Here is a 121,896-nt window from a genome sequence, read left to right as displayed (position 1 = left end):
ACAGCCATGTCTGTGCAGGTTCTATATACACAGAGTAGAGAACATTAAGAACACCTGCTCTTTCCATGACAGACTGACAAGGTGAATCAGGCGAAAGCTAAGATCCCTTATTTATGTCACTTGTTAAATTCACTTCAAATCAGTGTAGATGAAGGGGAGGAGACAGGACAAAGAAGGATTTTTAAGCCATGGATTGTGTGTGTTTGTGTGCCAATTCAGACGAAAGATTTGAGTGCCTTTGAACGGGGTATGGTAGTAGGTGCCAGTCGCACTGGCTTTTGTCAAGAACTGCAACGCTGCTGGGTTTTTCACACTCAACAGTTTTCTATGAGTATCAAGAATGGTCCACCACCCAAAAGGACATCCAGTCAACTTGACACAACCATGGGAAGCATTGGAGTCAACATGGACCAGCATCCCTGTAGAACGATTTCAACACCTTGTAGAGTCCATGCCCGACGAATTGAGGCCGGGGAGGGGTGCAACTCAATATTAGGATGTTTTGTATACACCATGTATATGGACTTGAGGGGAGGGTTGAAACAGGAAGAGAGATCATAAAACAGAGCCACCTACGGATCCAGAGCCCGTGAGTGGCGAGTGCAATATTCTGTGTATACAAGACTTCAGTCTCTCAAGTGTTCTAAAATCAAGAAAACACCCGATTGGCTCATAATGGTTATTTCCTGTACCTTTATCTCCCTGGTCCCAAAAAAACGTGCATCCCGTCCAAAACACTAAAATAAATAGAAAGAAAAATGTGTACACAAATAATAATAAAGGCTTTAAAATATTTTCTGATCCGCTCCTAGTTAAAAGTCACAGTTCCCTTCAGTCACATCCTGGGTGGAGATTCAGCCAGAGACCTGAGAGAGAAGAGAGTTATTAGTTGAGGTGACTTTTCCCCCGTACAATAAGTGCTTTGAGCATGTGATGGATTGGATTTATATAGTGCTTTTCCATCATCATAAATATTATGCCATTATCATATATCCACAAGTAACATAAGCTACAAAGACATATCTACCTCTGTTTCTGTCTATTCATAAAGATGTTGTGAAGATCCCTCTATATGCATTAGGAGAAATTTGTAAGCCTAAATCTCAAACAAAATTGGGAAAAATTGGCAGCATTTGTTTTGGATCGGAATCTTTCCCATTCATTTTAGATCTGCATATTTTGAATTCATACCATTTATGGAGGTATGAAAACATCTGTCAAGTCATTTTTGGGGTAAACTGTGCCTTTAAGTTTAATTAATTAATCGGGAAACTACCTTTTGCCAATATGGAGAAATTGAAACAGGGAATGTGTTTACAGGGTATTAAGTCTAAACTAGGACAATAATCGTATAACCGCCAATTATGAATAATAATTATTTTAATACATTGCTTTTAGGACTTTCAACTTCATTTTCAAGTAGATATAGTTTACCCAATAGCATTTTTTCATGAAGAGGGTAAAGTTGGTAATGTCTCAACGAGGGCAGCAATCATTTTACGGGCAGTACAGCACTGTTGGGAGGGGAAGCTTAATTTCCTAAAGTTCCAAGTGGTCAAACATCAGACATTTCTGAGACGTAGGTGTCACCAAAGCTGTGTTGTATACATTAGGTATGTCGTAGATCATTTTCAAAGACGCATTATGATAGATTACAAGCTTGGTTTTTGTCTCTCAGTAAAACTGAGACTTTTTTTTTAGGGCTAGTTCACCCAAATTACAAAATGGCATATTGGTTTCCTTATCCTGTAAGCAGTCTATGGACAAGGTATGACAGCAATCAATGCTTACGTTTTGTTTACCTAGCCGCTGTTTCAAATGCTTTTCATCGATTAGTAACTTACAGTTTTTGATACGTTGATTTGGACATTTAGTGCAAAAAAAAAAATGCTAATACAGCTACCATTGACGTTAGCGTTTGAAACAGCGGCTAGGTAAACAAAACCAAAGTGTGGATTTCTGTCATACCTTGTCCATAGACAAGATACCATTTTGTAAGATGGGTGAACTATCCCTTTAAATCATTATCCAATATTCCATAATCGCCACAGCCTTACTGTAAACACAGAAAAGTCTGGGAGAACTGTATAGAAGCTTGCATTTACCTAACGTAGTTCCTAGTCCTCCTTTTTCTCGCTCCGTTCTTTTCTAGGTACCAGCACCTTGCGGAGATACGGGATCCCTAGATACAACGTGAAGAAGAATATGTGGCCGCAGAAATAAATGGACGAATACACCTGCAAAACAGAAAGATGACAAATCGAACACATTAAATCCTCATCCAGACAGCCGTTTCCACAACCCAAGTCAAAAGCTTAAACATATGCCAGACAACTGCACTCATCACACAATAATCTATGATCTGAGTTCTAACATGTTTGTGGTATTACAAACTGCCAGCTACCTTTAGCCACTTCAAGTAAATAAATAAAAAAAGTGTTGCAATATGCTTATGACAACATTCTGAAGGCTTATTACGCATTCTAAGCTGTTTATTACCCTGAGCCACTTGTCGTAGGTGAAGAGGCAGAAGGGCACCAAAGGATAGCCCATGAAGAGCCAGTGGATGAACTGCTGGACCAGGTAGATGAGGGGGTAGAGGGAACTGTTGGCCAGGCGGGTCAGCAGGGGACTGTCCCTCACCAGCGCTTGGGCCTGAGACAAACAGGGATACGCATACAATATAAAAAGGTATAGTTATGGACACGGACGCACACACAGTAATGCAGTAACATATACAGGGCAGAGAGTCTGAGAATCCTCCAATAGATTAAATGGAGATCTTGACCCTTAGTTGTTGACCCGCTTGAGGATAGATTAGCACTGACAGGTTGTCTCCTCTTGACGTGGTTTAAAATGCACAGGTCCAGAGTATGGGAAACAACACAGAGAGAAAGATGAAGCCATGCACACTGTTAATATGCTCCCAATGTTTGACGCAACTATGTTTTGACTAGGTCGCCCTCGCAAAATAGGTTTCTTAACCTTACCTGCTTAAATAAAAAAATACATACGGTACATTCCCACCGTGGTCAAGACATTGCCGTGTACAACTTTGAAAGCATCCGAAAATAAGTGAGGAGGCATTTTGCTGTCTCCTCAGGATTCGCTCTCTGGTGCGCGTTTCCATAGAAATATAATTACTAGAACAGCCATTCCCAATCAAGCCACTGTGCTGTAATCGGTGGACAAGCAGCCATATTGAGTGTACCCATAGGAGTAAAGCAGGAAGTAAAAGCAGGAAGTTCCGTATTCAAGTAGTGCTTTATTAAAATTCTATTAAATTCCATTATTAACTCGTACCTGTCTCTCCACATTTACGATGATGAACTCCATGGAGAAGCAGAGGAGGTATCCAGAGTGTGTGCCATGCCAGATGGCCAGGAACGCAAGCGCGGTCACCTGAGACAGGAGCTTATTGCCCAGGAACTTCAACCGCTTAAACACGTGCCTGGAGGAGTGTTACAAACCACCAAATACTGTTAGATATACCAGTATACATTTTTTCAATTAAACCTGTATTTATACAGCTTAAATCTATTTTGCAAGAGACCTTTAGCACTTTGTAACCTAGCCATACATAGTGCCTGATTTTAAAACTAAGGTCCCTGCTATCCAAGATCCCTGGGATGTCCTTACCCAATTAAGGTGGAACTTAAAATGGTTAAGGTAAGGGTAGGGATGCCCCAGGGATCCCAGAAAGCACTAACCTGGCCCTAAATAGTTAAAGAGTTTTAGTCAGGCACTAACCTGGCCACCCAGGCGTTGGTGTTTATGTTGAAGGAGGCGATGGTGCCTGTGAAAAGGGGTGTGGTCTCAAACGTCCACACCTTCATATTTGCGCAGGCGTCCCATTGGTACTCGCCATTCTGACCCAGCCCATTATAGCCGAGCCCAGAGAGTATACAAACGCCCTCCTGAGTCACAAAACAGGGACATTCCTTTTACAAACACTTGAATAACTTCTTCCTGAAAAACCTAAATATAGGGCCACGCTGATATACTGGGCTCCCAGACCAGTTTCTTCTCACCTGATCTGACGTAGGTGTGCCCCAGTGGAACTAATCTGTGTGTGAATGACAGGTATGTGGAGACAGGTGTGTCTGTAAAAGGTGTTATTTTGAAGCGGGTGCTACCTGGAAATGAGACGTTTTTGCATACCAAGCGCTGCTACATCGTGCTACTACTCACCGCTATGACCCAGCAGCTGACGTATTTGTACAGGATGACTTTGGCCCAAAGGAGGATGAAGACACAGCGGTACCAGAACGGCTGGGCCTGAAGAGACACGGTCGCATTTGACGGTTACATTTGTCAAACAGAACAACGTATGGAAATGTGGCTTTGGCTTCAAATCAGTGATGTTAAAAGCGTCAGGAATGCTGGTGCAAAAGCAAGGCTTTCTTACGTCGTACTCGTCTGTTAGGTAATAGCTATCTGGGTAGTGGGGACTGAATATGGCGTAGATCACCAGGCAGAGGAGGCCAAGGGAGAACCGCTTCATAGCGGGTATAACACTGAGAGAAAGAAAAAGGTTGTTAAGTAAACCCATGTATCCATCCCCTTCCTCCATCCCTGCACCCCCCCAGCCCACCTCCCTGTCCGCCCCTCCACCTATCCATTCCGGCCTCCCCTCTACCTGTTAGGTGGCTGTCCGGGGCAGTCGGTGAGCTCCCCTTTGACGAGCCTCTGGTAGCTGCGCAGTGTGAACTGGGGCCCCACCAGAAAGCCTCCGTAGAAGTAGGAGAAGCCGATTACCTCCAGCAGAGAGGGAACTTTGGCCAGGGCTGACCTCTTCTGCTCCTCATTCAACTTGGACTGGTGGGATGGAGGGGGAGAGAGGGAGGAGAGTGAGGTGGAGAATAGTGGTTGGAGCCAGGGAGAAAGAAGGGGGAGGGTTAAGAGGAGATGGAGGATTTAGAGTAAGAGGGGAAAGGTTGGGTAAAAGAGAAGGGAGAACAGAGAAAAGGAAAGCAAAGAAGGGAAAATGGTAGAATGAAAAGTGAAAGGGGGAAAGAAAGGACAGGAAATAGAGAAGAGACATTTTTAACAGTGCACAGTCACTGGCTGAGCTCGCTGCATATCCAGTTACACAGGGTTCTTGTTGAAAGCGGCCCACGGTTTGACCGCAAACTCAATTTAACCAAATAGGACTACTTAACAGGCATTTAACTAGGGGGCATAAAACTGCTGGTTTTCCAAGTGCAAACCCGTGTGCCTGCCTTTTGGGACATTTTTGACTAGACAAAACAAGAAACACAGCACAGTAACCAGACTACGTGTGCGTCCCAAATCGCACCCTATTCCCTACATGGCGCTCTACTTTTGTCCAGAGCCCTATAGGCTGTGGTCAAAAGTTGTGCCATTTAGGAGCCCCCCTACATAGAGAAAAGGTGAGCAGCAACTGTACAGAGTAACAATTGTAATGAATGATGACCACTAGACACTTGCCTGTTTGTAAATGGATAACTTCCTCAATGCAAACACACGCTACCTCAACTCATCTCTGACTGGTGTGTGGACAAAGTCTCTCACTCAAACATCCAAACTGTCACACACACGAGGAGGAGGACTTGGAAGAGGTTGAAGCACAAACAGACAAGTACACTGAGAGCAAAATAACAAATAGAACAGAGAGATAAAAAATAAAAAAAAATCCACACAGAATTGACCAATAATCAAACGGCGATAGAGAGAGAGCAATCAACTCACTGGTTCCTGGCCACCGTCATAGTAATCAAACGACAAACCTGAAATCAAAGAGAACGCAAATTGGCATCACTCACTATGTTTTGAAAGCTCCTAGGATTGCCATGAACATTGGAATGAATACTTTGACTGTAGATGTTCCTCAGCTGCACCCATGTAAAACCATGATGGATTCTAGTAGGATTTTTAGTATACTGTACTATGCAAAATACGATCCGTGTTATCTCCGAGGCTAATGAACAACTACGACAACACAAGTCGTCGCTAAGAAAATAGGACAAATAATCACTCAGCAATGGGTGTTACACAGAATAAGTGGGAAACAAAGGGGGGGGGGGGGAAGTACAGAGCAGCAGAGAGAGGGTGTTCGTGATGAGGTGAAAATACCAATAAGTTTGAGTGCAAGGACACATTGGGGCATGGTCCACTTGATATCATATTCTTCTGTAGCGGTGTAGTAGTAGCCTGACAGCAGGTATGCCTACAGAGAGAGAAGGGGATAAAGAAAGAAGACAGGCTTGATCAAAACAAACATACAAAACAATGATTACAATCGCACTTAAAAAGGAGGGAGGGAGAGCATTACGTCATACAGTGGCAGTGTTCTACGGCGCTTCAGTACTCCAGTGAAAGAGAAAAAAGGACAGAGGAAGAGGATATCCTAACATGAACAGCAGAAATTACACACACACACAGCGCAGCTCTTCAATCGCCGTCACAAGGGAGCGGCAACGAGCGAGAGAAGCTTCCTCCATCACCTGACCCCCGCATCACAACAGAACACAGGAAGAGATTGAGAGAAAAGGAGAAAAATAAAAAGGAGCGAGAAAGATTGAGGGAGAAACCTCACCATTTGGAACATAAAGCTGGCCAGGACGGTTGTTATTGTCCTTCCCATAAGCCTCATCATCAGGAACTGGACAAGGACGCATAACGCAGAGTGATAGAGCTGGGTGCCTGAAAGAAACAGGAAGATGGAATGATAAGAGGGACAGAGGGAGGAAGGGAAAGGGGCAGAGAGATGGATATTAGCGCAGAAAGATAGAAACAGAGGAAGAAAGAGTGTATACTTGGAAATTGAAGATGAGCAAGTCAACACAGGTTATCAAGTGAGGATTAAAAAAAACGATAGATTCCACAAAGACAGAGCAAGTGCAACAGACCTGCTGTAAAATCCAAGTGCAGCAGAGAACAAGGGGGAAAAAAGTTGCGTTATTAATCCAGTACTATCATGTAAACCTCAAACCATCCATCCCTCTCTAGACTCCCTCAGTCTGTCAAACTCGCTTTACTTCTTCACAATTACTCATGACTTGGTGGTTACTGCTTAGGCTAGCTATAGCGTACAAATTGAATGATAGACCTTGAGCTAGTCCAGGAGTGTCAAACACACCCGCGGGTGTTTTGAGCAAAATACTTTTATGAGCTCAACCAAATCGAAACTGGGTAGAAATTATAAAGGACCTAGGTTTACAGTCTCTTCACTTTGTCCAGCTTTCTATCAATCAGTGACACGAAAGCTAGAAAGTCAGGGAGCATCGAAAAATCCCAAAACGATGGATAGAGGACTGTATTTTGGTCATTTTGACAGTGAGGAAACAACCAATTTTGTGTGCAGCCCTCCGGACCTCGGTGAAGACTGAATCAGGCCCGCGGGTCGAAACGAGTTTGACATCCTGTTCTAGGCCCTGCTCCCTTGCAGCGTTAAACACTAGGGGGGTTTCTTAGTATGGCACAGAGGCCCCTGAAGCAATAATCAAAAGCTGCAAACATCAAAATATTTCATTTGAAACAAAGAGGGCATTTCTGGAAAACCAGGGGAATTTATTGAAAGGTTCCAGAATTTTGCCCACCGCACCAAAGTAATGGCGAGGAAAACACGTTTCTTATAAATGAGCCACTTTACCCAAACACTTTGAATCTCCTCCACTATCCACCCCCTCCCTCCCTCCGGAGTTAATATGTCCCCATCCCAACTCTGCAACAGTTTCCCTGCCAACATCACCGCCATAAGGAAATCATTACCCATTCCCCCACCAGGCATTCCCCAGCCACTTGTTTTGTACAGGGTCAACAACCCACCTGCTCCCTCACCTCTCCTTCACCTGACGTTGAGATGTTGCAATATTGTTATAAGCCATTGATGACGCTATTTATTTCATGTAGCACTGCTCAAAAATAGGCTCCTGGTCATAGCAAACTTCTCAATCCTTTTAACGTATTACAAATGTATAGGCATGAGCTGAAATACCTACCAAGTTCCTCCTTCATTTCCTCTCTCCCTCCCCCACACCACTTCCCCACCTCCTTTCTCTCTGCCTCCCTCCTTTTCTATTTGCCTCTCTCTGCCTCCCTCCGTCCCCTCGCGTCTCACCAAAGTTGAAAGCCGCCAGAGACAGTCCGGAGATGGCGTGGTATAGGTGAATGACAGTGGGTGGCTGGTGGAAGAAGAAGCGGCGGTACAGCAGGGCACAGGGGTACCCTGAAGGAAGGACAGAAAGGAGACTGTTAACATGTGAAATCAACACGAGTGAATCATTCTAGACAAGAGCCCTTAGTGCTGACAGCAAAATGAAGACCTTGTAGTTCAGTGCTGCAACCTCAAGATAAAAAACAGAGACGTTTATCAGTGCACACCCAGCGATGCAATTGTTCTGGGGCCCGCCGGGGCTGAGGTTCTGTGCCTTAGGAAAAATCATAACCTACAACAAGATCTAACGAAAATCAAAAGCAGAAAAATGGTTTTGTACCCCGTGTCTCCCGCCCAATGTAGTCAACCCATACGAGACTCTCTGTGCACGCACTTTTCTGACTGCTCGCACAGCCTGCGCAACTACTATAAAATTGTTGCCCACACCCCAAAAAAATGTGGAACATGTAAAAATAAAATACTTCTGCCGTGATGCACTTTGAAGATGCTGCAGTCCACATTTACTTTTCCTCAGCCAACAACATGAGCAGTCTAACAAACACCAAAAATCAGAAAAACCCCATAGTAGAATAGTTTACCTTTTCAATTGGCTTCTCATATTCCACGCGAGAAAATAATATTTATCCCGAGACACTTTCAAATTGTATGTACCACAGGGAGAAAATAAACATGGCTGGGCATACGCATGCAATGCATTGCACTGTCACAACCACACATTTGAAAGTGGTTAATGGCAACTGTTAAAAAAGAAAAAAAAGGATCCCAGCTTTCCATCACTACTGTATTTATTATTTCTCAACTCTTACACATTTGTGAACTGTACCATTTTCAAAGCGGAGTGGGTGGTTTAGGCGTGTTTAGCACTCACTGTTCACGAGAGGAGATAAGGGCATAGAGGAGATAAGGGCCAAATGTAACATGGGTCAAGTGTAACAGGTAGGCCTACACTTTAAAAAATATATATATCCTGTTACTTTTACAGTAACTTACTGGCAGCCAGTTACCTGTAAGTTACTGTCAATTCTAAATAAACTGGTTTAACAATACTACGCTGTAAAGTTTACTGTAATACCGCTAAACAAAAGTTCGATTTGGAATTTACAGTAACATACTGTACAGTGTATACATTGTATTTTTGGGACATTCAAGTCATCAATATGATGCTAACTAGCAACAAGATCATGTTTAGACTTCGCGATGTGGCTAATTCTTAACCCAAAGGGGTAAATGCAGATGGGCAACCCCATTCTTCAGCCCATTTATTAGCCACCATGCTGCATCAGTTGGGCTACAGCCAGGTGATAGCCTGTAAATAGCGCACCTGCCAGATCATGATAATATGGACCAATATGTTTTGGGCTGGAGAGGAAAATTATATTTTAGATTGTGTTAGCATCATTTTATTCCATTTATATGGTAGTGGAATGTCCTTTTACAAAAAGTCACCAGAACTGACCTTCTCACAGTCATTCTACAAATATGTTAAAAAGGTCCCACTGTCACATTTGCCACCACTGCTAAAAAAATAAAAATGCAAAAAGATTCTGGAAACACTGACCAATCATTGATGTTTTAGTTTCCTGGACACTTCAAATTAAGTGAGAGATTCAGCTCAAAATGTTTATGCCTAAAGCTGAGTGACTTTTCATGTTTAAATATGAAAAGTCACTCCACTGGAATGTCATTACCTGAGCATTACACAGAAGTCACATGCTATTTGGTTGTGAAGAAATGGGGTTAACATCTGCCAGTGACAGCAGTTTATTAATTAAGAGCCTGTAGTTTTGCTGTCATATGTGCTTTTGGTGCATATTGTTTAGGTTAGTGCATTATAGAACCCCCCCCCCCAATTTAACCACTCTGCACACACCCCCACTCATAGTTTTCTGGTGTGTGTGTTGGCACCAGAATTAAAAGCTGGTAATCACATTTAAATGTACTTCCATAAAGTATAGAGGTGGGGAGGACTTGCAATCTGATACAGTCAATGTTTCACAATGATGACTGGTAAAAGCAGTATTGTAGTTTATATAAATTCTAAACATTTACAAGATTGTCAACATGGGCCAAAGGTAAGATATCTACAATTATAGGCTACAGCAACAATAAATCATATCAGGGTACCAGAAGCTGAAAAGCAACGGCAGTTCAATTAAGACAATGAACGTAACTGTCATACTGTACTATTTGTTAGTCAATCCCAGCATATGTGACTTCAGAAGAAAAACATGTTCATGTGTCAGAGCAAAGTTCAGAGATGACAAGACACCCAGCTACCTGGGATAAACCGACCATGTAAAGTAAACCCGTCCGTACTATATGTCACAACCGCTTGTAGTAACCTCGTCTGCTAGAACCGCTAGCTAGCTAACGTTCGCTAAAACATGAAATCTGTTTTTCTGACAGTCAGCAGAGAAGAGAAGAATGTGTTCCGCGAAGTCTTGTGCCCGCTCAACCTTGCTGCCCGTCTGTCATGTCAGCTTGTCAAAAAAACAAGGCTAGCTAAAGTGCATTTAGCTACTGTAATCTTTCGGCTTGCCAGCGGGTCTACTCGCTAGCTAGCCAACGTTAGTCTGGCTAGTCACTGCAGCTGAGCAAGATACATCATTAACGTTACCTGGTTTAGCGGAGTGTGTGTGTACTCACACTGTTTTAAAGGTGTAACTCAACATTACATTGACACGCGGTTATGTCAGAGCGTCTACTGAGAGCTGTCAGAGATGACTAAATTGAACTCACCGACTAAAACGGACAGAATCAGTCGAATCGCAGGTTCTGGGGAACCTAAAGATTCCGACAATTTCTCCATCAAGGGAGCCGCCATCTTTCGTGTGGGCGGAAGTGGCTCTGGTGATTCCGTAGATGTGTACCTTCGTGAGCGTTCCACTCTCTCCTTTATCTGCCCTTGTCGATTCATCGCTCCCCACCCCTTTCCCCTCCTCTTTCTTCAATGTTCATTCTTCCCCTTTGTCACCACATCGACCTTCAATCTCTTTTGCCCCCAAATTTCGCAACATCTGTTCAATCTGCTGCAACCTCTCTCATTCAAGCAAAATAATATGCTGCCTACTGCTGTTGTGATATAGAGCATTTTGATTTAAATTGTTAAGAAAATCATCAAACTTTTTTTGTGGGCAAAAATACATTAGGTTGTATCGACACACCATCAATACAGTAGAAAATCCTTGCCTCCATCCACTGCCTAATATCATATTGCATTCTGTTGTCAGTGCTGCTCAACAGTGGTGTAAAATCCCCCCCGTGTGGCGTGAGTGAGGAATTACATGTTTGCCGAGGCAAGTGCATGCACCACCAGTTTCGTGTTCCCCCAATGGTTAAAGGCCCACTCTTTAATTCGAAAAACAACAAAAACGTTATTCCGCCACTTGATTTTCTATATAGGCCTAAACTGAGGGATGGGGCTGGACACTTAAATTCATAGATGTTGCAATGTATGGTACTGACAGTGCATGACATGAGGTCAACAACATGAGAGTTTTAACTTGATTTTGAAGCTGTACAGTGAGGCATTTATAAGTGCTATTCTTCAAGAATTAGCGGGCATTATAATTATAGATTAACACCACAGTTGTGTCAGAAGTAGGATAGGGATGACCTGTAACGACCATCGAAAGCACGGACGGGCTTGCTTGGGCCCTGAAAGATGGCGAAGCACAAGAACTTGCTTCCCGTTCAGTTGAGGTACGTAACAAACCTGACCTTTCTAAAAAACGATTACCGCTCCCCAAACCGTAACCTTTGGAAACCTGTTCGTGCCTCGTAACCTCGCTCTGCCCCTAGAAAGACTACAATATTATTAATTTAATGATCAGAAATGGCTGTAAATATCACAAAATGGGCCTAGAATTTGGGGAAGGTAAACTGATCAAGATTGATCATGTACAGGGTGACGCAGTTTAATAGTCTGAATCGGCTTCTTTACCTGTCTTCACCCCTCATCTTCTGCACTCTTCTGCACTGATGATCTGAAATGACAGGACAGGTGAAAGCAATATGGTGGGGTGCATATTGCCTACAGTGGGATTTATTCACATGTACAAAAAATGAAACGGAGGATAGAGATGATCTACTTGTTTAGTGAGCAGCAGTACAGTGGTGTCAGAAGTGGGATGGCCCCCAGTTGTGGCCATCGAGAGCACATCCCAAATGTGCCGGTGTGAGGAATTTGGAGTAAAGCGTAAGGATGCGCATTCCGAAGAAAGGGGGCCAACTTAACACAATAATAGCAACCTCGTCAAGGTGTTCTGATCTTTTAGCGTAACTAATGTGCTGGGTTGACGTCACTGAGTGTTCAAATCTACATCAGGATTACTACCCCATGATTTTTTACATTTGATTTAACCTTTATTGAACTAGACAAGTCAGTTAAGAACAAATTATTATTTCCAATGACGGCCTACCAGGCCAAACCCTTTCCTGAACGATGCTGGGCCAATTCTGCGCCGCCCTATGGGACTCCTGATCACGGCCGGTTGTGATACAGCCCGGGATCGAAACCGGGTCTTTAGTGACGCCTCTAGCACTGCTATGCAGTGCATTAGACCGCTGCACCATTCAGGATTTCATAACATACAGTGACTGAGTGATTCCCAAATATAAACGTGGTGGTTCGAGCCCTGAATGCTGATTGGCTGACAGACGTATACCAGGGATATGACAAAACATGTATATGCACTACTCTAATTACGCTGGTAACCAGTTTCTAATAACAATAAGGTACATCGGGGTTTGTTTTATATGGCCACTATTTCACACCTTTAGGACTAACTGCGTAAATCTACACTCTCCTTCAACCTGTAAAGAGAAGGGTGAAATGTATCATTTATTTTCAACAGAGATCGGGGGCTTCTTCAATTGAAGATGCCTACTTGACAAATACTAAAAGAGCAAATTTTCCATAACGGTTAGAAGGTCACAAGCGTTGTTGTAGGTTTTACAGTCAGTGTTTGTGCCAGAGTTAGCTCCAATCAGGTGTACAAAAAATATGTTTCAGAATTATTAAAATATTAAAAGACAAACATATTGTAATGTTACACAAGATGGCTTGTTTTGTTGTTCAAAAAAACTATTTTGAAGACAGATTGCATAAAAATGTTCGCTAAATGCATGCTGGGTATGCAAATTATAAGATTGAATGCTAGCCAATCAACGCGCTGAATTCTCTCAGCTTTCCTGCGTGAGGATGGGTTCGTTCGATTTAGCAGGCCCCGCTCGCCGTCTGTAAGCAATGTCCATTTATTTGAGATAACCGGACATTTTCAGTGGGTCCTCTTTTCGACATGTTTTCAATGTATTTCATCCCCACATACCTAAACATAAATATTATTTTCACTCTTAAAAACAAAGATAGCCTAATTTGAAGAACATCATTTTTTTGTGTGAAATTGTAGCCTAGACTCTTTATTCTACTGAAATAAAAGGCTACCATTGTACATAAAGAAACGCTTTTCTGGGCGTGTCTCTGTAAACCAATAGAACAAACGGAGAGGTGGGGTTACGTGGCCCATGATAATAAATACAGTGAGTTGCTCACGAGTAGTTGCTCCTCTCTCCGAAGTAGGTCCATTCTAAGGCCGAGAAACGACACCAAGCTGCAAATATGCCCAGAAAATTCTTCGTCGGTGGTAACTGGAAGATGAATGGCGACAAGGCAAGCCTTGGCGAACTCATCAAAACCCTGAACTCTGCAAAGCTCGACCCCAACACCGGTGCGTGGTTATGTGTGGTTTTTGTGCTTTCATGTCTGACTCGTGTAGTAGACTGAGAGTTGATCTTTGAAATGGTGTAATTTGTCGCATTGGGTTGCCTGGTGTAGCCTATCCAGTTGAATTGACAATCGCACGGCACACTTGCATTGTGAAATGTATCAGTGCACGAATAAATGGGTGGTAAACCAAGCTATACTCCGGTAGGTCCATTTTCATTGCCACTTTCACAAGGGTTTTAAATTCTAGCATACCCTGACCCCAATTTTGACGTAATTATGGTGCGATGGCGACAATTTGTGGCATCACCAATGCAGAATACATAGGCCTATTTTGGTACTGAAGCCCACTATACTCCTTTGCAACCAGAGAAAGCCATTTGTCAGGGGATTTCAACCAGTATTTTAAACTGAACTAGGATAGAAGAACATGACTTGCTAAGTGGATTTTATGTCAGTGGGCGTACATTCCGAACAGCACGTAGACACTACTGTCTGGCGCAAGCGAAGGGCGAAATGTCTGTTCTTTGATGTATTACAATGATCCATCCGATCGCGCGCCCTGTTCATATAACTACCAGGAGGACCAAATGTGGTTATAGCGCAGTACTTTAATTTAGAAATGCATTATACCGTTAGACACGAACTAGTTTATGCGCAACATACTAATTTTGTTAACCAATAAAAATGATTGAGTTCTCTACTCCGCCATGGAGATGTTGGTGTTTCCGCCGTTCTCTATTGTGCATTTCCAAACTGCCACAGACGCGTAAATGCAATATGCCCTGTTTGCATTTGAACACCGTTTCAAGAACAGGCTAAAGGTACTTAGTCAGATTTTGTCGTCTTTTTTTTGTAGGATACGCTCATGGGTGTTATTGCGCACTCCGTGGAGCAACAAATATAAGGAAACGTTCTGTCCGTGTAGTAGCCTACGTTTCAGTGTACAGCCTCGGACTTTACCCCAAAGAGCCACCCCTTACAACTTGTCTACACAGTACAGTACTGACTGACGCATGAAACAGGACGCAGCATGTGCCTCGCGTAGCTTTTCCCATGTGTCTCTTTCTAGAAATGTAAAGTTCATTCAGTCACTTCTTCCCTGGGCCGTTTTATGAACCTGCAGAGTATCTTAAATTCTTTATCCTGTGGATGACCTTTTGAACTTATAAGGTCTTGTTCGACCCCAGCAGAATGTGACTTTTGGGATTTGAGTTCTAGTGACCTTTTGGAGGTTGAACTAGGACCTTTTTGCAGCAGGGACTGACTCTTGGCAGGGATAAATGACCTTTACAGAGGGAATAGTGACTGGAGGTTTAATATAGACTCACTTAACCCCAAGATACAGTTACATTGCTAATGTCAGTGTATGCCTACTGTACTCCACAACACTAGGGATATCCCACTTGTACAGTGTGTACTAATGCTGCAGACTCAGGTATTGGACTGTATAACCAACACTTTGGATCAAATAGACCTAATTTTACTTGTTGCTTTATACACAAGTGACTAGGAGTGAGGCACTACATGGAGTTGTCACCACTCTCAAAGGAAAGCCTTTTCCCCTGATACTAGATGTCACCAACAATCACTGTGTACCATCCCAAGTTGTGTACCCATGTTTTTCTGAAAATATTACTGTAACATGGGCATCCATGTAAACATCAAGGGGAAAATCCTAACTTCCACTTAGAATTTTCACTTCATCTCACACATTGACATCAATGCATGACTGAGTGAAAATTTAAACTGAAGTGGAATTTAAGATTCAACTCGAAGAATACAAACTGGTCCAGTGTAAGTCAGTCTGTTATTTAAACCCTGAGAATAGTGGTCAGTGCATGACTGTTGGTTCTCAATCAAGTCAAATGTATTTATATAGCCCTTCTTACATCAGCTGATATCTCAAAGTGCTATACAGAAACCCAGCCTAAAACCCCAAACAGCAAGCAATGCAGGTGTAGAAGCATGATGGCTAGGAAAAACTCCCTAGAAAGGCCAAAACCTAGGAAGAAACCTAGGGGACCCAGGCTATGAGGGGTGGCCAGTCCTCTTCTGGCTGTGCCGGGTGGAGATTATAACAGCACATGGCCAAGATGTTCAAATGTTCATAAATGACCAGCATGGTCAAGTAATAGTAATCACAGTGAACAGGTCAGGGTTCCAGGGTTCCAGCAGAACAGTTGAAACTGGAGCAGCAGCACGGCCAGGTGGACTGGGGACAACAAGGAGTCATGCCAGGTAGTCCTGAGGCATGGTCCTAGGGCTCAGGTCCTCCGAGAGAATTAGAGAGCGCATACTTAAATTCACACAGGACACCGGATAAGACAGGAGAAATACTCCAGATATAACAGACTGACCCTAGCCCCCCCGACACATAAACTACTGCAGCATAAATACCTCTGTGCTTGCAGAGGTGGTCTGCGGCGCCCCATCAATCTACCTTGAGTTCGCCAGGGCCAAGCTGGACCCTAAGATCGGCGTGGCCGCTCAGAACTGCTACAAGGTCAAGGGTGGTGCCTTCACCGGGGAGATCAGGTAATGGACATGCCCTGTAACTGCGCATGCTAGTGTCTACAGGACTCTAGTGCTTTACTGAACCAAACATTGTAGGCTGACAGATTGTACTTTGTTAATCTCCTTTCTCACACTTCTTTCTTTTCCCCTTCTCTCTCACTTCCTTTTATCTCCCCCTCTCTTTCTCTCCTCAGCCCTGCGATGATCAAGGACGTTGGCGTGCACTGGGTGATCCTGGGCCACTCTGAGAGGCGCTGGGTCTTTGGAGAGACTGATGAGGTAAATGGCTTATTTGATGGAGTGCTATTGTTTATGAATGTGTAGTCTTGGGAGGAGTCGTCTGCCACCTCCAAAGACTATCGCAAGAACAGGGCCGTGACAGTATCGGATTATGTCTCTTTCAACAGTGAATTTACCTTTTTAAAGTGACAGAATTTGAGGAGCAGTGACGAATCATTTTAATCTCCTTTCACATTTTTTTTGATAAACACTCAAGGTGTTGATCAAGTAGTGGAAATGTGAAAAATATTACAACAACCTGTCTGATTGGATAACTGTGTCCTGACAGCTTATTGGTCAGAAGTGCGCCCACGCCCTGGAGAATGGCCTGGGTGTCATTGCCTGCATTGGTGAGAAGCTGGACGAGAGGGAGGCTGGCATCACAGAGAAGGTCATCAATGCACAGACCAAGCACTTCGCAGGTATTGTAACCGTCACTGACATCACTGATTCATCATGAGTTACACAGGACCACAGATTCTGCTCAGGCGTACACATATTATCAGAGTGCTGATCTAGGATCCGTTTGAGTTTTATATCTTTGAAAATGGGCCCTGAACTTTACAACGCACGGAGAAGAGTTACATGTCAAGAACCATGTCAATAATGTGTATATATAACAATCGTATAAACTGCAAAGGCCTCTTTGTATCTGGAAAGCAAGCAAGCAATCAATTACTGTATGTACAGTGTATTACATTATAGCGACTAACAGTGTTGAATGTAGTTATACTACTGCTGCGTGAATACATCCTATTGGCACAGGGATAGTGTGCCCGCCACAGACGTGATTGGGACTTTCAGTGTCATGAATTAGTTTTCCTTTTCGTTAACAACTTGGTTATATCTAGCGTGTCCATGATGGCACTTTGTCCATTTTGAGTTCTCCATGTTTATTAATGTGAATGCAGTACTGTCTTCATTATGTCAATTCTGTTTGCAGACAACATTAAGGACTGGTCCAAGGTTGTTCTGGCCTATGAGCCTGTGTGGGCCATCGGCACCGGCAAGACCGCATCCCCCGCCCAGGTAAGTGTTCTATTGTCATCATTACAATTGTATAACCTCAATGGAAAGAACATGGGGACATGTGACTAAAAGCCTGAATGTCTTTATACTGTATAGATTCAGTCTAGACCAGAGCAGAATGTGTTGTCCATTTGAGATTCTTCACTAAATTGAAGACTGAAGTCAGAACATACTGGACTTTGGAACCCATATTCATGTTTTTATTTGAATCTTTTATTCCTTATCTTTGTCTCTCAGGCCCAGGACGTTCATGACAAACTGAGGCAGTGGGTAAAGGCCAATGTGTCTGAGGCAGTAGCCAACTCTGTCAGGATAATCTATGGAGGTGAGACAAACTCATCTGCTTCACGTTTAAACACACTTAAGCTGTTAATGCCACGACCATCACAGTGGGGATTTATAGGTTTTGTCATTGCATAGCTAATCTAATTCAAGTCCGGGACATGCAGTGGTAGAAGCATACAGTGGACTCTCTTTTCTCCCCACCACTCTGTCTCTCTTTCATAAATCCATTCCTCACTCATATCCGTCTCTTCTCAGGTTCCGTGACAGGTGGCACCTGCAAGGAGCTGGGAGGCATGAAGGATGTGGACGGTTTCCTGGTTGGCGGCGCTGCACTCAAGCCAGAGTTCGTTGACATAATCAACGCCAAGCAATAAAAACCCTGACGTGGTCAGACCATGTCCATATTTGAGGCCAACTCCATTCAGATGACACATGAACCATCATCCTCAACTCGGCACTTAGAACCCCCTTGTGTGATGATGTCTTTTCCTCTGTGTCCTTTTTTGGTATAATGTTTCAAAGAAAAGGGACAGATTGACACGCATACTATACAGCAGTGAAAGGTGTTAGTTCCACTGAGATGGTGTGTTTTTTGTACTGGCCTACACCACTGTTTAAAGGGACTGTGCTTGACAACACCATCCTGGATGGAACAACAACCCATGCCTTTTACTTGGAAGTTTACAAGCTTTTATGTATACAGTGTCAATTAGCAATGTCAATCAGATTCACTTGTCTTTGTACTATAGCTGACTCTTTGTGTAACTATGTTCTGTGGCTTATCCCTTCCCAAAGAACACATGATCCTGTCTTGTCAAGAGTGAGGCGTCCATGTTTGGTCATGGCTGACTGGGTGGGCCGGGGCCTAGGAAATGTTGTAATAAAAGGTTTAGACTAGTTGTGTGTCTCGTTTTTATTTTATGTCCGTGGACACACCCCATGATCTTGAATACTACGAGGCTGTATTCCTACTCATGTGTAAAGCCAGTCAGACTACAGTATCTGGTGGTACTTTGGTAACATGATGCCAAATTCCTAAGCGTTCATATAGCTAATGGTGCAATTCACATGTCCACTAAGTGACACCAAATCACCAATATCCTCAAATAAAAGTTATTTCTCTTCTGCAGCATTCTTAAAGTGAGCTGTTTTATAAAGGTCAAACACTATCCTATTTTCTCTTGTGGCTTCTTTTCTCCTTACCTTGAGCGCTGAAGCGGTCAAATGATGTAATATGCCAGGGAGATATGTATACTGTAGCTAAGAAAGTAATACTAAGTGTATGTTGTTAGTAGCCCATGTGCCTCAACCTAATAATTTGGTCCCTTTCCCCTTCATTTAGCCTACTGTTCTGACTTGTTGGTGCGCATGTAGCCTACAGCCTGTTTTAGAGAAATGTCAATGAATATTGTAAGCGCTTTCAATGCTCCCTTTAAACAATTTTGGGGGAGTTTGCCCCACCAAGATTTACATGCTAAAATCGCCACTGCCAAGAAGACTTGCGGCTGTAATCGCTTCCAAAGGTGCTTCAATAAAGTACTGTGTAAAGGGTCTGAATACTTATGATTTTTTTGGCCTATAGCCTGTTTTAGAGAAATGTCATCATTGAATATTGTAAGAGCTTTCATTGTTTCATGCCCCCTTTATCCTATGGTTCTGACTTGGCGTACAGGGAGAATACTGTAAGAACGGCCCATGTTATGAATTCTGTCGCTGTACATTTCAAAAGTGCTGAACAAATAGTTATATTGACTGCGTCAGTTCTAGCTCGCTCATTCATGTCTTAATCTAAATTACGGATAGCCTCTTATCCGCTCGTCCCCTTATGTCATAATTACGTCTCAAACCACATCTGTTTAAGCAAGTCATATCTGGTTTTTTTAAAGGCAGTAAAGGCTGAATGAACTGTTCCGCAGTGGAAGGTGTTGTTTGTCACCGTTATAGTCCAATTAATAATGTGTTGTGTAGTGGCTTTGCTGGCATGCAGCTAAACATTTTTGAGTTTGTCCAAACAAGATTTAAATGGTAAAATCGCTACTGATTATAATCAATGTGGGATGGCGGATGACCACAGCCGCTAATCCAAGAGATGTAATTATGAAGCTCTCTTCTGAGGGGAAACATGGAGCAAAAAAATAGCGGTAAATTATAAATGCAACCCCAACTTTGCGATGGAAAAGATATGCTGTAGCCTTAGGGAACAGAGGTTTTAAAGACGGCTGTTACATCTTTACAAGCCAAGACCCTCCAGTCACACTCGTGGGAGGACAGCAAGATGCTGACGTCTTTCCCTTGAAGGATCTTGGTCTTCGGGCAGGTAGACACTATGGGTCACCCCTCATAACGAGCCGTGCATCAACAGAGCCCAAGGTGCCAAGGAGGGACTGAATAGCCGCCAACACTGGGTCGCGCAGGAGCCCGTGGAAGTAGCCGTTGCAGCGGAGGAATAAGGACCAGCCTGATGTGTGGAATTGCAAGAAATAAGCTTTAAACCTACTAAATGTTCTTTCCACCAACAGGAGTGTGAACAGTTTGAGTCATGAACAGTGCTTGCGCGGGATGTTCCCCAATGCTGGATGGGTGACCTGAGTGAAAACGTTTGGGAACCCCTGCTATATCGCACAGTAATAGGTTGCTGTAGCCTACCCATACTGTCAAATATTTTACATAAGCTACTGGTCTATTTACTGTGTTGGAAGAATGTTTTAATCGTTTGCAGTAATGCTGTATCTGGCAAAGGACTGTGTCAGTTTCTGAAAGAGAAAATAATGGCAAATCGTTGTGCACCTGTCAGTGAACGTTTAAATTCAACATTGCATTGGCTTTTCCCCCAATCTAAATATGGACTGCCCGCAAATTCTTAAACATTGTCCAGGGCTAACTACAAAAAAAAAAATGCAATTACTGTGAATACAGCAGCGTACATATAGGCCTACTTCAATGTAAAATATCAACTGTTCACAGAGGTCGTCACTCTGGATGGGGATGGTGATAGAGGCTTTGATGGTCCACACAATGAAGAAGCAGATGTCCTTTCTAGTGATGTGGAGCTGACCTTGGACCTTGTGCCAGTAAGACCCTCCCTCACTCCCTCTTCAATGGTAAGGTCCCATGCACCATAGGGACACTTGACCTCCACCACTACTGTGGTGCCCACCAGACCCTCCGGTGAGGCACCCAGGATCCCAGACCCCGTGACCTAAAGCCCGGACTCCTGCATAACTATCCCTGTAGCCATTTGAATGCCTTGATGCGCTCCTCTTCGTTATCTGTGGCCCACTTTACAGACAACATCCCATCCAATGACTGATTTGAGGACCCTTTTTTTTTAGCAGCGACAGAGTAAAGCGCTTGGCCCTAACCACTGCTCCATAATTTCTGTCCGTTAACCTCCCTCTCCTCATGGTGTGCGAGTTGGGGTTAGTGCGCTGTCCAACTGTTGCCTGCTGTATAACCTCCTGCTGCTCTGCTGACAGCACCATGCCAGCCAGGATGCCTGCATGCCCCAGGTGCCCTTATTTTTTCAACTTCTTCGGGATCGGTGTCCCTTCCACGGGACGGTTGAGCTAATGCAGGCTAATGTGATTAGCATGAGGTTGTAAGTAACAAGAAAATTTCCCAGGACATACACATATCTGATATTGACAGAAAGCTTAAATTCTTGTTAATCTAACTGCACTGTCCAATGTACAGTAGCTATTACAGTGAATGAATAGAATTCTATTGTTTGAGCAGAGTGCACAATTCTGAACATGAAAAGTTATTAATAAACAAATTAGGCACATTTGGGCAGTCTTGATACAACATTTTGAACAGACATGCAATGATTCATTGGATCAGTCTAAAACTTTGCACATACACTGCTGTCACCTAGTGGCCAAGATCGAAATTGCACCTGGGCTGGAATAATACACTATGGCCTTTCTCTTGCATTTCAAAGATTATGGTAAAAAGAAAAAAGAATGGTTGTTTTTTTCTTTGTATTATCTTTTTACCTGATCTATTGTGTTATATTCTCCTACATTCCTTTCACATTTCCACAAACTGTGAAAAAGTGGTTCCTTTCAAATGGTACCAAGAATATGCATATCCTTGCTTCAGGGCTTGAGCTACAGGCAGTTAGATTTGGGTATGTCATTTTAGCCTAAATTTTTTTTAAAAGGGGCGTATCCTTAAGAGGTCCGGTACAGACAGGGTGACAGGGAGGGTAGCTGATGTTCTGGCTCAGGTTCAAGGAGACATGCCGTCCCTCTGATCCTGCCCCGGAAACGGTTCCTTGGCCACTGAAGATCCTCGTCTGTGGGCTCTCGGAACAGAGGGTTGTAGTCTTCAACCGGGTACAGGTCCTCCACTGACTGCACCTGGTTGGGCACGGCTGGCTTCCTCAACTCGCATTCCACATCCGTACGCCTGATATTGTGAACCACCAAATAGGCTGCATGACTAGGGCTGTTGCGGTGACCATATTACCCCCACACCGGCAGTCACGAGTCATGAAGCAGTCAAATTCCACGTGACCGTTTAGTCATGGTAATTAGGATTCTCCAAGCTCTGATGTTGCTGATGGTCATTAGTAGCCTACCAAACTTGCTAACTTCCTGGTACTCAGCACTCTATTGTCCCTGTAATCACTCTGACAACAATGCAAATGTATTGAAAATCTAGTCAAACACTTCATGAGCTCATGTTGCGCAACATTTGTATAGGCTATGCAATTGTGCGAGAAAACAGAGTGATGGCCTCTATTAAAAAGAGGAGGATCCCATCAGCGTTATATAGGCTAGGCCTACTATATTCATTTCTCAACTTTCCTAATATTAAGCATATTGCTTATTTTACAACAGGAGTATAGCCTACCTGGCTGGCATGGAAATTAACCATGAGAAAAGCATCCTCCATTCGCTATTTAAGTACATAGATAGGTATTTTTCCCGCTGACCCTGTTTCAAGATAGGTGCATGAAAATGGTCCATTCTAAATCAAAACAAATTCCACACATATTCGTCAGCCAACAAGATGAGTAGGCCTAACGAACAGCAGAAGCACTAGCCTATGTCAATCTACTATCCACCATAGTACAAAAGTTGACCTATTCTGTGCGAGAAATAAATATTCCAAACACAGTCTGTGATGCGATAGATCCCAAATTAATACAACCACTAGCATCAAAACAACTTTTTTACGCAATGTGGCTGACGCAATAGATCAGAACATTTAGCTTTAAATGTTGATAAACTATTACACGGAACCCAAACCGGCATCTTGCATAAATGTATTTTGTCCCCCACACCAAACGCGATCACGACACGCAGGTTAAAATATCAAAACAAACTCTGAACCAATTATATTTATTTGGTGACAGGTCGAAAAGCATTAAACATTTATGCCAATTTAGCTAGCTAGCTTGCACTTGTTAGCTAATTTTTCCTATTTAGCTAGCTTGCTGTTGCTAGCTAATTTGTCCTGGGATATAAACATTGAGTTGTTATTTTACCGGAAATGCACAAGGTCCTCTACTCCACCAATTAATCCATACATAAAACGGTCAACCGAATCGTTTACAGTCATCTCTCCTCCTTCCAGGCTTTTTCTTCTCTTGAATTTATATTGCGATTGGCAACTTTCATAAATTACGTACATTACCGCAATCCGACCTATTTCATCTTTCAGTCACCCACGTGGGTATAACCAATGAGGAGATGGCACGTGGGTACCTGCTCCTATAAACCAATGAAGAGATGGGAAAGGTAGGACTTGCAGCGCGATCTGCGTCAGAAATAGAACTGACTTCTATTTTAGCGCTTGGGAACGCAGACGCTCATTGGCGCGCGCGGGCAGTGTCGGTGCAATAATTGAATAATATAGATTTCAAAATGTATTTTGCAACGCTCGCACACACGACGCGAGCAGTGTAGTTAGCCTGTTAGGCTATTTCTTCACATTATCAACGCAGCAATGCGCACATGGCAGTAGGCTATAAGCACGAATGTTCCATTAGCGGGAAAGAAAAGTCATAGTTTATTGCCTTATGCTGGGCATCATTCACAAGTGATAGGCTAATATTGTCACCCATCAGACTTAATCCTGTCTTTACATATACTAAATAATATATGTGTGAAATTTGTTTTGATTCAGAATGAACCATTATCATGCACCTGTCTCGAAACAGTGGCAGTGGAAAAAATACATGTCATCTGTGCACTTAAATAGAGAATGGAGGACGCTTTTCTCATGGTTCATTTTCATGCCTGCCAGGTAGGCTATAATCCTGTTGTAAAGATAAGCAATGTGCTTAATATTAGGAAAGTTGAGGAATAAATATAGTAAGCCTAGCCTATAGAAAACTGATGGGATCGTATTATTTGTACTAAGTTTTCCCTCACTATAGCTACACTTCTCCACATGGGAAGACTTATAGTCGTCTTCCCTTTCAATGCTCTAATGCTGTAACGGCTGTCTGAAGAGAGAGTAGACCAAGGTGCAGCGGAGTTAGTGTTCATCATAGACGTTTAATTGACAAAAGAACACTATACAAAAAACAGGAAAACCGACAGCCAAACAGTACTGACAGGTAACACACTGAACAGAAACAATTACCCACAAAAACCCAAAGGAAAAACATTCTCCTTATGTGTGACTCCCAATCAGCAACAACGAACTTCAGCTGTGCCTGATTGGGAGCCACACACGGCCCAAAACAAAGAAATACAAAAACATAGAAAAAGGAACATAGAACGCCCACCCAATGTAACACCCTGGCCTAACCAAAATAAAGAACAAAAAACCCCTCTCTATGGCCAGGGCGTTACAGTACCCCCCCCCCCCCAAGGTGCGGACTCCGGCCGCAAAACCTGACACTGAAGGGGAGGGTCCGGGTGGGCCTTCTTACGGCGGCAGCTCAGGTGCGGGACGTGGCCTCTGCTCCACCCTCGGCGTCGCCCTCTTAGATGGCGCACCTGGCCGCGCCGAAGGTCTGGTGGGCGACCCTGACTGCGCCCGGCTGGCGGGCGGTGATGGTTGCGCCCGGCTGGCGGGCGACCCTGGTTGCGCCCGGCTGGCGGGCGGTGATGGCTGCGCCCGGCTGGCGGGCGGCGATGACTGCGCCCGGCTGGCGGGCGGCGATGGCTGCGCCCGGCTGGCGGGCGGCGATGGCTGCGCCTGGCTGGCGGGCGACCCTGGTTGCGCCCGGCTGGCGGGCGTCCCTGGCTGCGCCCGGCTGGCGGGCGTCCCTGGCAGCTCCGGCGGCACTGACCCAGGATTCACCAGGCTGAGGAGACATGTAAGAGGCCTGGCCCTAGGCGCAGGCACAGGACTCACCGGGCTGGCGGCCGGCTCTGACTGCTCCAGACAGGCGGGAGGCTCTGGCGGCTCCGGACTGGCGGGCGGCTCTGGCGGCTCCGGACTGGCGGGCGGCTCTGACGGCTCCGGACTGGCGGGCGGCTCTGACGGCTCCGGACTGGCGGGCGGCTCTGGCGGCCCCGGACTGGCGGGCGGCTCTGGCGGCTCCGGACTGGCGGGCGGCTCTGGCGGCTCCAGAGTGGTGGGCGGCTCTGGCGGCTCCGTTCTGGCGGGCGGCTCTGGCGGCTCCGGACAGGCGGGCGGCTCTGGCGGCTCCGGACAGGCGGGCGGCTCTGGCGACTCCGGACAGGCGGGCGGCTCTGGCGGCTCCGGACAGGCGGGCGGCTCTGGCGGCTCCGGACAGGCGGGCGGCTCTGACGGCTCCGGACTGGCGGGCGGCTCTGACGGCTCCGGACTGGCGGGCGGCTCTGGCGGCTCCGGACTGGCGGGCGGCTCTGGCGGCTCCGGACTGGCGGGCAGCTTTGGCGGCTCAGGACTGGCGGGCAGCTCTGGCGGCTCCGGACTGGCGGGCAGCTCTGGCGGCTCTGGACTGGCGAGACCCACTGGAGGCCTAGTCCTAGGAGGCGGCACAGGACGGACCAGGCTGGAGAGATCCACTGGAGGCCTGGTCCGAGGAGGAGGCACAGGCTTAACCAGGATGGGGAGACCCACTGGAGGCCTAGTCCTGGGAGGTGGCACAGGACGGACCAGGATGGGGAGACCCACTGGAGGCCTGGTCCGAGGAGGAGGCACTGGCTTAACCAGGATGGCGAGACCCACTGGAGGCCTAGTCCTAGGAGGCGGCACAGGACGGACCAGGCTGGAGAGATCCACTGGAGGCCTGGTCCGAGGAGGAGGCACAGGCTTAACCAGGATGGGGAGACCCACTGGAGGCCTAGTCCTGGGAGGTGGCACAGGACGGACCAGGATGGGGAGACCCACTGGAGGCCTGGTCCGAGGAGGAGGCACTGGCTTAACCAGGATGGGGAGACCCACTGGAGGCCTAGTCCTGGGAGGTGGCACAGGACGGACCAGGATGGGGAGACCCACTGGAGGCCTGGTCCGAGGAGGAGGCACTGGCTTAACCAGGATGGGGAGACCCACTGGAGGCCTAGTCCTGGGAGGTGGCACAGGACGGACCAGGCTGGAGAGATCCACTGGAGGCCTGGTCCCAGGAGGAGGCACAGGATAAACCGGGCTGTGGGGGAGCACTTGAGTTCTAGACTTTACGCTCTTTACCCATACTTCAGGCTGAATGCCCACTTTGGCCCGGCACGGGCGGAGAGCAGGCATTGGGCGAACTGGACCCTCCCAGCGCCCTGGAGACACAGTGCGCAGAGCCGGTGCAGGATACCCTGGCCCGAAAAGGCGCACTGGAGACCAGACGCACTGAGCTGGCACAACCCATCCTGGCTCGATGCCTGCCCTCGCATGGCACTTGCGGGGGGCTGGTATGTAGCGCACCGGGCTTTGAACGCGTACTGGGGACACCGTGCGCTTTACCGCATAACACGGTGCCTGACCAGTACTGCGCTGCCTGCCCCGTGTGCCCCCCCCAAATGTTTTGGGGGGGCTGCCTCTCGTGCCTGTTGCGCTCCCTCTCCTCATACCAGCGCCTCTCAGCTCTCGACTCTTCTATTTCCCATTGCGGGCGGCGATAATCCCCCGCTTGAGCCCATGGTCCTTTCCCATCCAGGATTTCCTCCCAAGTCCACGATTCCAGATAGCTCCTCTCCTGGTTCCTCTCCTTGCGCTGCTCCTTCTTCCGCTGCTTGGTCCGTTTTTGGTGGGTAATTCTGTAACGGCTGTCTGAAGAGAGAGTAGACCAAGGTGCAGCGGAGTTAGTGTTGGCCTAACCAAAATAAAGAACAAAAAACCCCTCTCTATGGCCAGGGCGTTACAAATGCTCATCCTTGAAAAATAACATAAGGTCTGAAATAGACACCGAAGTCGACATACTGTACAAACAGTTATCTAGGCTATTTTTTGATCTACCGCTCTGCTAACTAGCTAGCTAAAGTGTAGTCAGTGGCTAGATAAGACAGAGAAAGGGGACGTAGAAGTTCATGGATTGGACACAGAAGGTCTATGATTGCGCTGGTGAACGGTAGCTGATAGTGTCAGCTAGAGATGATATTCAGGAGCTTCCAGCAGGAATTTGTAGTCTTGCTAATTACCATTTAAATTTTTTTGTAAATTGAGGCAAATATATTGATAAAACTCACCTTGTCTGTGAGAGAATTACACTGTTAAACATACACGAAACACAGACCTTATATGAAGTAGTTCTAAAATCCCAGATGCAAAAATGAATGGTGAAAAAACAATTGGAACCATTACCGGGTTAATGGCTAGGTTTTATGGGTATTATGATGTGTCCACAGTGCTGGACTATCGGCCATATACCTCATCCCCTCAGGCCTTATTGGTTAATTAAACCATGGCATTGTTGAATACTCGTTTCTGATTGGCTTGAAGGTCATTCTAGAGTCTGCATTATTTAAGTGATAATGCCCAAAAAGCCAGTGTTTGGAGGATATGTTGGCAAGGGTGTTGTTAGGCCCGAGACGAAATGGAAGGCTGGCAAACCGTGCCAATATATCCTCCAAACACCGGCTTCGAGGGCATTATCACTTTTATAGAACGGGTTACCAACATATTCAAATAATGATTTTCATATTTTCATTAAAAATGTTATTTTGATCAATTTATTCATACTATTTCCTCCTTCCACAAGATATAGTCCCGACACAAATCTAGGGTTGCTACCCAAACCGGCTGGTCGTTCATTCTATCGGTTCGGTTGGTTCTTCTGTATCTATGGACGCGACCCAGTCTGTCACACCCTGATCTGTTTCACCTGTGTTTGTGATTGTCTCCACCCTCCTCCAGGTGTTGCCCATCTTCCGCATTATCCCCTGTGTATTTATACGTGTGTTCTCTGTTTGTCTGTTGCCAGTTCATCTTGTTTGTCAACCAACGTTTTTGTTCTCAGCTCCTGCTTTTCCCAGTCTCTCTTTTTCTCGCCCTCCTGGTTTTGACCCTTGCCTGTCCTGACTCTGAGCTCGCCTGCCTGACCACTCTGCCTGCCCCTGACCCCGAGCCTGCCGACCTGTATCTTTGCCCCTCCTCTGGATTATTGACCTCTGTCTACCCTGACCCTGCCTGCCATCTGGTACCGTTGCCCCACCTCTGGTTTACTGACCCCTGCCTGCCTTGACCTGTCTATTGCCTGCCAGTTGAATCATTAAACCATTGTTAATTCGACGTGTCTGCATCTGGGTCTTACCTTCATACCTGATACAGTCGTTTGTTCTAAATGTTCCATTGCCATACTAGCTGGCAATATTATTATCCCTTGCTTGCTAGCTAGCCAACTAAAAAGTGCAGCCAGAATAGCAGCAAAGTAGCTGCATTTGCGTTTGTTTAAGTTGTTTTATAGTGACATTTATTTGGGTACATCCATAACAATTTCGCCTGGCATAGAAAATGTGTTCTCTCATCAGAACACTGTTGTTCAGAGGAGCTAGCCAACAACATAACTCACACAATCACTTCAAACTGAAGCTGGAAAGACAGCAAACTAAATCAAATCAAATGGTTTTTGTCACATGCGCTGAATACAACAGGTGTAGACCTTACCGTGAAATTCTTACTTACAAGCCCTTAACCAACAATGCAGTTTTAGGAAAATAGAGTTAATAAAATATTTACTAAATAAAGTTTACAAAAAAAAAGTAACACAATAAAATATCAATAATGAGGCTATATACAGGGGGTATCAGTTAGTCAAGGTAATTAAGTTAATTTGTACATGGGGGTGGGGGGGACAATGCAAATAGTCCGAGTGGCCAATTGATTAATTGTACAGCAGTCTTATGACTTGGGGGTAGAAGCTGTTAACCTCTTGAGGACCCCTTCGAGATAAAATCCTGTTAACGGGAGCCTTTTGGACCTAGACTTGGCGCTCCGGTACTGCTTGCCGCAGCAGAAATATCACTTGGGTGACTGGAGTCCTTGACAATATTTTGGGCCTTCTTCTAACACCTCCTAGTATAGAGGTCCTGAATGGCAGGAAGCTTGGCCCCAGTGATGCACTGGGCCGTACGCACTACCCTCTGTAGCGCCTTATGGTCGGATGCCGAGCAGTTGCCATACCAGGCGGTGATGCAACCGTTCAGGATGCTCTCGGATAGCGCAGCTGTAGAACTTTTTGAGAAGCTGGGGACCCATTCCAAATCTTTTCATTCTCCTTAGGGGAAACTAGCTGCGCTTCGATTCCTGCCGGTCTTATCCCGACTCACGACATGTTCATTACTATGGGACAGCTGGAGATCGAATTTGAACATTGAGACAATGTTGCAAATGTTGGCGAGACAAGACAGCAAGGTTCATACAAATTTCCACTGTTGAAAACTAAATGTTAGACTAAAAGAAATGAGATAATGTCTAGATGCTTTTTATGGTGGAGATCAAGTTTATAAATTGCCTGGCTGGGCTGATGAAACAGTGGATTGCTCAGTCAGATGGAACAGAGTAAATAGGCATTTTAACATCATAGATTACCCCAGTGGTAACTTGTGGAATAGACACTGGCTGGAATGAGCTTTTAACCAATCAACATTCAGGATTAGACCCACCCGTTGTATAATTAAGCAATAATTATTTCACCTTTATTTAACCAGGAAGGCTAGTTGAGAACAAGTTCTCATTTGCAACTGCGACCTGGCCAAGATAAAGCGTAGCAATTCGACACATACAACAACACAGAGTTACACATGGAATAAACAAAACATACAGTCAATAATACAGTAGAACAAAAGAAAACAAAATGTCTATATACAGTGACTGGAAATTAGGTAAGTTAAGGCAATAAATAGGCCATGGTGGCGAAGTAATTACAATATAGCAATTAAACACTGGAATAGTAGATGTGCAGAAGATGAATGTGCAAGTAGAGATACTGGAGTGCAAAGGAGCAAGATAAATAAATAAATACAGTATGGGGATGAGGTAGGTAGATAGATGGGCTGTTTACAGATGGGCTATGTACAGGTGCAGTGATCTGTGAGCTGCTCTGACAGCTGGTGCTTAAAGCTAGTGAGGGAGATATGAGTCTCCAGCTTCAGAGATTTTTGCAGTTCGTTCCAGTCATTGGCAGCAGAGAACTGAAAGGAAAGGCGGCCAAAGGAGGAATTGGCTTTGGGGGTGACCAGTGAGATATACCTGCTGGAGCGCGTGCTACGGGTGGGTGTTGTTATCATGATCAGTGAGCTGAGATAAGGTGGGGCTTTACCTAGCAGAGACTTGTAGATGACCTGGAGCCAGTGGGTTTGGCGACGAGTATGAAGCGAGGGCCAACCAACGAGAGCGTACAGGTCGCAATGGTGGGTAGTGTATGGGGCTTTGGTGACAAAACGGATGGCACTGTGATAGACTGAATCAAGTTTGTTGAGTAGAGTGTTGGAGGCCATTTTATAGATGACATCGCCGAAGTCGAGGATCGGTAGGATGGTCAGTTTTACGAGGGTGTGTTTGGCAACATGAGTGAAAGATGCTTTGTTGCGATATAGGAAGCCGATTCTAGATGTAATTTTGGATTGGAGATGCTTAATGTGAGTCTGGAAGGAGAGTTTACAGTCTAACCAGACACCCAGGTATTTGTAGTTGTCCACGTATTCTAAGTCAGAGCCGTCCAGAGTAATGATGCTGGACGGGCGAGCAGGTGCGTGCAGTGATCGATTGAATAGCATGCATTTAGTTTTACCTGCGTTTAAGAGCAGTTGGAGGCCACGGAAGGAGAGTTGTATGGCATTGAAGTGTGACAGTGTAGGTTCCGTCCCTCTCTTCGCCCCAACCTGGGCTCGAACCAGGGACCCTTGCACACATCAACAACCGACACCCCACGAAGCATCGTTACCCATTGTGCCACAAAAAACGCGGCCCTTGCAACGCAAGGGGAAACCCTACTTCTAGTCTCAGAGCGAGTGACGTCACTGATTGAAACGCTATTAGCACGCACCACCGCTAACTAACTAGCCATTTCACATCGGTTACACTCACCCCCCTTTTGACCTCCTCCTTTTCCGCAGCAACCAATGATCCGGGTCACGGCACCAATGTAACAGTGTAGGTTCCGTCCCTCTCTTAGCCCCAACCTGGGCTTGAACCAGGGACCCTTGCACACATCAACAACCGACACCCCACGAAGCATCGTTACCCATTGTGCCACAAAAAACGCGGCCCTTGCAACGCAAGGGGAAACCCTACTTCTAGTCTCAGAGCGAGTGACGTCACTGATTGAAACGCTATTAGCACGCACCACCGCTAACTAACTAGCCATTTCACATCGGTTACACTCACCCCCCTTTTGACCTCCTCCTTTTCCGCAGCAACCAATGATCCGGGTCACGGCACCAATGTAACAGTGTAGGTTCCGTCCCTCTCTTAGCCCCAACCTGGGCTTGAACCAGGGACCCTTGCACACATGAACAACCGACACCCCACGAAGCATCGTTACCCATCGCGCCACAAAAGCCGCAGCCCTTGCAACGCAAGGGGAAACTCTACTTCTAGTCTCAGAGTGAGTGACGTCGCTGATTGAAATGCTATTAGCGCGCACCACCGCTAACTAACTAGCCATTTCACATCGGTTACAGAAGCTCGTCTAGAGAGGTTAGTTAACACAGTGTCCAAAGAGGGGCCAGAAGTATACAGAATGGTGTCGTCTGCATAGAGGTGGATCAGAGAATCACCAGCAGCAAGAGCAACATCATTGATGTATACAGAGAAGAGAGTCGGCCCGAGAATTAAACCCTGTGGCACCCCCATAGAGACTGCCAGAGGTCCGGACAACAGGCCCTCCGATTTGACACACTGAACTCTATCAGAGAAGTAGTTGGTAAACCAGGCGAGGCAATCATTTGAGAAACCAAGGCTGTCGAGTCTGCCAATAAGAATGTGGTGATTGACAGAGTCGAAAGCCTTGGCCAGGTCGATGAATACGGCTGCACAGTAATGTCTCTTATTGATGGCGGTTATGATGTCATTTAGGACCTTGAGCTCAGCTGAGGTGCACCCATGACCAGCTCTGAAACCAGAGTGCATAGCGGAGAAGGTACGGTGGGATTCGAAATGGTTGTTAATCTGTTTGTTAACTTGGCTTTCGAAGACCTTAGAAAGACAGGGTAGGATAGATATAAGTCTGTAGCAGTTTGGGTCTAGAGTGTCACCCCCTTTGAAGAGGGGGATGACCGCGGCAGCTTTCCAATCTTTGGGAATCTCAGACGATACGAAAGAGAGGTTGAACAGGCTAGTAATAGGGGTTGCAACAATTTTGGCAGATAATTTTAGAAAGAGAGGGTCCAGATTGTCTAGCCCGGCAGATTTGTATGGGTCCAGATTTTGCAGCTCTTTCAGAACATCAGCTATCTGGATTTGGGTGAAGGATAGCCAGTGAGGAAGGCACTTTTAAAGAATAGCCAGGCATTATCTACTGACGGGATGAGGGCAATGTCATTCCAGGATACCCCGGCCAGGTCGATTAGACTGCTCGCAGAAGTGTTTTAGGGAGCGTTTGACAGTGATGAGGGGTGGTCGTTTGGTCGCAGACCCATTACGGATGCAGGCAATGAGGCAGTGATCGCTGAGATCTTGATTGAAAACAGCAGAGGTATATTTGGAGGGCGAGTTAGTTAGGATGACATCTATGAGGGTGCCCGTGTTTACGGATTTTGGGTTGTACCTGGTAGGTTCATTGATAATTTGTGTGAGATTGAGGGCATCAAGCTTAGATTGTAGGATGGCCGGGGTGTTAAGCATGTCCCAGTTTAGGTCACCTAGTAGCACGAGCTCAGAAGATAGATGGGGGGCAATCAATTCACATATGGTATTGAGGGCACAGCTGGGGGCAGAGGGAGGTCTATAGCAAGCGGCAACAGTTACAGTCTTTCAGGTTGCGTGATCCTCGTAATGTTACGTGGAAAATACAACTAATGGGACGCAGAATTAAATGTATATCACACTCGCACAAATGCGACCAGTTATTTTTCGTATTTGCATTTCATTTCTTTCACCAGCAAATGCGAGTGAACTGCTGGCATTTTAGAGCCCACTAAATGACAATCTTATGTTCACTAACGTTAGCTTGAAACAATTAGTGTTTACCTTTCCACAACACACGGAGTCGAAAAGGGATTTGTCCATGTGTTTGCGTACAGCTAACAGTCGGCAAACTCAGCATCACAACAAACAGGAGGAGGGGCAGACACGGGGTAGATACGTCCAATAATGATGTATTAATCTCCATGTCTGTTGACACAAACTCCGTACATGTCTGTGTGTTGCAGCTCTAGAATCGGGATGTTAGATTTACTCAGTGGATTTATTTTTCATAAAAATGTTTTAAAATTTAAAAAAAAAATAGGCCCTATTCACTTCTGCGTACTTTTAACTCGGATCTCGTACAAGCGTACATGGACAGAGAATGCGTAGTCGGTATGCAAAATGCGTGCATGTTGACAGGCGACGCAATGCGGAGTGCCTGGACACAGCCCTTAGCCGTGGTATATTGGCCATATATCACAAACCCCCAAAGTGCCTTATTGCTATTATAAACTGGTTACCAATGTAATTAGAGCATTAAAAATAAATGTTTTGTCATACCCGTGGTATATACCACGGCTGTCAGCCAATCAGCATTCAGGGCTCGACCCACCCAGTTTATAATTCCCTGTAATGCACTGTATATTTGCATGGTAAAATTCAATGTCTATTCATAGATTGCTATTATATTGCTATTATAAACTCAGCATCACAACAAACACAAACACTCGGTCAGGTCATGCCATTGTTATGAATGTTCTCAAGCCTGCCTGCTATACTTACCTAGACACTGAACTGAAAACACAATGAAATCTTATGACACAGCCCAGCCTAGTGACTGGGAAGCAGGTATCAAACGATTAAGAACTGTGTGTGATTTGGCAATTTAACCAATCTACACTCTTACATTAATCTCCTGTTATGTATTATTATTATATTTTTTTATGTAACCTTTATTTAACTAGGCAAATCAGTTAAGAACAAATTCTTATTTACAATGACAGCCTACCCCGGCCAAACTCTAACCTGGACAATGGTGGGCCAATTGCACACTGCCCTATGGGACTGCCAATCATGGCCAGTTGCTATACAGCCTGGAATTGAACCAGGGTCTGTCATGACACCTCTAGCACTGAGATGCAGTGCCTTAGACCACTGCGCCAATCTATCAATAGATTATAGGTTGTCTCAAAATATGTTACACATATAGTTATAAACATTTATAGTTATTAAATAGTTTTGTCTTTCTCTTATTTTTTTCTGGATGCATAAATTATTACTCAATCCAATTTCAATTTTAATAATCCAATTTTCATATCTTATTTCAGTTTATACCATTTCAGAGCGCTCGACTGAACTTTTATTTAGAAAATCGTGAGAGAAAAACACGTGACCGGATGTAAGAAACTCACACTGCTTTGTTTACGTTACTTGGATTAGCTACTCGACTAGCGTTCCTCAAAATGTCAAAAATAGAGTTGCTGAGATTGTTTCTCAACGAAAGATTGACAGCTGCTGCTGATGAGATATTTGGGACAATTGAAAAGACAATTGTAGAGTACCAGGAAGAAGTGTCCCGCACGAAAGAGGAGAACAACCGTCTACGGAGGATGCTAAGGTTACAAAAAACAGGTTTGGGACATTTTAAGACGCGTATGGGCACTAGCTAGCTAGCTAGCTTCTACTGCTTTGATATTACTGCATCTAGCTAGTACTGATTCATGTGAAGCTCATCAATATTTGCCCTTCTGACTCAAATTGCATTACCAGCATAGCCCCTTGGATTCTCGAGAGCTAATTCTATAGATACCTACCTGCATTCTACACGTTTTGTCAGACCCCAAAAAGATGCAGGTTTGCCTGGCCTGCTCACTATGCTGTAGGTTTTACAAAGTAAGAATCAAAAGACAATCTTGTGCATGGGGTGGGAGGAAGCATAAGCAATGAGTGGCAGGTGTTCGAATCCCGGCTGTGGTTTGAATCCAGACTTGGCTTGTCTTTGTTTTCTACTTATTACTACTTATATTTATTGCTTTCATCATGTCATTTAATATTTAAAAAAAAAAAAATCCATTCTCCCTCAGACTCCCAGCCGCTGACTGTCTCTGACGAGGATCTTCCCCCTGAGCAGCAGCACTGTGAGCAGGAGTGGAGCCCAAGTCTGGAACAGGATGGTCCAGAGGCCACACAGATTAAAAAGGAGCAGGAGGAACTCCGGACCAGTCGGAGGGAAGAGCAACTTCAATGGCTAGAGTCTGGTACCAAAGACTTCACATTCAGCCCTGCCTGTTTGAAAAGTAACTATGATCCGATTCTGAACCCAACTCATCCCACTCATTCATCACATCTTCACCAAGTACAAAGTGAGGAAAGCAGAGAGAACCCAACTCATTCATCACATCTTCACCAAGTACAAAGTGAGGAAAGCAGAGAGAACCCAACTCATTCATCACCTCTTGACCAAATACAAAGTGAGACAGACAGTGAGAACCCAAGTCAGTCCTCATACCTTCACCAAATAGAAAGTGAGGAAGACGGAGAGAACCCGGCAGCTCAGTCCTCATATCTTTACCAAATACAAAGTCAGGAAAACCGAGAGAAACCATGGCAATGCCGTGTTTGTGACAAGTGTTTCAACAATATCCATCATCTGAAAGCTCATGTGAGGAGTCACACAGGGGAGAGACCGTATAAGTGTCCTATATGTAGAAAATGCTTTATGACAACAAGCGCATTGAATAGACATCAGACAATTCACACTGATGGAAAACCGTTTAGGTGTAATTGTTGCGGCAAATCCTTCAAATGGATGAACTCCCTTGGAAGGCACATAAGGATTACCCACGAGAGGGAGAATATATGACAGTACCTCGTGTGGGGAAAGGGCGACAGTTGTTATGAAAAAGTTACATCCTGATGCTTTTTATATGCTATTGCCATATAATATTATAATATGCCATATGCTATTGCCGTATAATTACACGATAACAAAATAGAACACTATGTTATAGTTAATTATAGGATGGCTATTGTGTGTTGTCTTTTTACATGTTTGTAACCACTTTCCCAGGGACTACAGATGGAAATATACATAAGTATTGATCAATGTGCATTGTCTTTGTCAAATAAGGCGTATCTTACACCTGTCTGTGCATAAAGATTGTTTTTGTCTTGTTCATATGGTGTAATGTCACATCTGTTTTGACTACTGTTTTGTCCTTTTCCTCCAGTGATCAAAAGATCACTGATCCAAGACATTTTCCATATGCCTACATTACTGTCATTTTTTTTGTTTTTACCTCAGTGATCTTTCTAATGTGCACAACTGGAGGCAAAAAATAAAAAAATGTAACACCAAATCTGTTGCCATAGTCTTATCCCTATTTAGCTATGTTTCTGAGTTTGATGCCATTGAAGAAAAACGTTAAATAATTAAAGCATTTAAATAACTCTGTCTGAGAACTAAGGAGATGTCACATGACTGAGACTTGAGACTGATGACTTGAAATAATGTTTTGTCACTGCCTGCTCATTTTGTAGCACGGTCTCCATGGATTAGGCTACTCTCCACGCAGCCCGAGATAGTATTGCACTTGCAAAAAACTGATTGGCTAGTGAAACGCACACGCGACCCTCTGATTGGACAAGCAAACTGTCAATCAACACGGATCTGTGTGATCTGTGTGGTGCGCCACAGTAGCGCAGTGAGAAGGATTTGGGGCCACAAGTGTGAAAATGAATGCGAAAAAAAAAATGCATACACATTTGTTTTTTATATTTATGCCTTTTCTTATTCTATCTGGTCACCAACATAGGCCTACGGCATTACACCAAATTATAGTAATCTGTGTTTCAGAACTAAGAAGTTGCGTGTCTTGACTGTTGACCAAATTACCATTCGTCAACATTGGCGCGCAAAAGCGGGCGCACATATCCAGGTTAGTGACCAGAAAGCACTTGTTTAATTTTCTGCCTGGCAAAAACAGAGTAGCCTACCGACGTTAATATTATCCATATAAAATTCAGTCTAGCAATCTGCTACAGACGCATCTTTGCCAGAACAATAGGCTACCTGGGGATTTCATTGATCATTTTCAGATTTCAGGCCTAGGTTGGTTGGGTAATAATTACATACCTCAGTGGTGGTACTGGATATATGTCTAAAGATAGCTGTAACATTGAACTATCTTCAATACTTATGGGATGAAGATGTAACATATTCTGGCGAATTAATTTCGATATTTGTGAGGAAGAAAAAGGCTACAGACAGATCATTCTTTCCATCCGACCCAGCAACCCCTGCTCTATACAGGTTGGCGGTATGATCCTGCTTGCTCTGGACTCCAGAGAAGTGAAAATGTGACGTGATATCCCTAGTTCATATTGACTGCTAACATGAATGACTTTCAGCTCAAACTGCATGTATAAAACGCAGTTTATTTCTATATCTTGCGTTTTGAAAATGCATCACCTGTGCGCGCGTGCATGTGCGTGAACGGGGATTGCAAGCTTTGAACCGCTCCTTTTGGGGGGGGGGGGGGGGGGGGGTCGCTGGTCAAAAGGTTTGAGAACAACTGAGCTAGCGAACAGATTTCTGATTTGCTGTACAGCTAAATCAAACTAGTCTGCATTACACACTGCAATGGATATTCCAACCCTGAGCCCCAGCCTGCTCTGCTCTGTTGATCAACAACTTGTTTTGTGCTGCCTAACCAATGCTGTGCTGTTTACGCCTACAGTGGCAGTTCAGGAGGCGAGTCAAATAATTATTCCGATTTCTTGTTGTTGTTGATTAGGCCTTTTCCAAAATATGCAATATCTTGCGCGTATAGCCTATGTTCTGTTCAGTTTGAGGATATTGTGAAAATGAGAAGGAACAGGGGTCAAGTTTGATCGCTTGCTAATACTATAATATATTTGAATAAAAAACAACATGTTTCTTCCCCGTGGTGTATTTATCCGAGTTATTTACTTCACAATAAACCAGATTCGAGTAACTTTTGTGGTGCTGAAGCTTGAATCAGCAGCCGTGGCACAATCAATCGAAAATGGACAGCTCAGTGTGCTGAAAGTAGGCACATTCCAGTAATTCATTTCAACCGTCTTCATTTTAGTTAGACTTTACTAACAACCAGAGGGCTTTGTGTTGGAGCCTATTTCTTAATATTTAAGAAATAAGAGGTAGGCCTACCTGTTTGGCAGAAATTGGGCTGCTATATCCATAGTTGTGTAGTCTAATTCCACCATCATGCACTCTTTAAACAGTCTACCTCCGTGTCAGTGAAGGACTGTTAAGTTAAAACCAGGACTCGAATTGAAGGGGTATGAGAGGGTATGCCATAGGTCTACTTTTAATTATAATTTTTTTAAATGCCAAAAAACGCAGGCCTACCCATTAACCAAACTGATCCGATTATTTAAAGGGATGCTAGAAACAAGCTGTAAAATACCCTGGAAAGACGTGATTCCGATGCATATGCGATATCATTGTTTAGTTTATTTGACATTGAGGCTGAGATAAAAACCTTCTATAGCCTAGGAGACTGATTGGGAAGTAATCTAATTCTGTCACTATGAATTGATTAAGCTATTCAATTTCTGTACAATAGAAGATCTTTACATTGGGTTAAACCATGGAAGAAGAGTAGCCAGCAGTTAAAGCTTACATTTGTCTGCGTATGTTGGCCTACTCGTTCTAAGGGTGGAAAGGTAGCCCTGACTTTTGAATGTACCACGCTCAGATTCCTAATTCGGTAGTTTGTGTGGTATTAACAATTATTGAGATTCGGTCCATGTGACTTGAGACTTGTTTGTGACTCGAACAATAGTTACTTGGTCCCATCCCTGAGTGGTACACATAAGGAGCGAAATGAGTGTTCCTTATCGATTATGAAATGTAGAATGTTCATAGCAATCTGAACTGACGGTGTCCACTCCACTCCTGTAGGTAGCGACATTGCAGAAGGCGTTAAGCCGTGGTGCACACGCTACGCAGGCTTTTGGCACAGCAGATCCATGAACATCTATCACTGATGAACGAACTTGTCGTCAAATAATAGCGTTGTCAATGATTGTTAGCTAGCTAGCATTCTGTAAAAATGTCTAAAATACAGTTGTTGAGAGTGTTTCTCAATCAGCGGCTAACTGTGGCTGCTGAGGAGATATTTGGGGCAGTTGAAAAAACGATAGCCGAGTACCAGGAAGAGGTTTCCCGTTCGAAAAAGGAGAACGACCGTCTACAGAAGATTCTTGACATCGTTATTAAACCTGAGATAAAGTTACAAAGAGCAGGTTTGTGACATTTATTATTCAACCTACATTTCATACACATTGATAATGTTAGTTATTTCATTTTGAGAGCCAGTGTCGACAAAAGTAACATTATGTCTAGACATTCTTGAAGATTCAACGCGCATGCTCGCCCTCTGGATTCCTCCCGTTCCAGCCATTATTTCCCTGTTTTTGTTGGGTGTAAATTCACTTGCCACATAGCCTAATAGTTTTTTGCCCGTTTTAGATTTTTTGTTGATGTACTATAATTCAGTCAATATCTGATGGCTTTGTATATCCAAAAGCGTTGAGTATGTTACTCCATTATGCAGCTGTTACATTTACCAGAACTGTATTTTTTACCTTTTATCAATTTTGATAATAATGTAACGTTGTAACATTAGTAGACTTCTCTCCCTCCAGACCTCCAGCAGCTCACTGTATTGGAAGAGGAGGTTCACCCTGAGCAGCAGCCCTGTGTGCAGGATTGGAGCCCTAGTCTTGGACAGGAGGACAGCGAGCCCATATGGATAAAAAAGGAGCAGGAGGAACTCAAAAAACAACTTCAGCGGCTGGAGTCTGACACCAGAGAGTTTATATTTGATCCTTTCTGTGTAAGTGATTTTGATCAGGACCCAACTCAGTCCTTGCAAATCCAAAGTGAGGAAAATAGGGAGAGAGATTCTCAACCAAACATTGTAACTGGACAGATCAAAACAGAACCTGATGGAGAGGACTACAGAATATCAGAACCAACCTGTTCTTCAGCTCAGAGTAAAAATAGTGAACATGTCAATGGGATGGAAAGCAAAGGTGCGGAGTCTGTTTTAAAGTCACACAAACCAAAGACCACAAGAAAACAAAAAAGAAACACTTATAGCAGTGCAAATGGCATGAAATGTACTCCATGTTCTTGTAAGGTTTGTGGGAGGTCTTTTCGGTACAAGCGTCCCTTTTTTAATCATGTGCAAAGCCATGCACATATAGAGAATAAAGAACATGTCTGTGGTGTGTGTGGAAAGCACCTAGATTCTAAAGAGAGTATGAAAGATCACCTCCAAACTCACATCGTAGCTGAGCCTGAGTTTTGTCATGTTTGTGGTAAAACGTTCACCACGAAGCTTAGGCTGAAAAAGCACATGAGGGTTCACACAGGAGAGAAACCATATCGCTGCGATGATTGTGGCAGGTGTTTCAGCGATGCCGCCAATTTGATCGGACACAAAAGGACTCACACCGGCGAGAAACCATATTGCTGCCAGGAATGTGGCCAAGGATTCACTCAAAGTGGACATCTGGTTTTGCACAGGAGGAGACATACTGGGGAGAAGCCATATCTCTGTTCTGTTTGTGGCAAAAGTTTCAGCACCAGATCAAATTATACAGGACACATGAGAGTTCACACAGGGGAGAAACCATACAGCTGCCATGATTGTAGCAAATGTTTCAGCAATACTGCTAATCTGAGTGCGCACAGGAGGATTCATACAGGGGAGAAACCATATTGTTGTGATTATTGTGGCAAAGGTTTTGCTCAGAATGGAAATCTTAAAATGCACATGAAGACACACAGGAAATAAATCTTATGGGCTAATTGCTGTGTTTGTGAGAAATATCTCAGCACTGACACCCACCTAACTTGAGAATCCACACGAGAGAAATACATCTCTTTTGTGACTATGGCAAAGCCTTTGCACAGTGGAAATTTGGCATGGCATAAAGAGAATGTACAAAATGTATAAAATGTCAGAATTCAGCATGCACAACAAAATTTCAACAGTTTGATAACACTGGAGAGAACTGTGATCTGGCTCATCTGACAGTGATCATGAGGTTTCACACACAGTGGCGAGAGACTATACAAGTATCCAATAGAAAATGCTTTATCACAAGTGTATTAACTAGACTTCAAAGGAGCCTAGTTGAGGAAAATTTGTAGGCCTACATGCAATCCCTGCTGCAAGTGCTTCAAATGGACTCACTAGGAAGGCACATTCACAACAGGGAGAAAACATGGCAGGGCCTTCAGGGAAAGGGCATCAGACAGAGGATTGAGAGGCATATTCTCACTTCCACCAGTAAGAAGAGATGGGGTCTAGTACATACCCACAAGAACCCGGCTCTTGGATCAACAAGATATGACTGTACTAGCTTGAACTTACAGAACATTGTTAGAAGTCCACATGAACATTGCTCAACGGATTGCTGAGCAGCAGGAGTCCCTGCTCATTAGTATGACACAGGACACACATTTGAGCTGCTGTCTTGTATCTTGAAACAAAACTTTGCATTTTTTTGTCTTGAAAGTAAAATGCCTTCTCCAGTAATACATCATATCTGTTTTTAACACTGTTGTGATGTTGTTGTCTTACTTTTCAAAGTGTTTGTTACTTCATGGCTTTCATACCAAAACTATAGTCATACCTCTGAGTTTGATGTCAATTTGCTCGCAAAGAAAATGAATACTTGTCTATTTCATTGTATATGTATTGACAGGTATAAAGAATGAGTATGCTATGTTCCAGGTGAACTATTACATGTGCATGGGCTACCATCTGAAATGTGTGCTTCATATTTCAACCAGAAACTTAAATATCATAAAATATCAAAATGTATGATCATTTTTATATCATACATTTTCCAGACATCCAGAACGTGGCACAGAATAACAGATATGCTGTAATGGGAAATTGTTTGGCTAATTCTTTCACTGTATTTGATTTACTGTTGATATGTAATAAATATAATTTTGTGGGAAGACACAGACAGATGCAATCCCTTGGGTAATGTATCTATCTATATTTAATTATTATATTTCATTTCATTAATATATCTATCCTACCCTGCCTTTCTAAGGTCTTCGAAAGCCAAGTCAACAAACAGATTACCGACCATTTCGAATCCCACCGCACCTTCTCCGCTATGTAATCTGGTTTCAGAGCTGGTCATGGGTGCACCTCAGCCACGCTCAAGGTCCTAAACGATATCTTAACCGACATCAATAAGAAACAATACTGTGCAGCCGTATTCATTGACCTGGCCAAGGATTTCGACTCTGTCAATCACCACATCCTCATCGGCAGACTCAATAGTCTTGGTTTCTCAAATGATTGCCTCGCCTGGTTCACCAACTACTTCTCTGATAGAGTTCAGTGTGTCAAATCGGAGGGCCTGTTGTCCGGACCTCTGGCAGTCTCTGTGGGGGTGCCACAGGGTTCAATTCTTGGGCCGACTCTTTTCTCTGTATACATCAATGATGTCGCTCTTGCTGCTGGTGAGTCTCTGATCCACCTCTACGCAGACGACACCATTCTGTATACTTCTGGCCCTTCTTTGGACACTGTGTTAACAACCCTCCAGACGAGCTTCAATGCCATACAACTCTCCTTCCGTGGCCTCCAACTGCTCTTAAATAAAAGTAAAACTAAATGCATGCTCTTCAACCGATCGCTGCCTGCACCTGCCCGCCCGCACAGCATCACTACTCTGGACGGTTCTGACTTAGAATATGTGGACAACTACAAATACCTAGGTGTCTGGTTAGACTGTAAACTCTCCTTCCAGACTCACTCAGACTCAAACATCTTCAATCCAAAGTTAAATCTAGAATTGGCTTCCTATTTCGCAACAAAGCATCCTTCACTCATGCTGCCAAACACACCCTCGTAAAACTGACCATCCTACTGATCCTCGACTTCGGCGATGTCATTTACAAAATAGCCTCCAATACCCTACTCAATAAATTGGATGCAGTCTATCACAGTGCCATCCGTTTTGTCACCAAAGCCCCATATCCTACCCACCACTGCGACCTGTACACTCTCGTTGGCTGGCCCTCGCTTCATACTCGTCGCCAAACCCACTGGCTCCAGGTCATCTACAAGACCCTGCTAGGTAAAGTCCCCCCTTATCTCAGCTCGCTGGTCACCATAGCAGCATCCACCTGTAGCACGCGCTCCAGCAGATATATCTCACTGGTCACCCCCAAAGCCAATTCCTCCTTTGGCCGCCTCTCCTTCCAGTTCTCTGCTGCCAATGACTGGAACGAACTACAAAAATCTCTGAAACTGGAAACACTTATCTCCCTCACTAGCTTTAAGCACCAGCTGTCAGAGCAGCTCACAGATTACTGTACCTGTACATAGCCCATCTATAATTTAACCCAAACAACTACCTCTTCCCCAACTGTATTTATTTATTTATTTAGCTCCTTTGCACCCCATTATTTCTATTTCTACTTTGCACTTTCTTCCACTACAAATCTACCATTCCAGTGTTTTACTTGCTATATTGTATGTATTTCGCCACCATGGCCTTTTTTTGCCTTTACCTCCCTTATCTCACCTCATTTGCTCACATTGTATATAGACTTATTTTTCTACTGTATTATTGACTGTATGTTTGTTTTATTCCATGTGTAACTCTGTGTTGTTGAATGTGTCAGACTGCTTTGCTTTATCTTGGCCAGGTCGCAATTGTCAATGAGAACTTGTTCTCAACTTGCCTACCTGGTTAAATAAAGGTGAAATTAATAAATAAAATAAAAAATTAAGTCGCTTTGTGCCTGTCAGTATAACATTATCTATTGTAGCTAACTATTTCTGATATTATTTTTTACCTGTTTAACTGCCAGTATCAAATGTCTGCCAGTGTTGAATGCTATGGTTAAAGTTTGACGCAAGACTGGATTTAAGGACACACTGATAATGTATCTGTGACACTGTGTGATTCTGTAGCAGCTGATGTGACTTCCTTCAAGCCTCTGGCTGGTGTTTACAGAAGATTCGGTGCTGTGTGATTAATATATAAGGACCGTTAGACATTTTCTATGCTTCTGTTCTGTAGGTGTTTCCCTGAATTGTTGTATTAAACCGGATTGATTTCGATTTGACTTCATCAACGACTGCTCTCCTTTTTGTTCACCTGGACCTTCCTGTTACATAATGTTAATTGATAACTCATAATTCATAAATAGCTATCAGTTATTTATCTCGTTTTCTGCTCCAATTAAATGGATCATATTTTTTTCCAGTAGTAAATGAATAAAAAGACATGGTCTTGATCAAGTTCACACCAAAAAGTATTCTTTCCAATTTTTGACTTTTAATTTGAAATTCATGAAAAAATTATACCGGAAGTTAGACCCAGCGTTCAATTTCGTTCCACATCACATCCGCTGAGCAACAGCACAGCAGAAGTACATTTTTGTGTGTTTTGTATTTCTGAGCACAGCAGTGCAGTAAACATTTTCAACTACTGTGAGTATGCCTTCAAAAATATGATTTATGTAACTATTTTGTATGTAGCAAAAGCTATTCGTTTTCATATGCATTGATAGAATAGTGGCTAAGCGTAGCAGTAATTGACGTGAAGGAATGATGATGTGGCTTCTCAGACCGGAATCCTTATTTCGTGTAAAAAAAAAAATGGCAAAAAGGGAGGTATTCAAGGTTTCGATTAATGACAGTGAACAACTTGTCTGTCAGAATATAAATAACTGAATCACGGAAACTAGCTAAGTAACTAGAGAAACAATGTTGCAATTGAACTGTCTGTGGGCAAGCCCATCAATGATGACAAACATTTTCCATTCCATAACCCCTACGGTCTCTAGGTTTTTCACTGTGCATTATTCATTTGTTACAACAATAGAAAGCCTAGTTTTGCATTGTGTGAGAGGATTTGTTATTGCTTGTGAAACAGTGCCATTAACATTTTGTTATGTTTCTTTTCTGTCACTGCCATGTTGTATTTTAGCCTACATCGGCATCAGTTACTCTAATGAAATCTGGTGTCCCAAAGGGTGAGAACTGCCTTGTAGACATGGACTCCAAGGCAGGGGATCTCTTCAGCGCTGAGCCAGCTGACGCTGCTGAATCCGGAGGTGTCATGGGAAGGTGTGTGCTGCTGTTTTTCGAGGTCTGTCTCTATCTGTTAGTTAATCTGTCTAGTACCTGGCTCGCCAATCCTGTTCCTGGAGAGCTACCCTCCTGCATGTTTTTGCTCCAACCCCAGTTGTAACTAACCTGATTCAGCTTGTCAACCAGCTAAATATTAGAATCAGGTGAGCTAGATTAGGGTTGGAGTGAACCTACAGGACGGCTCTCCAGGAACAGGTTTGGAGAGCTCTGCTCTAGTGCCAGCAGTCTGTAAACCTGGTCCTGGAGAGCTATATGTTGTGCAGCCTTTTGTTCCAGCCCAGCACTAACACACCTGAATCAACTTGATGTGTTGTAGCACCATGTATCGCTCTGGGATCATGGTTGGTGACTGGTTCTGGTTCAGATACATTTTTTTATACAGTCCTCATGTGTAGTCATTCTTCTGTGGCTATTATTGTGTCTGTAGGAAAATTGTGATCTGAATTTGTCTCATTCTTCTTAATCTAGCCTACCACTAAAGGAACTAGATGGGTCAGTTTGTCCTTTCCTTGTATTATGCCTGGCTATGATGTGTTGTTGTTCATTCTGTCCACCATCAGTCTCTTGGTTTAATGCTATACAATTATCCCATCTCCCCATACTTCTTGTTTAGTTTACCACCCTGGCTTTCTGCCTTGCCTCACAGGCTGTGGCTGCCCAAAGGCCTCTCGCCCAGTGTGGCCAAGGAGTGGTTTGATCGTCGCCGCGCGTCCATCCGTCCCTGGGCTGGCTTCGTGGATCACAGGAAGTTCACCAAGCCCCGCAACTTTGGTGAACTGTGCCAGAGGGTGGTGCGCAACTTTGACACCTACAACAGCAACTACACCTTCATCTTCCTCGGCCTCATCCTCTACTGCATGTAAGAGCTGTGGGACAGGAGTTTTAAAGACACTGTGCTATTCAGTGAATATGAAAACACAGTAATTACATATTGCATATAGACAGACTGCTGCCAGCAGCCTGTTTTATTTTCAAATTCCAAATCTCAGTGGTTTGAATAGGCCTAGATCTATGCTGGATTGAATTGATTTAGAATCTGTGATTATCAAAGAGTAACTCTTTCCCTCTTCCAATCTCCCCCACGTTACCTCAGTATCAGCTCTCCCATGCTGCTGATTGCTTTGGCGGTGTTTGTTGGTGCCTTCTACATCATCCACCTCAAGTCCCTGGAGTCTAAACTGGTCATCTTTGGTGAGTAAAGCAGTCATGATCTGTGAGAAGATTTATATGGAGCAATTTCAGTGCCAATAGATTGTATTTGAATTCCATCATTTTGAATTTGTAATAGGATATTGAATTTGAATGTCATATTTTTTTATATGTAATGCACAAATGTAACAATTCAATTCTTGTATTTCATGATTTGACACTGAATTGAATGAATATTGCATTGTTTTATTTAATTGAACATTCAAATTCAATATTTTATATATTCAGTTTCAATATGGTAGATATTGCATTCATTGTCTATGTATCTAGTTTACAAACTATCAAGTTGATCAAAGTTTCATATATTCAACTTCTCAGATGCGTTCAGATTCAGTTCTCTAAATTCAGATTCAAAACCAGAGACAACATCCTGGTACTTTGCTAGCCTGGAAGGGTAGAGGAACGAATCAAACACTCTCTGTGGTAAACAGAAGCTTCTGGCAGTTTCTGAAGCCAATGTAGCATGTAGAATTTATTTTCTTCCTATGAATTTGGCTCTAGCATCCGAACCGTTTCAGCAATAAGCTATTATGACCCCATTCCTGAAAGGTTAGACTCTCTGAAACATGGACGAGCCTTCTGTTCCCCTCTGTGATGTTGCGCAGGACACGTTAGAAGGGAGTGTCACAAACGTTTGGCCCCCCCATAAGAATATAGTTGAATAGCCCGGTTAAAGCCCTTCCAAGGATAGCCTTTCCACTCCCTATTTAATCTTGCTCTTGTGACTGACTGAGTTCGAACCAGGCCTCCTGCATGTAACAAGACTGTTAGCCCGCTTAGCTAAAGCCCATAGGGGTGAGTTTAGGAAGCTATCATGTCTTCAAGTCTCCAGGAAGGTTACTTATCAAAAGAGCGTGGTTCATCAAACCACCTCGGTTACACTTAACCCCACTTTGACCTCATACTGAGAGATCACAGCACCAATGTGCATTCGGAAAGTATTCAGACCCCTGGACTTTTTCCACATTTTCTTACATTACAGCCTTATACTAAAATGGTTAAAATATTTTTTTCCCCCTCAATCTACACACAGTACCCCATAATGACAAGCTAAAACAGGTTTTAGAAATTTTTGCTAATTTATTAAAAAACAGAAACCTTATTTACCTAAGTTTTCAGACCCTTTGCTATGAGACTCCAAATTGAGCTCAGGTGCATCCTGTTTCCATTTATAATTCTTGATGTTTTTAAAATTGAGTGGAGTCCACCTGTGGTGAATTCAATTATTTGGACATGATTTGGAAAGGCACACACCTGTCGATATAAGGTCCCACAGTTGACAGTGCATGTCGGAGGAAAAAAACCAAGCCATGAGGTTGAAGGTACAGATCTGGGCAGCATTGAAGGTCCCCAAGAACACAGTGGCCTCCATCATTCTTAAATGGAAGAAGTTTGGAACCACTAAGACTCTTCCTAGAGCTGGCAGCCCAGCACTGAGCTATCAGGGGAGAAGGGCCTTGGTCAGGGAGGTGATCAAGAACCCGATGGTCACTATGACAGATCTCCGGAGATCCTCTGGAGATGGGAGAAACTTCCAGAAGAACAACCATCTCTACAGCACTCTACCAATCAGGCCTTTATGGTAGAGTGGCCAGACGGAAGCCACTCCTCAGTAAAAGGCACATGACAGCCCGCTTGGAGTTTGCCAAAAGGCACCTAAATGACTCAGACCATGGGAAACAAGATTCTCTGGTCTGATGAAACCAAGATTGAACTCTTTGGCCTGAATGCCAAGCGTCACGTCTGGAGGAAACCTGGCACCATCCCTACGGTGAAGCATGGTGCTGGCAGCATCATGCTGTGGGGATGTTTTTCAGCAGCAGTGACTGGGAGACTAGTCAGGATTGAGGGAAAGATGAACATAGCAAAGTACAGAGAGATCCTTGATGAAAATCTGCTCCAGAGCGTCTCTGAATGTCCTTGAGTGACCCAGCCATAGCCTGGACTTGAACCCAATCGATCATCTCTGGAGAGAATGGATCTGCAGAGAAGAATGGGAGAAACTCCAAGCTTATAGGAAGAAGATTTTTAATATATATTTTTTTAATTAGATTTTAGTCATTTAGCAGATGCTCTTATCCAGAGCGACTTACAGTAGTGAATGCATACATTTCATGCATTGTTTTTTTTTTTTGTACTGGCCCCCCGTGGGAATCGAACCCACAACCCTGGCGTTACACACACCATGCTGGCGTTGCAAACACCATGCTCTACCAACTTAGCCACAGGGAAGAAGACTCAAGACTGTAACCGCTGCCAAAGGTGCTTCAACAAAGTACTGAGTAATGGGTCTGACTACTTATTTCAGTTTACATTTTTTATAAATGTGCAAACATTTATGAAAAACTGTTTTTGCTTTGTCATTATGGGGTATTGTGTGTAGATTGAGGAACATATATATTTTTTTTACGTCTAATAAATCAATTGAAAGTACACCATCACAATAAATCCATTATTTATTTTAGTCAGGTCTTAAGAAACATTTTATGAGTTGGCCTATTGTATGTCATCTGGCTATTCTCCATGCCAAAGATTGTAGGCTTGTTAATTTAGCTGACAAGATATCCTTAGAAGTCCCATGCCATTATTTTATAGTAAATTATTTTTTAGTATTAAGAATATAATTGAACTTGGCTGAATAAAATAGAAAGGGTATTTGTCCCATTCCGGAGTGAGTGCACATATGAAGTGTCTATGTTGAGCGTAAAAGTGAGGTCCTATATGCTAGATTCACAGTTATTTGGCAAATTTAGTTGTGAATGATACAAACCTTATATGTTTTGATTTCTAAGACATTCTATGGGCTGCATGATGCGACTACAGGCTATTGATGTTTCGAGAAAGACGCAAAAAAAAGCGTCCGCTCTGTTCCTTGCCTCAGGCTACACAGCTGTTCTCTCATCAAGTGATCATATTTTCACCCATCAGACTACTCTCAATTTAATCTGGTCTTTACTACTATGTAACGTTTAGAATGTCCCATTTATCAAATGGGCTGGAACAGGGAAAAAGAAGCATGCCGTCGGTATGCACTCGAATAGCGAATGGAGGCTGCGCGCTTTCTCGCGGTTCCGTTTTTCAATGATGAATGGTAGACTACTTCGGTTTTAATATGAACAGCTGAGAAATAAATATAACAACACTTTTGAGGAGCATGCGCTCGTTGAGCGACGGATGCTATTCTCCCCAAACTCTATGTCATGGGCTCTCCAACATTGTTACTGCAGCTACCCAGTGCATCATTTGGGAAACCAAGTGGAATCTGTTTGGGAACATCGATAATGACATGTTTTCGCAACGAAACATATATTTCACTAAATTGTTGACAGCCCCCCTGTACGCTCGAGAAAGGAACAAAGGAGAGAGGAGGAGACTGAAACGCATGGTGGTGAGATATTCTGTAGCTAAAGGAAATGTGCGACCCAATTAATTATGAAAATATAAAATAAATCCCTATTACTAGGCTATTCAAAATCCAATGCAAATTCACTATACTTGCGGACTATCTGTATGCCTACCCTGCACATCCAGTGAACCAACAGCATGGCCTAGGGCTATACGTTCTCTCCCAGACTCGTGGATAACCAGTCCGTACAGTATGCATAACAATACAGGCCACACTCAGGCTAGACCAGTTATGTACCAAATACATCTTAAATCACTTTTGTTTGATGTTTTTCTGCCATGTGTAATATGCAGCAGGTTATGTATTGTGTAAGGAGCAATCATCATTTTATTTCCTTTTTTTTACGGGTTTGTGCTCATAAGCCTATGCATAAGCTCTAATATGCATATGAAGGTGCTGAATGAATCATCACTTTAGAAAGCCTGTCCATTTTTGCTTTGTTAGTCTTTGAAACAATATCCATGACGACCATCTTTTACACTCAGTTTCAGCCTGCTGTTTAACTTTTTTTTTTCTTCATAGGTCCATGTTCCAGAGTCTAAACTTTCAGGAATAGGATCATAATAGCTTATAGCCAAAACGGTTCAAACGCTAGAGCCAAATTCATAGGAAGGAAATAAATTCAACACGCCACATTGGCTTCAGAAACCACCAGAAGCTTCGTTTTACCACAGAGATATACAGACAATGAATGCAATATCTACCATATTGAAACTGAATATTTGAAAATTGAATGTCAATATTAAATTGAATTGAAATACAATTTTAAAACCGAATGCAATGTTTATTCAATTCAGTTTAAATAAATGCCTTTACAAATTGGAAAATTATACATTTCTAATTCAATATCCTAATACAAATTCGACATTTATGGAATTTAAATATAATTTCTGTTGGCACTGAAATCAATCTGTAATTTGGGTGTAGGGTGACTAGTATTTGAAATCTGAGTGATTTTTAAAATGTATTTTGCCCACAGGAAAAGAGGTGACCGGACCTCACCAATTGGGTCTGGCTGGGGCAGTCTCTTTCCCTGTGTTCTGGTTGGCTGGTGCAGGAGCTGCAGTGTTTTGGGTCCTGGGTAAGTTACAACCCCCATCTCATTCTTTACTGTATACATCAGACCTGGGATAACTGTAGACTTAGGCCTAGATATACATTATGGAATGTATTTCTCTTTGAAGGAGACAAGTCATTATGGATGTAACATTCACCGGTTTGCACGGGAGCCCAAACCGATCCAAATGGAGCTTACATCAGTCAAAACATCACTTCACTTTACAAATTGCAGAGTCACTAACATGTTCTGCTCATATTACATACTTTCGACCTGCTGAAGGTACCTCATATTTTGTGACAAATGATGCGTCCTCTCCTTCATTGTCGAACTAAGCATGTAACCATGTTGGCAGCAGTGGAGGCTGCTGAGGGGAGGACGGCTCATAATAATCACTGGAACGGCGCAAATGGAACGGCCTCGCACGCATGGAAACCATGCGTTTGATGCATTTGATACCATTCCGCTCCAGCCGTTACCATGAACCCGTCCTCCCCAATGAAGGTGCCACCTACCTCCTGTGGTTGACAGTCATTGATCTACAAGCAATTTTGCATGCCGACAACCCCAAGGATTATCCGTAGCCTAGTCAAACTGCGCACTGTGCCCAGCTTTGTTTGCTGACCAACGCGAGGTAGGCGGCCTGCTTCTGATCTTGCACATCTGCGGGCATCTTCAGTATTCAAATGCTAAAATGGCTTGCGCGATATTAGGCTTTATATTAGTTGAGTTACAACCTCTATAATTTGCTAGATCATCTTTGCGCTGTTGAAAATGGTGTTTTACCGGAAAAGGAAGCTACGGGAGACAACTCTCTTCTGGCTATACCTGCTGAACGGAGCTTACAATAGATTCTATTTTGATTGTTCCCGTTCACCAACAGCAATAGTTTTGGTAGTTTTGCTATAAACAATCGGTGTATATGGTCATTTTTACACATAAGGTAAAGTTGATAACGAAGAATCGCTTTTGCGAGGCACACTGCTGGAGGAGAATAGAAGCTCACTTAATAACTTCCAAACGTCAAAAGCATTCGACTTTGAGGTGTGGGGTGATATCCAAAGTTGTGCGTATACACTTGAGTATACAAAACATTAAGAACACCTGCTCTTTCCATGACACAGACTGACCAGGGGAATCCAGGTGAAAGATATGATACCATATTGATGTCATTTGTTAAATCCACTTCAATCAGTGTAGATAGGTTAAAGAAGGATTTTTAAGCCTTGAGACAATTGAGACATGGATATTACTTTTTACGACACCGCTAGGATTTGAGTCCATTAATTCCCGCCATGAAAATTGTAAATTGATAGCGATGTAGTGCTAAGATTAACCACTGTGTTTGGTTTCTCAAAATGGAGCCCTAAATGTAACCTAGGCTTCTACTCTCCTTTTTCTCAGCCCCTTCTATCTCTTCCATTTGACTGACTCTCTCACTTCTCACTCAGGCGCGACGATGTTTGTGATTGGCTCTCACGCCGCCTTCCGGGAGCTGGAGGGAGGATCGGAAATGGAGGAGCTCTTCATGGAGCCTGTGTAGCGATAGAGGAATCTGTATATCTGTGCCATTATAGCGTCTGTGACAGCATTGGCAGCGCCATTGAGGCTACAATCCATAAGAATCCCCACGCGGGTGACTACTTTAAAATGGCAGAAGCATAGTGGAAGCCCTCAATGGTGCTGCCCATGCTAAAACAGCCTTTTGGCCACTAGAGGCCTCTTATCTTTCTCTGTGTGAACCCTCAACACTCACCTTTGACCTTTTTTTAATATAACACAGAATGCACTTTGTCATGCCTCTGAAGTGATTTGCTGTTACTGACCCTCTACAACTCTAAGACCATAATAGTACTCAATTGAGAAGAATATATTGGTTGACTGTCCGTTCGCACAAAGAGTGAATGAGAAGTTCATGTACCTCAGCACACTTCATACTGTATGCCTACTTCATACTGTCTTTTCCAAATGTGACTGATACCTCTCATTTTGTGTTTAATACACATTTCTTCCCGTGAAATATCAGTCAGGCTTTTGTTTAATGCCTCTGTACCTTCTGTTTTAATGTTCCCTTGTGAATATCTAATAATACAAAATGTCACTCTGTCAACTCAAGACCTGACATGTTACAAAGAGCTTTAACATCGCTACAGTAATAATTCAGATTATTATTTTTTTATCCTACATAGCTGATGTTGAATAAGTCCTCAGTGAGCACCATTAAACTGAATGAGGGAAATGGCGTCAAATCGCCAATGCTTCTCTGACTGGGGAAGAAGTGCCATTTGCAGCTTTACAATGTATTTATCCAACTATAATGAATGGTTCTTTTAGACAAATTGCATTTACTTTAAAGCAATACTTAGTGGATATTCCAGATACCTAATGGTGATCAAGCATTATGTTTAAATCATACTTTGCATTGCACATACTGTATCTACTTTTAGTCGTATGCAGGCATGTGGTGCAGTGTTGATGGGTAACTTTTCATAATTTATTAGCTCTGCTTTATGGCTTTGACATTTTAAAGATCAATATATTATTATTTTTTTTAAATATCTCATACTTGTCATGCTATCTTTTTGCTATTTTATTTGTATTTTTAATGGCAATTGGTAAGTGCAATACACTATCCTACCTAAGATATTGTAAGTGTGTTTGTGTGAGGAAGTCCATGCATGAATTCTGAAATATTTGGGTCCCTTTTGCGTGTAATATTTCTTTGTGGTGATTTAAAACATTGCATTAAAGGTTGTGTGTATATTATGTATGTACAGTATATGTGCCAAAATTGCAATACTTTGTAGGCCCTTTTGTGTCCTGGATGTGCCCCCCCCCCCCCCCCCCCCCCCAAGAGGATGTAGTTTCCCCTACTTTTCTCTTTCTCTCCGTGTCCTCCTCCCTGTCCTTCCCTCCCTCTGTCTGACACTTTAGTGCTAACCGCCCGCCCCCCCCCCTTTTCCCCCCTTTATACATGACCCCGGTACACTGCTCATCAAGACAACCCCATGCACAGGTTGCTATGGAGATGACCTTGGAGGTTCACCCATCCACACACACTTCACTCACTGGCATACTGCACACTGCGGCAAAGCCGGGCGATCGATATTCTATTATGTGGAGGGGGAGAGAGAGGAGTCTGTAAGAGCTCGCTGCATGGACATGTGGGAATTTAGGGGGAGGGGTGTGTGTGTGTGAGAAAGAGAGAGAGAGAGCGAGTGTCAGTGATGTAGAATATCAACGCAGTTTATACCTATCTTTTGTGAATAGCATTTTACCCACCCATTACACATACCTCATCTCGATCAATGCTAAGTGTTTATTCACCCCCCCACTACTACAATCCCTGTTGTGGAAAGCTGCATCATAAATGGCAACTACTGTATTCCCTGTAGTGCGCTAAATAGGGAATAGGGTGCCATTACGGACAAACCCTAAATGTGTGAGGGAGGAGGGAGTGTGTTTAAAACTGTAGGCACAGGCTCTGGCATACCCCCATGGCAGTTTTTTGTTGACCTACAGTAATATCTACAGCAGATTTTAGCCAATGAACACAGCTATTTAGCCCAGATTAATTTTACTCCAGGATTGAAAACTATGTTTTGGGGAGAGCGAAAGTGTTTTTTTAGTCCAGGATTAGGCTTAATCTCAGTCTGGGAAACTGGCCCATACTGTATCTGTACTCTTGTTACCAGTAGGCACAGAATACAAGGTAAGACTAACAAAGCTTCAGAAATGTAAAAATGCTGATGACATGATCTTTACTCGCAGAACATTTTATACATTTGTTTTATTAATGCGGAATATCAGTTGTCTGGGAAGCATATGATCAGGGAGCTTTGTAGAATAATTTTGTTTTTCTGCTTCACACATATATTTTGCCTTCTGTTTGCAACTGTTTGTAGGTTTCACATTTACCATTTTTTTTAGGTTTCAACATCAAAGCTAAAACATTTACTTGATTTGGTCGTTTGGTACATTACCCTGGGCTTTTGCCGACTCACAGTCTTCTGTCAATTGTACATTTTGCAGTGTAACCTGATATGATTCTCATCATTGGATGGCATCCTAGCGCTTTGCCAATATGTCCCTCAACACTATAGATACAACACGAACACAGTAAAATACTAGATACAGTATATCTCGCTGGTCTTAAGAATCACTTGTAAATCTCTTACAGATATTTAGTTGCGTATATACAACCCCAAATGTTGTCCAGGTGAAGACAAAAAGATAAATTACTGATCAGTTTTATCCTACAAGATTTCATCAATTCAGGCCTACATTTAGCGTTTAAACCATGTATCAGAGTGACACGAGAAAAGAGGGGGAAAGGAAGCTGAAAGTCAGTGTAGCGAGTCGAAGGCAGGGAGAGATAAAGACACAGTGCTAGGTTGTATTAAATGGTCTAGATGTTTTATTGGTGTTGGTTTCATTTTCTTTCACACACATGTTCTACTACCGTTTTTTTTTCGTGTCTTCTGTAGTCTCAACCCCCTACAGCCCTCTGAGTAAGACCCAGCCTGAAATGGCTGTTCCTCTGCTGGTCTCCAATACAGACATTCACACAGAACTTAATACCTGGACTGGGTCTCCTAGATTGGACCGGACTCCAGGAGCATGGAAGTGGTAGTAGGAATATGGACGCCATAGTTTCTGTCTCACATGTTTTAATAATAAAACACAACCTTGTCGCTGTTTTTTTTGTTGTTACATTTTTGCATCGGCTTTCTGAAAACCTGGCGGAAAAAAAAGATTGGAAACCATACAAAAAAAGGAAACGGAGTGACCTTTCCTCTTTTTCCGTAACGCGCTCAACAATGCCGCCGATGTTCTTTTTCACTTGAATGTGTATCTTGAGATGTTTTATTTTCAACATATCATTTTAATTTCTTTAAATCGGTATAGAATTATATAGTTTTCCTAGAACACACAGAAAGATTGAGTTGTATTTTCCAACTGGGGGTGTACTGTAGTATTTAACAAGGACAATGGTTCACACAGTGCACACAAACAGACAAACAGGGAGTAGAGGGGAGAGGAGGGTGTGAGAGACAGAAAGGGAAGGGGGACTGGGGACGCCATGGCGGGGTGTGCTTTGTTATGCCTAAATGAGGGAAAGCAGCTCTCACATACCCCCCTCCCTTTATATAAATAAAAAAAACAAGTAAAACCATTGAACCCCCACCCCATATTATAAAAAAAAAAACAACAACACTGTTGAAGAAAAAGGAAACGGTCGGAGTGAGAAAGACATCCGCTCTCCCTCCTGCAGACAGGAGAGGGCGAGAGGGGACGGCTCGATTGGTGTCAGCTGTGGGATCTCGCTTGTGATCTGTAGATCTGTGTGTGACCGGAGGACGAGCAAAGGGTCGCAGGAGGAGGAAGAGAGGGAGGAACGGAGGTATAGAGATAGAGGGGGGGGAAGAAAAGGAAGGGGAAGAAGGAGTGGTATGGCCTTTTTTTTGCCGAGCGTAGACACTCCCTTCAGATCATAGCTCGTTCAAATCTACATACACAATATGCAGCTGCCGTTTGGTAGATATATTGGTTTATGTACACAGCAGTGAGAGAACACATGCAAAGAGTATCATAGGAGATGGAGATGGGGTTCGATGTGGGAAGTCGTAAAGGTGCTTTGCTGTTTTTAATCTTTGGGGCAGTTGTGATGAAAATTGCTTTGAAGCGGTTGTTGTCTTTTACGGGGCGGGGCATCTGAAGACGTGTCTTGCCAGGGATGGAATGAAAGGGGGGAGAAACAAATGGAAAATGTAGGGGTATGAGTAAAGACGGCATCCATCGCTCAATAGTATGTCTCCCTTTCCACCCAACCTGTATGAGGAGAAGGGAGGGGAAGAGAAAAGAGAGGCGTGAAGAGAGTTTTCTGGTTTTTGTGTCAATTAAAGATTTGTGTGTGATGTTACAAATGTAAATCTCATGTTAGGATTTGGGCCAAAATGTTATACATAGAGAAAGAGACAGCCATTTACCTCCTGGGTTCCTACGGATGAGCAGTTTTCGGATCTCATCATACACAAAGATGAGGACACTGTAGGGGACCGCACAGAACCACCAGCTGGGCCTGGAGGAGAGAGAGAGAGAGAGAGAGAGAGAGAGAGAGAGAGGAGGGGGACAGAGGTTAATAAACACACATCATGGCAGATAGAAGGTCAATAGTTGTCAGTGTAGGTGTATGTACAGTATGTGTGTATGTCTATGTCTATCTGTTTGGTTTGTGTAGGTGTATGTGTATGTCTATCTGTTTGTGTAGGTGTATGTCTATGTCTATCTGTTTGGTTTGTGTAGGTGTATGTGTATGTCTATCTGTTTGTGTAGGTGTATGTGCATGTCTACCTGTTTGTGTATGTGTATGTGTATGTCTATCTGTTTGTGTAGGTGTATGTGCATGTCTACCTGTTTGTGTATGTGTATGTGTATGTCTATCTGTTTGTGTATGTGTATGTGTATGTCTATCTGTTTGTGTAGGTGTATGTGCATGTCTACCTGTTTGTGTAGGTGTATGTGCATGTCTACCTGTTTGTGTAAGTGTATGTGCATGTCTATCTGTTTGTGTAGGTGTATGTGTATGTCTATCTGTTTGTGTAGGTGTATGTGCATGTCTATCTGTTTGTGTAGGTGTATGTGCATATATATCTGTTTGTGTAGGTGTATGTGCATATCTATCTGTTTGTGTAGGTGTAGGTGTATGTGTATGTCTATCTGTTTGTGTAGGTGTATGTGCATGTCTATCTGTTTGTGTAGGTGTATGTGCATATATATCTGTTTGTGTAGGTGTCTGTCTATGTCTATCTGTTTGTGTAGATGTATTTCTGTATATTTCTGGGTTTACTCCACTCACTTTAGGGGGAACATCCTGAGTGCCACATCCATGCCTGGGGTGTAGGATAGGAAGGCAGCCAGAGCTGTCTCCTCAAACAGGCCAAAGATCAGGATCTTGTTCCTAAGAGGAGAGTAGTGCAGAGGAGAGACATGAGAATAAATATAAGAGGGTGAGAGAGACTAATATACATAGAGACCAAGCATACTGTATATTAACAAACAGACGGACAGACAGACAGACAGACAGGAAAAGAGACACAGGAAAAGAGACACAGAAACAAGACAGGCTGACAGACAGAGACAGACAGACAGGAAAACAGATACAGAAACAGACAGACAGACAGACAGACAGACAGGCAGACAGACAGACAGGAAAAGAGAGACAGAAACAGACAGGCAGACAGACTCACTTCATGCCCTGCTGGAAGACAGAGTTCCGCCTGGTCTTGCAGACGATGACATCAGCCCACTGTACCACCACGATACTGACGAAGAAGGCTGTGTGACACGTGAACTCCACGATCTTCCTCTGTTCATATGTCTACACACACACAGAGAGGAGAAAGGGTGTGAGACAGTATTTGAATCATAGAATGAAATAGAACAATAGAATGGACATTGGCATCCTGGCAATGTGACTAAAAGGACAGCCATCTTGGTCAGGGAATATTGATCTATAGAATCTGATCAAATATGGTGAAATAGTGTAAACAATGAATTTGCATATATACTTGTAATATACTGTATTGCTATATTTTGAATACTTATTTTGGCTCGGAATTGTAGCATGCACCTACCCATTGCTGGCCATAGCTGTCTTCCAGGTCGTTGCAAGCGCGGTCGTCCCAGTTGAGCCTGATACCCACAAGAATTGAGGGTAGGAAGCCATTCTCAGCCAAGATCACAAAGTAGGAGAAGAAGCCTCCCAGAGCCTGGATCATACCTTCACACACAGACATAGACACAAAGCGTTAACATATGTTCACTCCCGAAATGATGTTACCGGATCCCACAAGGAGAAGCCATTGGCTGTCGTATAGACTTGTGAACTATAATCCACTAGCCATAGATGTATGATCGATAAGCATCGATGCACTCATCAGTCTGTCAGATTCTACAACAGGGTGGTAGAAGACTAATCAACCATACTGTCCATAGAGTAGTGCTCAAGGACTTCATGGGGAAGTATTGATCATCGATCTGGCTGTGGGCTATAATAACATGTCCAGCTACATATGCACTGTCTTTATGGCCCCAACCAGGTAGAGGAGCTAATGGGGACCCACCGATTTGTCCGTAGGCGATGCTGATGAGCCTCTCGTTCACCAGCTTGTCCCTGGTGGGGTTCCTGGGCTGACGCTTCATGATGTCACTCTCGGCTGCCTCATAGGCCAGGGAGATGGCGGGCACCTGGGAGAGGGGGTCACAGGTCACAAATGTGAGTTTGTATGAGAAACAAATATTTCACATTGATGTATATTTGATTGATTGCTCCATTGTGAGATAGGGCATATCAAGTTTACGTGTGACATTATTTTCAACAATGCCCAATTTCGTATTGTGTGTGTGTGTGTTGGTCTCGCGTGTGTGTGTTATGTGTGTGTGTGTGTGCCTTACCATGTCAGTTCCCAGGTCGATACAGAGGATGGTGATGGTTCCCAGGGGTAGGGGGATGTTGACGATGATGAAGAGGAGGAAGGGTGTGATCTCAGGGATGTTACTGGTCAGGGTATATGCAATGGACTTCTTCAGGTTATCAAAGATCAGACGACCTGCAGGGAGACAGGAGGACACACACAGAGGTCACACACTGAACTCTGACCACTGAACCTCTGTAGAATTGAGCAAAGGTCACTCAAAGTTGGATCAGGGCCTGTACTTATTCATAAAGTGTCTCAGAGTAGGAGGGCTGATCTAGGATCAGGCCCCTCTTGTCCATGTGATCCCATTTCTCACCCTCTTCTACTCCAGTAACGATGGAGGCAAAGTTGTCGTCCAGCAGGATCATGTCAGCGGCCTGCTTGGATACGTCAGAGCCGGAGATTCCCATGGCAACGCCGATGTCAGCCTTCTTCAGTGCAGGAGAGTCGTTCACACCGTCACCTGTCACAGCCACGATGGCACCCTGGGAGGGACAGAGGAGTTAGCTTGTGTCCCAAATGGCACCCTATTCCCTTCATAGTGCACTTTAGTAGTGCTTTTGAGCATGGCCTATAGAAAGTCACTATTGTACCAAAACTAGGGGGAAGTGATGGGGTCAATTCCCTGTTCAATTCAAGCAATTCATTTTTATATGCATTAATACAATTTCAACAATCTCCCGAACTGAAAATGGAATGAACCCCAACCTTGTTTCCAGACTTATATTAGTGTAGTCGTGGAAAGCAAGTTCACTTTTGTTGATCAGGTGATGGATTCAGGTAGTGTGTGTCTTTCTGTTTGTGTGTGTGTGTGTGTGTGTGTCTCACCAGTCGCTGGCAGCCCTCTACGATGATGAGTTTCTGCTGGGGGGAGGTCCTGGCGAACACAATCTCAGTGTGGTTCCTCAGGATGTCATCCATCTGATCCTGAGACAGTTCCTTCAGGTCTGTACCGTGGATCACACAAGCCTTGGCATCCCTGGAGACACACACACACATTAGAATAGCTAGCTTGGATCCACGGAGACAGGGCGAAAGTGAAATGAGGGTGAAAATTAATGAGAACAATGAATTAGCAGAACGGGATCCCGTGTGGTCTCACCGTCATTGTGAAATGATGCGTGTGTGTGTGTGTGTGTGTGTGTGTGTGCGTGCGTGCGTGCGTGCGTGCGTGCGCGCGCGTGTGTGTGCGCGTGCGTCTCATGTTTCTCACCTGGGGTTGACCTGGCTGACGGGGATATTGAGGCGAGAGGCGATGTCCTCCACTGTCTCGTTGCCCTCGGAGATGATGCCCACGCCCTTAGCGATGGCCTTGGCAGTGATTGGATGATCACCTGTCACCATGATGACTTTGATGCCAGCTGAACGGCATTTGCCCACAGCGTCGGGCACAGCGGCACGGGGAGGGTCAATCATGGACATGAGGCCCACGAAGCACAGGCCCTCTGTGGTGAAGTTGACGTCGTCACAGTCGAAGGCAAAGCCCTTGGGGTACTGGTCTTCAGGCATTAGCAGGTGGCAGAAACCTGGGGAGTGACAGGAGGGGTTAGCTTGATTTACTCATTCTACTCTACTAAATCAGTCAATCCTTCAGCTCTCACTTCTATTCATCATTGGATACGGTACATTTGACCCATTCTCCAAGAACCAACATCCTGATCTTCTCTCCTTTCCTCCTCCTCTAGCCTCTTTCCCTCTGCCCCCCTCCCCTCCCTCTAACAACCCGCCCCACTCCTCTTATGTGTTCTGGAAGGCCCGTTTCTTTCTCTTCCTTCTTCTCATCCTTCCCTCCACATCTCTCTCTCACCCTCCCCACCCCCCTCTCTCCCTCCTTTCACTCTCCCTGTCTCACCGAGTACTCTCTCTCCCAGTCCTCCAAGCTCCATGTAGGCGTTCTGGAAGGATTCCTTCATCTCCTCGTCCATGGGCTGCTCCTTGCCCTGGATGATGATGGTGGTGCAGCGGTCCAGGATCCTCTCTGGGGCTCCCTTCATCACTAGCAGGTAGCGGTTGTCATTGGGATCCTCTGTCTCGTGAACTGAAAGCTGTGGGGGTGGTTGAGGATGGAAGGGAGAGAGAGAGAGAGAGAAATAGGGGGGAAGAAGGGGGAGAGGTGAGATCGGACATGGTCACAGTGTTAGAAACCAATCCATTTGAGTGTTGTGTTTGTGCGTGTGTGTATGTACACATGTGTGTGTTACGTACCTGGTACTTGTTGGTGGAGTTGAACGGGATCTCGGCCACCTTCTTGTTCTTCTCTCTTATTTGTTTGACAGAGCCACAGGACAGCTCGATACACTTGAGCAGGGCAGACTCGGATGCATCACCAGCGGTGTCCCTCTTCAGGATGGGCAGTTGGTCCTGGCCGGCTTTGAACACGGCCCGGTTGCAGAGAGCTGCGACGCGAGCCAGGGCAGCCCATGAGGCTGAGGTCTTGTCAAAGGAGGCACCTGGAGAGAGAGGTGGCGATTAGAGATGATAAAACAATATAAATTCCTAACCTGTAATTAAACTGTACTTGTCTGTGTAACTACCATGTGAATACATAGGTTATAGAACTACTTAAGAGGGATTCCTAAACTTAAACCTGTCTCTAAACGTGACTGTACCCAAACTTTAACTCTAACACCAACATCCAACCCAAACTCCAGCTCTACCACTAATTCTAATACTAACACTAACTCTAACTCTAACACTAACTCTAACTCTAACACTAACTCTAACACTAACTCTAACATTAACTCTAACTCTAACACTAACTCTAACACTAACTCTAACACTAACTCTAACACTAACTCTAACATTAACCCTAACATTAACCCTAACATTAACTCTAACATTAACCCTAACATTAACTCTAACATTAACTCTAACTCTAACATTAACTCTAACACTAACTCTAACACTAACTCTAACATTAACCCTAACATTAACTCTAACTCTAACATTAACTGTAACATTAACCCTAACATTAACTCTAACATTAACTCTAACACTAACTCTAACACTAATTCTAACTCTAACACTAACACTAACTCTAACACTAACTCTAACACTAACTTGAACACTGACTCTAACACTAACACTAACTCTAACACTAACACTAACACTAACACTAACACTAACTCTAACACTAACTCTAACATTAACCCTAACACTAACTTTAACTCTAACACTAACTCTAACATTAACCCTAACACTAACTCTAACTCTAACACTAACACTAACACTAACACTAACTCTAACATTAACCCTAACACTAACTTTAACTCTAACACTAACTCTAACATTAACCCTAACACTAACTCTAACTCTAACACTAACACTAACACTAACACTAACTCTAACACTAACTCTAACATTAACTCTAACATTAACCCTAACATTAACCCTAACATTAACTCTAACACTAACTCTAACATTAACCCTAACATTAACTCTAACACTAACTCTAACATTAACTCTAACATTAACCCTAACATTAACACTAACACTAACTCTAACACTAACTCTAACACTGACTCTAACTCTAACACTAACACTAACACTAACTCTAACACTAACACTAACACTAACTCTAACACTAACTCTAACATTAACTCTAACACTAACTCTAACATTAACCCTAACATTAACTCTAACATTAACCATAACATTAACTCTAACACTAACTCTAACATTAACCCTAACATTAACTCTAACATTAACCCTAACACTAACACTAACTCTAACACTAACTCTAACATTAACTCTAACATTAACCCTAACATTAACTCTAACACTAACACTAACTCTAACACTAACTCTAACACAAACACTAACACTAATCAATTTATAACATTTTTGACATGCGTTTTTCTGGATTTTTTTGTTGTTATTCTGTCTCTCACTGTTCAAATAAACCTACCATTAAAATTATGGACTGATCATTTCTTTGTCAGTGGGCAAACGTACAAAATCAGCAGGGGATCAAATACTTTTTTCCCTCACTGTACATAAACTCCAACCCAAACTCTAAAGGCTAGCGCACATCACACTGAATGTGGATCTAGCATTCGCCAGCCAATCTTTCAGTGCACCAACATTTTTCACGCGGTTCTACATGTAAAATCGGTGCGCACTTGATTCGCAAATTACATTCAGAGGTGCTAAGTGCTCTCGGCCAGAAAACGCTATTGGTGTGTCTGAGCCCCAAACTCTACCATTATATCTAACACCACCTCCAACCCTAACCCTCCTGATCTCCTCTTACCAGACTGGTCCTCAGTGGTGTCGGCCTCGTGGATCTGGTTGTCGAACCACATGTGGGCCACGGTCATCCTGTTCTGGGTCAGGGTGCCAGTCTTGTCGGAGCAGATGGTGGAGGTGGAGCCTAGGGTCTCCACAGCTTCCAGATTCTTGACCAGGCAGTTCTTCTTCGCCATACGCTTGGCGGTCAGAGTCAGACACACCTACAGCACAGAGACAGGGGAAAGACAGGGGTTATCCAGGAACCAGAATGAAGGAGGGTACTAGTACCAACAAACTAGAAAGGTTACCTATTCTGGAAAAAATGTGTGTGCTTGCTTCAGCTGTCTAGTTGGTCTAGAGATCTATAATGTGTTTCTGGTAGAAGTTATAATTGGTCTGGATCTAGTCTTAATCAATGTGTAGTATGTCTATGTTAATTGTGTAGTTAGCTGTCTAGTTGGTCTAGTTGGTCTAGATCTACAGTCTCGTTGATCCAGAATGAATCTCATTTACAGTATGCAAATGTGACATTTCAAAAAATTCTAAAAACCTGTTTTTGCTTTGTCATTATGGTGTATTGTGTTTAGATTGATGAGGGGGGGGGGGGGGGAAACATTTAATCCATTTTAGAATAAGGCTGTAACGTAACAAAATGTGGAAAAGGTCCAGGGGTCTGAATACTTCCGAATGCACTGTTTATAATACATGATATTTAGCAGATGACTCACAACCATGAGTGCATAGATTTTACGTACGGGTGGTCCCGGGAATTGAACCCACAGGTATGAGGTTCAATAGAGATGGGATTCACAGAGAAACAGCAATAGAGAGGAAGGGTCAGACGGAGAGGGGGCCAGGGCCACTCACAGTGACAGTAGCCAGCAAGCCCTCGGGGACATTGGCCACAATGATGCCGATGAGGAAGATGACGGCCTCCAGCCAGGTGTATCCCAGGCAGACGGCCAGGATGAAGAAGGTGATGCCCAGGAACACGGCCACGCCTGTGATCAGGTGGATGAAGTGCTCAATTTCCTTGGCGATGGGGGTCTTGCCCGACTCTAGACCGGAGGTGAGAGTGGCGATACGGCCCATAACGGTCCGGTCGCCGGTACACACCACGATGCCACGCGCCGTACCTGAGAGAGAGAGAGAGAGAGAGAGAGAGAGAGAGAGAGAGAGAGAGAGGGGGGGGGGGGGGGAAATAGAGGGCATATATTCATTCAGGAAAAAAGAGAGGTTGAAATGAGAGAAGAGAAGTAAAAGTGGGAACTCTTGTATGCTTATGTGGGTAACTTCTGTGTCAACAGCAGCTCTACGGTATAATATTACGTTTGAATCAGCTTAGTTGAACCAGTCAAAAGCCTAGCAAGCCTTAGTGCTGCTGGGGTGCAGCATCCAATACTGCAGTAGGACCCTGCTGACTGAATATGGTAGGTCGAGTCTGACACGCAGGAATAGAGAAAAGAGGATAGGAGAATAGTCAGGGACAGAACAGCTGATGTGTCTGTCTGTTTGTCTGTGAGTTAGCAGTTTCTATGGTTACCTTCAACGCAGTTGGTAGAGAAGAAAGCGACATTGCGGGTCTCCAGGGGGTTGTCATGGGTACAGTCAGGTGACCTGCTCTGGGGTTCTGATTCGCCAGTCAGGGAGGAGTTATCCACCTATAGGAGAAGGACAAAACCCAGAAGGATAAAAAATGTTAAGTAAAAATGTGTAGCTGTGTGAGTGTGTGTTATCTGAACTGTGTGTGCGTGTGTGTGATTGTGTGTGTGTGTATGGTACCTTGCAGCCGTGAGCAGAGACGACTCTGAGGTCGGCGGGGATCCTGTCTCCTCCCTTCACCTCCACCAGGTCTCCTGCCACCACCTCCTCAGCGTTGATCGTCATCTTCTCGCCTTCACGGATCACCAAGGCTTGCTACAGGGAGAACACAGAGGGAGGGTTAGATAGTCCATGCACACGTTCATTTATACACTCGCGCGCGCGCACACACACACACACACACACACACACACACACACACACACACACACACACACACACACACACACACACACACACACACACACACACACACACACACACACACACACACACACACACACGTGTTTACCTGGGGCACCATGTTCTTGAAGGACTCCATGATTTTGGAGCTCTTGGCCTCCTGGAAGTAGGAGAAACAACCGGTGACCACGACGACTACAGAGAGCACGATACCCAGGTACAACTGAGGAGAGAGAGAGAGACAGGAAATCCCATTGTTCCACTGTGTACATTGCAGGTCAATGCATAACAGGAGTATTTAGCTTCAAACTGAACACAGACCACCGCAGTAATAGTCACTAGACTAGATGATCATGCAAAAACAGAAAAAAGGTGTCAATGACCAAGTACATTAGCCATTTGGGTGTATGGTAGAATTAAGGTTAGGGACTGGTGCTGCTGGCAGTGTGTGTGTGAGGTTTGGTAAACTGGGGTATGTGTGATTCAGCTGTGTGTGGCTCTAACTGTCCCTTATTCTGTGGCTGTGTTTACTTTTAGTGTTTGGGTGCATGCGTGTGCGTGTAGGTGTGCTTGTGGGTGACTCACATTGTCTCCTGCCGGCTCGTCCTCGGTGGCGGCCTGGATGGCGTAGGCCAGGAAACAAAGAATGGCGCCCGTCCACAGCAGGATGGAGAAGCCACCGAATAGCTGGCGACAGAACTTGATCCACTCGGGGGTGGTCGGGGGAGGAGTGAGGCAATTGGGACCATCCCTGATCAGAAACTCAGCCGCCTTGGCGTTGGTCAGACCCTGGGTGGGGAGAGAGTGGGGTGCATTAAACCTAGAACTGAGTGTGGTGAAATGAAGGGTAGCACCATAAAAATCCTATTAAATCTAATATGTGATTATATGGGTAAAACTTTAAGCCTGCAGGTATAATGCTTTATGACTACTTATAAGCAAGTATGAGCCTTTAAAATATTTTCAACTGACTCAAAAAGGTTGTAACGTAGTAAGGATAATTATAAGATTATAATTGAGACTTTATAAGGGGTCATGCGAAGTCTTAGAACGCATTAAAACGTTGCTCAATGTAAAATGGCAAAACACCACCATCTAGTGGCCTAGTAGCGGCTCTGTTAGTGACACCGCAGGACTCGGCGACCCCTAGTATCTCCATGGAACGACAAAGATAGACCTCTATGGGACAGTACAGTAGGAGGAGTCACCTGGACAATGTCGGTGTTGAACTTCCTGCAGCACTCCTCTATGGACATCTTGTGTTCCGTCTGAAAGGTAGAGAGGGAGGGAGGGATAGAGCGAGAGACAGAGACAGATAGAGAGAGGGGGAGAGAGAGAGGAGGAGGAGAGAGAGAGAGAGAGAGAGAGAGAGTGTATGTATGTGTATTTGTGTGGGAGAGAGAAACAGAGAAACATTGAGAATATGCCATAAATATCATAACAATGAATTTAAAACAAACTAGGAGAATTTTGACTTAATTATTATCATTCACTTTAAGGTCTCTCTCCAAACTATTTAGAGAGTGTGTGTTCCAGTTACACATTGACTCTTGGGGGGGGTACCCTGAAAGGATTCGATCAATATTCAAACTCTAACTTACGGAGAGGCATATGTTAGTATTTCAATAATAGTTATGGGGGTGCCCAGCGTACCCCTTGAGCAGGGCAGTGTGTGTGTGTGTGTGTGTGCCACTGTGTGCCAGTCACTTACAATCGGTACTTCTTTCTTGAGTTCATCCATATCCTTCCCCTTCTTGTTCTTCTTGCTGGGAGAAGATTTGCCATCTTTATCCTGGGAGGTAGCAACGCGGTAACTGTCCGACCGCCCATACTGGGCGGTGGGGGGGACAGTAAGAGAGGGGGGAAGGGATTAGGGGGGGGGGAATACTTTCACTATTATTTAAATAGAAACATGGTTAAAGCACCAGACACAACAGATGGGGAGAGGGACTTGATTATTTTCTCTGATACCCATTTGATCTTCACAGAGATCACAGACAGAAGGATCAAAAGACCGTCTGGCTTTACTGCAGTGTCTGTCTCATCTCGGGAACCCGCTATCACAGTTTGTATCCACCGGCCACCTGCTTCATTTGTCATTTATGTTAATTGTTACCAGAGACTACTGTATGTTCTCCACGCGCGCACACACACACACACACACACACACACACACACACACACACACACACACACACACACACACACACACACACACACACACACACACACACACACACACACACACACACACACACACACACACACAGACTAGCTGGTGGGGCACAGAGGCCCTGAAAGAGAAACACAGTGCAGATACAGTGCATTCTCTCAGTCTTCAAAACCTCTCTAATTATTAGATATATATTTTAAATGTAACCTTTATTTAACTAGACAAGTCAGTTAAGAACAAATTCGTATTTACAGTGTCGGCCTACACCGGCCAAACCCAGACGACGCTGGGTTAATTGTACGCCGCCCTACGGGACTCCCAATCACGGCCGGTTGTGATACAGCCTGGAATCGAACCAGAGTGTCTGTAGTGACGCCTCTAGCACTGAGATGCGGTGCCCGCTGCGCCACTCGGGAGCCCCTAGATTAGATGAATATCTATTCAATTGAATTGGATATATCAATGTGACTGTGATGTGTTGAATATGAAACAGTTTGGAAGACACACACACACAGACAGATGTCTCTCTTCTAGGGAGCACAAAGTGTTGCATTAGCTCAAGTTCCGATTTACACTAACTGATGCTCAAATCAAATCAATACAGAAGCCCCTGACCAGAGTCCCTCAGTTGACAGAATGAGAGAGAGAGACAAAATGGCTTCCAGGAGGGTTCTAGTGGAAAAGCCACTCATTGACACAGCCAACTCATCAAGGAAACTGACCTTGCTGCAGGATCAATACAATCAGTGATGTAATAAAGGACCAGAAGGGTTAAAGGACCACAGAGTCCAAAATACATCCAAAAGGTAATCTGTCTGTTTCTTACCACACCTATCACCCTTAATTAAGAACATGAAGCTCACATATTCTCATCCATTCTGACTATATGGTCACTTTTATTTGTTCTAGCATCATCATCAAGTGACTGTATGGTGTAGTGTTCATGGAAACACAGGGAAGCCCCCTGGTGGCTATTGTCAAGATGACATGCTCTAACAAGCTTGGTCAACTGCCTTGGTTTGACTGGGTTTCAACTGTGTTACTGCTTGGTTGGAACAAAAGCCTGCACCTACACTGGCCCTCTTTGGATATGGTTGACCCCTACCTGTTAATTTATTCTGAATAATAAAGGGAAAATACACATTCAAGTCAAGTTTTTATTTTTTCCCTGGTCCATCACAAACCAAATAAATAGCCTATACCGAGCTAAACACACATTACCTAATCTCCCACACCCTGATAAACACACTTGACTGACTAAGTACAATGCCATGAATGGGTGAGTAAACTTGCCACTGAAAGTCCCAGTGCTTAACGCGAGTTCAGTTGAGAAATGTCAGATGCATAGACTCTCCCACGTGTAAAAGAGACCAGTCTTAGTGGTTCATTGTGGTCAGAAAGGTTTGAGGAGGATTTATAGTGAACGCTGCAGGTCTCCACTCTGCCCCTGATTTACAGAAGTAATACTGGAGCACACTAGAGTCTCCCTTGAACACAAACTAACCCTGAAAAGATTGGTTCAAACATTCGACCAAACACAACTCCCCACAAACAACACACAAGTTGACTACAAAATGTCCAAAATCAACCTTCCCACACACACACACACACACACACACACACACACACACACACACACACACACACACACACACACACACACACACACACACACACACAGACACACACACACACGTGCGCATGTGGATGTCGTCAACCGAGAATGTGAGTGAACTCTCGCTGCAACAAGACCAGACAGGCCTAGAGAGCCGAACGCAGAACAGAGGAGAGACTGATAGAAGACTACTGTTACTCATGCCCTTTGAGATTGGCCTGCCTCCGTGTGTGTGTGTGTGTGTGTGTGTGTGTGTGTGTGTGTGTGTGTGTGTGTGTGTGTGTGTGTGTGTGTGTGTGTGTGTGTGTGCGTGCGTGCGTACTTCAATATAACATGCACATTAAATACTCTGGTTGGCATCGAGATAAGCAGGGGTAGATGTTATAGATAAGCCAACAGGTCTGGGTTATGCACACAAGGTGTGGAGTTTCTAGCTAGGCAGGTTTTTCAATGGCTAACACTGAGTGGGCCATTGAAATGCATTTAGAGTGCATTGTTAGGTCTGACAGCACACCTGCTCATACAAACACAGGAAGAGCGGAGACAGGTGAAACAGGCATTACAAGAGAGGGATGGACAGAGAGAGATTAATGAAACAAAGAGAAAGACAGTGATGGGGCAGGAAGAGAGACAGCAGTGGGAGGTGAGAGAGAGGGAGAGAAGAGCTCTTCTCTCACACCACTAATTAGATATTGACCACTATTCTTTGTCTGTTGACTCAGGCTGTGTATATCAGTGAGTGACAGCGTGACTGGGATCCCACTCTAACAGATTGTTCTATAACACTGTAAAACAAACAACCCCACCTGCGGGGTCGCGACCTAACAACCTGCGGACCCAGAGAGTGGATGTTGGCCCCTTACCGTGTGTGTGTGTTTGTGGTGGGGGCGTTAACGTGCGTGCAGGCATGTGTGTGTGGGCTAATGCCACTCAATCTTTCATGACACGCATGGAACAACCCAAGCTTCTCCTTTTACCCACAACCCTCAAGCTGTGTGGCAAGATTTCTTCATTGCGGTTAGGAGGTCACGACTATCGCCTAGGTTACAAGCTAAAACATTTCGAGAGCGTGGTTTTGTTCCTCATTGTTCAATACAACCTGGTATATGTCATCTGTCTGTCTGTGTCTGTCTGTCTGTCTGTCTGTCTGTCTGTCTGTCTGTCTGTCTGTCTGTCTGTCTGCATGCCTGTTTCTACCATTTGTTGTTGAGGGGAAATGTAACGCAAGGATGTTGTTTCAGAGAAGAAACAGAGACTGCAGGCTGAAATTACAACCACTAGCTCTCACACAGACGGACAAAGAAAGACAGGCGGACCTGCTGACAGACACAAACCGGAGGAACTGGAGTCGGTGACTTACAAACAGACAGACACTACAGTATATATTATCGCATCTCCTCCGCACATTCTAATCTTTTCAAGTAGAAGACAGACTGTCTGGAACAAGGAAGACAGGCACATTCACTTCGGAGTAGATTCCTAAAGCGACTAGTGGGCTAAACTACCAGAGGATAGTAGAACATCATTGTGTTTGTGTACACTATGTCTGAAAATAAACCAGCAAGAGTTCATCACGTTCTATTGATGTCATGCTGCTGTGGTTTGTCTGGTTCTAATGTTCTGTTCTGGTTTTGTCCCGTTTTCCCGGAGCTAAGCGCCTGGTTAGGAGGTCACATTACCATGGAGGTTGGCATGGTGACCGAGGCTTAGTGGTGGGCGGTGGCCTAGGACTGTAGGATCCCCCTGATCTGATCGCTCAGTTATAATTGATGCCTCGGTAACTGGACATTCGAGGAAATAGCCAACACGTATGTGTGTGTGTGTGTGGTGTGTGTATCTTTATAAGAAAGAACGAGATACCTTCTTATATGCGCAAGCTGTAAGCCTGCCAACAGCTAGGCAGAGGTGAGTCATTGTCGAGGTGGCTACAGTCTGTCTGCGCAGCGAGAACGCGCACTGCGGCAGACAGAGAGAGCGAGAGAGTGGGGGGGGGCAGATAATAATAGGAACAGAGAAGGGAAAGGGTATGAGAAGAGCGTGAGAAGGGAAAAATAGGAGACTAGGAGAGATATTAAAACAGACAATGGCCTATATGCAATGTTTTCTCAGTTATTAATCAGAAGATTTCGTTCTGAAGTGAAGTGAACATGGGGGCATGTTTCATATGTTGAACACTTCCACACTGTAGTGAACCACAGTAGCCAATACCATCCATCAGGAGCATGTCTGTCAGTCTGTCTGTCAGTCTGTCTGTCTAGGGCACACAGGCTTGGGCATGCCCCCTAACGGTGATGGACCTGCGTGGGCATGAGGCGTGGCGTCCCAGCCTCTCCTGGTATGCACGAGAGGTGAGGGGTTTCACAAGAGGCGGGATGAAGTTGCATTGTTTGGGTTTACGTTTTAGGGAACCTACAAAAGGGGAAATAGTAACTATTGCAGGAAAACAGTTTGATTGTGTGTGAAGCTTGAATTGACTAAGATGGTAGATAGATTTCTCCATACTACACACTTCCTGAAAGAAATTATTTTAACCTCATTACCTTGAGTGGTTCCCAAATGACACCCTATTCCCTATGTAGTGCAATACTTTAGACCCATACTTTTCCCAATGTAGTGCAGTACTTTTGATAGTGCACTATCTATGGAATAGGGTGCCATTGGAGACGAATCCTCATGAACTGTGCCCTGTGTGTGGTGAATAACAACACTTTATAAGTGACAGTATCTGTAACCATGGCTGTGCAACCCCCTTCTCCCAATATAGTTTGATTATCTCTTGTAAGCCTATCAGGCAAGCCATGACCCATGTGACACTACTAGTTGATAGGCTGCTGTGAAGGGATCCTAGCCAATGGGGAAGGTTTGGGGGCGGAGGGTAGTGATGATGACAGTTATATGTCCATTCAGTCCTGCTGTGAATAAATTGAGTTAATCTATTTATTGGTTTCTATTCGTTTGGATAGGAGATGAAAATGCAACGAATTAAATGTGATTAGTTGATGTAAAAATCTGCATTTACAAGTTGGTTTATTAGATTTGGGAGGGGATGGGGTCACAACAAATTCTTGGGGGTAAAAAAATGGCATCCCCAGAAATTCTGGCGGAAAAAATGTGATCCCCGCTGAAAAAGTTTGAATACCACTGCTCTAGGCCTTTATGTGAACTATATACTATATGGGAGTGTGTACAACATTGTTGGGGATAAACTGTATTGTTGGTTAAGGGCTTGTAAGTAAGCATTTCACTGTAAGGTCTACATCTGTTGTATTCGGCATTTCACTGTAAGGTCTACATCTGTTGTATTCAGCATTTCACTGTAAGGTCTACATCTGTTGTATTCGGCATTTCACTGTAAGGTCTACATCTGTTGTATTCGGCATTTCACTGTAAGGTCTACATCTGTTGTATTCAGCATTTCACTGTAAGGTCTACATCTGTTGTATTCAGCATTTCACTGTAAGGTCTACATCTGTTGTATTCAGCATTTCACTGTAAGGTCTACATCTGTTGTATTCGGCGCATGTGACAAATACAATTTGATTTGATAGGGACATCTGGTTCCAACAGCCCTGGGGTAAAGGGCTAGGTAGCCACAGGGGGCATGGCCTAGGGGTAGGTGGCTGGTCTGGGTAGGAGGCTGGTCTGGGTAGGTGGCTGGTCTGGGTAGGGAGCTGGTCTGGGTAGGGGGCTGGTCTGGGTAGGTGGCTGGTCTGGGTAGGTGGCAGGGCCTGGGTAGGAGGCTGGTCTGGGTAGGTGGCTGGGCCTGGGTAGGTGGCTGGGCCTGGGTAGGTGGCTGGTCTGGGTAGGTGGCAGGGCCTGGGTAGGGAGCTGGTCTGGGTAGGTAGCTGGTCTGGGTAGGTGGCTGGTCTGGGTAGGGGGCTGGTCTGGGTAGGTGGCTGGTCTGGGTAGTTGGCTGGGCCTGGGTAGGGGGCTGGGCCTGGGTAGGGGGCTGGGCCTGGGTAGGGGGCTGGTCTGGGTAGGGGGCTGATCTGGGTAGGTGGCTGGTCTGGGTAGGGGGCTGGTCTGGGTAGGTGGCTGGGCCTGGGTAGGGGGGTGGTCTGGGTAGGTGGCTGGTCTGGGTAGGGAGCTGTTCTGGGTAGGTGGCTGGGCCGGGGTAGGGGGCTGGTCTGGGTAGGGGGCAGGTCTGGGTAGGTGGCTGGGCCTGGGTAGGGGGCTAGGCCTGGGTAGGGGGCTGGTCTGGGTAGGGGCTGATCTGGGTAGGGCGCTGGTCTGGGTAGGTGGCTGGGCCTGGGTAGGGGGCTGGTCTGGGTAGGTGGCTGGGCCTGGGTAGGGGGCTGGTCTGGGTAGGGGGCTGATCTGGGTAGGGGACTGGTCTGGGTAGGTGGCTGGGCCTGGGTAGGAGGCTGGTCTGGGTAGGTGGCTGGGCCTGGGGGCTCATGCTAGTAGGATTAGCTAGACTGATTGCTCTTGTCTTGATTAGCCTACTATATTGTACACCAAATACAGTAACTCTCCCTAGCTAACTTCCAGTAGAGAGTTTCTTCTCCATATTAAAGAGGGATAATGAAATGGGGAATCGGTGCATTAATACCTATAGGAAAATCAAATCAAATGTTATTGGTCACATGCACATATTTAGCAGATGTTATTGCGGGTGTATTCGAAATGCTTGTGTTCCTAGCTCCAACAGTGCAGTAGTATCTAACAATTCACAACAATACACACACATCTATAAGTAAAAGGATGGAATTAGATTGAGCAATGTCGGAGTGGCATTGACTGGAATACAGTAGAATAAAATACAGTATATACATATGAGATGAGTAAAGCAGTATGTAAACATTATTTCAACATTTTTAAAGTGACTAATGTTCCGTTATCAGTGGCCAGGGATTCCAAGTCTATGTATGTAGGGCAGCAGCCTCTAAGGTTCATATCTAAAAATGGTTTCATATCAAGACACGTCTTGGTTGTAAAATATTTGGGGTTGCTTTTTGTCACAATGACAGTTACTTTAATTTATGGATTCTCAACTTCTTCTCAAATGGTAATTATCTTAATTTAATAAATATATAAACAGTAGTGGAAAATGTACCCAATTGGAATGTAGTGAAGTTAAAGCAAAAGTTGTCAAAAATATAAATACACTGAACAAAAATATAAACGCAACATGTAAAGTGTTGGTCCCATGTTTCATGAGCTGAAATAAAAGATCCCGGTAATTGTCCATACGCACAAAAAATGTATTTCTCTCAACTTTTGTGCACAAATTTGTTTACATCCCTGTTAGTGAGCATTTCTCCTTTGCCAAGATAACCCTTCCACCTGACAGCAGTGGCATTTCAAGAAGCTGATTAAATGGCATGATCGTTACACAGGTGCACCTTGTGACAGTTTTGCCACACAACACAATGCCACAGATGTCTCAAGTTTTGAGGGAGTGTGCAATTGGCATGCTGACTGCAGGAATGTCCACCAGAGCTGTTGCCAGAGAATGTAATGTTTATTTCTCTTCCAACGTTGTTTTAGAGAATTTAGCAGTACCTCCAACCGGCCTCACAACTGCAGACAATGTGTGACCCTGCCAGCCTAGGACCTCTACATCCGGCTGATGAAACTGAAGTGTATCTGTCTATAATAAAGCCCTTTTGTAAGGAAAAACTCATTCTGATTGGCTGGCTCACTAGCGGGATGGCCGGCTCCCAAGTGGGTGGGCCTATACCCCCCCCCAGTCCCACCCATGGCTGCGCTCCTGCCAGTCATGTGAAATCCATAGATTAGGGCCTAATTTATTTATTTCACTTGACTGATTTCCTTATATGAACTGTAACTCAGTAAAATATTAGAAATTGTTGCATGTTGCGTTTATATTTTTGTTCAGTAAAGTAAAGTACAGATACCCAAAAAAACAACTTAAGTAGTACTTCAAAGTATTTTTACTTTACACATTTTTACTTTACACCACTGTATATAAATAAAGTTATATTAAATTCAATTCAATTGTTTTGATGTTCAGAGGTATGGAATTCCAGCCAGACCCTGAAGTCATGACCTCTGCTTATAGCAGAAATGATACACTGTGTATCTATGTGCATGTGAACACACACACACACACACACACCAAATGTTCTGTATCCTAATTTAGCTCTCACTGACAAATCATTTGTGTTCCCTTCTAAAAAAAAAACAGCAAAACCAAAACAAAATCCCATCTAATGGCATTACCCCACCTGTCCTCCCCTACCCTCATCCCTTCATCCTTCCCCCATGCCCATCTGTCCATCCCCTGATCTGTTCATCCTGGCAGACAGCTGTGCTCCAGTTTAGATTCTGCATGTGTCCTTGTCTCTCGGTGTGTATACCATTCGTGAGTGTATATCAGAGTTTTCTTTAGGAAAATGTGGCGCACTTGAATGGCGAATGGGAAGCGCGCTTCAATTTTCCAGTTGAGAAATAAAAATAGGAGTAATTTTTAATCGTGGCCATCAAAACTGTTTTTAACATGCAATTGCATTTCGAATTGTTATAAAAGCACACGTTTCACTCCAGAAACAATGAATGAGCTGTTTGAGAATCTGTAACAGCAGCTCTCGCACTGTCTGACAGGTTTTTTCGCTCATAGGCTCTGTATCTGTATGTTGTGCGCGTGAGATAAACGACTAACGAAAATACACGCGGCAATTTAATTCCATGAAATTATGCAAATGAACCTATAGACTAGTAAGCATGACTGGTCAAATGCATTTACATCGACTGGTATTTCCATCGATGAAAAGACTATAAAAGCATTATCGGCCAAAAGTCGGCTATTACCGGCTAACGGAAACCCCTATGTGTGTGTGTGTGTGTGTGTGTGTGTGTGTGTGTGTTCGCTCCTCAGTGAGAATAGCATTGTCTAGATTGGTATCGTAAATCTTGAGTGTTTAGTGGCCCTTGTAGGGACAATGGTAGATTCTCTCTTTCTCCTATGAGGGGTTCCCTGAGGATATTCTGTGTTAATGCAGATGATTTAGGTGACAGAGAATACATAGCAACTGCTGCTCTGTGTACTGCCTTGTCTTCTGGCCTCTGAAGTACTGTGCTACCTGTGACACGGTCTGTGAAAGGAAACGTCATTTGGGCAGAATTGAAATAAATAAATACATTTAAGCATTTCTGTATATTTTCAAATGAGACAAATTCAATTGACGTAGTTGATAATGAAAGGGGGAAGAAAACATACGCACGCGCACACAAACACACACACACAAACACACAAACAAGCTTGGGAGTACACTCTGAATTAGTAATGACTGTGTTGGCAGGGAACCCAACTCTCCTCTGTCTCTCACTCTGCAAACCCCCACTTAACATTTCCCGAACATTGCAGCAACGCTAACCAATCAGGCTGCCCTATGTTGCATTACAATCGATCAAATGTTTATGTTATTTGATTAACTCATGACCTTAGTAAGGAACTCAGTCTGCTTTGAAGGGTAAGGGAGTCATCAAAACTCAAATAAACCATAATGCCAAATTTCCCCAAAAGTCCCCAAATACTTACACAATACCCTATTACCCTGCTGTATCCCCCTACCCTTAAAGTAGGTCCTTCTAGCTAAGCTAGAAGACTAACATTCATACCATGTCCTTCCAAATGACTCTTTAAGGACAAAACCCTCATGAATATCCCACTAGTATATTGATTATTGACTATTAGTAGGATGCCCAGGACGGCTCGGTGGACATACAGTGCTCTGCGTAAACCCTCCAGACTCAGCAGCAGGACACGAATGACTGCAGATGCAGTTAGGCCGGGAGTGAGCTAGCTACTCTGCACCAAACTCTGGGTTGGGCCACAGCTATATCTACACTCTTAGAAGAAACGCTGCTATCTAGAACCTAAAAGGGTTCTTCGGCTGTCCCCATAGGAGAATCCTCTGAAGAACCTTTTTTGGTTCCAGGTAGTACCCTTTCCACAAAGGGTTCAACATGGAACTCGAAACGGTTCTACCTGAAGCCAAAAATGGTTCTACATGGAAACAAAAAGGGTTCTCCTATGGGGACAGTCGAATAACCCTTTTGGGACCATTTTTTTCTAAGAGTGCACCTTGTCCCATCATGACCAAGCAAGCCTTACCTAAATACCTACACCCTTACCCTTTCCTATACCCGTCCTGTACACACCTGGCCGGTCTAAGGAGATCGCCAAGCGTACAGCTCTCTACCTCTGCCACTGCAATGATTTATCTCCACCTACACCAATATGCCCTTCCTTTATACTGTACATCACTTCCCTTTCTTCCCTTCAATGAGAGAGGTGATGGGGGATATCAGGGAGTGCTCCCCCCATGCTCCTCAGCCCCTCCCCCCATGCTCCTCAGCCCTCTCACCTATACCTGTCATCCCATATACCTCCTGTCTCTGTGGTAACCAATCCCCAAGAGCAGAGGCAAGCAGGGGAAACAGGAGCCATGGCAATGTGAGCTCAGGTCATTATCCCACAACAGGATACAGCCCTCCCCCTCTCTCTCTACACCTCCTTCGCCCTGCACCCACCCTCCCTCCCTTCGTCCTCCCCCCTCCTTTTCTCTATGGCTCATGTGTCTGAAGGTGAAATGGGTGCAGCCATCTTCACTCACTCTCTCTCCCATTTCTATTTCTCACTCACTCACTCTCTCTCCCCCCCTCTCTCTCTCAGCATCATTAGGTTACCCCATCACTGACTGTACCAGAGCAACTATACACACAATCGCCACATCAGCAACCTCAATTACTCACAATTGGTGTGACAAATGAAATAGACTGTCTGTCTGTCTTCAGGACCTCTGAGACTTCGCCTCACTGTTTGCTTGCTTCTCTACATCCCTTGCTAAAACATCCCTTTCTGCGTGACTCCCCGAGTCCGCCAATCACAGCTTTTTAAAGGGAATTTCCACTCGACAGGCACCGCCCACATTTTGACGCGGCAGCCTGCGGCCTTGGGGGCAGGCAGTTGGCAGTGCCAGGGCACAGCGCGTCAAGCGCCAGATCGACTTCGCAGAATGTCTTGTATGTTGTCAAATAATTATAGGGGTGAGATTGGTTAAGGTAAAGAACACATGCCTTCCAATTATTTGAAAATGTAATTATTATCAGAGGTCACACACATATTTTATTTGCGCGCCGGATGAGGACCCCCCACCCCCTGTCTCATTTACACATAGGCTACACTGGCTGATCTAACTTCACCACGGAAGTGGTTCGTGCGTAAGCACTTTTTGCACTCCATCCCATTTGACGCAGTGCCTGTTGCTACGGATGATTCTCGCATCCTCATGAATAGCCTATCACCAACGACTGGTTCATTTCTCACCGCTCCACAGCAGACTTCGACCGGGAGAAATGCCTCCAAGGCCCACCCAGGTCATAGATGGAGATGATATCATTCGTGCCTGTTCTGCCGGTGTCTGTTCGTTAACCGTGGGCGGTCCAGCTTCATCCGCCACTGGGATTTTGTGGCATCATGTCATCAAATTAATTCAACGCCCAGAACCGAGTCGGGGATTACATCTTAAACTCTCATATACGCAAGATAAATGACGAGGCAGAAATTGCGCAACAGTCCACACCGACAGTCAGCAGCATCACCTCGACATGTTCCTACAGAACTATTCATAGTCAAATTATTATTGGCTTTACAAAACAGTGAACATATTGGTGTTATTGTGGTGTTATTTCAATCGATACTTTTATTGAGACGTGATATTTTCCAAAATCTCATCCGGCGCCGGGCCGCATCCCCCATTTGACGCAGTGAGGGAGTCAGAACTTCGTGTGCGTTCCATTCACTTACGAATCCAGTCCCAAATGTATCATCACCCAGCATTCACAGGACATCTTTTTAGCCTATCGTGTGCGTTCACTGTCAACGGTTATCGCGTCCCTGTTGTCACAAATGAAAAGGGGGAAAAGTTGGTGAAGCGCTTATTCGTGGTAACCGCATTATGACGCACCGAGGCTTCAGTGCGCTCAGGCATCGCATACCATACCGACATACGCAATGTCCTCGGTAGACTAGGATAGGTGTTCCTATGTCACGCTAGCTGTCTATCGTCAAATGTTGCGAAGAAGTAGTTACCTGCACTATCGCAGATTTAAAGAAATAGACAATTGGGTCGCGATGATAATTTACATGGGCAATTGGGGGGGAGGGGATACTGTAATCATGCGCCCATTCGAATACACAGCCACACATTCTAAAATCAGCAAATACAGGCTAATAATAACGGCAGGTGAATAACAGAACATTGTGTCTCATTGAAATCCCTCAGTGACATGCCAAGTGAAGCCTATGCGCAGTGGTCTCTCTCGCTCCCGCTCTCTCTCTGACGAGAGCCGGCTGTCAGAATAAACCGATTACCATGGCAAGGGTATAGTCAAAGTGTCACGATATGCCTAATATAGCCCATAGCCTGTATTCATGCATATGGCAAACCCCTGAATGAGACCATTCAATCATATTTTATCACTAACTTGTTCGTTCCATAGTGTATGAAAAACAAAAGAAACAGCAGCAAATTACAGTAAATGACATTCAATTATTCCATCAGCAGATTGTGACCAATTCATTGTCAAATTGAAACCTTACAACTGCAGTAGAAATGACAGAGAGCTGTTGTGTGCCTGCTCTAGCCTACTTGTCACATCAATTTGTCGCAGTCTATGAGACCGTAGACTATATAGCCTAAAAAAAATCCGCATTGGAGTCAATGTCACTCAAATATTTCCAGAGGAGAAAAAACATGACACTGCAGTATGGTGCCCTTCCCCGTCAGCATCTGGGGTTTTAAACAGTTTTCAAGGCATTTTATAACTTTCATGCATCATAAGGCAGTTATAAAGTTGGTAGACGCCGGGCTTACCCCCATGTTGGCGCAGTCAGGCTTCTCTCCTCAGGTGATGCAAAGCTTGAGAGGTGTCAGCCCCTCAGGTGGAATTATATCAAAATGGTATTGCCTTTTAAAAAGGTAAGAAAGATTTGTATTCAGTTATTCAGGTAAACACGAAAGAAAGCGACAAAGACGTCAGTCAAGCAAATTTCTATAAATGGGTTAATTGATGAAATAAACAGATTGTGTCTCTAACCTCCAAAAGGTTATAGTATTTTCCCCCTCCACCTAAACGTCTTTCAAATGAAATGTTGCGGTCTCAAGCAGAGCATCACGCGAGGATGCGGGTCCTTCTCTTGCTCTCTGATAGTTGCGGTAAAAGACCGGTGAAACTAAGAAGCCGCACTGCTCTGGTTTTTTTAGGATTTGATCTCCCTCCGCGGCTCTGTTGGCTGCCGCAGTACTTCCTTCTCTACACACTACCACTCCGCCTATGGAAGAAGCGCCGGTGGGTGTGAGTGATCGCAGCGCCCCATTCTAGCAAAGCTGATAAACCATGGACCTCGTAAACCCGCCCAATGACCACTGAATTGACCAATAGAAATTCCGAGCAACAATTTGATGACAGGTGATCTAGCCAATCGTCACAAGTACGTAACACTGGCCAATAGAAGGCCTAATCTGCCCCTCCTTCTTTACTGCAGAATTCCAAGGCCGTTAGCCATCAGCATCCTGAGCCCCTAGGCCGAAATGTTGTGTAAATGGACGTACAAGGTTAGATACTATTGTCGTGGTTGTCTTGTATTCATGTAACTTATTTATGTTTTATAATTTGATGGCATTGTGTGCTGTATGTGATAATCACCCCTGTCTTTCTGGTCGTGTTGGTCACTGTGAACTTCAATGCCTCTCCTAGGCCTGCAATTACATAGCAGACGATGGAGAGAATAGGCTACACTGGTAGAAGATAATAGACCTAGGTCCTATAATTAAGATGTCACAGAGTGCTTATACAGAAACCCAGCCTAAAACCCCAAAGACCAAGCAATGCTGATGTAGATGCACAGTGGCTAGAAAAAAAAACCCCTAGAAAGGCAGGAACCAGGGAAGAAACCTAGAGAGGAACCAGGCCAGTCCTCTTCTGGCTGTGCCGGGTAGTATAGAATCGAATAGATTTCAGAATAATATTCCGATATCAGACAGTAAGTATGGATAGGCTGTGACTGGTCTCACCCATTGCTCAGACAAGCAGATTCTCTCCATGTGATAGTGTATGTCTCACGCTTTAAGGAACATGGAAATAGCCCATTTACTGTATGGTGTGTATGTGAGACGACAGATGTGGAGTTCAAAACAAACAACAAAACTAACAACTGTCAAAGTTAGAGTGAGAGATTATCAGTGGTGTCCAACTGCAGCTGGGTTTAAGCGCACCACTATCTGCATGTCTGTTACAGACGATGTATGTATGCTTATCAGGCAGACTACACCCATGTATTTACGTCTTCTTGTTGAAGTACAAAAACATTCTCTCTCTCTCTCTTTCTCTCTCTCTCTCTCAGGGAAAGAGTGAGACAAATAGACAGAGGTGTGGCACTATGAAGTACGCAGTATGAAGTTGCTAGAAATGGAGAGAGAGAGAGAGAGTGAAAGAGAGAGGCCATGGGAAAAGGAGAGAGACAGAGAGGAACTGACAGACAGAAAGAGACAGCTGGCCTACGTGTAGAAGTGAGTGAGTTGCCGTTGCAGGTCACGGATTTTCCGTGTGTTGTTTTACCCCTAAATGTATTAAAGTGGAGAATGAACGCTGCAGTACACTGGCTGCACGGAGCCTCGCGGCTGATTTGCAAGGGAAAGCACAGAGTCATGGTTCACCTTCCAAGTGAGATGCATCGCACTGCTGCCTCCACTGCCCCTCACAAGATGTCCGAAAGGATGACCAGAGAGAAAAATAAGCACAAGAAATGAAGGTTTGACAAGGGTTAAATGAAGGTTATACGTCTTAACAAGGTGGTTTCCCAATTCATTCTCACTGATCTTTAGATGAGAGAAGCACTTGACATGACACAGGCCCAATGTCAGATTAACTACCGGTGGAATAACCTATGTAGCTATGCCATTTCAGAATGCGATGCACTGTATGTCCTTGTGGTGATACTGCCTTCAGTGCCTTGACTAGCTCTGCTATTGAGGCAATAAAATATCCCCGTGATTTCCACAGATCAGGCTGAAATGAGGGAAAGGGAAAGGGGAGACCTAGTCAGTTGCAAAACTGAATGCGTTCAACCAAAATGTGTCTTCCGATTTGAACCCAACCCCTCTGAATCAGGGGAAGCGGTGGTGCACATAGATGACATGAAATAGACCTTCTATCAGTGTAGAGCTATGTAGTCTCACGTTGTTTATTATTACCTTATTACCTCAGTTACTGTCTCTGTTTCAAATGATTAAAATAAATAATCATTATTATTATTATCAAAGTAATTGTATATCTTTCTCTATGAAAGCACTTTTGCTCCACAGGCAGTGTAATGTAGGGATGGTAAGAGATGTACAGTGCATTACAATTCCATACAGCAATATAGCACTGTGTCATCGCATGTTTGGCTACCAATAAAGTTATTCAAGCTCCTTTCAAACAAAATGGCTGACAGCAGTATCCTTCTTTAACCTCTGCCATCCTGCTTCCGTGTCTCTCATTCCCCCCACTCTCTCGCCCCCCCCCCTCTCTCTCGCTGCCCTGCAGTAGAGGGAGTAGGAGGAGGAGGGGGAAAATCCCCAAATTCTCAGTCTCCATAGCAACAGTAGTCAGGTGACCTTGTCTCCGACTCATACTGCTGAGTCAGAGAAATTGAAGGATTGAACAAGATGGAGAACAGAATATAGTGAGACAGAGAGAGAGAGAGAGAGAGAGAGAGAGAGAGATTAAATGGAACCCACCATCATTTCATTCTCTGATGCTGGATAATGTGCAAGCCTTTGATGTGTAAATAATGTAGTGTCATCCTATTTCTCCTCTACTCTTATAATGTCAGGCATAAGTGACATAAGCAGACTTTTCCCCTCTTTTTTTTTTAGGAACTCAGTCAGAATCTCAATTTACTGTTAAGAGTTAAACTGTTAGAATACACAAGGTGTAAATTCAAAATTTGTTTCTGCATCAGCAGTTTTCTCTTGTTTTCTCAGTCACTGACAGTCACTCAATTAGCCATGTTAGCTAGCAATTTTTAGATTGGTAAATTGGTTTAGCCAGTTATCTAAACTTGTAGTAATCATGTCCTAATACCAACTGGGCTGGCAGGGCATGTTCCCAGGGCCCCTGACCTCTGTGAGGGTCCCCATTGATTTTGTTAGACACTCTCACACAGATATCATAAACATGGCATAAGTCATGGCAAAATGTGTAGAATTGCAGGAAATTAGCTTTAAAACCACAAAAAATGTCACTCTACCCCATGGCAAAAAAGTAGAAATTAGACTTAAAATTGCTAAAATGTCTGTCTGCCCCATGGAAAAATAAGTAGAATTGTATGGAATCTGTTATAAAATTGCAAAAGTTTATCTCTGCCCCATGGCAAAATGTGTAGAATTGCACGAAATGAATGTTAAAACGTAAATTTCTTTCTCCGCTGGCAAGACGGGGGCCACAATTATTTTTGTGCTCCATAACCAATTTCACTTAGGGCCCCCAAAAGGCTAGAGCCGGCCCTGAATGTCAGTGTCTGATTGTTAAACTGTTACTAAAAGTAGCTTAGTCTCAGGAGTGGTTGTGATGTGTGGTCGTGATGTGCATGTGTTTGTGTTTTAAGGAAAGGTTATGGAAATGTCATCCTACTGTGTTTCTACATACCCCCTAATGTTGGCCTTGCATTGTTTAATGTAGTAGCTGTGTGATTGCATGTGTGAGAGAGGCTGAAGTATGTGTGGGAATATAGGCATGAATCGTAGGTTTGAAAGAAGGGTTATACAAATGTGTTCATTTGTTGAATGGTTTAAGTCAGTGCTTGAGAGAAAGAGAGAGAGCGAGGGAGGTAGAGAGAGAGAGTGTCGGTATGCGACAGTCAGGATGTGTGGAAATGTGTGATGCAGATGCTGTCATGGAGCATTTGTGAGTGTCATGGAGCATGTGTGTGAGGGTCAATATGGGACTCGGTGTGTGTGAGGGTCAGGGACAGGGTGTGTGTTTATGTTCTATGTGTGAAGCCGGCAAGGAGGATGTGTGAGTGTCATGGAGCATGTGGGAGGTAGAGTGTGAGGATGAGAGAAAGAGAGTGTGTGTGTATGTGTGTGTTTGTCTCTGTGTGTGAAGGTGATCCTTGTTAATCCGGTTTTATAAATGTCTGACATAATCTATGTTCCACTCACAGCGTCCAGAACAGGGGGAGGGGAGGAACAGAGGAAGAGAGAGACAGAGAGAGATGGACAAAAAGAGGAAGGGAGTGAGATCCTACGGTACAAAGGACTGTGTCAAATGATGGAACGAATGAGAGAAGGGGATGACAGAGATAAAGGGGTGGGCCAATAGAATAAATGTTCTTCTGCTTGTCTTTTTGGGATGTGAAGATCTTGTATGAAGGAACTGTTTGTAGGAAAGGATCTACACATACTTTTGACCATTTTTATTATTATTATTAAGAGATGGAGAGGAGGAGCATAAAAGACCCGACAGCAGGGGTAGACAGAGAAGGATGGAAATAGAGGAGTGAACGAAGAATTATACACGGGATGAAGTAACACGGAAAGTGTGAAATGGGGCAGTTGAATTAGGGCTAATGTTGCCGCGGAACGAAAGTATCACAAGAGAGAGCAAAGGCCCCAAAAAAGGGGACGAGGAAAGAGGTGGAGTGGTGGAGGATGAGTGTCGTACGTGTGAGGGAAAAGACAGAGGGATGACCGCTTGTGAGACGGAAGGAGTGAGGGACGGTGGGGGACGGGGGACGGGGACGGGGGGAATTCAGGAGGAGTTAAGGGTAGAGATCTAAGGTGCCGATCGGATTAATAATGAGCTAAAAGACTCACAGGGTGAGAATGGCGCCAAACACATGCAACAGTAGCCTACTAGTCGATGTCTTCAAAAGACAGATTTAGACAAATTCAGCTCCAAATATTAACCTCCCTCCCTCCCCCCTGCTGCTAAACTCTACATCTGGTCCCAGACATTTTCCCCACCTCCCTCTCTTCTCTCCCGTCTCTTCCCCTCCCCCTCTCCCTCCTATTCTCTCCTGTAGCTGTCCTTTCAGAACCACCACTGCAGCAAAAGGAGCACAACTCAGCTGTACTCACTCATCCCGGCTAGCCTCCACTCCCTGCCTCTCTACTCCAATCTCTGCAATACTTACACTTAACTGACTTTAGTGTGACTTGACTAGCACAGTGCATTTGGAAAGTATTCAGGCCCCTTGACTTTTTCCTAATTTTGTTACGTTACAGCCTTATTCTAAAATTGATTAAATTGTTATTTTCCCTCATCAAGCTACACACAATACCCCATAATGACAAACCAAAACAGTTTTTTATTTAGAAAATGTATAAAAAAAATACTAAACGGAAATATCACATTAACAATAGTATTCAGACCCTTTATTCAGTACTTTATTGAAGCACCTTTGGCAGTGATTACAGCCTTGAGTCTTCTTGGGTATGACACTACAAGCTTGGCACACCTGTATTTGGGGAGTTTCTCCCATTCTTCTCTGCGGGGGGGGGGGGGGGGGGGGGGTCGCTGCACAGCTATTTTCAGGTCTCTCCAAAGATCTCAATCAGGTTCAAGTCCGGGCTCTGGCTGAGCCACGCAAGGACATTGAGAGACTTGTCCCGAAGCCACTCCTGTGTTGTCTTAGCTGTGTGCTTAGGTTCATTGTCTTGTTGGAAGGTGAACCTTCGCCCCAGTTTGAGGTCCTGAGTGCTCTGGAGCAGGTTTTCATCAAGGATCTCTCTGTACTTTGCTCCATTCATCTTTCCCTCAATCCTGAAAAGTCTCCCAGTCCCTGCCGCTGAAAAACATCCCCACAGCATGATGCTGCCACCACCATGCTTCACCTTAGGGATGGTGCCAGGTTTCCTCCAGACGTGAAGCTTGGCATTCAGGCCAAAGAGTCCAATCTTAGTTTTATCAGACCAGAGAATCTTGTATCTCATGGTCTGAGAGTCCTTCAGGTGCCTTTTGGCAAACTCCAAGCAGGCTGTAATGTGCCTTTTACTGAGGAGTGGCTTCCGCCTGGCGTGATTGGTGAGGTGCTGCAGGGATGGTTGTCCTTCTGGAAGGTTCTCCCTTCTCCACAGAGGAACTCTGGAGCTCTGCCAGAGTGACCTCCCTGACCAAGGCCCTTCTCCCCCGATTGCTCAGCTCTAGGAAGAGACTTGGTGGTTCCAAACTTCTTCCATTTAAGAATGATGGAGTCCAATGTGTTCTTGGGTACCTTCATTGCTGCAGAAAGTTTTTGGCACCCTTCCCCAGATCTGTGACTTGACACAATCCTGTCTCAGAGCTCTATGGACAATTCCTTCGACCTCATGGGTTGGTTTTTGCTCTGACATACACTGTCAATTGTGGGACCATATATAGACAGGTGTGTGCCTTTCCAAATCATGTCCAATCAATTGAATTTACCACAGGTGGACTTCAGTCAAGTTGTAGAAACATCTCAAGGATGATCAATGGAAACAGGATGCACCTGAGCTCAATTTCGAGTCTCATTGTCACGTCCTGACCAGTAAAAGGGGTTGTTTGTTATTGTAGTTTGGTCAGGGCGTGGCAGGGGGTGTTTGTTTAGTGTGTTTTGGGGTTTTTGGTTGATGTTATATGTTTTCTATTTCTATGTGGGTTTTCTAGTTTTTCTATGTCAATGTTAGTTTTGTCAATGACCTCCAATCAGAGGCAGCTGTTTGTTATTTTCTCTGATTGGAGGCCATATTTAAGTGTGTTTGTTTTCACTTGTGTTTGTGGGTGGTTGTTTCCTTGTATAGTCTGAGCACCTTACAGGACTGTTTTTCGTCGTTTGTTTTTGTATGAGTATTATTTTCCCTTCTAAATAAAAAGAAGATGAGCACCTTAACCGCTGCATATTGGTCCGATGATTTCTCCTCCTCAGACGACGAACTTTATGACACTCATAGCAAAGGGTCTGAATACTTATGTAAAAAAGGTATGTTTTTTATTTTTAATATATTTGTAAATATTTGTAAAAACCTGTTTTCACTTTATCATTATGGGGTATTGTGTTTAGATTGATGAGGATACATTTGTATTAAAAATCCTTTTTAGAATAAGACTGTAAAGTAGCAAAATGTGGAAAAAGGGAAGGGGTCTGAATATTTTCTCAATGCACTGTATAGTATCGTCACTGTTAAACAGTGTTTAATAATGTTAGTTTGCTTTTGGTGCAGTGTCATTCGTGTTTCAAACATGAACTTTGAGACACTGAAGACAAATTCATCAATTTCATACAATTCATCAATTTGAATCTTTTTTGAAGATTCTATAGTATCTCTTTATATTAAGTATATTTCTACTGCATTGTCACTATGTCATATAAAAAACGTCTTACATGTTGCATACCAGAAACTTATATTAATACAGTTGAAGTCGGAAGTTTACAATGTAGTAAATAGTAAAAATAAACAAAAACCCTGGAAAGAGTTGGTGTGTCCAAACACCTACAGTTGAAGTCGGAAGTTTACATACACTTAGGTTGGTGTCATTAAAACTCATTTTTCAACCACTCCACAAATTTCTTGTTAACAAACTATAGTTTTGGCAAGTCGGTTAGGACATCTACTTTGTGCATGACACAAGTCATTTTTCCAACAATTGTTTACAGACAAATTATTTCACTTCTAATTCATTCTATCACAATTCCAGTGGGTCAGAAGTTTACATACACTAAGTTGACTGTGCCTTTAAACAGCTTGGAAAATTCCAGAAAATGATGTCATGGCTTTAGAAGCTTCTGATTGGCTAATTGACATAATTTGAGTCAACTGGAGATGTACCTGTGGATGTATTTCAAGGCCTACCTTCAAACTCAGTGCCTCTTTGCTTGACATCATGGGAAAATCAAAAGAAATAAGCTAAGACCTCAGAAAATAAGTTGTAGACCTCCACAAGTCTGGTTCATCCTTGGGAGCAATTTCCAAACACCGGAAGGTACCACGTTCATCTGTACAAACAATAGTACGCAAGTATAAACAACATGGGACCACACAGCCATCATACCGCTCAGGAAGGAGATGCGTTCTATCTTCTAGAGATGAATGTACTTTGGTGCAAATCAATCCCAGAACAACAGCAAAGGACCTTGTGAAGATGCTGGAGAAAACGGGTACAAAAGTATCTATATCCACAGTAAAACGAGTCCTACATCAACATAAGCTGAAAGGCCGCTCAGCAAGGAAGAAGCCACTGCTCCAAAACCGCCATAAAAAAGACACTACGGTTTGCAACTGCACATGGGGACAAATATCATACTTTTTGGAGAAATGTCCTCTGGTCTGATGAAACAAAAATAGAACTGTTTGGCCATAATGACCATCATTATGTTTGGAGAAAAAAGGGAGATTCTTGGAAGCTGAAGAACACCATCCCAACCGTGAAGCACTGGGGTGGCAGCATTATGTTGTGGGGGTGCTTTGCTGCAGGAGGGACTGGTGCACTTCACAAAATAGATGACATCACGAGGCAGGAAGATTATGTGGATATATTGAAGCAACATCTCAAGACATCAGTCAGGAAGTTAAAGCTTGGTCGCAAATACAAACCTAACTCAGTTACACCAGCTCTGTCAGGAGGAATGGGCCAAAAGTTACCCAACTTATTCTGGGAAGCTTGTGGAAGGCTATCCAAAACGTTTGACAGTTAAACAATTTATAAGCAATGTTACCAAATACTAATTGAGTGTATGTAAACTTCTGACCCACTGGGAATGGGATGAAAGAAATAAAATAAATCATTCTCTCTACTGTTATTCTGACATTTCACATTCTTAAAATAAAGTGGTGATCCTAACTGACCTAAGACAGGGAATTTTTACTAGGATTAAATGTCAGGAATTGTGAAAAATGTATTTGGCTAAGGTGCATGTGACCTTCAGACTTCAACTGTATTTACTAGAACATTGAGTGCTCAGATTTGCTATCTACACATGAGGATCATCCCTTGTCCCATTTTTATTGCAACAGTTTTTCATAGAATCCCTATAGCCTATCTATTGTGAAAGATCTTGCTTTCAGACTACTAATCAAAGTTGATTACAACTGCTAGCACACAAAAACACTTTAATGTCTCCCAGGCCAATGTCTCCCAGGCAAAGTCATTCCGGAAAACCTGCCAACCTTATAGATGGGTTGGTTGTTTAGCAACAAAACCGACTCGTCCGCAACTATGGGGGAAAACAGAAAAAACAGACAGGGTTGGCTTAGATTGTTGACAACATGTCAGTTATATTTCAGTCTCCAATGTTTATTGAAAACATAAAGAAATTGGCACAATACATCATTACAGTTTGTTAACTAGCTAGTGAATTTTTGTCATATTAGCATAGACGTGACATCAGTCAAAACAAGACATGGCATCAAGAACAAGATGAAACGAGCCACCTACAATTCCCCACATGGTATCTTTTTGTAATTGTTGATTGCTATCTGGACACCCAGAATCACAACAACACTGACTTCTGCCCCATTGAAGAGCTCACATCGCTTTCGTGAAGTTGTCAGCTAATCCATCTATAAGCGGGCACAGCCAGAAGAGGACTGGCTAACACTCAGAGCCTGGTTCCTCTCTAGGTTTCTTCTTAGGTGTCAGGGGTGCGTAACTGGTGGCATGGAAGTCAAACGCAGGAGAGCAGAACTTGGTAAATAGCCGGAGCCGTTAAATGTATATAATTACCGGCATACAAAAATAACGAAACACATGGCCACAAAACCCGTATAGCACCAGTCACATAAAGCACACGTACGAGCACCGCCCGAACACCTTCCCTGTGGCTCAGTTGGTAGAGCATGGTGTTTGCAATGCCAGCATGGTGTGTGCAACGCCAGGGTTGTGGGTTCGATTCCCACGGGGGGCCAGTACAAAAAAAAAATGCATGAAATGAAATGAAATGTATGCATTCACTACTGTAAGTCGCTCTGGATAAGAGCGTCTGCTAAATGACAAAAATGTAAATGTAAAATGTAAGGAGGGGAACCGACTTCGGTACAAGTCGTGACAGTACCCCCCCCCCCACCCCCGACGCGCGGCTCCAGCGGCGCACCGACACTGGCCTCGGGATGACCCGGAGGATGAGGCGCAGGGCGATCCGGGCGGAGATGGTGGAAATCCCGCAGCATAAAAGGGTCCAACACGTCCCCCTCCGGAACCCAGCATCTCTCCTCCGGACCATACCCCTCCCAGTCCACGAGGTATTGAAGGCCCCTCGCCCGACGTCTCGAATCCAGGATGGATCGAACGGAGTACGCCGGGGACCCCTCTATGTCCAGAGGGGGCGGAGGAACCTCCCACACTTCAGCTTCCTGGAGCGGACCAGCCACCACCGGCCTGAGGAGAGACACATGGAACGAGGGGTTAATGCGGTAATCAGGAGGAAGCTGTAACCTATAAAATACCTCGTTCACTCTCCTCAGGACTTTCATTGGCCCCACAAACCGTGGACCCAGCTTCCGATAGGGCAGGCGGAGGGGCAGGTTCTGGGTCGAGGGGCAGGTTCTGGGTCGAGAGCCAGACCCGGTGCCCCGGTCACTGTGGTGATGGTCTGCGCCCACTTTCTGGCACAGCACGGCACGCTGAAGATGGACATGGGCGGCATCCCATGTCTCCTCCGTGCGCCGGAACCAGTCATCCACTGCAGGAGCTTCGGTCTGACTCTGATGCCAAGGAGCCAGAACCGGCTGATACCCTAACACACACTGAAAGGGAGAGAGGTTAGTGGAGGAGTGGCGGAGCGAGTTCTGGGCCATCTCTGCCCAAGGCACGAACGCTGCCCACTCCCCCGGCCGGTCCTGGCAATAAGACCTCAGAAAGCTACCCACATCCTGGTTAACTCTTTCCACCTGCCCGATACTCTCGGGGTGAAAACCTGAGGTAAGGCTGACCGAGACCCCCCGACGTTCCATGAACGCCCTCCAGACCCTCGAAGTGAACTGGGGACCCCGATCAGACACTATATCCTCAGGCACCCCATAGTGCCGGAAGATGTGAGTAAACAGGGCCTCCGCAGTCTGTAGGGCCGTAGGGAGACCGGGCAAAGGGAGGAGACGACAGGACTAAGAAAAATGATCCACAACGACCAGGATCATGGTGTTTCCCTGTGAAGGTTGAAGATCGGTTATGAAATCCACTGACAGGTGCGACCACGGCCGTTGTGGAACGGGTAAGGGTTGTAACTTACCTCTGGGCAGGTGCCTAGGAGCCTTACTACACTGGGCGCACACCGAACAGAAGGAAACATAAACCCTCACATCCTTAACCAAGGTGGGCCACCAGTACTTCCCACTAAGACAGCGCACTGTCCGACCAATCCCAGGATGACCAGAGGAGGGTGACGTGTGGGCCCAATAGATCAACCGGTCGCGGACAGCAGACGGAACTTACAGACGCCCAGCTGGACACTGAGGGGGAGTGGGCTCTGCACGTAACGCCCGCTCAAATGTCCACGTCCAGCTCCACACTACCGGCACCACCAAACAAGAGGCGGGGAGTATGGGAGTGGGATCCATGGACATGTGTCATACTGCCGGGACAGTGCGTCTGCCTTACTGTTCTGGGAACCTGGTCAGTACGAAAGGGTGAAAACAAAACGGGTGAAAAACATGGCCCACCTTGCCTGGCGAGGGTTCAGTCTCCTCACTGGCCAGATGTACTCCAGATTGCGGTGGTCAGTCCAGATGAGAAAACGGTGTTTAGCCCCCTCAAGCCAATGTCTCCACGCCTTCAAGGCCTTGACTACAGCCAACAGCTCCCGGTCCCCCACGTCATAGTTTTGCTCCGCCAGGCTGAGCTTCTTCGAGAAGAAGGCACGGGGCAGAGCTTCGGTGGTGTACCCGAGCGCTGAGAGAGCACTGCTCCTATCCCAGCCTCGGACGCGTCCACCTCCACTATGAACGCCAAAGAGGGATCCGGATGGGCCAGCACGGGAGCTGAGGTAAACAGAGCCCTTAGTTGCCCAAAAGCCCTGTCCGCCTCAACTGACCACTGCAGACGTACAGGACTTCCTTTCAGCAGTGAGGTAATGGGAGGAGCCACCTAACCAAAACCACGGATAAATCTCCGGTAGTAATTGGCAAACTCTAAAAATCGCTGCACCTCCTTTACCATGGTGGAAGTCGGCCAATTACGCACGGCTGAAATGCGGTCACTCTCCATCTCCACCCCTGACGTGGAAATGCGATACCCTTGGAAGGAGATGGCTTGCTGAAAGAACAGGCATTTCTCAGCCTTGACGTACAGGTCATGCTCCAACAGTCGTCCAAGTACCTTGCGCACCAGAGACACATGCTCGGCGCATGTAGCAGAGTATACCAGAATGTCATCGATATACACCACTACACCCTGCCTGTGCAGGTCCCTGAAAGTCTCATCGACAAAGGATTGGAAGACTGATGGAGCATTCATCAACCCGTACGGCATGACGAGGTACTCATAATGCCCTGAGGTGGTACTAAACGCCGTCTTCCACTCGTTTCCATCCTGGATACGCACCAGGTGGTATGTGCTCCTGAGATCCAGTTGTGTGAAGAAGCGCGCCCCGTGCATTGACTCAATTGCCGTGGTGATAAGAGGTAGCGGGTAACTGTACCTCACCGTGATTTGATTTAGACCTCGATAATCAATGCACAGGCGCAAACCTCCATCCTTCTTCTTCACAAAAAAGAAACTCGAGGAGGCGGCTGAAGTGGAGGACCGAATGTACCCCTCACGCAGGGATTCGGAGACATATGTCTTCATAGCCACCGTCTCCACTTGCGACAGGGGATACACGTGACTCCTGGGAAGTGCAGCGTCTACCAGGAGATTTATCGCACAATCCCCCCGTCGATGGGGGGGTAATTGAGTTGCCTTCTTACAAAAGGCGAGAGACAAATCGGCATATTCTGGAGGGATGCGCACGGTGGAGATCTGGTCTGGACTTTCCACCGTGGTAGCACCACCGGAAACCCCTACACACCTCCTTGAGCAGTATTGCGACCACCCCATGAGAGCCCTCTGTTGCCATAAAATAGAGGGGTTATGATGAGCTAACCAGGGAAGGCCCAGTACCACGGGAAACACAGGAGAGTCAATGAGAAAGAGACTGATTCTCTCCTTGTGACTCCCCTGCGTCACCATGGCCAGGGAGATAGTGGCTTCCCTGATTAGCCCGGACCCCAATGGTCGACTATCCAGAGCGTGAACTGGGAAAGGTCTAGCCACAGGGATAATGGAGATCATAAGACTACGAGCGAGCACTCTGTCAATAAAATTCCCAGCTGCGCCTGAATCGACTAGCGCCTTATGCTGGGAATGCGGGGAAAAATCAGGAAAACAAACAGGTACAAACAGTTGGACAACAGAGGACTCTGGATGAGAGTGGTCCAAACTCACCTGGGGTGACGCCAGTGTGCCCTGCCTGCTGCCTCGACTCCCAGAGGGACCAACCCGGCACCAACCGGCAGTGTGTCCTCTGCGGCCACAGATGGTGTACGAACTGGAATCCCCTCCGGTCTTTCTACGCACCGCCCCTCCCAGCTCCATAGGTTCAGGAGAGGGGGTGCGAGGGGATGGAACCACCAGACCTCGATCAGAACGTCCGCGGGTAGCCAGCAGGTTGTCCAGCCGGATGGACAGGTCCACCAGCTGATCCAACGTAAGGGTGGTGTCTCTGCAGGCCAACTCCCGACGGACGTCCTCGCACAGACTGCAACGGTAGTGGTCGATCAGGGCCCTGTTGTTCCATCCCGTGCTGGCAGCCAGGGTCCTAACCTCTAGGGCAAATTCCTGGGTGCTCCTCGTCTCCTGCCTCAGCTGGACGAGGTGCTCACCCGCCGCTCTACCCTCGGGCGGGTGAACTCGGTGTCCTCCAACGCCGCTTCTCCTTCTCCCCGCACGGCGTTGGCCCACTCCAGAGCTCTCCCTGTGAGGCACGAGATGAGGGCGGACACCCTCTCCTTTCCCGAGGGAGCTGGATAAACGGTGCCTAGGTATAGGTCCAGCTGTAACAGGAAACCCTGACACCGTACCGCCGTCCCATCATACTCCCCGGGAAGGACGAGACGCATCCCGCTTGGACCAGTTGCAGAAGAAGTGAGTAGTGGCGCTTCGGGTTGCATTGTTGAACGCGCTGGTGGACCTCCCTGTCTCTCCCAACGGTCCAGGGTCTGGATAACTTGATCCATGATAGCGCCGAGTTGGTGGATTATGTTCGCTTGCTCCAGGATACGCTCCTCGACCCCTATACCAGGGGCACCCGCTCCTGCTGACTCCATAGCTGGTCGGGAATTCTGTCAGGGGTGCGTAACTGGTGGCATGGAAGTCAAACGCAGGAGAGCAGAACTTGGTAAATAGCCGGAGCTGTTTAATGTACATAACTACCGGCATACAAAAATAACGATACACATGGGTACAAAACCCGTATCGCACCAGTCACATAAAGCACACGTACTTACAATAAACAATTCCAAGGACATGGGGGAAACAGAGGGAACATATACAACATGTAATTAGGGAATTGAAACCAGGTGAGTGCGACAACCAGACAAAACAAATGGAACATGAAAAATAGATCGATGATGGCTAGAAGACCGGTGACGTCGACCGCCGAACACCGCCCGAACAAGGAGAGGAACCGACTTCGGCAGAAGTCTTGACACTAGGTTCCTGCCTTTCTAGGGAGTTTTTCCTAGCCACCATGTTTCTACATCTGCATTGCTTGGCCTTTGGGGTTTTAGGCTGGGTTTTCTGTATAAGCACTCTGTGACATTTACATTTACGTCATTTAGCAGACGCTCTTATCCAGAGCGACTTACAAATTGGTGCATTCACCTTATGATATCCAGTGGAACAACCACTTTCCAATAGTACATCTATATCTTTTTTTTGGGGGGGGGGGGGTTAGAAGGATTACTTAATCCTATCCCAGGTATTCCTTAAAGAGGTGGGGTTTCAGGTGTCTCCGGAAGGTGGTGATTGACTCCGCTGTCCTGGCATCGTGAGGGAGCTTGTTCCACCATTGGGGTGCCAGAGCGGCGAACAGTTTTGACTGGGCTGAGCGGGAACTGTGCTTCCGCAGAGGTAGGGAGGCGAGCAGGCCAGAGGTGGATGAACGCAGTGCCCTTCTTTGGGTGTAGGGACTGATCAGAGCCTGAAGGTACGGAGGTGCCGTTCCCCTCACAGCTCCGTAGGCAAGCACCATGGTCTTGTAGCAGATGCGAGCTTCAACTGGAAGCCAGTGGAGTGTGCGGAGGAGCAAGGTGACGTGAGAGAACTTGGGAAGGTTGAACACCAGACGGGCTGCGGCGTTCTGGATGAGTTGTAGGGGTTTGATGGCACAGGCAGGGAGCCCCGCCAACAGCGAGTTGCAGTAATCCAGACGGGAGATGACAAGTGCCTGGATTAGGACCTGCGCCGCTTCCTGTGTGAGGCAGGGTCGTACTCTACGAATGTTGTAGAGCATGAACCTACAGGATCGGGTCACCGCCTTGATGTTAGTGGAGAACGACAGGGTGTTGTCCAGGGTCACGCCAAGGCTCTTAGCACTGGGAGGAGGACACAATGGAGTTGTCAACCTTGATGGCGAGATCATGGAACGGGCAGTCCTTCCCCGGGAGGAAGAGCAGCTCCGTCTTGCCGAGGTTCAGCTTGAGGTGGTGATCCGTCATCCACACTGATATGTCTGCCAGACATGCAGAGATGCAAGTCGCCACCTGGTTATCAGAAGGGGGAAAGGAGAAGATTAATTGTGTGTCGTCTGTGTAGCAATGATAGGAGAGACCATGTGAGGATATGACAGAAACAAGTGACTTGGTGTATAGCGAGAATAGGAGAGGGCCTAGAACTGATCCCTGGGGGACACCAGTGGTGAGAGCACGTGGTGCGGAGACGGATTCTCGCCATGCCACCTGGTAGGAGCAACCTGTCAGGTAGGACGCAATCCAAGAGTGAGCCACGCCAGAGATGCCCAACTCGGAGAGGGTGGAGAGGAGGATCTGATGGTTCACAGTATCAAAGGCAGCAGATAGGTCTAGAAGAATGAGAGCAGAGGAGAGAGAGTTAGCTTTAGCAGTGCGGAGAGCCTCCGTGACACAGAGAAGAGCAGTCTCAGTTGAATGACCAGTCTTGAAACCTGACTGATTTGGATCAAGAAGGTCATTCATAGAAAGATAGCAAGAGAGCTGGCCAAGGACGGCACACTCAAGAGTTTTGGAGAGGAAAGAAAGGAGGGATACTGGTCTGTAGTTGTTGACATCGGAGGGATCGAGTGTAGGTTTTTGAGAAGGGGTGCAACTCTAGCTCTCTTGAAGACGGAAGGGACGTAGCCAGCGGTCAAGGATGAGTTGATGAGTGAGGTGAGGTAAGGGAGAAGGTCTCCGGAAATGGTCTGGAGAAGAGAGGAGGGGATAGGGTCAAGCAGGCAGGTTGTTGGGCGGCCGGCCGCCACAAGTCTCAAGATTTCATCTGGAGAGAGGGTAGAAAGAGGTCAAAGCATAGGGTAGGGCAATGTGAGCAGGACCAGCGGTGTCGTTTGACTTAACAAACGAGGATCGGATGTCGTCAACCTTCTTTTCAAAATGGTTGACAAAGTCATCCGCAGAGAGGGAGGAGGGGGGGGAGGAGGATTCAGGAGGGAGGAGAAGGTGGCAAAGAGCTTCCTAGGGTTAGAGGCAGATGCTTGGAATTTAGAGTGGTAGAAAGTGGCTTTAGCGGCAGAAACAGAGGAAGAAAATGTGGAGAGGAGGGAGTGAAAAGATGCCAGGTCCGCAGAGAGGCTAGTTTTCCTCCATTTCCGCTCGGCTGCCGGAGCCCTGTTCTGTTTGTGACATCTGCTGATGTAAACAGGCTTTAGAAATACATTTGATTTGATTTAATGTCAATTGGACCCAAATACGGTATGTGGTGTTAGCTAATATCTATACCATGAATAAGGGAAAAATGTATATTAAGCAAGATTACTCAACAAAGTGAACTTTTGACCTCTACTCAAGAAAAATTTGCTGGCTAAACCCCTGATCCATTTCAGCCAACTCAACATTCTGGATTCCATTTGGATTCTCCATTTCTCAATCAACAGTGTTTCACTCCCATGTTTTCTGCTAATGACTGCAAACGACAACAGAATTTGGGTCTGGCTATTTGAGAGCCATTTTGTGCGGGATCTGCCATAGTTCGTATGGAGCAGTTTGATTTCTGATGTTAGGTCTGTTGAGCTGATGCTGTGTTACTGCTAGGTATTGTAAAGACAGTGTTTGGTGTCTGTTTTGAGTGTTTGTAGTGTGTCCTTAACACTATCATGCATTGAGTGTGTGTTGTATATGTGTTTTGCTGACAAATAGTCCTAGGTGTGCGATGGTATGCCATGTATGATTAGGAGCCTTAGACATGATTTGAATGACAGGGCTGTGTGTGTCTGTTCAGTGTGTGTGTATGTGTGTGTGTGTGTGTGTGTGTGTGTGTGTGTGTGTGTGTGTGTGTGTGTGTGTGTGTGTGTGTGTGTGTGTGTGTGTGTGTGTGTGTGTGTGTGTGTGTGTGTGTGTGTGTGTGTGTGCATGTGCGCATTTATGTACTGTGAGTGCATTCGTGGGCTGAGCCATGTACAATAAGCAGCCTTGAGAGTGATGTGCCTAACCGTAGGCGAGCTCAAGACAGGCCATGTGCTCAGCAGGGAGCTGTCCCTTTTAAGTCCCAGCAGCCAATCAAAGAGGAGATGCTGGGAGCAGCCTGTCCTTGGGAATGACCTTGCAGGAGGGCTGAAAAATGGAGAGGGTATAGGGAGAGAAACAAAGTGAGGGGGAGATAAAGAGGAAGAGAGTAAGACATATGGGGGAGTAGAGAAAAGAAGAAGGGGGAGATAGTAGATGATCAAGAGAGAGGGTGTATAAGAAGCTGGGGGATGGAGAGAGAAAGAGGGGGGTGAAAGAGAGGGGGAGGAGAGAGCGAGAGCTGAGGGAAAGGGCGAAAAGTGAGATTTAGAAAGGAGAGAGGAAGAGAGAAAGAGAGAGAATCCTTAGGCTACAGTGTCCACTGCTACTACATAGGTCACTATAATACAACAGGGTATCCAGCGAGGTAATAGACGTTGGGTAATCCTTCAGTCGTGATCATATTCAAATACACACCTTGTTCAGAGAAAGGGATAGAGAGAGAGAGAGAGAGAGAGAGAGAGAGAAAGAGAGAGAGAGAGATGAATGGTAGAAACAGTTCGAGACACTAAGAGGATTTAGAGTTCAACTAGTTCTCACTCTCTTTCTCCTCCCTCCTTCCTTTTTGTCTTCTCTCTCTCTCACGATGACTAACAGGAGCGTCATCTAGTACAGATTACATTTACAACACACCACTCTCCCATTGCATAAGACATTCTCTGAAAGGGATGCAGAGAGGGGGATAAGAATAAAGAGGGATTTGAGACAGGAAGCGAGGGTGAAAATCAAGGTAGAGATAGGAAATGAAAGGAGGATGAAGGGCAGGTAATAAAGATATAAAGTATTATTCTTATAATGGTTTTGAGTTTTGACAGTGAACAAAAATTATCAGAGCAAAAATGATAAGTCAGTGCTCAAATCAAAATGGAGTATTAGACTTTCTCAATTGCAGCGTTCCTTATGATCTTAGTATTTATATTAGAGGTTCCACTTGCTACATACCTCTCCTGCACTGCACCTGTACCTGTGTCACTAGTAGTGATGTAGTAGCCTAGCCGGTTAGCCAGTTAGCCGTTCGCATACAATCAACTGGCTACGGCTAATGCTCATAGCACATCATCATTTCACCAAGTAGGACATGTTCCTGTGTAGTCTTTATTATGTTGTCCCTGGACCAACAAGTCCATCAACCAATCAGGCCATCGTCTACCTTGTGAGATCATCAACATGCACAATATGTGCAATTCCCTCCTTGTACCTGTCAAAAGTAAACATTTATAGTGCAACTGACTGACCTGCTGGGCGCTGCTGCAAAATCTGAACAGCTCTTCAACATCAGAGGTAAGCTGACAATGATAAAGATAAGTACATTTCTGAATTGGTCAAAGAGATAGTTTAACCTGCATCATTTAAACATGCAATTCTGCATGTCCCAAGGACAAAGCTGGGAGATATTATTTGTTCCCTTACATGTGGTCTGGTCAGACTTTCAAATGCAGTCAAGTGCTATAGGCTGCAAGGCATGCATGTCCTTTCAGTTAAGAAAAGACTGTTTGGGTCACAAAGTAACTGTACAGAGGACATTTAGTCACCACCACTAGAGTGCGTTGCAGAAGTCCAGCCTTGTGGAGATAAAGGCATGGACCAGCTTCTCGCTGTCAGACTGAGTGAGGGGGGTGGGACAGAGTTGGTCAATGTTCTTGAGGTGATAGAATGACGCTTTACACAGTTGTTTGACGTGGCTGTCAAAGGTCAGGGAGGAATGGAGCTTTACACCCAGATTGGAATCTGAGGGGGAAAGAGGGATGTTATTGGTGAGTGCCGGACCTGGTGGTGGTTGGGGGGGGGTCAACAAGTAGGGCCTCGGTTTTCCTGCTGTTCAGTTTAAGTAAGTTTTGCTTCATCCATGCCCTTATCTCCTTAAGACAGGCGTTCAGACGGGCACATGCATCAGAGGGACTTGGGCCAGTTTTTACATACAGCTGGGTGTCATCAGCATAGCAGTGGAATGAGATTCCACGACGGCTAATGACACGACCGAGGGGGAGCATGTACAGGACGAAAAGGATGGGTCCAAGAACAGATCCTTGTGGGACACCGCAGGTGACATGGTGGACCCACCTAGCGACACATACTCAGTCCTGTCTGAGAGGTAGGAGTGAAACCAGCTCAGAGCTGCTCCAGGCAGCCCAGTGGTGTCCCAGAGGCGTTCCAGGAGGATCAGGAGACATCCTACATCAGCCGCCATCAGCAGGTCATTGGTGACCCTGAATAGGGCCGTTTCAGTGCTGTGGGCCTGTCGGAAACCTGACTGTAACTTCTCAAATAAGTTGTTCTGATTAAGATGGTCCTAAAGCTGTACAGCAACCACTTTTCCAACAGCTTGGAGAGGAAGGGCAGGATGGATATTGACCTGTAATTGGCCAGCACTTCTGGGACCGGGGCGGGCTTCTTTAGAAGGGGGCTGATGACTGAGGTCTTAAATGCAGGTGGGACACTGCCAGATTGGAGAGAGTGGGTTATTAGAGGGCAGAGTGCAGAGGTGCATGCTTTGAGCAGGGCAGTTGGAATAGGATCCAAGGTACAGGAGGAGGTTTTCATTATGAAGATAGTTTTCTTAATACCTCCCTGGGTGACTTCAAGGAAGCAGGAGAGAGGCTGAGGTGATGTTGGTGGGAAAGAAAGGATATTAAGCTGTTACACTGCTCTTCCGTCGTCTCGATGGGGGGACTGGGACTGTGGTTTGAAATTATGGTTTATGGTAGAAAACAGGGGCTTTGAGTTTCCAGGATTTTTATTAATGAGGTTGGGGTAGAACGTCAACCGTGTCTCTTTCAGTGCTTTGGAATAGGCCCTTTGATGCTCTGGAAAGGCCAGTTTGTAGACAGTGAGGCCCGAGTTTCTGAGATGCCGCTCCAGGATGTGTTCAGTGGATTTCATGTTTCTCAGTTCTGGAGTAAACCATGGAGCGTGTTTTTATGGGGGCATGGAGGTCAAGCACACTGCTCAGGGATTGGTTGTAAAAATCCACAGTTTAATCTCATCCACTGACAAAAAAAGCTGGAGGAGACAGGTTCAAGATGTCCTCTGACATGTTGGCAGCGTCGATGTTCTTCCATTTCCGGAAACGCATGCGACACTTGGACTTGGTTAGAGGGGGAAGGAATGTCAAGTCCAGTACGACAACCTTGCAGTCAGACACATGTTGTTGATGAGGGTAGAGTCAGTAATGACCAGGTCAAGTATGTGCCCACGGGTGTGCGTGGGGGCGTCAACGAGTTGCTTCAGGTCAATCAAACTCAGAATCTCAGCAGCAGAGTGACATGAGGAAGAGTTACCTATTGCTAGAACCTGCTTCATGTTCATTTCATTATTGATTTCAGGTTAAATATTAATACTATTTCACCCTTTATTCATATGAACAAATAGTACTATTTATAGTTTAATAGTGTCTTTATTAATCAGGGCCAGCTCCAGGCATAAGCAACATATTGTAAACGGTTCTTTAGACTAGGGGCCCCCCGACCCAAAAACGCAGTCGGGGTTTCAACTGTTGAGAGTTACAATAGTAGAATACACAAGGTGCAGGTTCAAAATGTGGTTGTGCCTCAGCAGTTTATCTTGTTTTGTCAGTCAATGACAGTCACTCAATTAGCCTTGTCAGCTAGCAATTTTTAAACTTGTAGTAATCATGGCCGAATACCGACCTGGCACGCAGGGCACATGCCCAGGGGCCCTGACCTCCAGGGGACCCCCTTTGATTTTGTCAGTCACTCTCGCTCAGATATCATTAACATGGTAGAAGTCTTGGCAAAATGTTTAGCATTGCAGGAAATTGAGTTTAAAACTATAAAAATGTCTCTCTGCCCCATTTCAAAATGAGTAACATTTTTGCAAAAATCTATGTCCTCCCACGGTAAAATGTGTAGAACTGCAGAAAACTTGCTTTAAAACTGCAACCAAATCTTGCTTAGTGTTCCAAAACGCTAGCGCCAGCCCTGTTATTAATACTGTAGCTAATATATTAAAATGCTTCATGCTTTTTAAATGCATTACTAAATGGTTTATACCCTAGTGGTTAGAGCGTTGGGCCAGTAACTGAAAAGTTGCTGGATCGAATTCCCGAGCTGACAAGGTAAAAATCTGTTGCTCTGCCCCTGAACAAGGCAGTTAACCCACTGTTCCCTGGTAGGCCGTCATTGTAAATAAGAATTTGTTCTTAACTGACTTGCCTAGTAAAATAAAGGTTAAATAATTTCAAAAAATACACGTGAACTTTTGCATTAATACATGTTTGTTAATGTATCTTTATTGTAAAGTGTTACCTATTCATTTGCAAACATGCCCATAAATATATGATTGTATAACAAAGTTGTAACTTTACACAGAAGGCACACATGGCCATAACAGCCATGACACTTGACCTAACATAGGAGATGCAGATGTAAATGTGGAATATAACATAAGTGTATATTATTGAGTAGCTGACACATCTGCAACAATTCTTGAGAGCTATAATGTAAAGGTAAGTGAATGTGGAAGAAGTTGTTGTAAACAGCTGGTAAATGAGTACAATAGCTTACATTTTAAAATCACAGCACACCCTGTTAATAGCATGTGCAGTAGCATGGGTCGTTCGCGAACGAACGGCTCGTTTTGAATAGCTCTTTTTGGTGAACGTCTGGAACCGAATCGCATCTGTGAATGAGCCGTTCATTTGGCTCCCTGATCCGCATACTGTTACTACTGCTTTATGAGCTCCAGACATCAATTATCTGCAGATAAATTATAAAAACATTATCTGAAGATGAGTGAGTTGCTTTCCCTCACATTCAGCGGTAAAGGTCATTTAAAAAAATAATTTTTCATGAAGTGCAGCCCTGGCGAACTGAAATAATAGCATGAGTCAGGACAAAAGGTTACTGCTGATATGCCTCACTGATATCACCATAAGTATTGCAAGTCAATTTGAATCAAAGCTAAAAGTTCATGAATACTTAACAATGGCGAGATCCCCTTGACGTGGTAAACGCTCTAAAACACAGAACATTGATATTTCTCTACATGAAAAGAACATAACCACTTATCTTACAGGTTACTTCAACCATAATCCTCATCTGGAAAAGTGAATAGTGCACAATGTGAAATAATTATAATAATTGTGTGCTGCAATAGTTCCACCTGATTTAATCATGCCATCTTAAAATACATACAGTATTTCATAAAAAATTCTGTCATGTTTCATCATAAAGTGCTTTCAGAATCAAGAGTTTTGAACTGTGCTGGAGAATAAGCTATAGAATAGAACCACATTTTATTTTCCATCCAGGGATGGACATTTTACAGAAAAAAACAGTCACAGGAAAACATCAAATCATCATCATCACCATAATTCATCATACACAGAAAACTGTACACATTTACCAGGACGTTTGAAAAGACAGACAGAGTGGGTGGGTACTGTAGCTTAAATGTATGAGCTCACCTTGACTGATAGCTCTTTGAAACACCTATGTCGAGAAACTTGGATGTATTTAGCAGTGTTGCAGTAACATCATCTCAAGCAAATTTGGTGATATACAAAGCAACTCAAACAAAATTGAAATTGCATATATGATGTATTTTTTTTATACATCTCCTGTTTGGCATGTCTCTTGTGATGCGGTTCACGGCAGCACTGACGGATGTGTTGACATTAACGACCTTTACCCCCCCTTGTGTTCCATCCTGGCCGAAGACCTAGCTAGCCAGTACCTAGCTAACACCAGACCTACAGTTGAAGTCGGAAGTTTACATACAGTGAGGGAAAAAAGTATTTGATCCCCTGCTGATTTTGTACATTTGCCCACTGACAATGAAATGATCAGTCTATCATTTTAATGGTAGGTTTATTTGAACAGTGAGAGACAGAATAACAACAAAAATCCAGAAAAACGCATGTCAAAAATGTTATAAATTGATTAGCATTTTAATGAGGGAAATAAGTATTTGACCCCCTCTCAATCAGAAAGATTTCTGGCTCCCAGGTGTCTTTTATACAGGTAACGAGCTGAGATTAGGAGCACACTCTTAAAGGGAGTGCTCCTAATCTCAGCTTGTTACCTGTATAAAAGACACCTGTCCACAGAAGCAATCAATCAATCAGATTCCAAACTCTCCACCATGGCCAAGACCAAAGAGCTCTCCAAGGATGTCAGGGACAAGATTGTAGACCTACACAAGGCTAGAATGGGCTACAAGACCATCGCCAAGCAGCTTGGTGAGAAGGTGACAACAGTTGGTGCGATTATTCGCAAATGGAAGAAACACAAAAGAACTGTCAATCTCCCTCGGCCTGGGGCTCCATGCAAGATCTCACCTCGTGGAGTTGCAATGATCATGAGAACGGTGAGGAATCAGCCCAGAATTACACGGGAGGATCTTGTCAATGATCTCAAGGCAGCTGGGACCATAGTCACCAAGAAAACAATTGGTAACACACTACGCCGTGAAGGACTGAAATCCTGCAGCGCCCGCAAGGTCTCCCTGCTCAAGAAAGCACATATACATGCCCGTCTGAAGTTTGCCAATGAACATCTGAATGATTCAGAGGACAACTGGGTGAAAGTGTTGTGGTCAGATGAGACCAAAATGGAGCTCTTTGGCATCAACTCAACTCCCCGTGTTTGGAGGAGGAGGAATGCTGCCTATGACCCCAAGAACACCATCCCTACCGTCAAACATGGAGGTGGAAACATTATGCTTTGGGGGTGTTTTTCTGCTAAGGGAACAGCACAACTTCACCGCATCAAAGGGACGATGGACGGGGCCATGTACTGTCAAATCTTGGGTGAGAACCTCCTTACCTCAGCCAGGGCATTGAAAATGGGTCATAGATGGGTATTCCAGCATGACAATGACCCAAAAGGCAACAAAGGAGTGGCTCCAGAAGAAGCACATTAAGGTCCTGGAGTGGCCTCGCCAGTCTCCAGACCTTAATCCCATAGAAAATCTGTGGAGGGAGCTGAAGGTTCGAGTTGCCAAACTCAGCCTTGAAACGTTAATGATTTGGAGAAGATCTGCAAAGAGGAGTGGGACAAAATCCCTCCTGAGATGTGTGCAAACCTGGTGGCCAACTACAAGAAACGTCTGACCTCTGTGATTGCCAACAAGGGTTTTGCCACCAAGTACTAAGTCATGTTTGCAGAGGGGTCAAATACTTATTTCCCTCATGAAAATGCACATAAATTTATGACATTTTTGACATGCGTTCTTCTGGATTTTTTTGTTGTTATCTCACTGTTCAAATAAACCTACCATTAAAATTATAGACTGATCATTTCTTTGTCAGTGGGAAAACGTACAAAATTAGCAGGAGATCAAATACTTTTTTCCCCTCACTGTACACTTAGGTTGGAGTCATTAAAACTCATTTTTCAACCACTCCACAAATTTCTTGTTATCAAACTATAGTTTCACTTCTAATTCACTGTATCACAATTCCAGTGGGTCAGAAGTTTACATACACTAAGTTGACTGTGCCTTTAAACAGCTTGGAAAATTCCAGAAAAGGATGTCATGGCTTTAGAAGCTTCTGAAAAGCTTCTGAAAAGTGCAAATCAATCCCAGAACAACAGCAAAGGACCTTGTAAAGATGCTGGAGGAAACAGGTACAAAAGTATCTATATCCACAGTAAAACGAGTCCTATATCGACATAACCTGAAAAGCCGCTCAGCAAGGAAGAAGCCACCGCTCCAAAACCGCCATAAAAAAGCCAGACTACAGTTTGCAACTGCACATGAGGACAGAGATCATACTTTTTTGGAGAAATGTCCTCTGGTCTGATGAAACAAAAATGGAACTGTTTGGCCATAATGACCATGGTTATGTTTGGAGGAAAAAGGGGGAGGCTTGCAAGCCGAAGGACACCATCCCAACCATGAAGCACGGGGGTGGCAGCATCATGTTGTGGCAGTGCTTTGCTGCAGGAGGGACTGGTGCACTTCACAAAATAGATGGCATCATGAGGCAGGAAAATTATGGGTATATATTGAAGCAACATCTCAAGACATCAGTCAGGAATTTAAAGCTTGGTCGCAAATGGGACTTCCAAATGGACAATGACCCCGAGCATGCTTCCAAGTTGTGGCAAAATGGCTTAAGGACAACAAAGTCAAGGTATTGGAGTGGCCATCACAAAGCCCTGACCTCAATCCTATAGAAAATTTGTGGGCAGAACTGAAAAAGCGTGTGCGAGCAAGGCCTACAAACCTGACTCAGTTACACCAGCTCTGTCAGGAGGAATGGGCCATAATTCATCCAATTTATTGTGGGAAGCTTGTGGAAGGCTAGCTGAAAAGTTTGACCCAAATTAAACAATTTAAAGGCAATGCTACCAAATACTAATTGAGTGTATGTAAACTTCTGACCCAGTAGGAATGTGATGAAAGAAATAAAAGCTGAAATAAATAATTCTCTCTACTATTATTCTGACATTTCACATTCTTAAAATAAAGTGGTGATAACTGAACTAAAACAGGGACTTTTTAGTAGGATTAAATGTCAGGAATTGTGAAAAACTGATTTTAAATGTATTTGGCTAAGTTGTATGTAAACTTCCGACTTCAACTGTAGATGAAAGGGGAGACATAAGTATTTTTGCCATAGATGAATAGTGTGATCTTGTAATTATATTTGCTGACATGACACCCTACAGTCATATTTTGGCACCAGTAGAGTAGCTATCTAGCTATATAAACCACGCCCCTCCGCAAACACACCTTCTCCGATGTTGGTTACAAGGCGGTACTCATTTAAATTAGGTAAGAGAATCTCATGTTACCATTGATTTATTAAAATGAGAGTTAGGGTGATGTAATCCTATCCCTTTAATAATCCCACCTCCCTAATCCAAGTGTTTGACATAGGGGAGGGGACCAGTAACTTTATGATTTAAACTTTAACAGTTTAAAAGCAATGGACATTACTTATACCTTGGTCATCATACTTTGATCTGGTTTAACCCAAATATCATCATGTAATGAAAAACATGATTTTGACTGTTCATGACCTTTAAACAGATTCCTGCAGCTCCAGCTCCACTGTACCTCTCTCTATCACAAGGCTGCTGATGGAATGACATCAAACACATGAAAACCATGTGTTTGATACCATTCTACTTATTCCGCTCCAGCCATAAACACGAGCCCATCCTCCCCAATTAAGGTGCCTCCAACCTCCTGTGCTCCGTATGTCTCTTTTATTTATCTCTCTATGATTAACTAGGTCCTACAGTATTACATACAAACTCTGAATTAAATAATTTTTATCCCAGGTTCTCTCAAATTCTGTCTTGTTTACACCATTCTGTCTCATTGTTCCTAGCAGAGGTGTGGACTCGAGTCACATGACTTGGACTCAAGTCAGACTTGAGTCACAAATATGATGACTTGCAACTCGACTTTGACTTTAACACCAATGACTCGTGACTTAACTTGGACTTCAGCCTTATGACTCGACCTGACTTGATATCCTCCCCAAGCCCAAATGTTAAAAATGATGCTATTAATAAAAGTGTGCAGCGCATCAACTCTTCATTTAACGGATTACAGTTTGAATTGGACAGCAGCCAATCAAATTGTGCCAGCTGAGAAAAAGTTGTGCGTGGCAGTGCAGAGGAACGTCGGCGAGTGAATTCAGATGGAGCTCATGGCTACCCATGTATTTCCATGGAAATATAACATTTATATGGAAAGTAATAAACATATAGATATTTTTAAAAGCATTCATGATTTGCGTAAATGTAATATACTAACTATTACTCTTGGTGAAGAGCACATTATGACTTGTTAGGACTCGAAACTCAAAGTTTAGGACTTGAGACTTGACTTGATACTTGACGGTCTTGACTTGAGACTTGACTCGGACTTGCCTGTCTTGACTTGGGACTTGAGTTCGTAAAACAATGACTTGGTCCCACCTCTGGTTCCTAGGGCACAAAAACCCACGTACGTCAGCAGTAGTACCAGTACGTAGCATCAGTGCCGTAGCCCCAGCAGACGCAACTACGCTGCGGCTGTTTATCTCCCTTGCCCCATTCTGTTCAGTGTGACAGAGTGAGTATGTGCGCCTGCTGTATGAGAAGGGCTGATGGGAGGGTGATGGAGAGGCCTGTAGTTCTGCTGTTGCTGCTGTGCCCAATGAGTCAGTATGACAGAGTGCAAGCCTAGCGCTATGCTAAGGTCTCTCTTCCCTTCCTTTCCCTTCTGCAATATCATCATTATCACTGCACCTGGTCACCCCATCGAGCTACCATACTCAGAGTCTCACAGTCAGTCTGCTGCTGCACCTCATTCTACTGCACCACTCCACTGCCAGACTCGACTGTCAGACATACTCCTCTGCCATGTGTAACTGCCTATGTACCGTTGGGTGTCTGACTGTCTGTGTGTATGTGCTCTTTTCCGGGGGCAGTTGTGACAGAAAGAGGCTGATGTGTGCTGCACACCACACACACGTTCGCACACAATCACACATACACACACAAACACGCAAGCACACACGCGCAAGTACACGCACACTCAAGCACACACTTACATGCAAGCACACAAACACACGCACATGCACACACACACACTGTTCCCTCTCTGAGAATGAGTGGGGAATAATTGGCGCTGCAATGCTCCAGCTTCTGCATCTGATTTACAAGCTGTACAAATATAGACTGGAAGCCTGTGACCTCTGTATTACAAGTAGCCGCAGGATCGTTTTGATTAGTACTTGGAATTCATCAGATAATACAGATATGTACCATAGCTTTCTTCAGCATGAATATGCATAGAAACACCTGGAGTGGGAGAGAAGTGTTGACGAGGTAGAAATGACACTACTTGTGCTGGACTGAAAAAAGACCTATGTGGCAACTTTGCGGCACTTTTGATGCCCCCTCTACTCTACAGGCTCCTCTCCACTCCCTCCTGTTCACTTCCTCTGTCTACTCACCCTCCACCCCTCACGCTCCTCTTGTGAGTAAACTCATGGAGTCTATTTTTAGAAGAAGTTCGTCAGTTGCACTCGTCTTTTATCTGCTCAGCTATTTGTGTCTCTCACACGCGCACACGCACACACACGCACACACACACACACACACAGTAGTAACATATTTTCTCTCTCTCTCTCATATTGACTGTGTTTGTGTGAATGGAGATGTAATGTGATAAGGACAGGGATAAAAGCGGGACGGGAGTTACCAGCGACCGACGGCTAATTCCCCATCCCATAATGCTTAGAGGAAGGATACTCACTGAAGGTTACACATGCCAACACATGCCAGAAGACAGGATATCACAAACACGCACGCACGCAAACACACACACACACACACACACACACACACACACACACACACACACACACACACACACACACACTATCAGCCTTACCCTCGAGTAAAGCCTTGCCCCTGGATAAAGTCAGGGGCTTTTCAAATTCCTCTGTCCCTCTCTACAGATGTATTAATGTGTTACTAATGTGCAATATGTGTGTGTGTGTGTGTGTGTGTGTGTGTGTGTGTGTGTGTGTGTGTGTGTGTGTGTGTGTGTGTGTGACATGATGGATCCACTGAGATAATGGACACTGTAGTGCGAAACAGCTCCACCTGCTAGGAAAAACCTACTCCAACAGTTCTTCCTGCAGACTGCAATCAGACTGTACAACAGCAGAAAAATTACAGCAGATACTGTATCAACTATTTGGACGTTAACACTGAAGTTGATCAATTGAAATAGTTTTTAAATTGGATATATATTTTTGCTGTTAAAAGAAATAGGTTTTCCAATTCCTGTCTTAAATGTTCTTGTATTGGGGAAACAAAATTCATGTTTTTGTAGAACGCGCTAATACAAACCCTAGAACCATTAAACCCTTGATAGTATCCTACAAATCAAGCTAGATGTTTGCCTTTTTTAAATTGATTTATTCATGTATTTCTGTACTGTTTTTCTCCTGCGTTAAAGTAAAAATGTAATTATAAGCAATGTAATTCAGATATGTCTGAACATTTTCTACAAATAAACTGAAAGTGAAAAACTGAAACAATGCAGTATGTACAAAACATTAAGAACACCCGCTCTTTCCATGACATAGACTGACCAGGTGAATCTAGCTGAAAGCTATGATCCCTTATTGATGTCACCTGTTAAATCCATTTCAATTGGTGTAGATGAAAGGGAGGAAACAGGTTAAAGAAGGATTTTTAAGCCTTGAGACAACTAAGTCCCTTTGAACGGGGTATGGTAGTAGATGCCAGTCGCACCGGTTTGAGTGTGTCAAGAACAGCAACGCTGCTGGGTTTTTTAAGCTCGACAGTTTTCTGCGTGTATCAAGAATGGTCCACCGCCCAAAGGACATCCAGCCAACTTGACACTCCTGCGGGAAGCATTGGAGTCAACATGGGCCAGCATCCCTTTGGAATGCTTTTGACACCTTGTAGAGTCCATGCCCTGACGAATTGAGGCTGTTCTGAGGGCAAAAGGCAGTGCAACTCAATATTAGGAAGGTGTTCCTAATGTTTTGTACACTCAGTGTAGTGAGGGAATTTGGAATTTGTGTCTCTAAAACAACTGCAACAAGGTGATAGATGGAGGACATGTTGTGAGTGAACTGAGGTGATGCTGAGTGCTAAGCTAACCTAGTAGCCACACCCATACATCCAACATCAACCCAAAGTAGAATATGATTTAAAAAAAACATCAAACATTAGTGCTCATAATAGAATCAAACTACGGTGGGTTTTCTACTTTCTCTGGTAAGTTCAGCTCAACGCTCAAATGTTTGAAAATGAAACAGCACAGTCCTAATTACTAATGACCACACATATACACATTTGTTGATGACTTTTACTGATACATGTTAGCAGTAGCAGGGACCGTAATGTGATGATCATATATACACACATTGGATGATTCATTTCACACTGTGTGCTACTAGCATGGTCAATGGATTAGTGGTCTTGGAGAGGGTTGTATCTGACACACAGTCCTGGCCTGGTCTGAGTGAACATCCGGACGTACGCAGACACACTCACACAGCCGGGTTCTCTCTGGTTCTGCTTTATGACGTAACCAAACACTGATGCATCCAGGAAGCGGCTTTTTTTTTTCATGCTCCAATCAGAGCAGTGTCCAGACTAAGGTCTAATCAAACTGCTATAAAATGGTGAATTTACAGCGGTTGCTATTACCAAAAAAACAAACGTTTTTATGTTCTGCTCAGATTTTTGGTTTAGCAGGAGTTAAAGTATAAAGAAATTCTGAAGATGTACATTAAAATTACAATTTTTTTTTAACCTTCATCAGATGAAGGACATGTAGGCCACACTTTATAGTTCAAATGAGTGTAGTGTTTTCTAAGCCATTGCTGCAAACGCTTGAGCATAACCCTTCCATCTTCTGCTTAGGAGTTTACAAGTTAATGTATTTGAATGGCCTTCTTTGCAGATGCTACAAACTGACCGCACACACACACACACACACACACACACACACACACACACACACACACACACACACACACACACACACACACACACACACACACACACACACACACACACCTCTCCTGGTTAGCCAGAGTAGCTAGAACCCATAGAAAACGTGATGAATTAACCAATGCTACAACACACTATCATATCATTCCAATAAATCACTGATCATTTCCCTGAGAGGCTATACTTAGAGGTGGTTTATCACATCTCATCGCTTACTGGAATAGTTCAACAAATGTTGCTTTGGTTGCCAGATCTGTTTCTACTTTAGTCAAATCCGCAGTCATAGGAACAAACAGCCCAGGTGGGTTTGGCCAGATGTGGATTCGGTCACGACTTCTCCCTGTTGGGGGATAGCTTGTGTTGCCAGATCTGTTTCTACTTAAATCAACTACTCTGTTGTTGTCAATGTTTCCCAATATCGGTCCTGGGTCCAAAGGTGTGCACATTTTCCTTATTGCCCTAGCACTAACACACCTGATTCAGCTAAAGGCTTGATGAGGAGTTGATTAGTTGAATCAAGTGTGTTAGTGCTAGAGCAAAAACAAAAGGTTCACCCCTTTGGACCTGGAGACCAATTTTGGGAAACAGTGCATTGTTGTAAAGGAAATTCTCCTTTGTATAGGTAAGAAGTAGAGCGGGAGACCCTGCGACTAAACAGCTCAAGCAGAATCTGAATGACTGGCCCTCAGGCTAGGATGGATGTGGGTGGATCCTATGTTTTACCATATTTGATCAATTCCTAGAATTAACATTTTCCTGACCAATATGGCAGATTTTTTAAAAATGTTGCCAGGATGCCAAATCCACTCTAGTGAATTCTTAGGTTTCTATAGTGGGTCCCATACATTTTTCTTTATATACTCTACTTCCTATTGAATGGTGAAGCGCTTAGACCTTGTCACCCCAGGCTTGGTTTTGGAAATAGAATTCAGTCCTGGGTTTATTGTTTGATTGAGTGGTCTATTGAAATACCCTTTAGTGTATTTAAATACTAAGGCCGGGACATTTAAAGGTACTTTCCAATTGAGCCTACATCTGCAGCGTTTACCTTGAATGCAATCTCTGCGAACGTGGTAACATTGCCTTTAAAAGCTGCATTGAGGACTAGCGTGCTCAGATTGAATCCCCGCCTAAACTTTTGTATAATAATAGCATCATCACCATTTGACAAAGAAAACCACATGTCATTACCTGCCTGCCCTCCCCATCATCATGGCTGACTGATATAACACGTGAGATATATGAATAGAATAGCGCTCTGTTCAATGAGGAACGATAACTAAGACCATGTCATGAACATTTGACAAATAAACCCACATATCTCTGTGCCTGTCATAATCTCCGATAGGTGTTCCTACCCATTGCTAGTGCAGCCTCAGCCAACGTAAGATCATGTGTAAGATCCCATCACCCTTTAGCTCCCTCTATAACCATACTGTAGTAGGAGGAAAGATGTCTGACCAGACAGAACATTCTTTACCTGCCTAACAAGGTGATGAACAGAACATTGTCACCGTGTCCACTCTCTGCATCTGCAGTGCAGGCCTCAGCTTGGGATTGGAAAAGAGATGGGATTCGGCACATTTTGATTGGAGGAGAGCGGGGACTTGGCAAGACATGATTGGAGGGTGAGACCCTGCATGTTGCTGGGCTGTTAGTGAAGAAAATCACTAATATTGTTTCATGCCACCCAAAACATGGCGGAAGGTGGAGAGAGGATATTGGAAAAGATGGAGGAAGGTGGAGAGAGGATATTGGAAAAGATGGAGGAAGGTGGAGAGAGGATATTGGAAAAGAGAGAAGAAAGGGATGGAGAGGAAGGGAAGGACATGGAATTGATGAGAACTCAGGGTAAAGGAATATGAAAAAAGGCAAGGCACAGTAAATGTGAGAATCAGGAGGGAAGTGACAGAAAATGCACTATGTAGCTCTAGGTGTGCTGAAGAATATGTCTGATTTTGTGTGTCCCTGTTTGATTCAAACTGTCTGAGATGCAATTTCGCTCAGTGGAGTTTTCCTTATTCAATCTTGTTCAGAGGGCAGCTCTGCCTTGATGGCAGAACCAATGTTCCCGCCAGGGGATGGCAAACTATGTAAGCAGCGAAGGCAGAGTTTGCCGATAGTAATCAAGTAGAGGCGACGAATGTCGTCCCTAACTAAAATACTACAGACAAATCTGAGAACGAAGAATAGTGACACTCCCATTTGTTTCTGATGTCAATGGCTGCTGTAATGCCTGTTCATCAAATAAGTTTACCCTTCACAATTTATTTTCCACCATGCGCGTTTCGCTGTTGTTCTGTTTTTGGCGTTTACCGCCAGGCCACTAAATTGGAAATCGAGTGCTAACTACTCCTACTCAGACAAGAAACGTAATTAACAAAAGGCTTGCTTGGTGGTAGAAGAGGGGCGTTACACTTGGGTTGCCATAGACACGTGGGTTGCCATAGACACGTGGGTTGCCATAGACACGTGGGTTGCCATAGACAAGTTCACTGGTTCGATTTTCTGCTGTAATTCTGCAGTGATTGGTCAAATTGCAATCCCCTGCATTTTTTATTATGTGTTTAATTTGGTCACATAGTCACAAATTCCCCGAGGGACTAAGTGAGTGAATGTCAGCAGTAGGTACAGTAACCAGATCCCCTATCATCATTAAATATTAACAGTAATTCTTAAAGCAGCTGGCATCTCTACAGCCCAGGGGAAGCTTTAAAATGTCACACAAGATCCTGTCCTCACTCAGTTACTCAGTTACAATCACACTCTGGCTAGAAGTTGTTCACAGATCTAGGAACAGCTTACTCAGCCTTTCTGTTACTAGCGGTTCGAGTGTTGGGTCCGTAACCGAAAGGTTGCTGGTTGGAATATCCGAGCCGACAAGGTGAAAAATCTGTCGATTTGCCCTTGAGCAAGGCACTTAACCCTGATTTACTCCAGGGGCGCCGTACTACTACTTTCAACCACCAGGGTGAAAATGAAGAACTGACCTTAGATTAGTGTTAGATCAGGTGGGGCGGTTTCATCACATTCCTATTTCTACAACTGGTAACCCAGCTCTGTTCCACGTGTAATTGGACACATTGAACCACTATAGACCCCAATCAATGAATTAGTCAGTTTAGTCCGTCTGATGGTATGGGAATGTCTGTCCTGTCTGCTCTATATTTTGGTGTATGTTTCTAGGTAAAGTGAGACTTCATGAAAGTGAAGAGTCTCTAATATGTTCCCTTATTAAATTAGGATTTCCTCCATTTTAACAAGTTGACCAGTTTACACATATCCAGATTGTTTTTGATGCACCAGTTTTTCAGTCAATATTGTGCATATTTAGATACTTTATATAACTGGAGTAGCTAGCTTGATGTCTGAAGCCTTACTGTAGAAATGACAACAACAAACTTTCCGACGTCTTCCTCACAGAAGAGGTATTTTTTCCTCTGCGTGGTGTATTGCATTCTATGAGCTGTGAGCTGCATTCTGTGAGCTGTTTGAATGTCAAGTGACCACTTCAAGATACTGGTGACACTCAGCCAGGCCACACTGTGAGTCAGAGATTCCACCATGCACTCAGATCAGTGGAGGCTGCTGAGGGGAGGACGGCTCATAATAATGGCTGGAATGGAGTTAATGGAATGGTATCAACTACATGGAAACCACGTCTTTAACATGTTTGAAACCATTCCATTGACTCCGTTCCAGACGTTATTACGACCCGTCCTCCCATCAGCAGCCTCCATTGACTTAGATATGTATGGCTCAGACAATCAAGAAATACAAATACTGTATCTAATATGAATAAATACATGGATTTCAGAATATTGAATAACATTTTATTGGTGCATTTGGAAACTATTCAGACCCCTTAACTTTCTCCACATTTTGTTCCGTTACAACCTTATTCCAAAATGGATTAAATAAAACATTTTCCTCATCAATCTTCACACAACACCCCAAAACGACAAAACAAAAACAGGTGTTTAGAAATGTTTGCAAATGTATTAAAAATAAATAACAGAAATATCTTATTTACATAAGTATTCAGACCCCTTGCTATGAGACTCGAAATTGAGGCCAGATGCATCCTGTTTCCATTGATAATCCTTGAGATGTTTCTACAACTTGATTGGAGTCCATCTGTGGTAAATTCAATTGATTGGACATGATTTGGAAAGGCACACACACCTGTCTATATAAGGTCACACAGTTGACAGTGCATGTCAGAGCAAAAACAAAGCCATGAGGTCGAAGGAACCGCTGTAGCGCTCCTAGACAGGATTGTGTTGAGGCACAGATCTGGGGAAGGGTAGCCAAACATTTCTGCAGCATTGAAAGGTCCCCAAGAACACAGTGGCCTCCATCATTCTTAAATGGAAGAAGTTTGGAACCACCAAGTCTCTTCCTGGAGCTGGCAGCCCAGTCAAACTGAGCAAGAGTAGAATGGCCAGACAGAAGCCACTCCTCAGTAAAAGGCACATGACAGCACACTTGGAGTTTGACAAAAGCCCTCTAAAGACTCTCAGACCATGAGAAACAAGATTCCCAAGATTGAACTCTATGGCCTGAATGCCAAGCATCCCTAAGGTTAAGCATGGTGGTGGCAGCATCATGCTGGGTGGATGTTTTTCAGTGGAAAGGACTGGGAGACTAGTCTGGATTGAGGGAAAGATGAACGGAGCAAAGTACTGAGAGCTCCTTGATGAAAACCTACTCCAGAGTGCTCAGGACCTCAGGTTGGGGCGAAGGTTCACCTTCCAACAGGACAACGACCCTAAGCACACAGCCAAGACAACGCTGGTGTTGCTTCGGGACAAGTCTCTGAATGTCCTTGAGTGGCCCAGCAGGAGCCCAGACTTGAACCCGATCAAACATCTCTGGAGAACTGAAAATAAATGTACAGTGACGCTCCCCATCCAACCTGACAGAGCTTGAGAGGATCTGCAGAGAAGAATGGGAGAAACTCCCCAAATACTGTACAGGTGTGCCAAGCTTGTAGCGTCATACCCAAGAAGACTCGAAGCTGCAATCATTGACAAAGGTGCTTCAACAAAAGTACTGAGTAAAGGGTCTGAATACTTATGTAAATGTGATATTTCAGTTATTTAAAAAAAAAAAAATGTGCAAACATTTATAAAACCCTGTTTTTGATTTTTCATTATGGGGTATTCTGTGTAGATTGATGAGGGGGAAAAACGATTTCATACATTTTAGAATAAGGCTGTAATGTAACAAAATGTTGGAAAAGTCAAGGGGTCTGAACATTTTCTGAATGCACTGTATATAAGGACTACATGACACCGGACATAAACCTGAAAATATATAGCTATATATAACTTCAATGGAGGATTTCAAGACATTTTAATCATATCTAGTTCAGTAGCAATATGGCTAGAGTCTTGTGGAGACTGTACTGTAGTCTTCCCCTGGATCCATCTATATGTTTTGTTGTGTTGTCTCTCTTGTTGTGATGTGTGTTTTGTCCTATATTTATATTGTATTTAAGGCAGGAGGCAGGAGGCCTTTTGCCTTTTGGTAGGCCGTCATTGTAAATAAGAATTTGTTCTTAACTGACTTGCCTAGATAAATAATGGTTAAATAAATAATAAATAAAAAAACAGCATCATGACACTTATGAATTCTGCTCTGATAGAAATCTAAACATGGAATAACTGTATTTTTTTTTGAAAATGTCAATTTTTATAAAAAAAAGCCCTCCCTTGCTTCATTATTGACACATTTTGGGTCAATGCACCACATGCAAACTCGAAACTGGATTCCTCTATAGCATCCCCCCCCCGTGATACAGCATACTACAGTGGAAAATAACTGTTTCATCACCAACCAAACACTCTCCATACTGACTGACTCAGCTAAGCGCATTAACTAATCGAGCAGTGCCAAACTACAGCTACATTTCTCTTCAGCTGTCAGTCGCCTTCGTTTCACCCGCAACTGCAACCAATGCTTAATTCACAAAGCCAATTTCCTTCTCTCCATCTCCCTCTGCCCACTCCCTCGTCCCTCCCTCTCTGCCAACAGCCTGTTTCCCTTACCCCCCTCTTTCTCTCTTCTTCTATTCCTGTGACCATCTTATCGCGAGTGCGTCTGGCCTGTGTGCAACTCACCATGCTGCGTGTCCCTCCTTCGTCTTCCTCTTGTCCTCTCCAACAGCATGTCTTTCTGGCCTGGGGTCAAAGAGCGCAAGGACGAAGAAAGAGGAGGATGGATACAGAGAGAAAGAGAGCGAGGGTTCAGAGTACGTGAGGCCTCTAACAGTGTTGTCAGGCTGGTGTCGAGACTAGCCACTATAGCAGAACCATTATAATCGTCTTAAACCATTTACCTTATCTCAAACTTGTTTCATTACCGTCCCAGAGACACACCCGCACACAATAGCCACAGTGTCCCCCATCATGTGGTCATGTCATCCTCTTATGGTTGCGGTGACCGTAGAACTTGTTTGTTAGTCCACTGTAAGATAGCCCTTTATACTGATACAAATGATGCACTCACCTATCTGTTGTAATGAGTGATAACTGAAACGTGTAAATGTTTTTCACCAACACTTTGCTATATCTTGTTCATGTTGTTGTCTTTTAATGAGTTCCGTTAGTTGATGTGTTTCCATTTTTCATTTTTTTCTAAGAATCTATCTGTTGTCAACAACAAAAAATGACGGAAACTTGGGGTCTGAAATATCCCGAGGTCTGAAATATCGTGGTGTCTTCCTGTGAAATTACAACGTGCGCGTACTCACCATCCAAGTCAGTACCATACAGCCAAACATGCTCATCATAGTCAGACACATGATGAGGGAGGTTGGCAACGTGTCCTGCTGCAAGTGGCTTGAAGAGCACTCGAGACGGGTCTGTGTTGTGTGTGTTTCTAAAAATGTACCTTCTCGTGATTGGCAGTCAAGGCTGCCTAGTAGAGACAACGACAAATCCCCATTCACATCCTTACCTGGCAGTCAGTTTCACCATCCCCACCCTCTGTCCACCCGTCCTCGACCAACCTCTCAATCCCCTGTCTCTATCCCTTTCTTCTCATCTATTTCTAGACAGCTTAGCTCCAGTGAAAGACTTATGCGTTCATTCTTTACCAATTTTATTTGGTTACCTGGCTATTCATGGCACAACAAGGTACAATGGGGCTTTCTATTCCATTTAAAAAAGGGAGGATCAAACAAAAAGCTACGTCTAACCTTACAATCAGATATATTTCTAGTTATTAGATACAGGTTCCCAAAAGTATTCCATTTATCAAATGTAAAGTGCCTATTTAACATCTTCTTTCTTTAATAGCCTTATTAGTTCAGCATATTAAGGACACTTATTTGGCTATTTATTGATGCTTTATCACACTCCCTCTAGTTTCCTAATGACAGTCAGTGCATTGATGCCATTGTAACACGTCTCCAATCAATACAATCAGAGGCATAGCGGGGTTTATAGGCAGAAAAGCAGCCAGAGATGCCATGTGCTCAGTTTCAATGTTCTTCACCCCTTGTTTTGTGACTGAGCTCATTCAGTTTCGTGTTAATTGTGCCCGCAATAACGGACTATGACGTGTTGGGCCATCTTATTAGGATGTATCCTATAACTTCGCTACTATTGGCCTATTTATTTCCTTACCTACTTACTCCATTTGCACAAACTGTATATATATTTTCCTATTGTGTTATTGACTGTACGTTTGTTTATCCCATGTGAAACTCCGTGTTGTTGTTTTTGTCGCACTGCTTTGCTTTATCTTGGCCAGGTCGCAGTTGTAAATGAGAACCTGTTCTCAACTGGCCTTCCTGGTTAAATAAAGGTCAAATAAAATAAAAAAAAATAAAAAAGCAAAACACAGTATTATTGCTGGCATGACATTATACAGTAAAGTGGATATACTGTTCGCCATGTAATGTTATAGCTGTGAATGACACTACATTTCTAATCTCAGATAAAAGCAAGCGGTGTGTGCCCAACACAACCTCCCATACTCCTCCATTTGACTGGAATTCTGGCGGAACACACCCAGTTAGTGTGTTTATTGTGTTACAGACTGTCCCTCAGATGCTGACATCAGGACACGGTTACAGATGTGAACAGAAGTGAAATAAGGTACATCTGTTTTAGCTTGCCCAGGGCACCGGATGGGTGGAATTTGTACATTTTAGACACAGACTCAGATTTTCAGCAGATGTGTCATTGGCTATGTTTATACAGCAGGACTAAGAACTCAATTGATGATTGTTTATTTTTGTCTGACTGTTTACCCTCGGTTTTAAATGACACATTTAGATCACGTGTGTGGTAGATAACTGTTATCTTGGTCATCTCAAATCATGGGGAATGCAAAATCATGGGGAAATGCAACAGCGGGTGATATTAGACTGAGAGAAAAAAAAACAAGGCAGCAAGAACAGTTTTAAAATGGAAGTATGACTACAACACTATGACTATGCATAATACAATGGAAGCCTGCCTCCAGCTGATGGACATTTTCATAGGAAACTCAAAGCTGGCCCCGCTCCTGAATTTGAGATAAACAGAACCAATTACCTTGCTGCTGCTTCAGAACATAACTGGATACGTATGCATTTGAATTTGAATGACCTCAACTGTAAATATCAGTTACATATGTAGTACCGTACTTGTTTTATACACTCTTTCCTTAACCTCTACAAGCAGTATTCTTGTCAATAATGACTCTATTGCAGCCCCTGTCCAATTGTATTGATAACTTCAATGGGACATGTATTTAAACGTTCCCTGCATTTGTTAAAGTTTTCAGAGACGTGATCAATAAAACTCCATGACCTCCGTGATAATATCCTCATTTCTACTTTTGATCTATAGTCTCTATAGCACTACTAATGTGACAAAGGGCTAGAAGCGCTTGAATATTATCTAAAAGAACATAGTGAAGGAATGGCTCCACCTAGTGAAGGTATTTGTGAACTGTACTCTAGCGGTTAGTTATTCTATATTTTATCAATTTTTCATTATTTATTTTGCCAAGTCTTTTCTTTATGTGATTTCTATATGGAATAAAACACAATTCCTTATAGATTGGCCTCCTTTGTCATTGTTGCTCAACGTAACCAATAACTGTATAAAAATATATGTGGATTTTGATTAGATTAACACATTTATTTTATGAAAATGTTTACATCTTTTATTTCTAATCTAGAAAGTTCTTGCTACTTCTTTCTAATCATGTAAGAAGGTTTTTACAATAGCCTACTTTCCCTGGAGGCCATAGTCCTACCTAACGATGAGTTGGGTCTGGGGGCATTGAAACTGAATCTGTTTGATATAAAAGAGCGGTAGACTATTCAAATGAATTGGTTAATTACCAACAATTAACATTTGGTGAATGAATACACTTAAAAAAAACATTTCCTTCAATATTTTGGATAATTTACCAGTAAAATTGGTACAAGGAAAATAAGAAAAAGTGATGTTGCTGCTTCTGCGGATTGTGTGGCTGTAAGAAAATAATCAAGTTTGGACTCGAGACTTACTAGGAACGGATGTAGGCCTATGACAAATCTCTCTGGAAAGGATGGCTAAGAATAAGATGTCTTATTTTCTATATTACAATATGTAGGCTGTTGATGTTTTTTATTAGCCTATTCAAGGGCAGACAGGTCTGGAGTGAACCAAGGACTATATCTATTCCTAGTTCTAAATTTTTTGAGTGGGGCATGCTAATTTAAGATGGTGAGGAATGCACTTTTCTAATGTGATATGGTAACATGAGACTCTCACTAACACGATGTGAAGTCAGTACCTTCGATATGTCAACTTCTGTCTGTAGTATCCAAACAATTTAGGGTACAAACTAATACCCCACTATGGAAAGAGGAGACTCTCACGATCTCTAAGATCTCCACAAGCCCCACCAACCCCGACAGGACATGTCTGAAGGTAACCTAGTATCGGTTAAAAATCTTTAT

General features: G+C 44.3%; 6 protein-coding genes and 1 non-coding gene across 14 annotated transcripts; 4 read left to right on the top strand and 3 right to left on the bottom strand.

The window, feature by feature from the left end:
* Nucleotides 1–676: 676 nt before the first annotated feature.
* LOC115177274 (lysophospholipid acyltransferase 5) lies at nt 677–11,025 on the bottom strand. Its single transcript, XM_029737902.1, has 13 exons — nt 10,880–11,025; nt 8,084–8,191; nt 6,560–6,666; nt 6,097–6,190; nt 5,713–5,750; nt 4,640–4,818; nt 4,409–4,517; nt 4,192–4,278; nt 3,751–3,917; nt 3,304–3,451; nt 2,500–2,655; nt 2,106–2,237; nt 677–866 (listed from the first exon to the last, which is right to left on the bottom strand). Exons 1-12 carry the CDS (start codon nt 10,962–10,964, stop codon nt 2,118–2,120), a joined length of 1,398 nt encoding a protein of 465 aa, XP_029593762.1. The 5' UTR covers nt 10,965–11,025; the 3' UTR covers nt 677–866; nt 2,106–2,117.
* A 1,976-nt stretch (nt 11,026–13,001) lies between these two features.
* On the bottom strand, nt 13,002–13,057 carry LOC115177572 (U7 small nuclear RNA). Its single transcript, XR_003872433.1, has one exon. It is a non-coding gene; the product is annotated as a U7 small nuclear RNA (small nuclear RNA).
* Nucleotides 13,058–13,696: 639 nt separating this feature from the next.
* LOC115177273 (triosephosphate isomerase B) lies at nt 13,697–18,872 on the top strand. The gene is made up of 7 exons (XM_029737901.1): nt 13,697–13,869; nt 16,280–16,403; nt 16,577–16,661; nt 16,951–17,083; nt 17,605–17,690; nt 17,928–18,015; nt 18,231–18,872. Exons 1-7 carry the CDS (start codon nt 13,761–13,763, stop codon nt 18,347–18,349), a joined length of 744 nt encoding a protein of 247 aa, XP_029593761.1. The 5' UTR covers nt 13,697–13,760; the 3' UTR covers nt 18,350–18,872.
* Nucleotides 18,873–34,804: 15,932 nt separating this feature from the next.
* Nucleotides 34,805–36,775, top strand: LOC115177272 (zinc finger protein 135). Its single transcript, XM_029737900.1, has 2 exons — nt 34,805–35,048; nt 35,501–36,775. Exons 1-2 carry the CDS (start codon nt 34,880–34,882, stop codon nt 36,277–36,279), a joined length of 948 nt encoding a protein of 315 aa, XP_029593760.1. The 5' UTR covers nt 34,805–34,879; the 3' UTR covers nt 36,280–36,775.
* A 1,993-nt stretch (nt 36,776–38,768) lies between these two features.
* Nucleotides 38,769–42,461, top strand: LOC115177271 (zinc finger and SCAN domain-containing protein 2). Its single transcript, XM_029737899.1, has 2 exons — nt 38,769–39,707; nt 40,110–42,461. The coding sequence occupies exons 1-2, from the start codon at nt 39,515–39,517 to the stop codon at nt 41,264–41,266; spliced, it is 1,350 nt and encodes a 449-aa protein (XP_029593759.1). The 5' UTR covers nt 38,769–39,514; the 3' UTR covers nt 41,267–42,461.
* A 2,379-nt stretch (nt 42,462–44,840) lies between these two features.
* Nucleotides 44,841–54,056, top strand: LOC115177269 (prenylated Rab acceptor protein 1). 7 transcript variants are annotated; one of them, XM_029737896.1, is made up of 7 exons: nt 44,841–44,944; nt 45,489–45,583; nt 46,076–46,099; nt 46,254–46,466; nt 46,701–46,798; nt 51,202–51,303; nt 52,731–54,056. In XM_029737896.1, exons 2-7 carry the CDS (start codon nt 45,510–45,512, stop codon nt 52,820–52,822), a joined length of 603 nt encoding a protein of 200 aa, XP_029593756.1. In that variant the 5' UTR covers nt 44,841–44,944; nt 45,489–45,509; the 3' UTR covers nt 52,823–54,056. The 7 variants fall into 7 exon arrangements, with proteins under 7 accessions (XP_029593756.1, XP_029593754.1, XP_029593757.1 ...); XM_029737894.1 differs by having other exon boundaries at nt 46,221–46,466; XM_029737897.1 differs by lacking the exon at nt 46,076–46,099 and having other exon boundaries at nt 44,842–44,944.
* A 1,620-nt stretch (nt 54,057–55,676) lies between these two features.
* Nucleotides 55,677–81,098, bottom strand: LOC115177268 (sodium/potassium-transporting ATPase subunit alpha-3). 2 transcript variants are annotated; one of them, XM_029737889.1, is made up of 22 exons: nt 80,849–81,098; nt 80,626–80,719; nt 67,705–67,824; nt 67,202–67,261; nt 66,579–66,782; nt 66,103–66,216; nt 65,772–65,906; nt 65,533–65,650; nt 64,857–65,125; nt 64,012–64,210; nt 61,965–62,209; nt 61,612–61,804; nt 60,973–61,285; nt 60,588–60,738; nt 60,076–60,244; nt 59,737–59,891; nt 59,406–59,529; nt 58,917–59,062; nt 58,530–58,660; nt 58,139–58,240; nt 57,270–57,361; nt 55,677–57,111 (listed from the first exon to the last, which is right to left on the bottom strand). In XM_029737889.1, exons 2-22 carry the CDS (start codon nt 80,629–80,631, stop codon nt 57,083–57,085), a joined length of 3,075 nt encoding a protein of 1,024 aa, XP_029593749.1. In that variant the 5' UTR covers nt 80,632–80,719; nt 80,849–81,098; the 3' UTR covers nt 55,677–57,082. The 2 variants fall into 2 exon arrangements, with proteins under 2 accessions (XP_029593749.1, XP_029593750.1); XM_029737890.1 differs by having other exon boundaries at nt 67,705–67,785; nt 80,849–81,097.
* Between the last annotated feature and the right edge of the window lie 40,798 nt (nt 81,099–121,896).

This window comes from Salmo trutta, chromosome 37 (genome assembly GCF_901001165.1).
Source record: "Salmo trutta chromosome 37, fSalTru1.1, whole genome shotgun sequence".
In the NCBI taxonomy this organism is placed as follows: Eukaryota; Metazoa; Chordata; class Actinopteri; order Salmoniformes; family Salmonidae; genus Salmo; species Salmo trutta.
The sequence above is the reverse complement of the archived record's forward strand: the minus strand, read 5'-3'. Positions and strand labels throughout refer to the sequence as shown.

Bases quoted from the DNA above. Each gene is read 5' to 3' on its own strand.
- LOC115177268 (XM_029737889.1), bottom strand. The intron at 65,651-65,771 runs GTACCATACACA...CTTCTCCTATAG, and splicing joins TCTCTGCTCACGGCTGCAAG to GTGGATAACTCCTCCCTGAC. The intron at 59,530-59,736 runs GTAAGGCACACA...CCCCTCTCCCAG, and splicing joins TCGACCTGGGAACTGACATG to GTGCCCGCCATCTCCCTGGC.
- LOC115177269 (XM_029737891.1), top strand. From the start codon at position 45,468: ATGAAATCTGGTGTCCCAAAGGGTGAGAACTGCCTTGTAGACATGGAC. The intron at 46,467-46,700 runs GTAAGAGCTGTG...ACGTTACCTCAG, and splicing joins GGCCTCATCCTCTACTGCAT to TATCAGCTCTCCCATGCTGC. The intron at 46,799-51,201 runs GTGAGTAAAGCA...TTTTGCCCACAG, and splicing joins GTCTAAACTGGTCATCTTTG to GAAAAGAGGTGACCGGACCT.
- LOC115177273 (XM_029737901.1), top strand. From the start codon at position 13,761: ATGCCCAGAAAATTCTTCGTCGGTGGTAACTGGAAGATGAATGGCGAC. The intron at 13,870-16,279 runs GTGCGTGGTTAT...CTGTGCTTGCAG, and splicing joins AAAGCTCGACCCCAACACCG to AGGTGGTCTGCGGCGCCCCA. The intron at 17,084-17,604 runs GTATTGTAACCG...TTCTGTTTGCAG, and splicing joins ACAGACCAAGCACTTCGCAG to ACAACATTAAGGACTGGTCC.
- LOC115177271 (XM_029737899.1), top strand. From the start codon at position 39,515: ATGTCTAAAATACAGTTGTTGAGAGTGTTTCTCAATCAGCGGCTAACT. The intron at 39,708-40,109 runs GTTTGTGACATT...CTCTCCCTCCAG, and splicing joins GATAAAGTTACAAAGAGCAG to ACCTCCAGCAGCTCACTGTA.
- LOC115177272 (XM_029737900.1), top strand. From the start codon at position 34,880: ATGTCAAAAATAGAGTTGCTGAGATTGTTTCTCAACGAAAGATTGACA. The intron at 35,049-35,500 runs GTTTGGGACATT...ATTCTCCCTCAG, and splicing joins GCTAAGGTTACAAAAAACAG to ACTCCCAGCCGCTGACTGTC.
- LOC115177274 (XM_029737902.1), bottom strand. From the start codon at position 10,964: ATGGCGGCTCCCTTGATGGAGAAATTGTCGGAATCTTTAGGTTCCCCA. The intron at 8,192-10,879 runs GTGAGTTCAATT...TCCTTCCTTCAG, and splicing joins GATTCTGTCCGTTTTAGTCG to GGTACCCCTGTGCCCTGCTG. The intron at 6,667-8,083 runs GTGAGACGCGAG...TGTTTCTTTCAG, and splicing joins TCTGGCGGCTTTCAACTTTG to GCACCCAGCTCTATCACTCT.